Source organism: Trichomycterus rosablanca, chromosome 4, assembly GCF_030014385.1.
Source record: "Trichomycterus rosablanca isolate fTriRos1 chromosome 4, fTriRos1.hap1, whole genome shotgun sequence".
Taxonomy (NCBI): Eukaryota; Metazoa; Chordata; class Actinopteri; order Siluriformes; family Trichomycteridae; genus Trichomycterus; species Trichomycterus rosablanca.
Window position 1 is genome coordinate 35,803,531 of NC_085991.1, and position 139,366 is coordinate 35,942,896.

Below are 139,366 nucleotides of genomic sequence, written 5' to 3' on the forward strand. Positions count from 1 at the left end.
TGTGCATGTGCATGTAAATATTTCCCAGGTGATTGAAGTGAAGTTTGAAAAGCTGGACCTGGAAGCTGACAAATATTGTCGTTTCGATTACGTGGCTTTGTTTAACGGTGGGGAAACAGAAAGTTCACGACGTATAGGCAAATTCTGCAGTGACACTGTACCAAAGTGAGTAACATTACACATCACATTAATGCCACACTACACTTCATAAAATGTGTATTATTATTATTATTATTGGCATGTTTAACTGTGTACATTTAATAACAAAGATCTCACTCACTCACTTTCTTAACCGCCTATCTAATTAGGGTTGTGGTGGGGTGCTGGAGCCTATCCCAGCTTTTCAATGGGTGCAAGTCACACAGTAACACCCTGGACGGGGCGCCAGTCCATCGCAGGGCAGACACACATACACACACACACACATACACATACACACACCCATTCACCTATAGGGCAATTCAGGGTTTCCAATTAACCTGACTGCATGTTTTTGGACTGGGGGAGGAAACCCGGAGGAAACCCATGCAGACACGGGGAGAACATGCAAACTCCGCACAGAAAGGACCCGGACCGCCCCGCCTGGAGATCGAACCCAGGACCTTCTTGCTGTGAGGCAACAGTGCTACCCACCAAGCCACCGTTCTGCCCATAACAAGGAGGATAGAATAGGGATAGCAGAGAAATGAAAACTGGTTGTCACAATATGGCAATCTGCTTGGATTGCCTGCAGCAACCAAATTCTCGGACAAGTAATGACACCCAGAACAAGCCGAGGATAGCAGTGCAGGGGCCACACCCCACCAACTGGTGCAGTCCACACATGGGTCCAAAAATTAGGCCTACTCTGTAAAAGAACTGTCATACCACTTCTGGAGCAGCTTGCTCATCCAAGGTGGTATCTCATGATGCCCAACAAGTGTTGCAACACCCACCAAGTGTGCTGGACTAACGTACAAGCAGAAAACCAGACTGGACCAAGATTAGCATCATGGTTTCATTAGAAAAGCAGGTTTCCAAAAGAGGGGGCGGCAAATCTAAGAGAAAGAAAGCATGATAAATAAAACACTTCCACATGGAGCAAATTAACAATCAACAGCAGGTGCAGGTGACTGTCAGTTAAAAGAAACTGTCACCTAAATTATCTGCATCTCCATGCCCTCTCTACCAGCCGCATTTGGCAAGGCAGAAGGACATGATTCCTTAGCCAAGATCCCCTGACAATCTCCATGGTAGGTAGGCCAGATATACCATGTGTACAAAATCAAAGTTTGGTCCCCAATGGGACACCTTTGGTATCATTGAGAATGTTGATTGCAAGTCAGGCTTACACGTCCAACACAGTGCCAGATTTCACAATTGTTATTTGACTCATTTTACTAAATCAGCCCAATTTAACCCAGATTCACAAAAGAGTAGAGGCTGTTGTAGATACAAAGAGGGGAGTTCTATTTCAATGTCAATGTTTTTGCCACTATATGAATGCCCATGTTTTTAAATCTACAGCATATTTTCTCTCTGTCACAGGACTGTCGTCACCAATGGGAATGAACTGTTGGTGCAGTTTGTTTCTGACTTGAGTGTGACAGGAGCAGGATTCATGGCTCATTATAACAGCATCCCACGTGGCTCACAAAGCCCAACACCAACCCTGGACACTGTTTCTGGACCTAGAGTGGACACGGATGCCGTTGCTAGAAAAGCTGTGCCCAAACCTAAACCCACAAATAAACCTAAGCTTATTCCTAAACCCAAGCTTATTCCTAAACCCAATACTACAAGTAAACCCAAACTTACACCTACACCAATTACTACAAGTAAACCCAAACCTACACCTACACCCTTTACTACAAGTAAACCCAAAACTACACTTACACCCTTTACTACAAGTAAACCCAAAACTACACCTAAACCTAGACCTCCATCTAAATCTAAATTTGTTATTAAAACTAAAGCAACACCAAAACCCCCATCTAGGCCACCAAAGCTTAAGCCTGCCAGACCATCTCCCAAGCCAGCCAGGGCTGTAAATAAGCCTAAACTACCAAGACCCACATATAGGCCTAAACCCAGGCCTACACAAAAACCTGTTGCAAGGGTTACACCAAAACCTGCAGTAAAACCAACTCTGAAGCCTAGGGCTAAACCGACTCCAAAACCTAAGCCAACATTAAAGCCTGTGTTGAAAGCTACCCCCAAACCAGGAACCAAGCCAGTGAAATCAACTGTGGCACCTAAAATCAAGCCTAAACTTGTTGTCAAAGCTACCATGAAGCCAAGGCCTAAACCTGGAACCAGAACTAGCATTAAGACTACAACAGCTGGAACAAAGATATGTAAGTAAATTTGAAATAACCAAGTCTACTGTGTGTTTAGGTATAGACGTCATTATTTTGTACCATATCTATTTGGACATATCTAAATCATGACATGTTTTATTAAAAAAATCTAAATTATAATGATGCTGGACTAACACTAATAAAAAAATGACTTTGTTGCCACTTCAGAGACTCATCTTGCATGAATGTGTCCTCAGCCAAGCCTAGAATAATGTGTCAGCCGGCCAATAGCACCTCAGAAATTTGAATTAGAATCAGATGTTTTTCCCCTTTATCTTGTGATCTATTTATTTCCAACTCCTAACTCCACTGCCACTTGCACAACCCACAATCTGACCAAGTAATGCTGAATTATCACACGCCCCCCAGGTGTCTAGTCTGCGACCGTTTCTTTTCACATGCCAGTGTTGGGTTCCAACACAGAACCAGAGGTGGAAAGAGTACTGAAATATTGTACTCAAGTAAAAGTACTATTACTTTAATGAATTTTTACTTAAGTACGAGTAAAGTTACTAGTCTGAAAATCTACTCAAGTAAAAAGTAACTCTGTTAAGGTTGGCACTAGGCCAATAAGGTTTGTTAGGAACCACAACGCGAACACCAACCACAGACACAGAGATTAAGTCAATGAGTTTATTTATTAAACACCAAAAGTACCAAAAAACCAGTGGCACTAGGGAGCGGCAGCAGGGGTGATAAAACCGCTGAGCAGGGAAGAGGGAGGAGATGAGCAGGAACCAAGGAGAAGGCAGGGAGAACCGGCAGGAGTGCTGGAGGCAGGAGGGACTGGGAGGATGGTCGGAGAAGGCAGCAGTAGAGCAGGAGGCAGATGGAACCAGACAGCCGGCAGGAGGATCAGTGGCAGAGCTGGAGCCAGGTGAATCCAGGTAGAAGGCAGGAGAAACCGGCGGAAGCACTGGAGCCAGGAACAAGGAACACCAGAAATCCAGGGGACGCAAAGAGCTGTAGAAAAGTTCACAAAACCAAGAGATCTGAGCAGTCTTTCAAACTGGTATCATCAGACAATCTGGTGAAGAGTGGTGGAAAGTCAGAGCCTTATGAAGGCTGGGGAATGAGGAGTTAATTGGGAACAGGTGAGCTCAATCAGCACTGGGAGAGATCTATTGGCTGGGGAATTGGGCTGATGATCCCTTTGGCTCCACCAGGTGTCGCCAGAATGTTCCAATGCAAGGTATAATGATAAAACCAGCCTGGTGGAACTCCTAACAAACTCGTTTAAAATGTACTCAGAGTAAATGTTACTTAGTTACTTTTTTAGCAGGAGGGCATGGCTCTTTTTGTTTTTTTTTGTTAATTTTGCCTTAAATGTCGGTGTGTGTGTGTTTAACACTTTTATCCTTCTGTGCTCTTTACACAGCACAAGCAGATCCACAGTGTGCACAACCATGTACCAGGACAGGAACACTTCTGACTAGCTTCTGTCCCAGTGACTTTGGTAAACTTCTGTCTGCCATTTAACTCCTTATTTTTACTCAATTGTACTAATTTAGCTATGTTAGTAATTTAGTTATTATAGAAAAAGATTATTCTGCCTGTGTGGTGCAGCATCATGTGCTTTAGTGACAAAATATATTTTCCAAAAATACTCATTATACAAGAGTTTATGCTATTTAAAATAACCCAATACTGTATAAGTTCTTCTTCACGCATTGCTTGAGTGTGACTTATAACTTGTGGTGTCCTAATATAATAACAATTAAATTGCCAAATCACCTACTTAATGCAGAGACTGGGTGTAAATTAAAGCCTCCATATGGCTCACTAGGACTTGGATGAGACATTATGTCTGGATGGATGTAGAACAGTTGTAGCCTAGCGGTTAAGATACCGGACTAGTAAACAAAAGGTTGCTGGTTCAAGCCTCACCACTGCCAGGTTGCCACTGTTGGGCCCTTGAGCAGGGCCTTAACCCTCAATTGCTTAGACAATATACTGTCACAGTACTGTATGTCGCTTTGAATAAAAGCGTCTGCTAAATGCCAAAAATGTAAAACATTAATTGCAGTTTCATGTTGAAAAAGACGTAATATCTGTTCCACGGGTATTTATCTGCAGTAAATAGGGACATGCTTTTTAAAAAATTTCCGCTATGTGCTTCTGCACTTTATCTTTAGTAAGGATGTTACTTGTTGCTGCTTTTAAAAAATGACAGTTTTGTAGACTAATGACCCAACACGGCTTTAATTATTATCATTTTACAGTTATTGGAAAAATAACTAATGGATCTGTTCGAAAACCTAGTTAGTGGCCTTGCTGTCTACTGCCTATACCTAAGTAGAGAGGATTTTAATAAGTCATCGACTTATAAGACAGGTTATTCAGACAAGCTACTTAGACTCATTAGCTCATTAGATTGAATAAATTGGAAAAGCCCTCTTCAAAGTGCGCTGTCCAGCCCAATGACATCACAAGAACCAAAGCTCATAAAGATTTGGGTGGATGATTTACATGTCTCCGAGAAAGCCCACAGGACTGGTTGCAGTCATGTAATAGGAGTGATGTAAGGAAGTCCCATTCCTAGGCGTTGCAATCACAAGGCATTACAGTTTTATAGAGTGAACAAAATTGTGTCTTGGGCCATGACTAATGATACAGTAATAAGATTACCTAGCCTGTTAATAACCAAACTATACAAGCTCTATAACTGAATGCCCAGTAACATGCTTTCCTGTAACGGTGCCCTCATTTTCAAAGAATAAACTTGCTAACCAGGCATGTGGCCAAAAGCATCATCGACTTATAAGACAGCGATTAACGCGATTACGTCACTGTAGTTTTCACTTACTAAATTAACACAGTTAAGTCAAAGAGTATAAAATTCATTTAATGACTATTGTACAGGCTATGACTATTTTATGAGGTCGCCACTGGGCTACAGCACATAATTCCACCCATAAATTATAAGAATTATTTTTAGATTTTGCTGATACAAAGTAATATTTTTTTTTACTTAGGTCTCTGACTGCCCCTTTACTTATTTTCTCTCTCAGTGATGACAGGGAAGGTGACATCAGTGACTCCAGGGCCCCGTGGCAGCGCTGAGGTGGATGTGTACATTATGAAGGCATATAAGAAAGATCGACTTAACATCATCAAGAGAGGCCCTCTAATGACTGTGACTCTCACTGTCCCCTGTATGAAGTGCCCTGCCCTGCGTAAAGGTACACAGTGTTCATACTCCGCAGCTGCACAGATATTGCAATATTTCTTCAACTATTTCAGTGCAATTTTTTGATGTGTCTGATTCTGTACTTTTTTGTCTTCTTAGGAAGTAACTATGTGATGATGGGGAAGGTGAATGAAGAGGGACGTGCCATTTTGAATCCTTCCAGCTTTGTGCTTCTTCATAAGGCTGTACATGATAAAGCACTAACCATTCTTGCAAAGAAAGCATGCTGACCTCATCTGCATCTACCAATCACAGTACTGCAAAATAACATCATACACTGTATGATATGACATACAGTATAATTTCAAGTTCTTATATGTTAATAACAACATATACTTCAGATTTTACCATTTTATCAGCTGTTTATATATCCTGGTGCTATAAATGAAGAGCATATTGACTTAAGTTGAAATACTAACCACTTCAACATGAAACTAAATGTGGAAACACAAAATACAAAAAAAGACTTTTTCTACATTACATTACACCATTTCTACATATTCTAATTAATAATAAAGACACCATTCAACTACCCCCACCTTTTAGAAGGATGGAGGTTAGTGAGGAATGGTCAAACAATCTAGGGCTCATTTGCCAATTCTGCAAACAAGTATTCAGAAATGAACACAACATTGTGCAGTGGTTTCAGAGCTAATGGACTGTTATCTTTTGGCCACTACATTTTACAGCTTATTTGTAAAACTGCCTGTGCAATCTCATGCCATGCATGGTGCTGTGTAAATGACAGTCATTTTCAGTGGTCCAGATTTCTTTTCTGATAAAGATACTGTCATTATAGTTTTAAGGGTAAATAAATGAATTCTTGCTCTTGGACTTTTAACTGAAAATAACTATATGTGACTGATTTGATTCAAATTTAAGTCACATAAACATTAGAATGTGACACATTTATTTGCTATGTGTTTGTGCTATTTGTAACATTTCAACAACAGTGATTAAAGGACTTAACTACATTTCAGAGTTTTTTTTTTATTTATCTTTATTAGTTTAACATTTACAGCATGTGGGCTCTATTGCAAAAGGAGCTTTGACCACTATGTTTGATAGTTTTTCTTTATTTACAACCCCAAATCAAAAAAGTTGGGACAGTATGGAAAATGCAAATAAAATAAAAGTGCAGTGTTCCTTACAGTTTGAACCCAAGATATTTCATGTTTTGTCTGCTCAACTTAATTTCATTTGTTAATATACCTCCATTCCTGCATTTCAGGCCTGCAACACTTACCAAAAAAAGTTGTGATGGAGGCAATTTAGGACTAGTAATGAGGTGAAAAAACTAAATAATGATGTGATTCCAAACAGGTGATTGTAGTCATGGTTTGGTTCAAAAGCAGCATCCAGGAAAGGCTGAGTCTTTGATGACCAAAGATGATCAGAGGATCTCCAGTTTGTCAACAAATGCATAAGAAAATGATTGAAATCTTTAAAAACAATGTACCACAAAGAAAGATTGGAAGGGATTTGCATACTTCTCCCTCTACAGTGCATAATATCACTAAATGATTCAAGGAATTGGGAGGAATTTAAAGGCCAAGGGCGAAGCTTAATCTGAACGCCCATGAACATCGATCCCTCAGACGGCACTGCATCAAGAACCGCCACTCAACAATAGCTGATATAACCACATAGGCAAGAGATTACTTTTGCAAACCTACTACAATACAGAGTTACATGCACAAATGCCACTTAAAACTTTACTGTGCAAAAAAAGAAGCCTTATGTTAACCGTTATCCAGAAGCAGCGCCGACTTCTCTGTGCTCGGAGGCATCTAGGATGGACCATCACACAGTGGAAATGTGTATTGTGTTCAGATAAATCAGCATTCCAGGTCTTTTTGTAAAAAAAAAAATAATAATAATAAAAAAAAAAAAATTGGAATGTGTTGCAGGCCTGAAATGCAGGGTTGGATGTTTAATATGACTTTTGTCGCTGTACCATTGAGAGCATTCTTACAAACTGCATTTCTGTGTGGTACGGCAATTGCTCCGCAGCTGACCGGAAAGATCTCCAGCGGGTGGTTACAACCACCCAATGCATCACCGCCACCCAGTTACCCACCATACAGGACATTTACAATAAAAGGTGCGTGGGCAGAGCGAAGAACATTATCAAGGACGTTTCTCATACTAACTATGGACTTTTCACCCTACTTCCGTCTGGCAGGCATTACAGGATCCTCCGCTCTCGTACCAGCAGGCTCAGGAGGAGCTTTTTTCCTGAGGCTGTAACCCCGCTAAACTCTAGCACACCATTGTAAAAATATCACTGCACTTTGTACCACATTTAACTCTGTACTTTTTACAAATGTTTCATCTTGACTGTATATACAATCAGTATTTTGCAAATTTGCACATGGCACTATTGCACTGTTTACACCAGCACGATAATAATGTATATACTGTATATACTTGCTATACTTATATACTTCACTTTATTTATTCTCATTCATTACCCATTCATGTAGCCACTTTAGTCACCTTCATTACTCTGTAAATACATATTAGTCTATTCACTGTACAATCATCATTATCTGTTTAATAGTCTTAATATTCTGTTTAATAGTCTTAATATTCTTATATGTCTCCTCATTTCACCTATCTGGTCACTTCTGCACTTTAACTGTGTATTATATGTATATAATCTCTATCTTGCACTTCTGGTTAGATGCTACTGCATTTCGTTGGCTCTGTATTTGTTTACTCTGCACAATGACAATAAAGTTGAATCTAATCTAATCTAATCTAATCTAATCTAATCTAATCTAATCTAATCTAATCTACTGTAATCTAATCTAATCTAATCTAATCTAATAATAAATTAAATAAAGTTGACCAGACAAAACAATGAAATATATCAGGTTCATTCTGTCTGCAATGAAATAAAAGTCAAAGTAAATGTAAGAAACTGTTTTTTTTTTTGGTTTTTTTTGCATTTTCCATGCTGTCCCAACTTTTTCTGATTTGGGGTTGTATAATGTCCTTTTTCAGTTATCATTTGTTCATTAATCTACCTAGTCTACACATTTCGACGGTGCAGTCAAGTTGCTAGTCTAGCCTAATCCTAGCCTAAGGTTGGAGGAATCCAAGAACGTGCTAAACCTTTAAAGATAGTGACTAGAGCTGGGTGGTTCCTGAATCATCCGGGTTAATGATTCGAATCTTTGTACTGAATCAGGAATCACAAGTCCGAGATCTCAATCAACCCGGTTCCTATGAGTCCCCTGACTGGCTGCTGTTAAGTTCTCAAGGCGAGTGAGCAGGCTCACTGGAAACACCGCGGACTCAGATGATTTGGCTGAACCGGCTTTACTCCAGTCCATGAATCTAAGTAATACGTTAAATATTCCAATAAACAAGCGGTTAAACACACTGGTGTTTGTTATGTGGCTGATTTTATGCACATGCTATTATTATTATTATCATCAGTAGTAGTGGTACAGATTAGTAATGCAGCATAATTTCTTGTAAGCAAAACAACAAAATATAATTATATTATTATTAAAATGCACATGCTTACAGGCTACTTTAGTACTGTACCACTTAAGGAGTATCATAGCCCTTCCCCATTGTAATTTATTGACTGTTTGTTTTGGTGCCACTGTGGCTGCCTGACTGGGTAAAGTTACCATGGCAATTTGTTGTTGACCATCCCCCTTGAACCCTTGACCCATTAATATACCCATGTGATTGGTAGGTGAGTCCACCCCGCTCTCCCCCATGATCAAGATTCCACTTAGAAAAAAGTGTCAACTTGTCACTGACAAGAGAATTAAGAGAGAAGGATTTATTTACAGAAGATGAGTGCACGGAAGACAAGTGATATTTGGATGCATTTTCATGCAGTAAATCAATCGCAATCAAGATGTCAGTACAAGCGACTCAAGTGAACCGGATCACATTACTGAGTGACTCAGATTAACCCGAGTCTATAAAATGAACCGAATTTACCACCACTAATAGTGACTGGAGGCATAGTTATTATCATGCTAGGTGACTGCAAAGGAATTCCTAAACGTTGCTATTGTATGTGTTGCTAAGTAGTTGCTATGATATATTATGTAGTTGGTACAAATAAATGAACACAGACACAGGTGGCGTCACATCAATGTCAAAACTATCGCGCGCAACTTTTAACATTTCGCGTGTGTAAATATCCCTCTCGCGAGCACAAAAAGAGGAATTGCGTGCACACTGATCATAAAATCGCTCTCAAACTGTCTTTTTCACTCTCGAATGTTGTTTTTCTGCTCGATTTCATTGTTGTGCGCGCGCGCGAAAGCAAATTGCGCTCGGCTGCTCTTTCTGCGCGAGAGAAGATTTTGCGCTCGCGTTTTCAAAGGGGCGGTTTTGACAGTTTGGGGGCGGAGTCAGGGCCGGCTCTATGCACGCCTTACTTCCGGGTTCTCGTGTACGGGACAGATCAACTTCCGGTATTCAGACGCCGGTTGTCAACAAGCAGATATCGTGGCTCTCTCTTTTACACTTGTTCTCTTCAAGATTAACCTCGTCTGACGGTGAACGATTTTAAATGTACAACACCAGCTACATTGACAAATATGAAGGTAAGTACGTTTGCAAGCATTTCCTTATAACCATGCAGGTAGGCTAGTTGTAAACTGGTTAGTGGTTGTTTTGCTAGACTAGACAAACACTACATCTAGCTTGACAGACCAGTATTGAGATTTATGTTTTAGTTAGCTTTGAAGCATACATTACAATTTAATTTTGATGCATCTTCTCCTTGCACAGTGTCAGGTATATATATATATATATATATAATGTATGTGTGTGTGTTTAATTCCCAGGTGGAGTGGTCTGGGTTCTTTCTGTGTGGAGTTTGCATGTTCTCCCTGTATCCATGTGGGTTTCCTCCGGGTGCTCCTCCGTGTTTCCTCCCACAGTCCAGAAGTGTGTAAGTGAGGTGAATTGGAGACACTAAATTGTCCATGACTGTTTGATATTAATTATTTATTATATTAATATAATTTATATTAATTAATTGATATTGATGAATTGAACTGATGAATCTTGTGTAATGAGTAACTACCGTTTCTGTCATGAATGTAACCAAAGTGTAAAACATGACTTTAAATTCCTAATAAAACAAACTTAACATATCTGACTGAATATATTACCAATTTACCCTCAATCTTTTCATTAAGTGTAAAAAGTTTTGTTTGCCAATATATTAATGAGTTATCTTTTATTTATTATCAAATGTTATGTCAGACCTTTAAATTTTCATGTCATTTAATTAATTTGATGTTACAGTATTAACATGTCTTTCTCCAAAAAAAACATTTTTGTAGTAAATGTGAGGATAAACTTGATTTTTTTTTTATTTTTTTTTTTATGTTTCTTACGGCAGGTTATCAAGACATAATCATTACAGAATTTATCAGTGTCAAGCTGGCAGCAATATGCTGTTCAATTCAAAACCTTGTATCATGTTACAAAAGAGAAAAAACTGACTTTCATTTAAAGTTAAATGTAAAAAGATTTTATTTCAAGTCTTTAACACCATTCAAGTGGTCTATTCATCATGAAATGAATGCTAAACAACTGCCAGATTCACAAAACGTGAGAAACGGCAAAGGTGGAGATAAACTGTTTTACACACTCAATATGGACAAGTATTGAAACACCAGCTCATTTATTGTTTCTTCTGATATCGATCCATCCATCCATCTATCACTGATCAGCCATAACATTAAAACCACCTCCTTGTTTCTACACTCACTGTCCATTTTATCAGCTCCACTTACCATATAGAAGCACTTTGTAGTTCTACAATTACTGACTGTAATCTGTTTCTTTGCATGCATTGTTAGCCCCCCTTTCACCCTGTTCTTAATAATCAGGACCCCCACAGAGCAGGTATTATTTAGGTGGTGGATCATTCTCAGCACTGCAGTGACACTGACATGGTGGTGGTGTGTTAGTGTGTGTTGTGCTGGTATGAGTAAATAAGACGATAAATACAGCGCCCGGTGGGCAGCGTCCTGTGACCACTGATGAAGGTCTAGAAGATGACCAACTCAAACAGCAGCAATAGATGAGCGAAGGTGGACCAACTAGGTAGAAGTGTCTAATAAAGTGGACAGTAAGTGGACATGATATTAAAAAACTCCAGCAGCGCTGCTGTATCTGATCCACTCATACCAGCACAACACACACTAACACACCACCACCATGGCAGTGTCACGGCAGTGCTGAGAATCATCCACCACCTAAATAATACCTGCTCTGTGGGGGTCCTGATTATTAAGAACAGAAAGGAGGCTAACACAGTATAGAGAGAAACAGATGAACTACAGTCTGTAATTGTAGAACTGATAAAATAATCAAAGAGTGTAGATATAAAAGATGTTTACATAATAAAGAGGCTTTTGTTGGTTTTTATGCTTTTGTTTAACACAGAAATAGAGTATAAACTATAATATATATTTACAATATTTAAATGTACACGTTATTAAAAAAAGAAAATTGCAGATAAAGGCGAGTGTTTAGCTTCATGCCTTGTCAAGTGGTCCAATCCGATAGTTCACATGCAGGTAAAACACAGTAAACAGAAATGGACATAGCGATCACCATGTCGAACAACTTATGCTCTTTTACCCGTCGAATGCAGCGTTCAACATGAACCCTGAGAATGTTCCGATCCACCTCGATCTTGTGTTTGAAAACGCAAACTCTACATATTCACCGCTATACGACATGTTGTGTTTAGAACTTTGCTGGGGGTTCTCACAAAACAGAAGCTAGACTGTCCGACTAAGGCTAAACGGAAACACGTCACAGAGCTTGCATGCATAGAGCCAATAGCATTCGCTGATAGAGCCGGCCCTGACTCCGCCCCCAAACTGTCAAAACCGCCCCTTTGAAAACGCGAGCGCAAAATCTTCTCTCGCGCAGAAAGAGCAGCCGAGCGCAATTTGCTTTCGCGCGCGCGCACAACAATGAAATCGAGCAGAAAAACAACATTCGAGAGTGAAAAAGACAGTTTGAGAGCGATTTTATGATCAGTGTGCACGCAATTCCTCTTTTTGCGCTCGCGAGAGGGATATTTACACACGCGAAATGTTAAAAGTTGCGCGCGATAGTTTTGACATTGATGTGACGCCATACAGGTGCACCTTATGAAACTCGAACAAAACCTCGAACCGTGTTGTTTTGTGAGACCTTTTACCGTTTAACAGTACCAACCTGGGTGTATCTAAATGTCTCCATCTGGTGGACTAACTGAAGTGGGTTCATCATGCACTTCACGGCTGTGTTGTTTTTTGGAACTACAGTTAAGGCGAAATGTTATGAAAATAAAGGTGTCGGTTCTTCGTGTACCCTTATTCATTTAGGATCTCTCATCTTTCCCATAGCACTGTCTATTTTTGTTATTCCAATGTATTCTAGTCTACCGTGATGTATTAGTGTCATGTTACTGTGTGTGTGTGTGTGTGAGAGAGAGAGAGAGAGAGAGAGAGAGAGGTGAAGTGTCGTAGGTTACTCTGTTCTCCAGCTGCTACTGTAACTCACTACAACTGACCTACCAACATACATATAAGTCAATGACATTACGACTCTTTTCCTGTTCATGTGCATGTAAGTATTGTAATAAATACGTGACATGTATCACATTATTTAAAAATATATATTTTTTAAAATATTATTGATTTTAGACATCTCAATGTCCAATTTTATGAAGAGTTGGCATGCTATTGCTCCATAAAAATATGCAGTGTAATAAAAATTAATTTAGCCCCTGAATTAATTAATGTCAAATTTAAAACGCCAGTAAAAAGCCATTTAACAACATAATAAAATTAAATAATAAAAAAAAGAAATTATCCAGATTGAACTGCCTATATCAGGCATCTTCAATATACTTCTGTGACACAATGAGTCAGTTACATTGACTGAGTTTCTAAAGTCACCAGATGCAGCTGAATAAATTATTAATGGATCAATTAAATTAAATTAATGAATCAATAAAATTGATTCAGAATTTTTTCTGAAACTGTCAATCTGGTTAATTTGATTGGATAATTACATGAATAAAAGGGTATATGTGTTCCTATTAAAGTGACCAGTAAGAGTAAATATAAAGTATATTTGTAATATTTGTTGTCATGAGGGGCGCTCAGATGGCGCAGCGTTTAAAAAAAACTAAACACGCTAGCACACCATAGCTGACATCTCAGACTCACGAGTTTGAATCTCAGCTTTGTTACCAGCAGGCCAGGCACCTATACAGACATTGACTGACTCAACCAAAGGATAGGATTGCCAGATCGGGATTCCTCACAATTGCTGCAATTACGACCTCTGGGATTATGGAGATCGGTGCATGAATCTCAGTGCGCAATACGGATCTCCATATAAACTTACCTGCACCTGCGTCAGAGGAGGCTTAGTGTTAGTCAGCAGTAGAGGTAGCAAAATGCACTTGGGAGGTAATTTAGGAAAAATACACACACACACACACTCACACTCATGTATATAACCAGACAAACCACACTGAGGTTAATGGGATCCTATCTTTCCTTGAAACACATTTGTAAACATTTGAATTATTCAAAGCAGTCCTGCAGCTTTCTTCCTGAATGTCCATTCTAATAACACTTGCACAACAGAATACACAAACTCATAGACTAAACAGCAAATACTTTATTACTCCATCATATTCCAACTTTATTAATTCTTCTCCTGATGGTGGAAAGGCATAATAATCTAATCTAATAAATACAATTATATAAATTTTCTATCTAAAGGTAATTATATCTCATTAAGATAGAACTAGATTGATCTACAAATGTAAATCACAAATAAGATCGAACTAGAATAAATCATAGATCATAGCATGTCCAGTGAATTCAGGATTAACAATCCTGCCTATTTGTTTAACCCTGAGAACTAGACCTCTGCACCATAGACCTTGATAAATGTCCATTATGCATCTAAAAGTGTACACATCAGGTTACCTCAACAGACAGACAGGTAGCACTCTTTCATTGTGCCCACTTTTTATGTACTGATATACAGTTGTGCGACAGTTTGGACACGCCTGGTCAAATAAATGTTTTGTTGATTTTTTTAAGTAAAAATAAGTGAACATGCCGCGCAGGTGGCGCAGCGGTAAAAACACACACTAGAACCAGAGCTGGGATCTCGAATACATCGTATCGAATCTCAGCTCTGCCTTGCCGGCTGAGTGGCCACATGAACAACAATTGGTCTGTTGTTCATATGGGCGGGACTAAGCCGGATGGGGTCACTCTCTCTCATGACTGGTGCAATTACTGCCTCTGCTGGCTGACTGATGTTGCCTGCACAGAGATGAGAAAAAGAGTGCTCTTAGGGTGTGTCCCTCCGTACACGCAGCTAAGCTGCACTGCACTCGTCAAAAGTGTAGGTGATAAGATGCATACGGCATGCTGCCCACGTGTCGGAAGGGGGCATGGGTTAGCTTCGTTCTACTCAATGAGAGCAGGGATCGGCATTGGTGGAGAGGAAGCATGACGCAGTGAGGCAATTGGACGCGCTAAAAAGGGAGAAAAAGGGGAGAAAATGCAAAAAAGAAAAATATTTAAAAAAAATAAGTGAACACATTTTCTACATGGAACAGCGAATGCATTTTTTACATAATGGAAAAAATAAAACAATTCTTTCTGAAATGTTAAAACACAAAAACAAACAAACAAACAAACACATTTGACATTCCTATATAGAATGTTTTAACTTATTTGCTTAATTGTTACAAAATCAATAAAACATAAAAGTTGACTAGGGGTCTCCAGACTTGCAAAAGACTATACTGTACATATGAATGTATATACAAGTGTAACTACATAAGCATAAACTCAATACAGATATACAGTGGGGGAAATAAGTATTTGATCCCCTGCTGATTTTGTAAGTTTACCCCCTTACAAAGACTTGAACAGTCTATAATTTTTATGGAAGGTTTATTTTAACAGAGAGAGACAGAATATCAACAAAAAATCCAGAAAAAAAACATTAAATAAAAGTTATAAATTAATTTGTATTTAATTAAGGGAAATAAGTATTTGATCCCCTACCAACCAGCAAGAATTCTGACCCCCACAGACCGGTTATGTGCCCATGAGGCACACAAATTAGTCCTGTCCCTGTATAAAAGACTCCTGTCACAGAATCAGTTTCTTCCATTTCAGTCCAGAATTACACGGGAGGAGCTTGTCAATGATCTCAAGGGAGCTGGGAGCAGAGAAATGCTGGATATGACCCCAAGAACACCATCCCCACCGGGCATTTCTCTGCCTCCAAACACGGCGAGTGGAGTTGATGCCAAATAGCTCAATTTTGGTCTCATCTGACCATATCACATTCTCCCAAGCTTTCTCTGAATCATTCAGGTGTTCATTGGCAAACTTCAGACAGGCCTGTACATGAGCCTTCTTGAGCAGAGGGACTTTGCGGGCACTGCAGGATCTCAATCCATTACGGCGAAGTGTGTTACTAATGGTTTTCTTGGTGACTGTGCTCCCAGCTCCCTTGAGATCATTGACAAGCTCCTCCTGTGTAATTCTGGACTGACCTCACCTTTCTCAGAATCATTCTTACCCCACGAGGTGAGATCTTGCATGGAGCTCCAGAGTGAGGGTGATTGACTGTGATCTTGTATTTCCTCCATTTTCGAATTATCGCACCAACAGTGGTCTCTTTCTCACCAAGCTTCTTGCTGATGGTCTTGTAGCCCATTCCAGCCTTGTGCAGGTCTACAATCTTGTCCCTGACGTCCTTTGATAGCTCTTTGGTCTTGCCCATGGTGGTCGAGAGATTTGAACGGAAGAAACTGATTCTGTGACAGGAGTCTTTTATACAGGGACAGGACTAATTTGTGTGCCTCATGGGCACATAACCGGTCTGTGGGGGTCAGAATTCTTGCTGGTTGGTAGGGGATCAAATACTTATTTCCCTTAATTAAATACAAATTAATTTATAACTTTTATTTAATGTTTAATGTTTTTTTCTGGATTTTTTGTTGATATTCTGTCTCTCTCTGTTAAAATAAACCTTCCATAAAAATTATAGACTGTTCCAAGTCTTTGTAAGGGGATCAGCAGGGGATCAAATACTTATTTCCCCCACTGTAATATCAAACTGTATCAGTTATGTTCGCATTATTTTAATGTATTAATGAGTGAGGTGCCTGTAGTATGACAAACATAATGTGATGAATGTGGGCAAAGACATTTCTGTAACATTGATCTACAGTATGTACAAGTGCTCACACAGGAGGTCAGTAAAGCTAATTCACAATCAATAATGCTTGATACATTTATGTTCAGCTTGACGCGACATTTCTCCATAATACAGGCATACTCCACTGTAGTACATATTTAATGACTAAAAAAGATCAACTATGAGTGCAAATTTTATTTTCTGAATCACCTTTCTATAATATGATACCCTGAAACGCAATAAATCATTGCGGCATCGACAAGTAGGCCATTCTTCGAAACATGCTTTAAAGCATGTCTAAGCGCTTTCACATTTCATGATCATTTGATTATGGTTATAATGCTTCGGAATATCAAATATCAAAGAATAAGACATTTAAAATGATACAAATAAATAGATCTAAAATTAATAATAACAAATGTATCATTTATAAGATTAATCAATGTGTGGATATGAATTGACAGCTGAAACAGAGCTTGTTGTTGTCATGTAAATAAATAGAAAATTCTAAAATTTGTTTGTCAGCATTCAGTCCTCCAGCACTGACTGTACACCACCTATTTTACAGCTGTTTCATATTAAAATAAATAAACAGTACAGACAAATAAACCAGTACAAGTAATGAAACAAATATCAATTAGAAAATTAATATTTACAGACATTACAAATGTGTAGTCTGTTTTTAAAACATCTAATATGTGCAAATGTACTCATACAGTGTCAAAAATGTACTTCCCAAAATGTAATTCCCAAGTTACAACCAAAGCAAAATATTCTTTAAGGTACAAAAGTGATTCCTCAAGTCCAATTAAGTACAATAAAGGTACATTAGGTTTAGTTTTACAAATTATATAGGATACAAAAAGGACCACGATGACAAATGATTGTACCCCATAATGTACAGTTCAGTGCTTTTCTGAATGTGTAGTACCAGTTACTGGGTAAGATGTATTACCACACACTCTGTTATACAGCTGCTATAGTTGTTATTATTAACAATGGGAACTTATTGGGTTTAATTGTATAACTCAGTATTAAATCTGACAATAGATTGTGGTTATTCTGCAACAGCAAAATCAGACTTTATCTGTTGATAGGTTTTCTATGGATCTAGCATATAGCAGAGTATTGCTGTCTTACTCATCAATCATGTAATGCCAGCCAGCTGTGTGTAACTGTAAGCTCATTAGATTGGACGAATTGGAAACGCCCTCTTCAAAGTGCGCTGTCCAGCCCAATGACATCACATGAACCAAAGCTCATAAAGATTTGGGTGGATGATTTACATGTCTCCGAGAAAGCCCACAGGACTGGTTGCAGTCATGTAATTGGAGTGATGCAAGGAAGTCCCATTCCTAGGCGTTGCAATCACAAGGCATTACAGTTTTATAGAGTGGACAAAATTGTGTCCTGGCTCATGACTAATGATACAGTAATAAGATTACCTAGCCTGTTAATAACCAAACTATACAAGCTCTATAACTGAATGTCCAGTAACATGCTTTCCTGTAACAGTGCCCTCATTTTCAAAGAATTAACTGGCTATCCAGGCATGTGGCCAAAAGTATTTCAGTTTAAGAGGCTTTTTCCCTACACATTTACTGATCAAGAGAAATATGTGCCAGAGAATCCAATCCTAGATCTGTACCCGTTACCTGAAATTCAACTTGCCTAAACAAGCCTAGTAGTGAGAACCCAAAACATAAATGTCATCACAGTGGTAGTTTTTGTACAGCAGTTCAAGTACATTTGAAGAACATAGGATGGATTGGTGATGGGTATAATGGATTAGTAAGTAAGAAACTAACAGGTAAAACACTTAATTACTTAAATGCCTTTGAATGCACCAGTTTTTGAAAGCTTCCGATGGGTCGTGTGCAAATTCAGCAAACTGTTTTAACCCTGCTGAAATTATATTGATTTGTCTAATAAAAATGTTATGGCTTCTTCTAGATCTAACCCTGAAAATATAATTCTCCACGGTCAGCATGTCCCTTCTGCGCCTATTATAAGCAAAACAGTTAAATACAGTACAATCAAGAGCCATGCATAGGTTCAGTACTAAATACAGATGGGTGACAAATTCATTTTAAATCAGCATGGTGTTGGGTCAGCAGCCTTGGCATAGATTGTACAAGTATCTAAACACTGCTGGAAGGACGGAACACGATTCTGTCAACAGACATTCACTTTAGTTGTGGCTATCTAGCCATAGCATTTCCAAAACTGTTCACCTACCCCTTGTGGATTGGGAGAAATACAATCCTATTGATCAGATGATCAGTCAGTATTGATTTGCACTGAATCTTCCCTCAGGACAAGTAGACCCCAACCATGTAGTACATAGAAGCATCTGCACTTTTACAATGTAATTTGTCACCCATCTTTATGCCAAAATAATTAATTTTGATAGTACATTAAATCTAGAATTTATAATAATTCACAAAAAAGTGAAGTTTTATAACAATATATCAGCTTTCACTGTTACAAAAAGGATGTAGGCAATAGCAGAGCCACCCCCTATCATTTCCTCTGAAGCTATTTGAGCCTTTACTTCCTATTTAAAGAGGGCAAAGTGGTTATGTGTGCGCGTATGTGTGTGTGTGTTAGAGAGAGAAAGATGCCTGTAAAATACCAGCAAGAAATCAGTAGCATGTCCCCCAAAAGATTGCATGCTTGTCTCTACTAGTATAGAATTGTAATTAATAATTCCTGTTGACTCTTATGATGCCTCTTACTGCACCTTTAGGCATTTCTGTTCAGGAGCATAAATCTTGTAAGCACACCTGCCGAACCAGAAAATAATAGAGGCAATACAGCCCTGTAACAACATCATCACGCCAAATGTGGTGTAGATATTTGGGCCAGGAAGCTGGAGAGACGCAGAGGGCGCTATGACCAAAGAAGGGTGAAGCAGCAGAGCTCGGATCTCCACTTTGATCATGTGCAGCTCATCAAGTATAGACAGGAAAGTGCAACAGTGGAACCACTGGTGACTGTGCCCCCAGATATCAAATTTTCCAGGAGATAAACGCTCTGGAATCTTGCTGATATTAATAACTGCGGACAACACCAACCAGAAGCAGTGCCTATAGAAAAAGATTGCCATTGTTGATGTTGAGTAAGGGGAGGCCACTGTTGAGGAAGGATACGGAGATGGGCTGAGAAGGCGATAGAAAATCGGTGTTGAGGAAATAAAAAAAGGTAGGAGGAAAACTAAAGTGCGGACAGCATAGCGGTATCTTCTCCAGCGCTGCCTGGTGTTGCAACAGGTGATTACACAAATTATGGCTACCAGGCAGGAGCATGGGATGTACAAGTTCTCAAAAAATACATTAAAATTCAGGAAGTAAAATATTGAGGAAAAAGATCCGGAGGTATCCTCTCCTACCTCTGACTGCATTGTAGAAGCATTCTGCATCTCATCCCCATTCTTTGGTATTCCGGCCTGTGGATGAATATAGTAATAGTACGCCAATGAAGACCCAACTGTGTATGCACTGATGGTTCCATAATCCACAAAGAAACAGATCTCTCGCATGATCAGTGACATGGAGTTAAGAAGATGAGCCATGCTGCTGGCCAGCAACAAGTAGAAAACCCCAAAGAAATAGTTCCAAGCCGGGTAGAAGAAGGGATCCCCGGGGGTGGGTGCACCTTCCCATTCGAACATCTCTACGAAGTGAAAACCAAAGATGAAAATTGGGAGAAAGTGCGTCCAGAAGTTTCCCGTCTCATTTGTGGGCCGGAAGGCAGACACCAGGCACTGTAGGAGGCTGTAGTCGGGAAAGCGGTATCCTGACAGTATGAAGTTTTCTGTCACTTTCGGAGGAACGTCGGTGTGACGAAGGAGAGGTAGTGACCACATGATTGAATGGTACTTTACACTAGCTCGAGGACTGGCTTAATACAGCAATGTACATCAGGTCGATGAGTTGTCAACAAGCTCCGTCAAAAAATTATGCAACAATGTTTTTCAAAATCTGCTAAAAAGCAATCAGATTAAATATGAATTGTTTATAAAAAAGAGTCCTCAAAAAAGTTCAGCAATCTACATTAATGACACACAGTGTCATTCATGCCAAGTAGCAGTCTGACTAAACCTGACACACTGCCAGTAGCTCCCCCTTATGGAGAAACTTCCACCTGCTAAACTTGAGTGCAAATTTAAGTGAAAAAGCAATTTACAAACCATGTGCTCTGGATCAAAAAAGTGCACGATTCCAGATACGTCCTTAAATTGCAGTATATCAGATGTACAGATGTAGCTGGACAAAATCCTGAGGTGCAAACAAGCCACAGCATGCGATAAAACTGGGTGAAAGGAGTCCGCCTTGCCTTTGACCCTTTTTTGACAAATTCAAGCAGCAAATATGAGGTTAATGTTTCATCTGTTCAGAGCAGATGAGTCCTTATCAGTGGTGAGCTGACTTTGCACTGACATGAGGGGTTTCAGAGTCACATGAGCACCGTAGAGATCCGCTAGAATGAGCAGTAGTAAGCCGGGTGGACCGACTAGATCCTATTTTATATACGACATGTCCTCATGGCTTCATTATGAACCGTCTCTGCTGTTGATGCTCATTTTTAAATCCAGGTCATGCTGGATGCGCGCACACGGAGAGTTCTTTATTCACGATCCGGGCATTATTCATGATCCGAAATGGTCAAGCTGCCGGCAGCTGTAAAAGGGGGTCAGGGGGTTCGAACGGATCCGACTCTTTAAAGCTTGTTTGATTACAAAAGCGGAAGATAATTCAGCATACATTCAGTCCTGCGATCGCTCAGTGATCTCTTAATCTCCATGCAGCATCCGTTCTGTATACACCGTGTTCTTGTAACGTGATCCCGGCGTGATCCGTTTCCACGAAAGCGATCGGTCATTCCCAGTAACCGAGCGCGTCTGGTGTATCTCTGTGTGTGTATATCCACATTGTCCTTGAGTGTGATAGCACAGATAGAAGAGAGGGCGGAATAAAGCCGGTTGGCACTGAGTGTGAGCAGAGTGCCGGGTGTCTGGTTGGCTGGTTGGTGTACTGATAGCCCATGCGCAGTGAGGCTCCGATCTGCTCTCCTGCCCCCAACTGTTACCCTCCTTAATACAGTCAGTCCTTTTCATCAGCACAAATACATAAATACACATAATACAGTGGTGCTTGAAAGTTTGTGAACCCTTTAGAATTTTCTATATTTCTGCATAAATATGACCTGAAACATCATCAGATTTTCACACAAGTCCTAAAAGTAGATAAAGAGAACCCAGTTAAACAAATGAGACAACAATATTGTACTTGGTCATTTATTTATTGAGGAAAATGATCCAATATTACATATTTGTGAGTGGCAAAAGTATGTGAACCTTTGCTTTCAGTATCTGGTGTGACCCCCCCTTTGCAGCAATAACTGCAACTAAACGTTTCCGGTAACTGTTGATCAGTCCTGCACACCGGCTTGGAGGAATTTTAGCCCATTCCTCCGTACAGAACAGCTTCAACTCTGGGATGTTGGTGGGTTTCCTCACATGAACTGCTCGCTTCAGGTCCTTCCACAACATTTTGATTGGATTAAGGTCAGGACTTTGACTTGGCCATTCCAAAACATTAACTTTATTCTTCTTTAACCATTCTTTGTAGAACGACTTGTGTGCTTAGGGTCGTTGTCTTGCTGCATGACCCACCTTCTCTTGAGATTCAGTTCATGGACAGATGTCCTGATATTTTCCTTAAGAATTCTCTGATATAATTCAGAATTCATTGTTCCATCAATGATGGCAAGCCGTCCTGGCCCAGATGCAGCAAAACAGGCCCAAACCATGATACTACCACCACCATGTTTCACAGATTTCTTATGCTGGAATGCAGTGTTTTCCTTTCTCCAAACAACGCTTTTCATTTAAACCAAAAAGTTCTATTTTGGTCTCATCCGTCCACAAAACATTCTTCCAATAGCCTTCTGGCTTGTCCACGTGATCTGTAGCAAACTGCAGACGAGCAGCAATGTTCTTTTTGGAGAGCAGTGACTTTCTCCTTGCAACCCTGCCATGCACACCATTGTTGTTCAGTGTTCTCCTGATGGTGGACTCATGAACATTAACATTAGCCAATGTGAGAGAGGCCTTCAGTTGCTTAGAAGTTAGCCTGGGGTCCTTTGTGACCTCGCCGACTATTACACGCCTTGCTCTTGGAGTGATCTTTGTTGGTCGACCTGGGGAGGGTAACAATGGTCTTGAATTTCCTCCATTTGTACACAATCTGTCTGACTGTGGATTGGTGGAGTCCAAACTCTTTAGAGATGGTTTTGTAACCTTTTCCAGCCTGATGAGCATCAACAACTCTTCTTCTGACGTCCTCAGAAATCTCCTTTGTTCGTGCCATGAAACACTACCACAAACATGTGTTGTGAAGAGCAGACTTTGATAGATCCCTGTTCTTTAAATAAAACAGGGTGCCCACTCACACCTGATTGTCATCCCATTGATTCAAAACACCTGACTCTAATTTCACCTTCAAATTAACTGCTAATCCTAGAGGTTCACATACTTTTGCCACTCACAAATATGTAATATTGGATCATTTTCCTCAATAAATAAATGACCAAGTATAATATTTTTGTCTCATTTGTTTAACTGGGTTCTCTTTATCTACTTTTAGGACTTGCGTGAAAATCTGATGATGTTTTAGGTCATATTTATGCAGAAATATAGAAAATTCTAAAGGGTTCACAAACTTTCAAGCACCACTGTAGGTGCCCTACAACTAAAGTGTCCCGGAAACCTGGTAATAATTGCCTGTCACTGTCTATGATGAGTTCAGCATGTAGCCTGTTTGCCTCCTACCCCCCACGGCAGAGGTGGGCAATTAAATTTTCCAAGGGTCCACATAAGAAACTGGGACTGTTGTGGAGGGCTGGACCAATAGGGTGAACTTAATTCTGCTCAATATTCATTGTATCTCTTTATAAAAAACAGTACATTTTAGTTTTGATCATGGGCGGCTCGTTCCTTAGGGCGATCGGGCGACGCACCACCAAAGGGCAAAAGGGAAGAAATTTTTCTATCATAGCTGTGACTGGACAGTCTGTCTTGTCTCTGAATATCATAGTCCAATCAGCATCGAGTTGTGTTCCGTAGAGTACCGCCCCTTTTGGGCGATTTCAGTCTGATTGAAAATCGCCCCGGATTGCTCTCATAGACTCTCATGTTAAGGCACCTTTTTTCGAACTGTAGGCACTGCAATACAATCTGTATGGGTTCCAGGAGGGCTCGCACTTACGTGCTTGCGTCACACGTAACCTGGTGTAGTGATAATTGGAGCAGCTAGCGATCTCGTCAACATGACAACCATTTCCTCAGTTCGGAGCAACTCCATCGTGTCATTAAGGGAAATGCCATTTAGTCGTCGTAGTAATCAGGATAAATTAGCAACTAAAGAATTAGGGCCACCCAGACCAAATTTAAACATCAAGCAAGTATCTACAAAGGGGGAAAATCATATGTTATAAGTAAATTACAAGTAAGTAATGTAATTTTTTAATTGTGAATTGTGATTGCACTTATTGTATCTCCCCAATTGTTTAATTGTACTTCTTTAGTCATTGCACATCAGCCCCAATGCCAATCTTTATTCTGGATCTGCTGCACCTAAAATAAAATGCTATCTGATGAAAACTGAATTAAATTGTTAGTGTGAAGGCTTTACTTAATTTTATGATTAATGGTAAAGCTGGTCTCTCTCCATGTTTAAAGTTATTTGTGAGGGCAAACTGACAGATGACTTAGGATGTTAATTATTTAAGCTTTAACTTACCCATTGAACGGGTCACCTTTGCCATCATCGCAACAATTGCCCCCCCTGAGAGATTTGGCAGGAGCCGCAACTGGTTTTGATAAGCTGTTGCTATTACGAGTAGATGTTACAACCAGGCAATGAAAATAAGACGCATAGCAAAACATCATAATTTCACTATTTAATCAACAAATAGATGTGAACAAAATTAACTTTAAAATTAAATTAACTTTACACAAAGTGTTATTGCTATTTTGTTTGGAATCTAATTACCTAAAAAAAAAGCACCTTGTTGCTTTTGCAGTTCAGCTAGCAAAGTTTCAGATTTGACCGCTCTGCATCATTCAGTTTTTTGTACTTCTCTGTGTTTAGTATCGTAATGGTGATTTCAATTGTGATCCTTAAACGGTTTTACATCTGACTTCAGTAAATAAATACGTAAACTTCCATGTCTTGTTAAAACTCTACCGTCTCTATCAGTTGCACTCAGTTCTGTTCGCCAACACATTAGTTTAACAAAGCTGTGTGATGTACATAAGTTACGTCTGATTTTTAATTGCCACTGACCTCATGCGGGCTGGTTGTGGCCCGCAGGCCATACAATGCCAAGCTGTGCCCTAAGGTCAGAGTAAGTAAAGTGGTAGTGTGGGGTGCCTTGACATTGTTCAGCAACCTGCCCAGTGGGTATTTTTTACATTTAGCAAGTGATACTACCAGAAGTACGCACTCTGAACAGGGTGCCAAACGGATTGTCACACACTCACACATTCTTTTACTTACCTTGGGGTACATTTACTTACTCACACCATTTAAATTTAAAGGCATTAAATTTGAGTGTTTGTCGAGTGGTGAAAGAAAGCCAAAGCATCTAGAGAAAACTGTGTGTAAACAAATCTCCACACAGACTTTAAGATCAGTGACAAACTGGATAATTGGATTCCCAGGGCACTGAGTTCTGTGTGGTACCAATACTACATGCTACATGACCTGTTAATTATGTAATATTAATGTGTAATGTGCATTCATGTGAAAATAATGTTGACCTATACAATAATAAATGAATCAATTAAAAAAACAAATAAATATCTTGTTTAATATCGAATATTACCTAAAAATATTGATGTAATCGTTTTGAAGAAAATATTAAACATTAGCTACTGAATAAAAGTGTAACATCAGTGACATCAGGTTCACTCACTCACTCTCTTAACTGCTGCTTGTCCAATCAGGGTCGCCTGGTAGGGGGCAGTGCTGGAGCCTATCCCAGCTTTATAATGGGCGCAAGTCACACAGTAATGCCCTAAACGGGGCACCAGTCCATCGCAGGGCACACACACACACACACACACATATCAATTTGTAGGGCAATTCAGTGTCTCCAATTAGCCTGACTGCATGTTTTTGGACTGTGGGGGGAAAACGGAGCTCCACGTGACCAAAATATCTGAGACAAAATTCTTACGCATTATACAAAATGTTTTAAAAACTATACGTGTATATATCCAGGCTGCATTTGTTGATGCAGCAGTGGTCAGTATTAAGTGACAATCATTTTCTGAAGTACTTCTAAGCTCATTTATTACAGTGGCATGAAGGTTTCGCATGCAATACTAATGCAATACTAAACATTTTAAGGCTAACATGTCATGCACATTCAACAGTGGTTTCCAGCCTACATAAACTGAGACTTCTTTGGAGTTTATAAACGTTTTTACAATATTTTTAACAGATTCACCTGTAGATCAGCAGGGGATGTGTGTTGCAGTATATTACAGTACAGATTTAATAATGGCATGATAGCATGGAGGCGCAGATGACTGAAAGCGCCTCTTCCTTTGGTCTCTATGCAGTCGGGGAGAACCTTTATTAACTGGCTTTGTTGGCCAGTTCACCTCTGGCCCATTGCATCAATTCCTGCCAAGTTCTTTTTGTCCGCTGGCATTCTTTTCATCTTTTTCATAACGACGTAGCCAGTGGCCTTTCTTTCATTCGGCCACCACAAGCAAACAGACCTGGATGACAGCTGTTGGTAATTCAGTTCTCATTCTTTATCTTTCATCTTTTTCTTCCTGCTTTTGTGAGTGTTTTTGTGTTTCAGTGGGAATACTATTGACTATGCCCCCTGTTGAGTAAGCACATGGTCACTTTTTGCTGCTAGGTGTATTCCTGTGTATTTGTCATGTGACTCTAATCAAGATAAAGCAATTAGTGAACCTAAATAAGTAAATAATGAGTATTTTGGAGGATGGAGACGATGATTGAACCTGTTTTGCAGGAGCTGTGCAGCACCAATGCAACCGTCTTTACCACCAACAGCTGTGTTTGAAAAACCAAAATGTATTACCATTGACACCATTGAATTCACACTGACCAAAATCCTTTTTATTGTGAGCCAATCTTTCACAGCTTTCACAACCTTTCACCAGTAACAAACACTGATTTACATGAAGCACTGAATGGTAAAGTTATGCAAAATGTCCTGACTTTTGAATACATTTGAATAAACTCTGGACTATATTTGTAAATCAAAAACATTGTTCTTGTTTTTACTGGTAATATTTAATATTATATGTAAATAATAAATACTCAAAAATTACAAAAGTAATGTTTGGTGTTCCACAGGGGTCAGTGCTGGGACCTCTACTATTTACACTCCACTTGCAACTTAAAAAAAAAATTAATAAACATGGCATTAATTATTACTGCTATGCAGACGACACACAAATGTATATATCAGCCAAACCCAATGACATTAACACAATCAGTAAGATTGAGGATTGAGTAAACAAAATAAAAGCATGTATGACATGTAACTTTCTACTAAATTGAGATAAAACAGTGCTATTACTTATCAGACACAAGGCCATGAGGGAAAAGTTGTATAATCTGGTGTTAAATCTGAACACTTTTTCTGTGACATCCAGCTCAGTTGTGAAAAACTTTGGTGTCTCAATAGATTCAGACCTCTTCTCTGATGCACAGATTAGTAATATAACTAGAATTGTTTTCTTTCATCTGTGTAATATCTCTAAAATAAAAAATAAATTTTTGTCAATGACACTAAAAAACTAAACCACATGTTTATAACTTCACTTCTCACTGGATGCTTTGGTAGATCCATGAATAAACTCCAATTGGTTCAAAATGCAGCAGATTTGATAATATTAGTTTTGCTTTATCATCTCTGCACTGGCTGCCTGTTAAATTCCACATTAATTACAAAAATACTTTCACTAAACTATAAAGCTTTACATGCGCTTGCTTTACAGTATTTGACTAAGCTTATTGAGCTCTACAACCCAGCATGCTTACTTCATTCACAAGGTGAAAAGCTACTTAGAGTTCATAGAATTAAAAAGTCACAATAGGGGGAAGACTGTTCTCATATACAGCCCCACAACTTCAGAATAATCTCCACACGTCTGTTCATGATTAAAACTCGGGCTTAAACTTCAAAACCAGATTAAAAACATTCTTCTTTCCTCAGGCTTTTAATTAGTCTTTACAAACCAGGGAAGTTCTCTCCTTCAGTTAAACTGCAATAATACAGGGTGCCAGAGTTTTATGCTATAGTCTGCAATGTTTATTTTTCATGATTTTGTTTGCAACTTTAACCACTTCCTCTGTGTTCTTTACTCAGAGATGACTCTGATGTGAAAGCATTTACCAACCAAAAGCTAAAGGCTGTAGGTTCAGGGCTGCAGTGTGTTGGGAATTTGCCATTACTGCACCCATGATGTCCAGAACTTACAAACAGACTTTATTCTACCACAGACTAAACTGAAAGATGGTAAGATTACAGTCTTTATGCTTTTATCTTAATTTAACTTTTGCTAGAAATAAAGCACGGCGGCTAGGTGGCTCTAGGTTTGATCCCCAGGCAAGGCGGTTTGGGTCCTTCTGTGCGGAGTTTGCATGTTCTACCCGTGTCTGCATGGGTTTCCTCCAGGAGCTCCGGTTTCCTCCCACAGTCCAAAAACATGCAGTCAGGTTAATTGGAGATACTGAATTGCCCTATAGGTGAATGGGTGTGTGTGTGTCTGTGTATGTGTGTCTGCCCTGCGATGGACTGGCGCCCCCCTGTCCAGCGTGTTACTGTGTGCCTTGTGCCCATTGAAAAGCTGGGATAGGCTCCAGCAAACACCCCCCCTTCCCACGACCCTAATTGGATAAGCGGTTAAGACAGTGAGTGAGTGAGTAGAAATAAAGCACATTCACATGTAATGTAAAGCTCATTTAAGTTATTTGGCCTTCACAACATTAATATGTATAGTTTTTAAAACATATAAAACAAGTATTAATACATTGAGAAGATTACTGTAATTACAAAATGTATTTCAAATATTTATTTTCTTAAAAAGAAGTGTTCATTTCATGTTTAGTCTAAATTGCCATTAGTATAGTTGTTGTGAGTGTCACTACATAGAGTATGAGTGTTTATATGCATTTTGTGGCACTTTCGTGCTGCCCACTTCCTCTTCTTTCTACTCATTTTGAACATTTAGAACATTCTGTCCTTCGATGGGGTTTGTTCATTTTTGACACACCAGATATTGTAAAAACAATTTAAAAAAACCCAACATACTGTGTTAAACTTATGTTAGAAATCCTTTTATAAAATAAAGTTCTTTCTTTTACAATTATTTGTGTATATACACAGATCAGGCATAACATTATGACCAACTCCTTGTTTCTACACTCACTGTCCATTTTATCAGCTCCACTTACCATATAGAAGCACTTTGTAGTTCTACAATTACTGACTGTAGTCCATCTGTTTCTCTACATACTTTTTTAGCCTGCTTTCACTGTTCTTCAATGGTCAGGACCCCCACAGGACCACCACAGAGCAGGTATTATTTAGGTGGTGGATCATTCTCAGAATTGCAGTGACACTGACATGGTGGTGGTGTGTTAGTGTGTGTTGTGTTGGTATGAGTGGATCAGACACAGCAGTGCTGCTGGAGTTTTTAAATACCGTGTCCAATCACTGTCCACTCTATTAGACATTTCTACCTAGTTGGTCCACCTTGTAGATGTAAAGTTGGTTGCTGGTTGAATTGGTCATCTTCTAGACCTTCATCAATGGTCACAGGACACTGCCCATGGAGCGCTGTTGGCTGGATATTTTTGGTTGGTGGACTATTCTCAGTCCAGCAGTGACAGTAAGGTGTTTAAAAACTCCATCAGCGCTGCTGTGTCTTATCCACTCATACAAGCACAACACACACTAACACACCACCACCATGCCAGTGTCACTGCAGTGCTGAGAATGATCCACCACCCAAATAATACCTGCTCTGTAGTGGTAAGAACAGCATGAAATGGGGCTAACAAAGCATGCAGAGACACAGATGGACTACAGTCAGTAATTGTAGAACTACAAAGTGCTCCTATATGGTAAGTGGAGCTGATAAAATGGACAGTGAGTGTAGAAACAAGGAGGTGGTTTTAATGTTATGGCTGATCGGTGTATTTTGTAACAGAAAGAACAGATGTACATTAAAATCCCAAGGTTGCCATGACATACATGTTCCTTACAACTTTATGTAAACATCTGATCTTAGCATGATAGCATGGCAATTTAATCATATTTTGCAGCTTGTATATTTCAGATTAGCCTTCTTCTGGTGTATTGTTGCTACACCATATTTAACAGTTCAGTTTTACAGCTCAACTGAGGAAGCAGAACATTTAAGAGGAACTAAAAAACTGAATGTCATGTTCTTCTCACCGAGGTAGCAGGTTGTGTTCCCCACAGATCTTCTGAGGACAACGGAAACGATTATTAATAGGGGGTGAGACAGTGCCCCCAGTGGCAGAGCTTATCACCTGTTGACTGGATTCACAGCTAAACTTGCTGAGCTCACAAAATAAACTGGTACTCTAGGCCACTAAGGATTAGGGCACAGTGAAGAACACTTTTAGACCAGATCAGACAATCAATACATTACTTAATACTCAGCAAATGCTTGGGATAAAGTGTGCTACCTAAAGCCGGGGGTGAGTGCTGAGCCATGAGTCACGAAGAGCGCTTGCCGGTCTGAAACTTGGTACACAATGTGAATGGCTTCTCTAGTGAACGCTTTGATGTATTGTGTTGTTAATGCTGTACTGGGAATTTAATGAATGAGATCATAATGTACCCATTCACAAATAATGCAGATTGTATGAGGGACCCCACCGCTTCCTTCCAGCTATTGAAAACACAACATGCTAGGTCAAGCCCTGTCTCTCTACACAAACACAGCACTTAGGATTTTAGGATGCTTTTCTCTGAGTACTCTATTTGTCAATTTCCTCTGTAGAGTATAAAATATGATTCATTAAACCAACACTACCATTCTGGAGGAAAACACAGAAAAAATATTACTTGTAATTCAACAGAGAGACGCTGTAACAATAACAGCCGCTTTTCATATAAAACCAGAGGTACTCAGGCCCTGACTTTGGAGCAACATCTGGCTCTTTAATTCTGAAATATGGCTATTCGATTTGCTGAATCAGTTGTTTATTTAATAGCACTAACTGTCCAAATAGCAAATAAAAGAGGTATAACTTTAGGTCTTCAGGACCCTGGTACTCAGCCTGTTATGCCAACTAACCACCCACAATCACAAAACCGTATATATTTTTTCTGGTTTGGGATGGTTTTGGGGGGTTCTCATTTTTAATTGTGAAGCACCTATAAAACTGGCTTGTAATTCACTTACACTGCCAAAAATGATTTTTTGACTTAGTAAATAGAGTGAAGATCTTTAAAGTACTTTCTACAGGAATATACTAATACAGCCTTGCTACTTAAGAAATTCAAACATGATTTAGTGTGTTACTTGGTGTTTCTTTGTAAAATACATTCGTAAATTTTATTCTAACAAAAGTTCGAAAGATTGATATTTATTTTGGCCTTACACTGTGACTGTATAGTTTGTTTTCCATTTACCGTTTTTACTTTTGTGTAGCAAGTGAGACTTTACAAACACAACGGTTTGAAAGACATTTTGTCCACTGAACTGTTTAAGTGAAAATGCATTTCCATTAATTGAGCAAAACAATTAAAAAAGTTCGGCAAAAAATGTTGTCTGTCAATGTTATAGTGGCTTTTGTATATGGTAATCATCGATGTTAACACTTCATAAAATTAATTCTATAAACTAAAAATATTTAGTATTTTATAATATGGCATTTTAAAAGCCATGTTTTAATATAGTGCTGCACTGAGTAAAATCTACTAAGATACAGCTATTAAAATATACTTGAAGCAGGGTGTTGCAAAGTAAGATTTACTGAAGAATTTCTAGTAAAATCCAAATAGAAATGTGAGTAATCTAATCTAATTCCTAAGTTTTTTAAAGTAAATCATACTCCACATTTTTTGCAGTGCAGGGAAAGTATAATATATGTACAGACGTGGACAACAATACTGGTACCCTTGCATTTTATTAACATAAACCACTATTTGCTCCCAAATGTGATCAAGTTAACATCTTTTATTATCTATACATATTATTGCCAAAGCAAAATAAGACAAATGGGAAATTTTCAAAGTTTGAATAAATAACCAGAATAATTTTTTAAACAGGCATAAATTACTTTGTATTTATTTTTTCATTTTCTTATACACTGGATTTATAAGTTGACTTTTTGGATACTTTATTGTCTTGTGGATTTGATGTGATGAAGTGCTGCAGAGATGGTTGGCCGTCCAGCAGGTTATTTTCCCTCTCTCTCTCTCTCTCTCTCTCTCTCTCTCTCTCTCTCTGTACAGGCCTCCCTGACCAAAACCTTTCCTACCTGGATGCCCAATTAGCTCAGACAGTCAGTTTTTTTATTATTATTTTCTTTATGCATTTTCTCCCCTTTTTCTTCCTTTTTAGCGCGTCCAATTGCCCGATTGCGTCATGCTTCCTCTCCACCAATGCCGATCCCTTCTCTGATTGAGAAGAATGAAGCTAACCCACGCCCCCTCCGACATGTGGGCAGCATGCCGTATGCTTCTTATCACCTACACTTTGACGAGTGCAGTGCAGCTCAGCGTTGTGTATGATGTGGCCGCTCAGCCTTAGCCGGCAGGCAGAGCTGACATTCGATACGATGTATTCGAGATCCCAGCTCTGGTTACAGCGTGTGTTTTTACCGCTGCGCCACCTGATCGGCCATACACTGGATTTATAAGTTGACTTTTTGGATACTTTATTGTCTTGTGGATTTGATGTGATGAAGTGCTGCAGAGATGGTTGGCCATCCAGCAGGTTCTTCTCCCTCTTTCTCTGCACAGCACTTGGGTTCCTTCTTACCTCCCTGACCAAAGCCCGTCTTACCTGGATGCCCAATTAGCTCAGACAGTCAGTTTTAGGAAGGTTTGAGGTTGTGCCAAGCTTCTTCTTTTTTTAAATTATTGATACAAATGTTCTCCTGAAACCACTTATAGCCTTAGCTATGCCTTGCCAAAATTTACAGTACCTTGGGCATTGTGACTTAGTTTTTGTCCTGACATGTCGTGTAAATTCTGGATCTTTGGGGTGCTCGGGTGGTGCAGCAGTACAATGCGCTTACACATCATTGCTGAGATGTGAGTTTGAAGATCTGCTGTGGCATCACTCTGGCTGGGTGTCCAACAGACACAATTAGCTCAGACCCGTGTTTCTGCTGTCAGTAATGCATACTGCCATCTCCATTACTGTCTGAGGCGCCGGCTAAGTAGTGGCGAGATTAGCATGGAGATTAGCTTGACTCTTCTTTCAAAAATTGTGAGCCAGGTGTATGCCTTTCCATATTATGTTCAGTAAATTGTTAACCAGCTGCACCCCCCCCCCCCCCTTTTCCTTTTTTTATAGGTATGGCACCATGCTTGGCGTTTGAGCTTGTGCTCCTACCGTTATGGGGCTTATCCTCTAGGGCTTTGCTGCTGGGGGACGTGGTGCCGTGTCGCATCCTCCCTTCTCCGGTTCGACACACCGTTAGTTATTAGTGCCAGCATATTCTTAGTATGCTGTGTTTGGAGCTGCTATTGGGTGTCTTTGTGAACAGGACTGGTCTTAAGGTGTATGTTGGCTTGCCGGATAACAGGTGGGTTTAGGAATCTGCATTGGTTTTGGTGTGGAGCATGGTCACCGATTACCTTGGACAGTGATGGTGATGTGATTATAGTGTATGGTCATTCTTGCTGTTACTGGTAACTGCAGTTCAAAGGTTCTGCTTTGGAGCATCATCTGGCTGGCCTAGGTGGCGTTCCAGGTGCTAAGGACAGAGACTTCTATTGAAGCCACTACTGTTTTGTCTGTATTTCGGTTGGGTCTATTTGCTGCTTATTGTAAGTACAAAGTCAATCTATATTTACATTTACATTTTCTGCATTTAGCAGACGCTCTTATCCATAGCGACTTACAGAAGTGCTTCCATAGTGAACATTACCTTACTCTAGTAAACAACAGTCCAAGAACACAAATCTGCTAAAACCTGTTAGAACTAAAGTAAGAAAGAAAAAAAAAGAAAAGAAAGAGTGTTAGTAAGTAAGTACAAGTCAACTCGCTTAGTAAAAAGGTGGGTTTTTAATCGTTTTTTAAAGAAAGCAAGAGACTCAAATGTTCGGACAGACAGAGGAAGTTCGTTCCACCACTTGGGTGCCAGTACAGAGAAGAGCCTTGATGCGTGTCTTCCTCTAGTCCTGGGTGGAGGATCAAGTCGAGTGAGACTAGTGGCTCGGAGGTTGTGTGGTACAGAGCGGGGTTTGATTAGACCATGAAGGTAGCTTGGGGCTGGTCCATTTTTGGCTTTGTAGGCGAGCATCAGTGTTTTAAACTGAATGTGTGCAGCTACAGGAAGTCAGTGGAGGGAACACAGCAGTGGGGTGATGTGACAGTGTTTAGGTTGGTAAAAACCAGGCGAGCAGCTGCATTTTGAATGAGCTGCAAGGGTTTAGTAGTAGACATGGGAGCTCCTGCCAGGAGGGAGTTGCAGTAGTCCAACCGTGAGAAACAGACAGGTATACTGGCTGTTTCTTTATGTGGTTCTATGTGGTTTATTGGTTCATACCTCTTTATGTGGTTTATTGGTTCATACCTGATTTGTTATTTACTTGCTGTGTTTGAGTTCAAAGGTTTTGTAACTGGTGTGTTTTTTTTTGTGCACTGTTTCAGATACGTAGAACTTGTGCTGGAGAGTTTGGAGCTGGTTTCCTTCCAGTTAAGAGTAGAGTGTTTGTCCAGTGCGGCACAGCCAGTATACCTGTCCATTTCACATTTAAATCCACAACACTATAAAGTGCAAAAGGTCAAGGGAACTGTATGCTATCTGAATTCACTGTATGTCTGACCACTGATATTAACTCATACAGAAGTCTATATTTCAATGTTTACCCAAGTATAAGTAAATAAAAATATCAGACTACCCAAATTCAAAACTGCTTTCATGCTCTACTAAAATCATGTAATTAAAGACGGGCAAGCTGAGAAATCAAACAAAGCCTTTTAGATTCCCTCTCTTACAGACAGACTAAGGTTTCAGTATCTGATACTCAATCGGCATCACCATTGTATGTGGACACTTTAACTTGTGGACATCCTACTTCATCATGTAAATAATGGAGCTGTGATCCAGCTCCTCCCTTGCAGCTGTAACTTCTCAAGGAAGACTTTCCACACAATTTTCCAGTTCAGTCAAAAGAGCATTTGTGAGGTCAGACACTATTGTTGGGCAGAAATGGCCTGACTCACAGTCAACATTCCTATTTGTTTTAAAGGTTTTTATGGGATTGAGATTTGTGCTGATCACTGTGGGGTCTCCACACCAAAATCATTATGGTCTTTATGGACCTTGCTTTGTTTAATTTATGTAATTGATTCAATATATCTCTTAACAATAAGCAAGCAATGAGTATGGCTGAAACTTCTAAACTCAGTAACTAAGCGGTGTCCATATACTTCTGGCCATCTGGTATATGTGTAGTGTTTATGTGTGGAGGTGTATGTAAGTGTGTGTGTGTATTTGCTAACCTTTCGCTGTAAAAAAAACTGCTGTTCATCACACTCTTATGGAATCTCTTCTCCAATAAACTAAAGTTCAAAAGTCATGTGAGGAAGGAGCACAGCTCCTATCAAAGAAGATAAAAAGAAGTCAGATCAGCCAAAACAGTCCCTTACTTTGACCTTGTTCATTCTCACTTCTCTGAAAATCTGATAGCTGACTATGACCAAAGTACGTACATATACAGATTTGATTGACTGTACAGAAAAAAGGGAAGATATCTGTCTCACCGCAAGGGTCATTAGAGTTTGACATTCTCTGTAAGACTTGATGGTGTGGATCTTTAAGGACTGCTTCCTTAGCATGTTTAGCTCTGGTACTGAAGACAGATACACAATTGTGCAAATGCTGACGTTTTATTTTTCAGTGTTACCTAGAATTCACAAGCTACATGTGCATATCAGAAGTGACCTTTAGTCCAATGTAGCCTGGTTGTGTAAGCACTACTCAACTAAGACTTTAATCCTAATGTCAGTTGAATACTGGAGGTTTCAGTAGTGCAGGACGGGAGGTGATCAAAGCTGGTGGTCAAAGTTGAGCCAGTTTTAATTACAGTACATTACATATGTGTAGGCAGGAGGAGGGACGAACCAGCCAATCATGTGTCTGTGCTTTTTCATTTTAATTTTAATTTTAATTCTATTAAATGCTAAATGCTGACCATTTAATTTGCATGTTTTACCACTGCTTTATTCAGGTCAGGTTTTCCCCAGAGTCACACAGCACAATGCAGCAACACACCCTGGACCAGACACCAATCCTTATTAACTTATCACTGTACCATGCTTAATGGTAAAACACTGGAAAACACTTGGTACAAGGTGTAGATACACCCCAGACAGGTTGTAGTTTTAATGTTTAATGTTTTTAGCATCTACCAATTTTTCTGTTCACACCTAGGAGCGATGTAGAGTGGACAATCCATCTACTGTAAGGGTACTCAGAGAACACCCATGTGGAGTACACATCAAACAAACAGTGACTGAAGGCAAGGTTTAGCTGCAGGTCTTCAGGACCCTGGTACTGTGAACCACCCACACAACCTGTTATGCCAACATACCACCCACAATCACAACAAAATATCTTTTAGTTGGAAAGCACCTATAACTCTGGCTTGTAATTCACTTAGGGAAAGTATAATATATGTGCAGATGTGGCCAATAATATTGGTACACTTGCATTTTATTAAAATAAACCACCATCCGCTCCCAAATGTGATCAAGTTAATATCTTTTATTATCTATACATTTGTGTTTTTGCAAAAACAGCTATAATAGTAGTTTATTCTTGCCCACTTTACAAAGATATAACAAGAACATCAGTGGCTAAGTGGACCGCCCCACCTGGGGATAGAACCCATGACCTTCTGGCTGTGAGGCGACAGTGCTACCCACTTAGCCACCGTGCTGCCCGGGGTCTTCTAATGCTGTGCAAGGACCCTGATTGGCAGATAGAGGCGCCTGTGCTGAGTGCATGGGTGAAAACAAAGGGTCGGCTAAGGACTGTGAACGGGTCGGAGGGGGCGTGAGCAGGAAATACACCTTCCTCGATTGCAATCAGTGATCCCCAGCAGCGGAAGATAAACTGACTAAGCTAAATCAGGAGAACAATGGGAGAAAATGCATAAATAAATAGAAAGAAAAAATAATAAAATAATTAATGCACATTTGCTTGGCTGCCACATAATTTTGGAAAAGCCAGGATTTGTCAGACCTGTCATCCTTATTCCATTGCTTTGATGTCTGTGTGTCCAGTGTGGGTGTTTTTAACACTGTACAGGAATTAGCACGTTTATTTGTTTGCATTTTCCTTTTTTCTACAAACACTGTCATGGACAATTTAGTATCTCCAATTCACCTCACTTGCATGTCTTTGGACTGTATGAGGAAACCGGAGCACCTGGAGTAAACCCACACAGACACGGGGAGAACATGCAAACTCCACACAGAAAGGACCCGGTACCCCCTGGGGATCAAACCCAGGACCTTCTTGCTGTGAGGCGACAGTGCTACCCACTTAGCCACCGTGCTGCCCGTCTATTTAATATATGAGCTTTATAGCACATCAGTAGTAATGATTTATTTATATGGCTGTACAAATTGTATCGTCAGTTCTCTACTAGCAGATACATTCCCATCCCTGGTGCTGCTAAAGGACATTATAACAAACATATGACTAATCAGAATTTATTTTTGTCATTGTATAAATGGGGCACAGAGGTCTCGACCTCTTACATATTTACACAACAGAGAAAGGAGGAGGAAAATGTATTTTGTATCTTGTTGGTTTACAAAACCTGGCTTATTGTGAAGTTCTGCTAGGGCCATTACTCTCAGCCTGTCGATGGAACCCTGTCTGTGCTTGTAAATATGTTTTAATGATGCATTCCACACTTTCTCACAACTACACATCTTTATAATGTTTGGAATGTTGCCCCTGCGGCTCAAGACTTATGGCACATTATGTTCTTTTCTAAACATAGAAAAGAATTCTCTAGTACTTTACATCCATTGTTTCTCCTATTCTCTGTCTGCCTTACTAGTTGATTTCAGAAAGAGTGTTTCTTCAACAAGTATTACAATAATATGTGGGGGGTCAGCGCATGCTAAACGCTTTTGGCTAGCGTGTTCCTGTCTCCTGGTCGACATCGACTGGCACCCGGCCACCCACTGCATCTGACCCCAGTGCCATCTTTAAAAGAGAAAAAGTCTCCTTACTAGAACTCAGTAACCTGAGGGAAAATAGAAAGAGAGATGTGTGTAGGAGTTAAAAGAAGAGACATAGGCAGTACTGTATCACAGCTGCTTGTGTTTTTCAAGGAAGATTGTAGCAAGCTAACCTATGCAATTTCTTTCCATTAACTTGTAGAATCTGTGGTCGTTGTGGTGTGCTTTTACTCGGTGGAGCCTCCACTAAGTAGCAGAGCAATCCCAGAATCCTATGCATAGTGGCCACAACACCCACCCTATCAACCCCCAGCTGCGTCTTCATCATTACAGGAATTGACCCAAACCAGAGGCAACAAATCAAAGCTCAGTAGGAAATCAGAGGAGTCTCTCAGTATCAACAACCTTTTTCCATCAGCATGCACTGCAAATATCTCTGTCTGAATTGAAACGTAATTATCCCTGAGCCTGTGATAGATAAGGTTGTATACAATGTTTTAATTATTAGTCTCAAATAAACCCAATATGATATTTTATTTCCAATGCCAGAATGTAAAGTGGTTTTTTCTATGCCAAATTCTGGCATAATTTCAATGAGATTTGTGGAAAATCAGAAACTTCTGCTATGAATAATTTTGTGGTGATCAGCATTTTCACTTTTGATGCATTTAAAATTTGTAATAATTAGTGGTCTTATATCACAAACTTTTGGTGGGACTAAAATGTGCTGTGATTTGTGGTTTTCTGTTACAAAGTTTGGTGAGTTAAGTGCAATGCAGTAGATTTCTGTGTTTAAGTTTATTTCTTAAGCAGAACGACTTACAGAATGTAGAATGTGAAATCTCTTTATCTCATGAAAAAATGTCTCTAAAAGCCTTTCTTCTCTTTCTTTTTTAAACAGAAGTTATGGTATAATATATAGTATTTTATGATGTTCATTAAATTGTCATTATCAAGAGGCTGCTCTGAATTTTTAATAGTATGCACCAAAGCCTAAGGGAAGGTTTGTGTCAAAGCTAATGTCTTTAAATACCTCTTCAAACTTATTTGCTGATTATTGTACAGTTAACACATAAGCTTTATATAAGCAAGAACTAATCCTGACTAAATGTTGTGCATGAGAATAAGGTTAAGTACCATTATTCCATTTTCTGGCTGTTCAAAACCTTTCAGTATCACTTTCAGTATCACAGATTTTACTGATTGGCCACTAAGGCTAGCCAGTTAAACCTGGGCTGTGTCAGGTACACAAGAACTAGGTGTACAAGTGCAGATGTCTAATGATGTAGTAACTTGTGGCAGTTTCTTTATTTTAACCACAGCTAATTATTTCTATAGTGCCCAAACCTAGGTCTCAGCAGGGGCTGGGCTGAGCTGCACCACCTGAGCTCCGGCTAGTGGCCTTTTCTGATGGAGCTGTCAAACAAGTCCCAAGTATTTTAAGGTCAATATAGTGTAGTTTCTATTTTTTCTTTCTTTTTTTTCCATACTTTTATTTTTCTGTTATCAAAGATAGGAGGTTTATTTTGTATACTGCAAAAATAAGTGTTGTTAGCGTTCGTTTCAGATACACATTTTTGTATATATACCTTAAATATATTTTTAGTGTGAAAACAGACAATGAATGAATGAATTAATGAATAAGTGAATGAATGAATGAATGAATGAATGAATGAATAAATGAATGAATGAATGAATGAAATGTGCTTTTTTCAGAATAGCAAACATTTTTACCTAACTGTGCATGTCCCCATCTAGCGGTGACACTAAATTCTTACATATTCATTCTTAAATATAAATTTACACTGTGAACACATTATAACACATTATAACACATATAACCGACCACTACTAATCCTTAACATTATTAAGGACACTAACACACTATAAATGCTTAATAACATAAACAACTACATGACCCTCTAGGATTATTACATCTCCGAAATAATACATAAAAGTGTACCGTAATGAGTCAAAACTTATACTTCTAAATATTCCAGTCCTAATGTTGTTTATTCATTTTTGTCAGCATTTGTGTGTAAATAAACACAGTGCTGAACCCTACTGAGTGAATGTTAGTTTTTTTATTTTACAATATAATTAGTTGTTGTTGGTATATAGTTTTAGCAACACTGGTAAAGTCATTTTATGTTCTTCTCATATATCAATATATATATATCATATTATCTAATATATACCAATATCGTAAGCCACTCAGGGCATGTGCAGTACCCCACTACTACCTCACTGCTGTTTATAAACAATCCACTGTACATATTGCAGCCAAGAGAGTTGTACCAAGAGACTGTAAGAAAAGTGCTCTTCCCAAGGGAAAGATTTCATCTGACCAGTCAAACCAGCTGCTGACTCACAATCAGAGCCATAACAGGTAAGTTTATAGTGCCTCACATTAGAATGTTTAAGCAATATGGCACAAGTGAGAGTGGTGATGCATTCTTAATAATATGGGTGAGCAAGAACAACATCTGGTTATATGGACTGTACTCTGCTAGATGTGAACATTTAAATGGAACAGTACTTCGGCTGCGAATGATGACGTTTCTCAAGTCCACAAGAATTCAAGTACAGAGAAGAGATTGAGGAAGCAACCAATAGCTGATCTGTTGCTGCACAGTTTATGTTAGTCATCACAAGTTGTATTTTATTAAGTGTAACCCACCTTACATAATACAACTCTTATACTGACACTTTTACCCTTTATTACATAATAAAAAACAGATTTTTATTCATAACTTCAATAGCATTCAAAGTATTCAGCATATTAATAACTTCAATAGCTTTCAAAATATTTATCAAATTTCTCCAAAACAAGTTGTATTTTATCAAGTGTAACCCACATTACATACTACAACTCTTATACTGACACTTTTACCTTTAATTGCACCCTTTATTTTATTGATAACTTCAATAGCATTGAAAGTATTCAGCATATTAATAACTTCAATAGCTTTTACGATATTCATCAAATTGCTCCAATACAAAATGTATTTTATCAAGAGAAACCCACCTTACCTAATAATGACCCTTTATTACATAATAAAAAACAGATTTTTATTCATAACTTCAATAACATTTAAAGTATTCAGCATATTAATAACTTCAATAGCTTTTACAATATTCATCAAATTGCTCCAATACAAGTTGTATTTTATCAAGAGTAACCCACCTTACATAATACAACTCTTATACTGACACTTTTACCCTTTATTACATAATAAAAAACAGATTTTTATTCATAACTTCAATAACATTTAAAGTATTCAGCATATTAATAACTTCAACAGCTTTGAAAATATTCATCAAATTGCTCCAAAACAAGTTGTATTTTATCAAGTGTAACCCACATTACATACTACAACTCTTATACTTACACTTTTACTTTTTTTTACATAATAAAAAACAGATTTTTATTCATAACTTCAATAGCTTTTAAAATATTTATCAAATTGCTCCAAAACAAGTTGTATTTTATCAAGTGTAACCCACATTACATACTACAACTCTTATACTGACACTTTTACCCTTTATTACATAATAAAAAACAGAATTTTATTCATAACTTCAATAGCATTTAAAGTATTCAGCATATTAATAACTTCAACAGCTTTGAAAATATTCATCAAATATTTTGCTAAATAAATTGCTCCAAAACAAGTTGTATTTTATTAAGTCTAACCCACATTACATACTACAACTCTTATACTTATACTTACACTTTACCCTTTATTACATAGTAAAAAAGATTTTTATTCATAACTTCAATAGCATTTAAAGTATTCAGCATATTAATAACTTCAATAGCTTTTACAATATGCATCAATTTTCTCCAAAACAAGTTGTATTTTATCAAGTGTAACCCACATTACATACTACAACTCTTATACTGAAACTTTTACCCTTTTTTACATAATAAAACAGGTTTTTTTTCATAATTTTAATAGCATTTAAAATATTCAGCATATCAATAAACTTCAACAGCTTTGAAAATATGCATTAAATTGCTCCGAAACAAGTTGTATTTTATCAAGTTACATAATTACATAATAAAAAACAGATTTTTATTCATAACTCCAATAGCGTTTAAAGTTTTCAGCATATTAATAACTTCAATAGCTTTTAAAATATTCATCAAATTGCTCAAGTGTAACCCACATTACACACTACAACTCTTATATTGACACTTACCATTAATTACACACACAAAAAAAAGTTCATTCATAACTTCAATAGCATTTAAAGTAGGGCTGTCACGCGATAAAATTTTTTAATCGAAATTAATCGCGATTAAAGAACAAAATTAATCGCGATTAATCTCAATTAATCGCAAACTAATAATTAAGCAAAATTTGAACAGTTATGCACATTTTTATTGCAAGAACATGTTTACCAATAAAAACATTCATAAAATATGATAAAATTATTCAGTCTAAATTCATTTTAGAAAGCACATTATCTGACAAAAGTGAGGATCTTTTCCTGTTCATAACCCTGACACTGAAAACAGGTGCACCAACCATAACCCCCCCTTCCAGGTACGCCTCTGTACATCTCGTATACCGTCATGTAGACCCACATCATTAACTGTGTTAAAGCGTTTATACCAGTGGTGTCCAAACTTTTTTCGAGGAGGGCCAGATTTGATAATGTGAAAGTGCCTGAGGGCCAGCAGTCCCTGATGACATTATGTTAAACAATAAAATATGCATGGCTACTTTGGAGTATTTTCTGGCATACAGAACCATAAGACAAAAGAGAAAAAATTAATTCATATTGAACAATCCTTGACTCTGTGCTTAAGTTTTCTGGCTAACTCAGAAATCATGCTTTTCAAAATATTTTGATCTAATATAAGGCATCAATAAAGCATCACAACACACGATTATTTCATAGATCTATTAAGAAAACCTTTTAATACTGTGTTTGTGCAGAAATAAGACGGGGAAATACTGTTCTACATTACCATTTAAACATCTATAAATACCTGAAACAGTCAAGTTAGCAAACATAATCTATAAAAAGTGTTAATTAATACAGTCCATGTAAACGCCATATAATAGTCCATATAAATAGTCCATATAAATATCAGATACAAATGTGTTTTTAAAAAACTACAAACATCACAAATATTAATAATTTTTATAACCATATGATAGAATAACCTGAATAAACTGTAGAGATGAAACATCACGCAGAGTTTCACTTTTTACCGGAGGGGGAGGAGGCGGAGCTACACGGTTTTGATGGAGAGCTCCAGCAGCCAATGGAAATACTCGTTAAAAAGCTTGATTTCATTCATCTTTTCATAAACACACGTAAAAATAGTGAAAACCGCTACAAGTAGTTTTTCATCGGACAGCGACTATAATTGATTACTTTTTCTGTTTGAACAATTTAGGACAGAAGATGTGGGCCGTATAAAACCCGATCGCGGACCTGCCTGCTTTATCCAGTATATTGTGATTCATGTTTGAGCAAGTCAGCAAACGAGTGTGTATTTAGATTAGTATTTGCATACAAAATTAAATAATAAATAATTACATACAAAAGGAAAACAAATCTGGCTTTTATTTTGAAAATTTTTATTTTTATACTGGTACGGACTCGATTTCCATTGGCTGTGTTACAAATAATATCCTGAACACTACAAAGTGGGTCTAAAGTGTGTCGTTAACTACTGTACTGGCATAGTATTTACTACAGCATTGTGCTGTTTGGGATGTGACCATTGATTTATGTATTGTGATGCAGTGGAGGTACACGAGCAGCAGTGTGCTGATTAATGAAGCAGTATAATATTAACGTTGTTAATAGTTGTTTTTGAGTGAAAAATGACATCTTGTGCTGCTTATAACTGCACTAGTCGCGGATCTAAAGAGATTGGTATCAAACTGTATCGGTAAATCCTTGTTTCTGCTTATACTTGTACTGTCACGAGTAGTTCTACAGTTCAGTGACTGTTTAGTAGGCCTCAGGCTGATATTATATTATTATATATAATAATATAAAATGTAATATTAAACACATTATATAATTATGTCCCTGTCTAAATTACTAAGTTTTAGCTATTGAAAGTTTAAACTGAGTCACACTGTAGTAACACTGGTGCTTTGCATCAACGATTGTCTTTGTTTTTTTCTGAAAATTAAATTAATATTATACATTACACACCTGGCTGTTTTTTCCAGAAATGTTTTTTAAGGTAAAATACACTGCCTGGCCAAAAAAAAGGTCACCACCTGGATTTAACTAAGCAAATAGGTAAGAGCCTCCCATTGGATAATCACTGCATGGGTGATTATGTTTCAGCTGGCAACAAGTTATTTAACCCTAACTGATGCAGTGAGTAGCTTCTCATTTGTTAAACAACCATGTCGAAAGACACATCCTGTGGTCGTGGAAAAGATGTTAATCTGTTTCAGAAGGGTCAAATTATTGGTGTGCATCAAGCAGAGAAAACATCTAAGGAGATTGCTGAAACTACTAAAATCGGGTTAAGAACTGTCCAACGCATTATTAAAAAGTGGAAGGACAGTGGGGAAACATCATCATCGAGGAAGGAATGTGGTCGGAAAAGAATCTTGAATGATCGTGATCGGCGATCACTTAAACGTTTGGTGAAATCAAATCATAGAAAAACTACAGTAGAACTCAGGGATATGTTTAATAGTGAAAGTAAGAGCATTTCCACACGCACAATGCGAAGGGAACTCAAGAGATTGGGACTAAACAGCTGTGTAGCCTTAAGAAAACCACTTGTCAGTGAGGCTAACCGGCAAAAACGGCTTCAATTTGCTATGGAGCATAAAGATTGGACTCTGGAGCAATGGAAGAAGGTCATGTGGTCTAATGAGTCCAGATTTACCCTGTTCCAGAGTGATGGGTGTAATCAAAGCTAAAGGCGGTCCAACGAAATATTAAAGTGTGTGACCTTTTTTTTGGCTAGGCAGTGTACATTAGCATATTCTGCACAGGTTGCAATCTTCGTCACCAACACACCCACTGCACATCTGTGAAGGGACTGTTAATGCTGAGGGGTGCATACACATTTTCGAGCAACATATGCCGTCATTTAGACAACAGGTTTTGTTTGTTTGTTTTGTTTGTTTATTTGTTTTGTTTGGGTTTTTGGGGGGTGGTCTCTGTTTGTTTCAGCGATACAGTGCACATCCACATGTTGTATGTGTTACAATACATTTACAGCATTTAGCAGACTATCTTTATCCAAAGTAACTTACAAAGTGACTAAGCAATTGCGGGTTAAGGGCCTTGCTCAAGGGCCCAACAGTGACGACCTGGCAGTAGCAGGGCTTAAACCAGAGACCTTTTGGTTACTAGTCCATTACCTTAAACACTAGGCTACAACTAGAGGGGCTAGACTTTACAACTACATTTATTAGTTTATTTATTTTGTACCTTTAACATGAAATTTTGATTTCATTTTATGCAATCTTTATATAAAATATAAACATTTAATCACAGTGGCTGAATAATGTGTCCTATTAATGTGTTATTAAAATGTCCATCTCTTTCAGTTTCCCATATGCAAATAAAAGCAGACTGGATGGTGAATATTAGACGGGACAATCGGAGGCCAACTCCATCTTCTCGGTTATGCTCTCTGCACTTTGAAAAGGACTGCTTCTACCGAAACGACAAGTGACAAGTGCACCTTACAAAAACTGCTGTGCCCACCATTTTTTCCTTTAGCGAAGACCTACAAAAACCAAGGACCAAAAGACCAATATTGCAAAATGTCTTCATTAAACTATGTAATGTGGTAAATGACACTGTTGTAATTGCAAATGATTACAACCCTTGAACTAATAATGCAGGTATTGCTCTCAGATCATGCTTATTGTGCCTGTAAGGATGTTGCATCGAGTAACATCATCCGCAGTAACATAACTCATGTTGTGGAGTCAGATGTGGTGGATGAAGAGGTTAACAGTCAGGAAGATATTGTAATTTCATCAAGTCGGGATCATTGTTATGCAAACTCGGCAGAAGCAGATAGTCAGTGTGTTGATCCTGTCAACACCACGTCCGAATCTGAAGCGCTGAAGCACGACGTTAATTTGTTGCAGGATAAACTGAAGTTGTGTAGAAAGCGTTTGAAATCCCAGAGCAGAATGATTTATAGATTAAGGAAGAAGGTGTCTTCATTGTCGACTGTGATTGTGAAGTTGAAAAAGAAAGATCCAATCATGACTGATTGTCCCAAACATCTAAAAGATTCTACTCCTGTTAATATTCTGTTAAAGAAAGTTGTTAATCAGAGAATATCTGAATGATCTGAGGTGTTTTCAGTGACAATGAAAATACCATTTTTGTGAGGCAGAGATGTAATCTTTTTATTCCCAGATCTTGCTGGTGTAGTATGACAACTCTGATGCAAATCTAAGATGGTAAGGCATTGTTTACTGCTTAATGGGGTAATGGTGAAAAAGGAGGAACCTTTAGCAATACCAGCAATGTGCTGTTCTCATCAGCTTGAGAAAAAAAGTGTGAAAAGTCACACTGAAACTCTGAGATCAGGCAGCTATAGTACATAATTGTGGTACAGTAATCAAGTTGGCCATAATTTATGGCTTTTGCTAGACACATTTATTAAGACCTGGTAATAATTATGGTTTTGTTGGCTTGAATAGTGAGATTTAACTTGCATCAATGTTCATCTTCGGGATCAAGTTTAGTTTTGTGCAATGGCAAATTCTGCCATGCTTGACAACTTAAGTCAGTTCTGAGCAAGACAAACAAATTCAGCAGGGGTGTAACAGTACACATATTTCATGATGTGATTCATGCTGTCAATTTACACCATGATACATATACATGATATAAGTTCAGAAAACATTGCTGGATTGCACACAAGGTTTTTTGTGTGTTATCGGACAAACCATAGATCGTAAAACAAATGGTTTATGATTACTTATTACTTTCACTGGAAACTTTATTGGTTCCTGGAGAGGGTTGGCAGGTAAGAAAAGCCAAAGTAGACAATCTTTTTTCTCCCTTGTAAACAGCAAAACACATCTCAAAACATCTGGTATTTCTTTCTGAAATCTGATACAGTTGTAATTCAAGTGTTATGTGGCCATACACCCTCTGATAAAGTAAGTTTGAATTTGTGTAACTTCTATTTTTATCCAACTCTTTGTTTAATATAATTTTGTGTTGATGTAAATTCATTTCACAGAATAGTAAGGTGGTAATCAGGGACACAACAGAACTCTACAACAACATATTGAACTACAAACCTCCAGGAAAGGATGAGTATTGATTTGAACAGTCTGGAATCTAATGATTAAGAATGTGCACCAATAGGCATTGTAACTGTTACTTTAGTATTTGTTGTGTTTTTAACCTACATTGCACTATTTTAGACATTTAGTTATCTATTTTAACACTAAATATTATTTATTTTCTAAGAGGGATGGGCACATTTAGTTTTTTTCAGTAACGTTTGCTCTGACATTACACACTTTACCTGTTTGACCCGGCACGGTGGCTAAGTGGGGAGCACTGTTGCCTCACAGCAAGAAGGTCCTGGGTTCGATCCCCAGGTGGGACCGGGTCCTTTCTGTGTGGAGTTTGCATGTTCTCCCCATGTCTGCGTGGGTTTACTCCGGGTGCTTTGGTTTCCTTCCACAGTCCAAAGACGTGCAAGTGAGATAAATCGGAGATACTAAATTGTCCATGACTGTGTTGGATATAACTTTGTGAACTGATGAATCTTGTGTAATGAGTAACTACCGTTCCTGTCATGAATGTAACCAAAGAAAACATGTAAAACCTGACTTTAAAATCATAATAAACAAACAAACAAACCTGTTTGACCAAGCTGTTATAGACATGATCTGTTTTGGGTTTTGTTTGTATTTTTTTTAGCACCAATGGAGACTACAGCACTTTTTGTAGCTTATATTCCTTATTGTATATGTGCACTGTATTTATTGTCAATTATCTTTTCTTATTAGTGCCTAAAATTGCCTTGTGTATTAATGCCTTATAACTATAAGTTAACGTCTTGCTTTATGTTTTTATTTTGCATAATAAAATATATGACTAAATATCTATAGTTACTGTAAAAAAAAATTTAGGCGTTGTCTTGTAGTTGAAATGAAACATTACGTACAGCAGGTGGTGCTGTTGTTCTCTCCGAATAAAGGGGCTAAACTAACTTTATTTACAGTAGTCACTGAATGTTCTCTTTTGTGTGTGTGTGAGATAGAGTTTAAGAGTTCATTTTCAGCATTTAGCAGATTTATCCAAAGCCACTTACAGTCCTGTGACAGTATATTGTCTAAGCAATTGAGGGTTAAGGGCCTTGCTCAGGGGCCCAACAGTGGCAACCTGGCAGTGGTGGGGCTTGAACCAGCAACCTTTGGATTACTAGTCCAGTACCTTAACCGCTAGACCACAACTGTCCTTAATGGATCATTAGTTTAATGTTATTTATCTTTCTGCTAGCAGTCGTATGCTATTCACCTATTGAATGTGCAGGTTATTACTGTACAGTATTTATTAGCTGTGTTATGTTGCATTTTGTGTGTTTATATGAAACATATGTATTATCTGCTATTAACATTTCCTTTAACTAGACTGTAATCACCTTATGATCATGCACTTTGATTTTGATAGATTATGATTGTTACTTCAGTATAACTTCTAGCTCTTATGTATTTTACTTGGTTGTTGCCAGATGCTGTCTGTGTCTCATCTATTCATCACACATCTCTCCAGCTTAATAAAGAAAGTTAATATATGGGTTAAATTTTTAGTTGGGACAAATATTTATTGGTGAGCGACATAACATACTGCTAATTTAACACTGCATTAGCTTACTTTTAGTTAATTAAAGACTAAATTAAATTAAAGATTTGATTGACTGAGTGTTAACAACATAATTTTGCATTCCTGATCTCTTTCCTGTCTCTTTATATTGCTATACTACTGAACTGAACAGAGGCTAAAATGACATCACAGTTTCTCACGCTCTTTTCTGACTCCTCTTCCTCTGTGCTCTCTCGAACACTCTCTTCCTTTTTTTCTTTTTCTTTTTGTTTTAGTCTCGGAGGAGTAAACTTTCTGCTGATTATAAAAAAAACAGCACAGATATTTTTAGTGTTGAGAAGAGTTTTTTAATAGAATATTACTATTAAATTAAGTACTGAACATGAGATGGTGGACATCCCCTTTCCAAAAAAAATAAAAAAAATGATGATAGAGTGACCTCTAGATCCTTTTATTCAGCTACAGGGCAGCATGGTGGCTCAGTGGGTAGCACTATCACCTCACAGAAAGAAGGTCCTGGGTTCAATCTCCAGGTGGGCCGGTCTGGGTCCATTCTGTGTGGAGTTTGCATGTTCTCCATGTTCTCTCTGCGTGGGTTTCCTCCAGGGGCTCTGGTTTACTCCCACAGTCTAAAGACATGCATGCACAGACATGTGAATTGGAGATACAAAATTGTCTGTGACTGTGTTTGACATTAAACTTGGGATCGAATGAATCTTGTGTAATGAGTAACTACCTGTCTTGTCATGAATGTAACCAAAGCGTTTAAAACATGACATTAAAATGACTGGGCACTAATGATAGTCCTGAAAGACAGAATTAACGTCCCAGATTCATTCCAAAGTTGTTTAATGGGACTGAGATCAGGACTATGTAGAGTTTCATTAAACCAAGCTTTTTTCATGTCTCAAGATACTTTGAAGTATGTCTGTGGGAATTTGTGTCCTTTCATTCAAAAGAGCGGTTGTATGGCTGGGCACTAATGTTAGTCATGAAAGTCTCAGTTGACGTCCCAGATTAATTCCTAAGCTGTTTAATAGGACTGCGATCAGGGCTATGTGGAGTTTCCTTAAACCAAGCTGTTTTCATGTCTTTATAGACTTTGCTTTGTGCACATGGACACAGTCATGCTGGAACAGAAAGGGCCCTTCCCTAAACTGCTGCTGCAAAGTTGGAAGCATATACTTTTGTATGAAATTTTTAGTTGGCACATATTTACAGGTGAAATATATAACTAAGTGCTAATTTAACATGGCATTAACTCACTTTTACTAAAAGTCTGGATTAACTGTTTACCACATAAACTGCTGCTGCAAAGTTGGAAGCATATCATTTCCTTTATTTAATTGGTTTATTTTAATAGGGGTGTCCCAATACTTTTGTCTACTATGGTAACACGTAACGTTAGCAGCATCCTTTCCTGGGGCAGACCACGCCGTACATGCACGATTTCCTCAACGAGACTCAATTGCGGTGAGTTCCAAATACTTTATATTTCGTATTCAAGTGCACTATGTCTGCTTTTAAATAGCGTCCTGTTGCTCCATGTGTAGTGCACTGCAATATGACATTTGGCATGATTTGAGATTGAACCCTGAAAAGCTATTTTCCTCTTTGTGAGGCCACACCCCTTTTCTGCTCGCTCCTCTCCCTCACTGTTCACGCTTCAGATTGACAGTTGAGTCGCCGTGGTGGTGCTGTTCGGCTCGGTGAACTTTCTTAAACCTTTTATTCATCTTTAATTTCTGGATTTTAACACTGCAACCGGATAACACTGGTCTTTTGTGGTCGCTGAAAGCAAGGACGGTGGAAATGCGAATTTAGGAGGGCACTTTTTGAAGAAAAACGCCAGAGGGAAGGAGTTTAGTGGTGTGTTCATGGCTGCTGGAGATGGGGCGCAGCTGCCGGCGACACTGGCGGCCAGCAGGAGCGTGGAAAAAGCGCTGGAGGAGGCAGCAGCCAGCGGAGCGCTCGTCCTGTCCAACCGTAAACTAAAAGAGTTCCCACGGACCGCCAGGAACCATGACCTGTCCGACATTACACATGCTGGTGAGTGAATTCTTCATTATCAGGATATGATAAAGATAACTACGGTCATCAGCGCTTGCTTAACAGTTACCCAACTTCCTTTGTTTCACCTGCTCTCTCTCTCTCTCTCTCTCTCTCTCTCTCTCTCTCTCTTTTGTGCATCGTAGTGATGTGTCGTTCATGAACGAGTCGGCTCCTTGAGTCGACTCGTTTAGATGAACGCTGGAAACAGACTGTTTTTAAGACGTCGAGTAGTTGTTTGTCGAGGCTTTTGTACTGATTTTGTGTATGAATTAAAATATGCAAATAAACAGCATGGAGATGTTAATTGTGAACATATTTTTATAGAACGAATAGGTAAATAAACGAATGAATTAATCATTTAGATCAGTGCAATCTTTTTAAATAGTTAAATCTATAAAGTAATAAAAAAAGTAAAAAAAAACATTATTACATAACCCTTGTGTATTGTTATATTTTACTTAAGTTACCTGCTTTAATAATAATAATAACGTTATATTGTGTAAGTTAATGTATGTGAAATGTGCAATATGTACAAAAGCGTCTTGTTTTTTGTCATTTATTAAAATTCATAGTCATTTTACTTATAATCAAGATAAACTAATAATGAGATCATAATAATAACTGGCTGAGTTAAAAGGGACAGTACTGTATCATAACGTGAGAATGGAAAGAGTCGGCTCTTGGTCAGCTGACTCAATTGAAATGATTTGTTGTACCCATGACTGGTGCATCGTGCGTACTGAGTTGTTTCTGTTTTACTGGCATGGTATCATAGACAAACTATTTCTTTACTAAACACTTTACAAACATGTTGGGCTGTGTTGGTGTATAAATGCCTCCCGTATGTATGATCATTAGAAATCTCCTGGATTTCGACATGAATTATTCAAAAAAAAAAAGTGTTCTAATGTAAATCAATCCACAACAGGACCCATGGCCTACTAATGAGGGAAATTCATGGGTGTTGGCTACTCTTCCATCTTGCAAAGACCACACCACAAGCACAACTTGCCATAAAGATGCAAGACTTGAATAAATCCTGATCTGACTCATCCACTATAAGAAAACACAGTTTGATTCAAGTAAATATACTTAAGGTACAGTTATTTCTGTGTGATTAGGGTGTTTGTTTATTAATTTCACTTGGTTGATGATCAGACATAACCAGTTCTTAGTTTTGAGTTCGAGAAGGTGGGATAAACTGGAATATCTGTGTAGGATGACCACACCATATCTTGACTTTGTTCTGATTGTCAATACTGTCAATATTGTGACAGCAAAGTAATTTCATAGGTAATGACAGTGATTATAAAAGCTTAATGTAAATTAAAACTAAAACATTGACTAAACGAAACATGTTTCGACTAAAACTTTCAGATCTCGTAGGGTTTGAGTTTCGTTTTATACAGAATGTCCTTAAAAATTAGGGTGGCATGGTGGCTCAGTGGGTAGCTCTGTCACCTCACAACTAGAAGGGGTTCGATCCCCAGGTGGGGCGGTCCGGGTCCTTTCTGTGTGGAGTTTGCATGTTCTCTCCGTGTCTGCGTGGGTTTCCTCCGGGAGCTCTGGTTTCCTCCCACAGTCCAAAGACATGCAAGTGAGGTGAATTGAAGATACAAAATTGTCCAGGACTGTGTTTGACATTTAACTTGTGAACTGATGAATCTTGTGTAACGAGTAACTACCGTTTCTGTCATGAATTTAACCAGTGTGTAAAACATGATGTTAAAATCTTAATAAATCAATAAATCCTTATAAAAGTATCAACTTCAGTATCCCCCTCCTTGCATCTGTCTTGCATCTGGGTTTGCTTAATACCTTTGTACTGTGTTCACTTCCCTTTGTGTTGTGGTGTTGAAACCCAAGACTTTTATGTTAATACACAGCCAGCTTCTTGCTACACAGCAAAAGAATGTAACACCTACAGCGCTCAACATGATTTTAACTGTTGATTTAACCTGTCCAATTGAACTTTGGCCAATGCATGTTTTTTCTCATGAAACGTTGTTTTCTGTGCACACTTGCCTTGCATTTTGTGAAGCAGATATCACTAATAAACTTATAGTTCTAATGTAAAAAGACCTAGACACAGGCGCGAGTCTTGTCAACACTCGGAAAGAAAAGGGCCTGCTTTGTAATACAGTAGATTAATGAAAAGGAGCTTTGGTGACTTTTAACCGACACACAGCATGATGCTCAGCACACGCAGCCATCTGCTCCTCGTGCGTAGGCCTGCACTGAGAAAGAGGAAGTGCTCACACTGCTCAATGTACAAACAAGTTTCTATTAGTTCGTAACATTCATGTGTAGTCAGAGTATGAAAGCATTAACCGTACATGTTCTTAAGTGCGTCTCTTCGATTCCAGTAATCATGTATCGGATTTGTTCCTGTGGTCGATCATGCATCTCATCCCACCTAATGGAAAGGCAAACAGTCGCTCTAAATAATGTAGATGATCTAGAAGCCTAACACACTCTCACACACACGCACACACACTCACACTTACCATTTCAGGACAGAGTATTATTGAGCAGTCTTTCTGAACGTGCAACTTCCTGTCTACAGATGATGGGTCAGTGGAGCGTTGGCATGGGTTAACTTGTTGGGAGTTGTTAGTTTCACCTCCATCTTCGGTAAATGTTCAACTCGGTGATTATTGACAAGCGCCCGAACATTGTTGCTGAGATCGCCATGTTGCTGTGGCAACACCGCCCAGTCAGGATCAGAAACCCACTATTTGGACATGTTTAATCATATCTGCAGCAGTGCAACACTGACATTTCAAACTAGTTCGATTTTCCAGGATTGCTTAAAAGTTAGATCTCACATTACACTCACATTGATTAAGGTACTTTTGTCTTTCAGGTTTATTTACATTGTTTACATGGCTTCCACCTCTGTGAGATTATAATTAGTATAATCTCCTGATGTAAACTTATGTCACTCCTCTATTTGGATCTAATGACTGGGTTCCTGCTTAGCTATATGAAGGTGATAATTTGGTGTCCTGTGTTGAGTAAACATACCTTGAAGGGTATTTTTAGTTCTCCGAAGGTTTCTGTCCTTTCTAAGCCTAGCTTTGTCCATTTAACCGTTCTAAGACACATGCAGACAGATCAGAAATAGGCTAGCTAGCTCACAAAACAATACGTTCTTGTTTATATTGCTTGGAAACAAATAACTAAATAGCTGAAACAAGTTGGGGAAAGGGTTATTTTAAGTTGAATGAGTTATACAGACTTGCTTTAACATTATCAATGAAAGGGTGCTGAGGCGGCACAGTATTTTAATATCTCAAGGTCTCCAGGTTAAATCTCAGCAGGATTTCTCTACTAGAGACTTCAGGCAGTTAAGGGTCTCTTCATGCAGACACTGCGATATGCAATCTCCGGGACTGGTCTGGGCATCTGCGCAAGTTTGGTCACATGGAGCATAGTCTGGCTTTCCTCTTTGTGGGATCCCAACACTAGCAGGTGATAAGAAGTGGATTGGGCCGCTCAGGTGGCACAGCGGTAAAAACACACGCTGGAACCAGAGCTGGGATCTCGAATACATCGTATCGAGTCTCAGCTCTGCCTGCTGGCTGGGCTGAGCAGCCACATGAACAACGATTGGCCTGTTGTTCAGATAGGGGTGGGATATTAAAGCCGGATAGGGACTCTCTCTCATAACTAATGCAATCACGACCTCTGCTGGCTGATTGATGGCGCCTGCACAGAGACTGGAAAAGAGTGCTGTCAGGGTGTGTCTCTCCGTACACAGTGCTGATCCGCATTGCACTCGTCAAAGTGCATACGGCTGCTGCCCACGTGTCGGAGGGGGCGTGGGTTAGCTTTGTTCTACTCAATCAGAGCGGGGTTCGGCATTGGTGGAGAGGAAGCATGACGCAATCAGGCAAATGGACACGCTAAAAAAGGGAGAAAAAGGGGTGAAAATGCATAAATAAAATATTTTTAAAAAAAGAAGTGGATTGGACAATTGGTCGAAGGGGGTGTGTGGTGATCCGGCTCTTTTTGGTTGGATTGAGGGGTTGTGCAAGTGGCATATTTCTCTAGCGGTGGCACTGTTTCTCTAGATGTGGAACAAAAACAAGCTTGATAGCCAGGGCTTTTAATTTATCTACTCTGTGGTTGTGAGTGATAGAGTAAATATCAATAAGGGAAGAACAACACCTTCACTAACTTCTTCATCCTTATCAGGGTGGGTCCAGAGCTTGGCTTAGGATGGGACTACAGGGTGTCAGTCCACTGTAGAGACTAACACCTTACTCATTCACACACACACTCCAAAATTAGGGTAGCCACTGGCTTACTTCAGTAAGGTGGGAAGAATCTGCAGTATGGAAAGAAAACTGGACAAACTGGACATGTCAAACTCCACACAGACTGTAACACTACATGCAGAGATATACTCTTATGACTTACTGTTCATCCTAATTAAACAAACGTCCAGAATATAAGACATGGCTTGTTATTACACATACTACAATGTGTTACTGCTACATTTCCCAGACTGCCTTGCATTCATTTGTCCACACTTCATATAATGGTGTGGTATATTAGCAGTTTAAGTCACTAATGCTAACTGATATGGTACAGTGTCCTTTCTTTAATGTGGACATGGGAAGATCATACAAACTGCATCTCTGTTTATTATTATCAGCATGTGATTAGCATGTGTAGCTATCTGTATATCCATGTATCTGTGTTCGGAATGCTGAACTGGTTCAGGCGTATACAAATTTCTCACTAAATGCTTACAAAATTCTTTAGAACAGTTGCATGTAGAAAAGCAGCTTCCTGTAAGATTATCCATACTAGATACTATCAGTACTTTAGCTAGTTATAATGGAGAACAAAACAGGCTTGCAAATGATGTCTCTGAGTGATTATGATTAATAGTTGGGCTTGTCAAACCGTTAGATTGCTTATGATTACATTCTGCCAATGCACAGAACAGAAATATCTCTGCAAAGCTTGCTGTTATACAGCATTTTTCCGTTTATAATGTATTGCCAAATGTAACTGTTCCTCTTTAGTGTGATGTATAAAGAAATTTATGTTTCATAAATATGATATGGCTTGAACCTGAACCAAAATTTTATGTACAATTAATTTTCAAATACACAACTGGTTTGCATTTACTTGTCTTACGCATGTGTGGAAAAGAAAAAACATACATATACCATTCAGGGTTGTGGTGGGTTTCCTCAGAATCACTATCTATCTATCTATCTATCTATCTATCTATCTATCTATCTATCTATCTATCTATCTATCTATCTATCTATCTATCTATCTAATCTAGGAGCAATTTGTAGTTCTACAATTACTGACTGTAGTCCATCTGTTTCTCTACATACCTTTTTAGCCTGCTTTCACCCTGTTCTTCAATGGTCAGGACCCCCACAGGACAACTACAGAGCAGGTATTATTTAGGTGGTGGATCATTCTCAGCACTGCAGTGACACTGACATGGTGGTGGTGTGTTAGTGTGTGTTGTGCTGGTATGAGTGGATCAGACACAGCAGCGCTGCTGGAGTTTTTAAATACCGTGTTCATTCACTGTCCACTCTATTAGACACTCCTACCTAGTTGGTCCACCTTGTAGATGTAAAGTCAGAGACGATCGCTCATCTGTTGCTGCTGTTTGAGTTGGTCATCTTCTAGACCTTCATCAGTGGTCACAGGGCGCTACCCATGGGGAGCTGTTGGCTGAATATTTTTGGTTGGTGGACTATTCTCAGTCTAGCAGTGACGGAGAGGTGTTTAAAAACTTCATCAGCATTGCTGTGTCTTATCCACTCATACCAGCACAACACACACTAACACACCACCACCATGTCAGTGTCACTGCAGTGCTGAGAATGATCCACCACCCAAATAATACGTACTCTGTGGTGGTCCTGACCATTGAAGAACAGGGTTAAAGTAGGCTAAAAAAAGTGTGTAGAGAAACAGATGGACTACAAAGTGCTTCTATATGATAAGTGGAGCTCATAAAATAGACAGTGAGTGTAGAAACAAGGAGGTGGTCATAATGTTATATATAAAAACTTCAGCAGATATATATATATATATATATGTGTGTGTGTGTATATACTGTATATATATATATATACAGTGTATCACAAAAGTGAGTACACCCCTCACATTTCTGCAAATATTTTATTATATCTTTTCATGGGACAACACTATAGACATGAAACTTGGATATAACTTAGAGTAGTCAGTGTACAACTTGTATAGCAGTGTAGATTTACTGTCTTCTGAAAATTACTCAACACACAGCCATTAATGTCTAAATGGCTGGCAACATAAGTGAGTACACCCCACAGTGAACATGTCCAAATTGTGCCCAAAGTGTCAATATTTTGTGTGACCACCATTATTATCCAGCACTGCCTTAACCCTCCTGGGCATGGAATTCACCAGAGCTGCACAGGTTGCTACTGGAATCCTCTTCCACTCCTCCATGATGACATCACGGAGCTGGTGGATGTTAGACACCTTGAACTCCTCCACCTTCCACTTGAGGATGCGCCACAGGTGCTCAATTGGGTTTAGTCCATCACCTTTACCTTCAGCTTCCTCAGCAAGGCAGTTGTCATCTTGGAGGTTGTGTTTGGGGTCGTTATCGTGTTGGAAAACTGCCATGAGGCCCAGTTTTCGAAGGGAGGGGATCATGCTCTGTTTCAGAATGTCACAGTACATGTTGAAATTCATGTTTCCCTCAATGAACTGCAGCTCCCCAGTGCCAGCAACACTCATGCAGCCCAAGACCATGATGCTACCACCACCATACTTGACTGTAGGCAAGATACAGTTGTCTTGGTACTTCTCACCAGGGCGCCGCCACACATGCTGGACACCATCTGAGCCAAACAAGTTTATCTTGGTCTCGTCAGACCACAGGGCATTCCAGTAATCCATGTTCTTGGACTGCTTGTCTTCAGCAAACTGTTTGCTGGCTTTCTTGTGCGTCAGCTTCCTTCTGGGATGACGACCATGCAGACCGAGTTGATGCAGTGTGCGGCGTATGGTCTGAGCACTGACAGGCTGACCTCCCACGTCTTCAACCTCTGCAGCAATGCTGGCAGCACTCATGTGTCTATTTTTTAAAGCCAACCTCTGGATATGACGCCGAACACGTGGACTCAACTTCTTTGGTCGACCCTGGCGAAGCCTGTTCCGAGTGGAACCTGTCCTGGAAAACCGCTGTATGACCTTGGCCACCATGCTGTAGCTCAGTTTCAGGGTGTTAGCAATCTTCTTATAGCCCAGGCCATCTTTGTGGAGAGCAACAATTCTATTTCTCACATCCTCAGAGAGTTCTTTGCCATGAGGTGCCATGTTGAATATCCAGTGGCCAGTATGAGAGAATTGTACCCAAAACACCAAATTTAACAGCCCTGCTCCCCATTTACACCTGGGACCTTGACACATGACACCAGGGAGGGACAACGACACATTTGGGCACAATTTGGACATGTTCACTGTGGGGTGTACTCACTTATGTTGCCAGCTATTTAGACATTAATGGCTGTGTGTTGAGTTATTTTCAGAAGACAGTAAATCTACACTGCTATACAAGCTGTACACTGACTACTCTAAGTTATATCCAAGTTTCATGTCTATAGTGTTGTCCCATGAAAAGATATAATGAAATATTTGCAGAAATGTGAGGGGTGTACTCACTTTTGTGATACACTGTATATATGTATATATATATACACGTATATACATATATACATATATACACATACTGACATCAGGGGTAAGCATATGTTGAAGTACATGGGTCAGTTTAAAGGCTAGGAAATTAGGTTATATTAATTGACCCATTGACAATTGCGCCTTGTGCAGACCAGCTAAATCCTGGAGACCCACGTGTCTCATGACATATGGGTGCAAGAACATTGGGGCCCAGTTTTTGTTTTAAACATACACACACACACACACACACACACACACACACACACACACTCCTCTTCTCTTCTCTTGCTCTCAGGCTTAAAGATATGGACTAACTTCCCCCAGGAAGGTTGCAGGTTCAGCAGTACATGTATGTGTGTGCTTTGCTTGAGAACAAAGCCTGGTTTCATAAGATTAAATCCCTTAACAGACTCCCCTGTCTGAGCTCAAAACCTGGCTGCTACTGGACATCAATAATACAGTTACTGTTGGGTTGTGCTTACAGCAGCAATAACTGAAACAGTAGCAGCTTCTAACCAGATGAGAGACAGGACAGCTCCCTAGACTGGATAAAAAAAGGAAAAATTCGGGGGAAGACTGAGAGAGAACTACAATAAATGATTGATTCTATGTATAGGACAGCGAAGGCCTGTCACCATTATGGAATTTTGGCTGACCGTCACACAATTTTGATTAACGATTAAACGATCTCGTTTAGCTTACAGCTAGCTTTATCTCTTTATTCTAATATAAGCCTGAGTGTAGTGTAGTTATGCAGAGACACTCGACTCGACTTGATAATGATCTCTGTGAAGAAACTGAGATTGATTGCCAACTCTCGAAGAGAGGATGGGTTGAGTGGTGCTCCGGTGGCAAATTTGGTTAATGCCCATAAACACATAGACCTAGATTTGAGTTTTGGCAGTGCAACTGGCCTGGTCGGGCACTTTACAGATACATTTGGCTGTGTCTCAAGACAACAACGCTGGATGAGGAGTTGCCTACATCACTTTTATGCCAACGTCCCCTTGTGGAGGCTTTATGTTACATCTTGTAAGTCACAGTGGGACCAGATTGTACAGAGAGATCAAGGTGCACTGTTTATGTTGTCTGGGTCGTGTAAAAATCATAGACAAAAGTTGGCCTACATGATACTGCAACAGCTACAACTACTGTCTGGTCTAGGTGGTCTGGAATGAGCAGCGAAGATATACAGGGAGCCTGCCATGATCCTGTGCTTGTGTAGGCCTTTCTGTACTAATCAGCCATTAGTGCAATATTAAATTAGACCTTAAGCAAAATGTGAAAATGGTGGGCAATAAAGAAGACATATAATAGAATACTGATAAAAACTAAAATACTAAGTATAGGAATGGGTGATTAACGTTTGCACTAATACGCTTGACTGGTGTGTGAGTCTTCAATCCACAATTCAGATAAAGCATTTAATAATGAGAGAGAGAGTGAGAGAAAGTATGGCACAAAAAATCTACTCTCCAAACCACAGCTAAGCTCACAAGCAGCTGACGGGATCAGGTGGGATGGAGGGGGGTGGGGATGGGCACATGGTGGAAGATAACTATAATGAATTGGACTCATGGGCTGCTAGCATTGTTTTGTTCTCTTTACCTCCTCCTTGACTAGAGCTGACTGCATTGTCTGGTTCCTGCTTCTTTACATTGTAGCCCATTGTTATTTCCTGACCATCTACTCATGGAAATTGTTCTTTGTTTAGTCTGTAAAGGTGAATACCTTTAATTTCTCTTCAATGGCTATGTTTAAATGCAAATATTTTCTCCAATACGATTGAATACATATTTATTATAGATTACCACTGAGGTGTTAATATGTACACTCTACTCAACAATCTGATGACATTCTCTGTTTACATGCACACCAGTGTTAATTTTGACAGCAAATTTTGATTTAGTTTTAGTCATAGTCTTTTGACTAAAATGTAATTTAGTTTTAGTCATAATTTAGTCATCTGAATTGTTTTAGTTTTAGTCTAGTTTTAGTCGACTAATTATCATAAGAATATAGTCGACTAAATCTACAGTCGATTCAGTCGACTAAAATACATATTTGTTTGTTTATTAGGATTTTAACGTCATGTTTTTACACATTGGTTACATTCATGACAGGAACTGTAGTTATTCATTACACAAGATTATATCGAACACAGTCATGGACAAATTTAGTATCTTCAATTCACCTCACTTGCACGTCTTTGGACTGTGGGAGGAAACTCACGCAGACACGGGGAGAACATGCAAACTCCACACAGAAAGGACCCGGACCGCCCCACCTGGGGTTCGAACCCAGGACCTTCTTGCTGTGAGGCGACAGTGCTATCCACTTAGCCACCGTGCCGCCCTAAAATAAATATAAAGGGTGTCAAATGTAAATGCTTTTTTATCACTTCCCTTAAATTATTTAAGTCACTTACACAAAATGAAACGTTTTTAACCAGTTATGGAATAATATTAATGTTTGAATGTGCAATACACACAAAAACAGATTTAACTTATTTCAAACATCTTTATTTAACTGACCTTGCTTATTGAGCATAACAATAACAAAATATTAATGACCAGTAGGCCTACTCTGCCTGAAAAATATATGCATTGTTCATAACAAATTGCATATTACATTCTTTATAAAACTGGGTACCGTTAAAGCAGCAGTGACATTATGTTGCCATTATACTGCCAGAGGTGCCAGATGTTCCAGATTTGTTGTGTTTTTACCCTAGATCGCCCCACATGGTTTACACATCATCTTGTTTTTCACGACGTCAAATGAGAAATGTGTCCAGATATCAGCTCTCATCTTTCTCCCTGTTGACATTGTGGAGTTAACCTAGTTCCATGAGTAAAGAAAGTTCACAGGCTAGTCTGGTCTTCCCGGGTTTAGATCAAACTTGTGCGAGTGTGGTCTTATCGCGGTACAGAGCTATCTCTATCTACGGCTCTGCCGCGGTACTGCAAAAGATTAGTACTGATTGGATGGCTACCCGGCTTGTCCCGCCTCTCCACATACGCTAAAGTAGTTATGATTGGATCTCTTTCTAACTTGTCCCTACCTTCCACAAAACTAAATCAGTTCTGATTGGATGTCGTCCCTGCCAAACATTTTCGTCTCGTTTTTATTCGTTGACGAAAGTGTCGATTCATTTCGTCATAGTTTTTATCTTTTTTGTAGTTTTTATTTAGTCATCGTCTCGTTTTCGTCATGAAAAAAAGGTTCGTTGACGAAAACTATGACGAAAATCATTCGTCAACGAAATTAACACTGATGCTCACTACATTTAATCAGATCCAAAAGACACGCATGTGTAGAGAATCACTCACTTAGTGTACACGTTACCATGTTAAGGAGCATTACGTGAGTCCAGTCAGCATAAGAGGAGCAGCGGTATGTTACCTGAGTCTTTAGTTGGTGTGTTTGTTTTTTAAATTGATTTAAAATGATGGTGGACTTAAATTAACTTATTAATGAAAGGGTGAGAGAAAGATGCCATGTCCTGCAACATTTCAAGGCACAAGAGCTGGATGCCAGTCCCACCGCCCATGACACGAAACCTCTGGATGAAAGCGTGAACTTTCGCTATGATGCAAATGCACATGTGCAGAACGTACTTAAAGTTTTCATTTGAGAAAGTAATAGGGTACAGGTGTTTACATGACTATTAAGGGTTCATCAAAAAGTTTCAGCACTTTTTAAACTCTATTTATTAAGAATTTCAAAAACAAATGACATCATTTTTCTACATAGTCACCTTCTGATGCATTTTTTCCAGTGTTGTACCAACTTTTTAATGCCATCAGCAAAAAATGTTTTTAGTTGATCACATATCCACTGATGCACCGCTGCTTTCACATCATCATCACATGAAAATCTTCTTCCCCTTAAAGCTTCTTTGAGTGGTCCAAAAAGGTGGAAATCAGATAGGACTAAATCCGAACTATAAGCTCTCTCTCAGTCTCTCAGACAATTACTACTCCTCCCACTCTCACTGTTTCCAACTAAAATATAGTACAGAATCTTTTTGAAGATCCCTTGTATTTTTCTATTCAACAGATTATTTAAAGGATTACCAACTTTGTTTAATTGGATAGATATTGTATTCGGAATGGTCTCAATCGTACTATTAGTCTCTATTAGACTATTACTCGAGCAATTAGTCTGATTGTTAACGCATCACCAGACTGCATGTAAAAGTGGCTATTTCTTGCTGTTTTTATGCATTTGCGCTTATATTTCATTTTAATTAAAGGTGCTCAATCTTTACCAACCTTTACCAATAAGAATTTTAGCAAAGAAGGCAGGATTTGGTAAAATGCAAATGGTAAAAAATGAAAGACTGTAATGTTTTACCTCCACAATCTAGTCATTTTTAATTCCAGGACACTTAAATACTTGAAAACAATTCCCTGAAGCTTAAATACACTTTCCTGTAGCGTGGTGGTAGCCGTAGTGTTATTATTATTTTTTTTATTAGTTTGCTTGTAAAGTTTAACATAATTATTGTTGACCTAGCAATAAACTCTACATGGTAAAACCTGTCATTATTTTTGTAATGCTTATAATGTTGCCAGAATATTACCATGTTAAACATTGGTTGAAAAGTAATCTTGGTACTTAATTAGCTTAATCTGTAATTAAAATAGGACATTTTATCTTTAATTACATAATTAATTACATAAAAAGTGTTATGTTCAGGGTTGCTGGGAGTTTTAGGCCTACCAGGAAACGTTCAGTGCAATGCAGGATCAAAGCGCCAATCCAATGCATCACCCAGTCACACCTTACATCAACTTACTGTCAGGTTTTTGTGAGGTGAAAGAAAATCAGAATCTCTAAAGCAAATATAAATATGAGACCATGGAGTGTACAGGATTGTCTGTACAAACAGTGACCAAAGGTTAGGTCCACCCCCATAGATACCATATAGTAAATATGATGAATCTATAGTGTTTGGTTGGCACAGCAGTAAAATACGCTTGACCAACCGGTTGGGTGTATATACCTAAACAGACTAGTCATTGGGCGGTGCAGTTGTAAAAATTAGCAGGGTTGCACCAGGAAAGGCATCCAATGTAACAATGTGTACAAATCAGGTATGTGGACCAGAAGTTCTGCTGTGGCGACCATTAATTATACGGGAGGAGCCAAAAGAAAACAAATGTACCTTAATTAAATAGCTGTATTGCGCTAACTGAAATGTTAATCTAAACATTTTACATGTATTGTAATAAGAATACTCTGAGCCTAGTTGCAGTTGCAGTCTAGTGGTTAAGGTTCTGGACTAGTAATCAGAAGGTTGCCAGTTCAAGCCCCATCATACCAGGTGGCCACTGTTGGGCCCTTGAGCAAGGCCCTTAACCCTCAATTGCTTAGACTGTATACTGTCACAAAGTCGCTTTGGACAAAGGCGTCTGATAAATGCCGTAAATGTAAATGAGAAGCACTTCTGATCAAGCATAACCTCTGCTTTAGTTTAAACCTCAGTGTAGAGAAGAGCCAATTGTCCCCAACGTACCATATCTTTATTTTTATTAGATTGAAACCCACTGCTTTCTGATTTCCTCTTTAATCTGGCCTGGTTAATCTCAAAGTTCTTATTGACATGCAGATCTATAGCCAAAGAGCTGTTTCTAGTGGTATTGCTTCAGCTTGCTCTGTTTGGGTCTAAAGCTGCAGGTTGGGGCGTCGAGGGAATCTTTTTTCAGCGTATATGAAACCCTGCGTTCATTGAACATACATGTAACCCTACAGTACACATGTGTGCACACTGTCAGCTGTCTGTGGCTACACCAACTGCGGCGGAGTGCATGTTGTCTGTGCGTGTTCGAGGCACGCAGGGTCGTGCAGTTCTGCTGCTTCCCGTTGCAGTTGCATTTCCTTTACGCTGTTAGCGGATGTGGGCTCTCCCTTTTCAGCTTCTGCTTTTTTTTCTAGCTGTGTAGTCTCAGCTTTTCTATTGCATTCTCTTTTTTCTCCTGTCTCACTGCTAGTCCACATGATCAGTGTCTGATAAATGGTATAAATGGAATTCCAGTGTAAAGAAATAGGACGAATATTCCAGCCATTAGTGCAAGTCCAACACACTGACATTTTCTATTTCCTGTTGAGTTGTAGGTCAGCGTATTAAAATCACACATTAAACTGATCATTTATTTAACTAGGGAGAGATAAACCTGGGACCCTTGGCTGGCACACCACCGTTGAGACCTGGGTTTGACTCTTAGCTGTTTTGTCGGCTGGCCGGGCATCTACACAGATTGGCTATGTCTGAGGTAAGGTAATGGCCGAAGCCCTGCAAAGGATTGGCGCCCCTCTCAGGGTGTGTTCATACCTAATGCCTAATGATTCTGGAACCGTATTCAACATGACCCTAACATGGATAAAGTGGTTAAAAAAATGAAATAAAAAATGATTAACATTTACATTTACAGCATTTAGCGGATGCTTTTCATCCAAAGCGACATACAGTACTGTGACAGTATGCAGTCTAAGCAATTGAGGGTTAAGGGCCTTGCTCAAGGGCCCAACAGTGGCAACCTGGCATAGGTGAGACTTGAACCAGCGACCTTTCAATTACTAGTCCAGTGCCTTAACCGCAAGGCTACAACTGCCATAATTCTAAAGGATTAAAATGTACATTTCTTCTAACTATCATTTCAGACACACCCAAGTTTGTGTTAACAGTTTGGGTACAGCTTGTTCCTTTTGCAACAGTACTGTGCCCACTGTCCCCTACGCCCAAAGCAAGGTCCATGAAGACAAGATTTGGCAAGTTGGGAACTCCATTAGCCCAGTTGTAGGCCTTTGCGAAGAGTTGATCTTGTTGAACGTATTTCCAGAGTGAAATAATGTCCATAGTTTTGGAATGGGTTGTTCAACAGTTTGAAACCCATATTGCTTAGTGGTTTTAAACTCTGGTTCATTATACTAATAAGCCCAGTTGCTTTGGTGCTCTATTTTTCTATGTTAATAGTATGAGTACCGATACTGGTATCAGGTATTTGCCCGATACCGCGCTCATTAACTTGTACTCGTACTCGCAAACGAGGCTCCGATACTAAACATCCGATACCGTGTAACTAGTGTACGTTGCTGCGTTATGCCTAGTTCACACTACATGATTTTTGCCCTGATTTTCGCTCGGCGACTGGTCGGCGCTAGATTTGCCGGCTCGGGAGCAACTCGGCGTTCGCCGACCGGATCGAGTTTTCTAGCAATCAGATATCTGATCTGAGATGTGCGACTGGGAATGAGTGACATGTCGAACAGCCAATGAGAACGCAGGATACGGTGTGAGGGGATACGCAGGAGAGGAGTGTAAACAGGTGGGAGAGGGGGATAATATAGTTTATATCAGAATACACCGGCACACACACACGTTTTACAGTATTTCTGACCTGATCGTTCTCTACAAAACATAACAACAAAACACCAACATTGCAAAAATATTTATTAACCTCCAACTCACTACAGAACAATCCATGCTATTCGTGTTGCCAAATCCACTCAGATTCATTTATTTTTCCTCCTTGATTTCATCACGTCAGCGCACAAACACTTTGATCACTCGCTACTTGTTGACGTGCATTTTTGGACGTTGTATCATGAAACTTCTCGTCACTTCTCACGTGTTTTTGTTTTAAAAAAACGGTATTCTAAATAGGTATTGGTATCGATATCGGTATCGGCAAGTACAAAAATACATGTACTTGTATTTGTACTCGGTTGGGAAAAAATGGTATTAATGCATCCCTAGTTAATAGTATTTGCATGGACGAGACAATTACAACTTCCTTTTTTTGCCGTTTACTTCCTCACGGAACAATTTTTCTACAGCAGTTGGCCAGTCACAGTGGTTTTGTTTTGTTGATTGAGGACTATGCGGGCTGTATGTTGAGTCATGTATTATGGAATTCAGAAAATGCCCGTGCAGGGTCATATCCTCGATAAGATTAGTTGACAGAAACATTGACACAATGCATTTTTGCAGTATATGTATACAGAGAGCTTGGCTGATCAACCATACTAAAATTGAAATCAAAAGAATGTAGCTTCTATATTTGTGTCTGCTTTGTTACTAAATCAAACAGTCTAAATCAGATACACTGGGTAAAACATCAGCGTGAGCATCAAGGTTGCTGTGAGAACCAAGATAATATATCGATTAGGTTTTAATTACCACCACATTTTTTTCAGTTGGTAACTTGCAGCTAGTGAGCCAAGAAATCTTCACTGGTCACGCCATTGTGTTCCAGAATTTGCACTTTGGTTACATGTGGCACTGTTGGGCCCTTGAGCAAGGCCCTTAACCTTAACCCTCAAACCCTCAATTGCTTTGACTGTATACTTTCACAGATTTGTAAGTCGCTTTGGATAAAAGCAGAAAATGTCAATGTCAATGGCGCCCTGTCCAGGGTATTCCTACCTTGCACCCAGTGTTTCCCAGGTGAACCAGACCTGCCATGGCAAGTGCATCAGGAACTGCTGAAAACCTCATGATGGAAGATGATGACCACTGAGCATGTTTACCAGATAGCCAGAACAGAAAAGGAGCTACTGAACCACATTAAGTCCCACAAGTGACGTTACTTGGGCCGGTGGTGATTCACCCACATGACCACATTTACGACAGCGTTATGACAGGATGTGTGAAAAGACTAAGCTTGATTGACAACATCATGACAAAAAATGCATTATCAGGGGCTAGTTTGCTACAATCCACAGGATAGAGGGCACTGGATAAAGATGACCCATCTGTGCAGCCAACCATTGCAAAGGGATGATGGTGTTGTGACGTGATGTGGAGTGCATGCAGCGATTTGGATGCCATTTGGTGTTTATTGTAGCTTTGCAGTCAAAAACATACTTCATTGTAGTGATAAGGTAGTAACTACGTACTTGTAATTGAAATTGCTCCTAGTGGCTGTAGAAAGTAGTGTGTGCATGCATAGCTGTATTTACTGAAGTCATTACAAGCCGTTAGCAGTCCCAGAGATCTCAGCGACAGCTGGGCGAGACCCTGTCCAACCTTCCCTCCCTCAAACACCCATCCAGGTTTGTTGCTGTGCTGAGGTTCGAACTCAGCGCCACCCAGGCACCACAGGAGCAGTTGTAGCTCAGCGGTTAAGGTACTGGACTAGTAATCATAAGGTTGCCTGTTCAAGCCTCACCATTGCCAAGTTGCCACTGTTGGGCCTTGGATAAAAGCATCTGCTAAATGCCGCAAATGTAAATGTAAATTTTGAAGTGCAATTTATGGTCACTACAAATAACCAGTACAAACGCTGCATTTCTTTGTAAACATTTACATTTGTATCAAGTTCTTTCAAGCTAGCAAACAAAGTAACTCTAGCTTTTTCAAAATAACTGGAGCTTTAGCACCATGTGGGTGTGAATAATCCTGTACCCTGATGGCTGGGAATACTAAAAGCTGGCCTGTTCTCTTACGTAACAAAGCTGTTTCTTCCTCTGCTGGCCCAGATGGTGTACTCTGCACCTCCCATTAGCATTAGAGAAGCTATAGAGCGTGCTGGATTGGGGGTGATGTGTGTGTGTGTGTGGGGGTGGGTGGTTGTGTGTGTGCGCGTGGACACGAGGGTGATGGGCGTGTGGATGTCTAGAGGCCAGACCTTTGCTATAGGTTATCTGAAGGTGGTACTAGAAGACTACAGCAGTGAAAGTTACGGCGCTTTTCATGGACTAGCTTTCAGCAGTGCAGTGCGTTGTTTTGATGGACATTACTCAGTACTAGAATCCATGTTTCATATCATCGTTTAATGAAAACCCGACAAGCTGGAATTCTGAGCTGTGATGTGGTTTTCACGCTCAAGCCACATACTTTTGAAGCTCATGTGTTTTTATTTATAGCACCGCATGTTTTTTCTGCCCAGTAGTGTAACTTTACACCATTATCACATTAGCCTAAGTCACTGTTCATTTCAAATACACCATGAGCAAGCGTACGTTAAGGTAGAACAGATTTGAGCTGCTTCACAGCTTTACTCTTGTTTTGTGATTATGATTTGGTTACTATGGTTATATGATGCTTCCTCCAACCACTTATTTGCTTGTGTGAGCTTGTTCCACTGAAATGTTCTAGAAATGACTTTGTAGTGAACGATCGCGATATACCAGGAACTGTTTTTTTTACACAGTTAGGGTTGTCACTAGACCACATGTTTAACTGATACTAATATTAAGGTCAAAGTACCAAATTTATATTAAATTATGTCCAACAAAAAAAACATAATCTGACACATACTGGGTCTCATCCACATATTGTTAATAATTACAGTTTTACACAGTATTAAAATAACTACAAACCCTTATCTCACCAAAACTGTCATTATTATAGCTGCTCAGGTGGCGCAGCGGTAAAACACACTAGCACACCAGAGCTGACATGTCAAACTCGTCGGTGTGAAACTCGGCTCTGCCATCCGGCTGGGCTGGGCGCCTACATGAACAAAGATTGGCTTGTTGTTCATACAGGGTGGGAAGCCGGATAGGGACCTCATAACTGATGCAGTTACGATCGACTGGCTGGTTGATGGCGCCTGCACAGAGTCGAGGAATAATGTGGACAGGGTGTGGCTCTCCGTACACGAAGCTGATCCGCATATGAACTCACCTAGTGCAGGTGAAAAGATGCAGTCGGCTACTGCACACGTGTCGGAGGGGGCGTGTGACAGTCGCTCACCTCAATCAGAAGTGGGGATCAGCATCAGTAGAGAGGAAGCGTAATGCAGTCGGGTAATTGGATACGACTAGATTGGGAGGAATTTTTTGGGGAAAAAACTGTCATTATTATGTACTCTGGAGTTAAAGAAGTTAAACTCCTTCACATTTAGTATATAATAAAAAAATATCCATACAGTTACATTTAATCACGCATAATGATAAAATACGAACATAATTTTAGAGTTTCTTGAAAGGTCTTTAAAAATCTAAAACAATAGAAATATCATGTTTACAAAAGTATTCAGACCCCTTATTTAATATTTTGGTAGCAATTACAGCTGTAAGTCTTCAGTGATTTGTCTCTACAAACTTTGCACTCCTGGATTTGGGCTGTTTATCCCATTCTTCATAGCAGATCCTCTCAAGATCAATCAGATTTGACGGAAGCATTTGTTCACTGCCATCTTCAAGTCTCTCCACAATTCTCCACACAAGTCTCTCAATGGGCAAGCCGTAGCCTAGAGGTTAAGGTACTAATAGACTAGTAATCAAAAGGTCGCTGGTTCAATCCCCACCACTGCCAGATTACTGCTGTTGGGCCCTTGAGCAAGGCCCTTAACCCTCAATTGTTTAGATTGTATAACTGTAATGTAAGTCGCTTTGGATAAAGGCGTCTGCTAAATGCCGAAAATGTAAATGTAATGTAAAACTCCACAGAGGTTTGAAGGAGTTTAAGGCTGGACTGTGGCTGAGCTAGTTGAGGACAGTCAGAGTCATGCCACAAAGATATTCCAGTGTGGTTTTGTCTTGTTTTGGGTCAATGTCACATCATCTCAATCTGAATTTGCATGTGGTTTGAAAAAGGTCTCCCTAAAGGATGGTCCTATATTAGGCTGCATTCATCAGTACCTTAGTTCTTACCAGTCTCCTTGCCCCTTTTATTGAGACGTACCCCATAGCATAACGCTGCCACACCTGCAAATCACCTTTGAGATGGTATTGGTCAGGTGGTTATGCAGTAACAGTTTTTCACCAAACATACTATATGTTTTGTGCTTTGTAACTGTAGGTTGTTAAGTGTTGACTAGTGAGTAAAAATGGCAGTTATTTTAATAAAAAAAAAATTACATTTTCGGCATTTAGCAGACGCCTTTATCCAAAGCAACTTGAATTTATATTACAGTTACAGTATACAGTCTAAGCAATTGAGGGTTAAGGGCAAACAGCAGCAACCTGGCAGTGGTGGGGTTTGAACCATAGACCTTCAGATTACTAGTCCAGTACCTAAACCACTAGCCTACGGCTTGCAAACAAGGGGGCTACTCTAGCACACCACCCCTGAAATCCGGGTTCGAATTTTAGCTACATTTACATTTTCTGCATTTAGCAGACGCTCTTATCCGGAGCGACTTACAGAAGTGCTTCCATAGTGAACATTTCATTACTCTAGTCTAGGTAAACAACAGTCCAAGTGTTTTTTTGTTTTGTTTTTTTTCTAAATGAAAAAGAAATGAATAACAGTGTTAGTAAGAGTGTTAGTTAGCTGTGCTGTTGGCCAGCCGAGTGTCTGTCTGTGTGCTAAAAATAATATTGTAGACATATCCCTATATACAGAGTTTAATATAATTACTATCACAGCTGACGCACCCATGAGAAGATGCTCTTAACAGCAGGTGTGCACATCTGGCATGACAACACTTTTAGGTAACATGATCTGCACACACATGCTGAGAGTGTCGGATTTCTACTGTCAGATTATGGCACAGAAACGGATTTCTCTTGTAGGGGCGCTGAGGTGGGAAAGGTCTGCAGCTCCTTTCAAAACCGTTTCTTATAAACAAGAGATATTGTCACCATGCTGTAGCATTCTGCATCCCAAACTGCTTTAGTGCACAAAGGGAACGATTTACACACCAGAGATTAAACTTGATCCCTTAGTTCCGTAAGTACAAATATTATAATATAGAACTTCCCTCGTCTAAAATATAAAGAAAAAACTGATAAAATAATAAAGCCATGGATTAGCATCACTATTTATGGATAATGACTTCTAAGGTAAGTTTGTAAAGACAAAATGTTGTTGCTGTTAATCTTAGTTGTTGTTCTACTTGGTATGTATATTGTTCTACATCAGCTGTGTACATTACTTTACCATAGTGTACCGTGTTAAATACATACAGTTTGTCTGAGGCTCCTCAAATGACCTGAGAAGAGGATTTGTTGACAGTGTTTTAACAGGCTTTTGCCCTTTTTCTCCCAACCTAGTCATATGCAAATACCCAGACATGTCACTCCTCACTGCTATAGACTGCTAACCTGATGGAGAAGGACGGTACCTAACACACACACCCCCTTCAACATGTGTATAATAGCCAAACTCTGCCTTTCATCTGCCTGTGGCGGGTTTACATTGAGAGCAGTATGGTGTACAGGGAGTCACACTGATCTCCATTATTCCCTGTCTGTTTTACCCCAGAAAGTCCATGACTATTTCAGTAAGACAATGCCAGGCCTCATTCTACACGCACTACAGTTACTGCATGGCTTTGTAGACACAGAGTGCTTGTGCTTGACTGCCCCGCCTGCAGTCTAGAATACAGTACGTCTGAGGCTATTATTTTGTTTACACTTCAGATCTGAATCTGATCTGACCTGAATTTGTTGGCAGTGATTTGAGGAATCATGCTTTTTCCGCTTTTTCTCCCGATCCACCGCTACTGTGACCGAGGTGCACCATGCCTAAAAACACCCCCTTCAACACGTGTAGTAGCCAAACACTTTACATCTGTAGTAGCCAAACAGGTTTACACGGACAGCAGTATCGTGTACAAAGAGTCATACACTGATCTCCATTATTCCCCGTCTCTGTCTTTTCCCAGAAAGTCCATGCCTCAATCTACACGCATGGTTTTGTAGACACAGAGTGCTTGTGCTAGACTGGCCTGCCTGCAGTCTAGATCTGTCTCTGATTGAAAATGTATAATGCGTCATGAAGAGAAGAAAACAGTGACCACAGACTGTTGAGCAGCTCAAGTCTTATGTTAAGCAAGAATGGAGAAAAAATCCACCTCCAAAACTGCAACATTTAATATAATCAGTTCCCAAACAATTAAAAAATCTTAGTGGGCGCCCAGGTGGCGCAGCAGATAATTCCGTTAGCACTTGGTTCGGATATTTAGCTAGGTGGCCACTAGCGGGCACAATTGGCAGTGTCTGCAGCAGACAATATTGACCACTAAAGACCCGACTGAAAAAGGGGCAGGGTCTTCGATGCTGTATAAGGACCCTGGTTACTAGCCCAAGGCACCTGTACAGAGGTGGAGGAAGGCAGAGGTGTGTGACGTGACTCTGAATCCCCTGAAGTATGGGCGAATAAGAAGGGGTTGGTGGACTGCGCATGCACACATGCATTAATAAAATAGCAAAAAAAGAAGTCTAAATAATAGGGAAGTTTATGGAATATAGTGGTTAGCATGCCTTTGTCCCAAAAGGGTTTTTTTAGTGTGTTGCTGGCATCAAATTCAAAATTTTTGTTTACAAAATACAATTACATTGGTCAGTGTAAACATTGGAAATAGTTTCCAATAAGCCTTGTGTCAATTGAATGCTTCCTGCATTACGGACACTATTACATCAGACCAGAGTCTTGTGATGGTCAGACCTTCTGTTCTGGATGAACCTGTTTGAGATGTATTAATGTTTGCTCTGATCACTAAGCCTGACCTGCTTTATGCTAGAGTTGAATTAAGTGCTGTTTTATGTGAAACAGATTTAAGTAATGCTGAGCAGCTGTGCTATTTTCTGTGATGTAATGGATTAAAGATAATGCTGATGTAGCATTTATGGAAATGCTGAGGTTCCTTGTACATGCTGGTCAGAGTTGCTTCATTATTTGCTCTCTGGCACTCATTTTGCATGTCGCCCTAAAAACTTTGCATATGTGATGACAGGAGTGCAAGTTCTGGTCTGGTTTGTACAGAGCTATAAGCCAACAATGAACGCTGTTTACTTTTGTTAAAGGATGCGTGTAATGTCATTATTCTGGTGAGCGCACGTGTTATGTTGCACAGACCCAATACAGCTAAATAAACATGCTAACTTGAATCACAAGAATAACTTGGCATTGTTTTGAGGTTGCCAATCTAATCAAACAAGATAGGTGTATGACCGTGAGTCGGGATTTTATTTTACCAAGCAGTAATGGGCTGCAAGGTGCCTCGATTTCCAAGTGAAGCGGTCCGGGTTCTTTCTGTATGAAGTTAGATTTAAATGGATATAATAGCCATTTTATCCATAATTACATTTAATAACCCATAATGACAAAGAAAAAACATGATTTTTTGAATTTTTTAAAAATTTCCTACTCCCAAAAGTATTCAGACCCTTCAATATTTCATAGCCGCTTTGGTAGTAATTAGAGCTGTAAGTCTTTATGCTACAAGCTTTACACTCCTGGATTGGGCAGTTTATCCCATTCTTTATAGCAGTTCCTCTCAAGCTCAGTCAGATTTGATCGAAAGCATTTGTGCTTTGCCATCTTCAAGTCTCTCCACAGATGTTTGAAGGGGTTTAGGTCTGGGCTGTGGCTGGGCCACTTGAGGACAGTCACGCCACAAAGCAATTCCAGTGTTGTTTCGTCTTGTTTTGGGTCATTGTCACATTATTCAGCCTGTTCTGAACAGGACCCCTACAGGACCACCACAGAGTAGTTGCAGTGGCTGCCGTGACAATGACATGGTGGTGGTGTGTTAGTGTGTGTTGTGCTAGTATGAGTGGATAAGACACAGCAGCGCTGCTGGAGTTTTTAAACACCTCACTGTCACTGCTGGACTGAGAATAGTCCACCAACCAAAAATATCCAGCCAACAGCACCCAGTGGGCAGCGTCCTGTGACCACTGATGAAGGTCTAGAAGATGACCAACTCAAACAGCAGCAATAGATGAGCGATCGTCTCTGACTTTACATCTACAGGGTGGACCAACTAGGTAGGAGTGTCTAATAGAGTGGACAGTGAGTGGACACGGTATTTAAAAACTCCAGCAGCGCTGCTGTGTCTGATCCACTCATACCAGCACAACACACACAAACACACCACCACCATGTCATTGTCACTGCAGTGCTGAGAATGATCCAACACCCAAATAATACCTGCTCTGTAGTGGTTCTGTGGTGGTCCTGACCATTGAGGAACAGCATGAAAGGGGGCTAACAAAGCATGTAGAGAAACAGATGGACTACAGTCAGTAATTGTAGAACTACAAAGTGCTTCTATATGGTAATTGGAGCTGATAAAATGGACAGTGAGTGTAGAAACAAGGAGGTGGTTTTAATGTTATGGCTGATCGGTGTATAATAATCCAGGGGTTTGCTCTCAACACAAATTAACTAGTGGCATGAATTTCACAAGATTGTGAAAAGATTTCTTTCAAATTGGCTTCATGTTGACATGGTTCCATCATGTAATTGCTACAGATTTGTTGGTTGTTTGTTTAGAATGTAAATCTTTCATTTTACCACTTTACAAAAAACGTGCTCTATTTTACTATCAGAGCGTTTTATGGATAATGGACAGGTCTGTTGATACAAGCTTTATTTTCTATGGCCTTAATAGTACAAAACTGAAAGTAGGAAACGTTGTAACCTAGAACAGGATGACGGATTTCACACACACACACACACACACACTATATATAAACAATAAAGTGCTGGCTCTAAAACATTTAGATGCCCTCATTGACGGTAAAGACAATGGAGAGCTTGTAGTCTCAGTGCTGCTAGATTGTACACACATTGACACACTTCTAGACCCTCTGTTCATTGAGGATGTAAAGGCCAGGCTGAACGCTGCCTTATGGTGCCTGCAGCAGGAAGTCCCAGCTGGCAGGCAATGGCATGAAGTACAGACAGATCAGGGGGCAGCCTGGTCCTGTCAACAGCACTGCTTCACGCCCACAGCATGAACCACTTTCAAACATCTAGACCGCTCTGGGGAAATGTATTTTTGTGTTCTAGAGATGGACACAAACACACAGGTGTTAGTAGACTCATTTCAGGCGGATAGTCTGCAGTTAGGCCTGCTGTGAAGTTGTTCATAGATGTTCTTCAACAGCCAGTCTGGGACAGTGGTAGCCTAGTGGGTAGAGCGCTGGGCTGTCAGCTGAAAGGTTGAGAGCTAGAATGTGCTCCATGTGAATTCCCTCTTAACCATGTAGGCACCCAGACCAGCCTTAAGGATCGCAAATTGCAGCGGCAGCAATGCAGAAATAACCCATCAGAGCTCCCTTCCGCAAGCACAGCCAGTTGTGGTGGTGGACACAGGTGCCACCACCTGTGCTGAGGTTTTTAATCATCACAACCTATTAAATAATAAGATCCTTTTTGGGACAGTGGTAGCTCAGTGGTTAAGGTACTGAACTAGTTATCAGAAGGCTGCCGGTTGTCACTGTTGAGCCCCTGAGCAAGGCCCTTAACTCTCAGTTGCTCAAATTGTATTCAGTCAAGTCAAGTTGCTCGGATAAAAGTGTCTAAATGCCACAAATGTAAAATGTTCAGTGAAAACGGGAAAAAAAAATCAAAAGATTCTGTTGTTTTATATTTAAAATATTGTATTATTTCTGAAATCAGTTTCAATACACAAAAGCTACTCAGTGTTTTTCAGCTATTTCAATGTTATCTGATTATATAACGCACAATGGCATTGCTCCCTTAATAATCTAGGAGTAAACACAGTTATCTCACTATTAACACTGAACTAGTGACTCACACAGATTTTTATTTTGTTTACATTTGGTAGTTAGTGACGCTTTTATCCAAAGCGACTTACAACTGTGATGGCAAACAGTCCACATTTAATGGTCTTGCTTAAGGATCCACCTGTGTCAAAAAGTCCAGAACTGTAATCATGGCTATATTATTATGCAAGATACATACCATTTCAGGAAAAAAACAACATCCTCAGACGTCTTAGTAAATTAATAAAGAAAAACTATATTACAAATGTATGAAGGATACTTTAGATTGCCATTGGTAACTCTTCACTTAACATACTGGACTAGTAATTTAAAGCTCACTGGTTCTGCCAAATTGCCACTGTTGGGCCCTTGAGCCAGGCCTTTAACCCTCAGTTGCTTGAACTGTATTCTTCATGTTTTTAAGTCGTCTTGGATAAAAGCATTTGCTAAATAGTGTATTGTAAATGTAGAATAAACACTGCTTTAATGTTTTGTGAATGATAATCCAAACAGCACAAGGGAGTTTTGGAAATTTAGTCACTGCAGAATCTACCCCAAACTGTCATGTGGTTATTTATTTAGTAAGTCAATAGTTAATAACACAAATATTTTTGTGTGTGACCTTACCTCTTTTAGAAGCAAATTAAGTATCAAAGAAATGTACATAGAGTAACAAAAATAGACATTTCCATAATAGTCTATAGTGATAAATTACTTTATATTGATAAAACTGTAATATATACTGTAAACTGTATATATAGCTGTGAAAAACAGCACATATTCTAATTGAAACCAAATTCGAAGCTTGGCCATTAGATACAGTTTCTAAAATAATGTTTCTAATGACAGAAACGTACAAAAGCTTCCATGAACGGAGCTTTTCTAAATGGGTTGGCAGCAAAAATCCAGTATAGCCTCTGGCTGCTGTCTGTGAGCAGAAGAGTTTGACACATTCTGTCCTCCACCTCCCTCCAAAAACTGTCGGGGTGGTGGTTTTTCTACTAAATATTGCCTCTAGGTGTGAGTAAGTGAAAGGGTGTGATGAATGTACTGGCACCATGTTCAGCGTGGATTTCCTTCTTGTGTTCAGTATTTCCAGGTTGGGTTTCAAAACCACCATGACACAGGACACATGTTTAGGCTAGATTGTTATTTATTTGTATTTATACAAGTTTATATAAGTTTTAATGGGTGGAATCTCCCACTATTTTAATATTTAATTGAATGATATTGATAAAGCTTTGACTATTGACTTGTAAAGGTGATTTAAAACATTATATAGTCCAAATAGTCCATTATGATCATTTTTAAACATAAGCTAAGACAAATATCATAATCGGGACATTTACAATGATAACATTGACCATAGGTTGCTGGGAGGGGTTTGGTTCATTCTTCTCAGTTTGTTAGCTTCTTTTCTTACCTCCCAAAAACGTGAGGTTGTGGGGTTGTGTATTCTAAATCACCCTTAGCTAGGGGTAAGTGAGCAAGTGTGGTAAATGGATTGGTGTCATTTCAGATTTAGGTTAGGATAGATTTCGGACCCTAATTCTTACCCTAATTAAAAAAAAAACACTCACTGTTCATCGCAATTATTAATAGAACAATGTGTCAGCTAAATTCTTGTACCTGTGACGGGTCAAATGACCACTAGCCGACTACTATCACACCTATGGATTTTCATTTCATTTCCATGTTTTACTACTGCTTTATCCTGTTCAGGGTCACGATGGATCCTGTTTCCTTGGAATCACAGGGTGCAGTGATGTAACACACCCCGGACAAGACAGTAATCCATCTCGGGGCCTCGATCACATCAGACATAGCCATCAGACATTGAACACTGGATCCCAGAAATAATAAGCTAGCGTAATTTGTGGTTACTGGACTAGTAATCAAAAGGTCACTGGTTTAAGCACCACCACTGCCAGGTTGCCACTCTTGGGCCTTTAGCAAGGCCATTAACCCTCAATTGCTTAAACAGTATACTGTCACAGTACAGTAAGTCACATGAAAATGTAAATGTAACCAGAAACATGGCATGAGGGTTCTGGTACTTTTACTGAACTTCTGGTACTGAACCCTTAATGGCGCTGCATAGAACTTTGTGTGCTAGAAATGTAGACCCAAGTGACAAAACTGTTGCACTGAATAGTTGCAGTTTCACTCCTCTGTGTAATTCACAGCAACACACAGCATTAATAGCAGTTTAGCCAAGTCATGCTGGTCTGTTTTTTTGTTCTCTCACCCCTTTGTCCTCTTCTTTTTCTTTATTGTCTCAGTTCAGAGCCCTGTCCATGAATTCTCTGGCATCGTCATAGTCTGGTTACTGATTCACTCCCACTGTGTCTCTATGATCTGTCTCCAGACCCATGACTCATTTTATGCTGTATCATTTTCGTAAATCTGCCACAGACACAAATTAAGTATCAGTTTTCTGTGTTGTGTTGTGTTCTGGTGAATAATTGTGCCTCTGGCTGCAGGTGGAAAGGAATTCCGTAATCCTATAATTTTGCCTTTTAAGTTCCTTATTATACACAACACACACAGGGACTGGCTGAAGGTTGGTGTGTAATCATCAGGTTAGGTCAGGTCGGATGTGACTGCTATCCTAGCACACGCAGCCCCGGGTGTGCGTCTGGGACTATTTCTGGGTGCAGTCGAGCTTCTAATCAGCTTTAGTTAATCTCGTTGGAAAAAATCAGATGAGCGATGGAGGGACGTGCAGCCCCCTGCTCACTCTCTTTGTACTCTTTCCTTACCTTTCTTATTTTTAAACATCAGCCCTTACAAACTTTCATGCTTTTCGCCATGTCCTCGCCTCTCTATCTCGACCCCCTGGTGCTCTCTCATGTCTACCAGAGTATTTTGTATTGGTTACATCACTCCAGTGTAACATTAGACCGCACTGCATCTGCTGTGTGTCGGTTTCATCTAACGTACACACCCAAATTCACACGCACATAAAGTGAAAGGAATCATGGAGCCTTGAGACAGGGTTTAAATAAAAAGCTGGCAAGTCCCCCGTGCCCAGTTCAATCTTTTCAAATCGAATTCCAGGAGAAGCTTGGCAGTGTCAGAGTTCAGTGTTTAAATGTGAGGGGTTCTCATGGTTCATGTCTACATGGGTTGCAATTTCTTTATTTGCCAATTCAGAACTAAGCCTTTCCTAAGCCTGAATCAGTCCTGTAAGAATTTAACCTTCATTTAATTTTCATGTTCGACACCGCTTATGCCTAGTTTACACGATTTTTGCCCTGATTTTCACTTGCCGACGTGTCGCCGCTAGATGCGCCAGCTCAGAGGCAAATCGTCGGTTGCTTGGTGCCCTTGATCGCTATGTGTGAACTGTTTAACGACTCGATCCGAGCGGCTGGCCGAGCGCTCGCAGACTCAAGAAAACTATCTAGCATGTTAAATATCTGGACCTGTCGTTACCTAAAATCATGTTGTGTGAAAAGTGTTATGATCAGGTTGTGATTGTTGTGAACACAAGATACAAAAGGGATCTATCAGAATACACCGGCATACACAAGCTTTACAGTATTTGTGACTAGGGATGTCCCGATCACATTTTTTTGTTCCCGATCATTAATTTTGATCCCGATCCGATACCGAGTCTCAAACCGATACTTGTATTTTCTAAATATAGTCTAGATAAGAACTAGATAATACTGTTCACACAGTGCACACTTCAAGTACATTACAGTTATTCAAATTAATCCAATGTATAAGTTTAACAACTGAATAGCTCTGCAGTGCTGTAGGAAAAATAATGCCTGCATCCAAGCTATTGCTTAATGTTCTTTTATTTTTACAAAATAAAAGTAAACAAACTTAGTGCAGCATTGTAGTAGTAAAACTAGAACACTCAAAATGAAGTGAAGGTTCTTTTTGAGGAAAATCAGCATCTCTGCCGTGTTAGCGGACAGCCGGTTCCTCTTCTCATCATATAATAATAAACTCGCTGTATTCGGCTGAGTGTTTATTTTTTAGGTGCCGTATCAAATTGGTAGATCGTTTGGTTAAATGATATCTGGTTTGTTTATGAGCCACTGTACTTGTAGGCGTGTTGTAACTAAGCCAATCAGAGTGCTTGATACTGAGATGTCGTTCAGTCTTGTAACTCGTGCTGTATGTTATGTTCCTTTCATACTCGGATTAAAAGTTATTGTTTTGTAAATCGGAGTGATCCTCGACTCACACACCATATAAGTAGTAAAATTCTACAGTAATGAACGCAGCTCTGCTCCTACCGCCTCGTGAAACGCTCGCATTGCAGACATTACACTTCACTGTTGGACTTTCCGTTTACGACACCTGCTTGACCGCTGACGTAAAACAAAAGATCGGGCTTAGGATCGGGCTTAGTAAAGCCGATACCGATCAGTTAAAAAATGCCTTGATCGGGCCATCCCTATTTGTGACTTATCGTCCACGCCAAACCATAATACCAATGTTGCATTGCAAAAAATATGTATTCGATTTCCAACTCCCTCTACAGCCAAATCCACTCCTTCAGTCAGATTATTTTATTTGTCCTCTTTGCTTTTACTCTACATATCAGCGCTCAAACAGCCTTGATTGTTTGCTTTTTGTTGAAGTGCATTTTTAAACCCATTGCCACTTTTCGCGTGTGTTTTTGTGACAAAACGTAGTTTGGGAGACCAGACAGACTCATCTGAGATTCCTCATGGTGATAAATTGTGTAGTGTGTGACCCCTTATCGCCGATCAATCATGTAGTGTAAAAACAACAACGCCTTAAAAGACCCCAGATTACAAGAGATTACAAGAGATCGAGTTGTGTAGTGTGAACTGTACAGCGATCTGAACACTTTGAAAGTAGTGTAGTGTGAACTTTAGTTTTTCATTAGGGCAACACTGCATTAAGGTAAGCCGTCACTGATATTATTTTGGGTTGTTTAGGCTTTTCATCATTTAAACATGCAGCTTTTATACAGCAAACACAATTAATTAACTCGGAATTTAAATAAAACTGATCTCCAGTCTAAAAAGTCCTTCACAAACTGTAGAAAATCACAAGTGTTTGTTGAATTCGTGTGTAAAGCAGGGATGTGCTAAGTGCATTTTCTCTCAGTCAAGTAGTCAGTGTGTTATCAAAGCTCTGCAATGGATCGGCACCATGTTTAGGGTATTTCTGCCTTGCACCCACTGTTTCCTGGTGGAACTGGGCTCACCGTGACCCTAATAAAAACAAAATAAACTGCTTTTAAAAACAATCTAACACACACACAACACACACAGGATGCAATCCCGGTCCTTACTTTAATCGGGGTGACTAGGTGGCTCAGTGGGTAGCACTGTCGCCTCACAGCAAGAAGCTTCTGGGTTCGATTTCCAGGTGGAGCAGTCTGGATCCTTTCTGTGTGGAGTTTGCATGTTCTCCACGGGTCTACGTGGGTTTCCTTCTGGAGTTCCGGTTTCCTCCCACAGTCCAAAGACATGCAAGTGAGGTAAACTGGAGATACAAAATTGTCCATGACTGTGTTTGACATTAAACTTGAGCTGATGAAGCTTGTGTAACCAGTAACTACCTGTTCTGTCAGGATTGTAACCAAAGTGTGGAAAACATGATGTTAAAATCTTAATAAATAAATACATTTTTACTTAGTTACTATTAGAATTAGATGGTTATACAAGATATGTGAGACCCAGTGTATTGTGTGGTTGTTCTGTAGAAGAGAATCTATGGATGTTCTCTTCACACTCCAGTAAGCTTTACACTTTCTGCTCTCCTGGTTGTAATGGTTGCTGCATGGCTCTAATGGCTTCTGCATGAGGCGGGCACTTTTGTAACGAGCCTCATCTCGATACCTTGTTTGGGTGTTGTGGGTACAAAGCACTGCAAAGGCTGATGGAAAACGGGTGCTGCTCTTGAGACCCTGTAATCTCTTGTGGGATGTTTGTGTGTGTGTGTGTGTGTGTGTGTGTGTGTGTGTGTGGTGAGAGGGAAGTGCTTCCTTGCCAAATGAAACAGCTGAACAAAATAAGTGTGAGTGTAGGAAAAATCAAGGACACATGCACGAACACACACACACACACCTATTGTTCACTTTTCAAAGTGTCTGTTTCAAACATTTGCCACATTTTGGAACAGTGTTCATCATGGCTAAATAAAGCCACAGATCATGGAGTGCTAGTCGCCAAGCTGTGTTATTGTTCTGCTATGCTAAACCAGCACTCTCACACACTCACATAACAGCATCATATTCTGGATTTTCTCAGGGCCTGTAATTAACATCCTCTTCTTTCTATAAATATATCATGACTCTTTGACCAGAGCCACAGAGAAAATGTGTGTGTGTGTACATGTGAGAGTAAAGCTGTCAAACAGACACAGCGTCTCAAAGCAAAAGAATTGTAAAGCTAAGTACAGGGTTTTTTATTGATTTATTGCTAATAAGTAAAGCCCTACATAATTCACAGCCATAAAATGAGCTGTTTCCTGTGTAACATGCAATTCGTTGTGAAATTTAAAATGCAAGGTTTGTGTTTCTTCATTTATGTAGCAAATAAAATATGAGCCGCAATATGAGGCGGTCCTAGCAATCATACAGCAATTAAGTTAGTGTAACAGACAAACACTAACTGTTGTGTAGAGTGCTGACAATGTTTGATGTGTGTGTTTACGTACTGAGTGCATTTTGTCTCTTTGGGGATTCCATAATCAATGGAAATGTGTGCTTCTCTACACACATGATCATCTCTCTGTAGTCAAGCCAGTAAAGTGTTATACTCCCGATAGTTTGTCTATGTACCATTTATTTATTTCTTTATAATCTCACCAAATTCGACGCTCGGTTACACTAGCAATCGGTTAGACAAAATGTCCAAGATGTTAAAGTGTAAAGCAGCTAACTCCCAACTGATTATTTGGACGTGGAGGGGGGGTTTGTCAAAACACGGATATCATTCAATTTATGAGTGTTATTTAATGTGAAATGTGGCACTTTTCTTTAAAAATCCGAGAAATCTGTGATTTTTGAAAAGCGAGGTCTGTGAATATATAATGTGATATGGCTTTGTGTGGGAACACAACACTGACAGGTGATAAGAAGTGGCTGGCAAACGGACATGTGTTGGAGGGAGGTCTACAGCACTCTTTACTTACAATACAGTTTCACACTAGGGACAGAACGCCAGTCCATTGCTGGGCCTCGGCCTTCCCCCTTAGCATTGTTACTTCAATAAATGTATTTACATGGATATAAAATGGCTCAAGAATAAAGACAACACATACTAAACAGAATAAAACATTATACCGATCATGCCATAAATGACACGGATATGTGTTAAACAAATAAATAAATAAAGTATTTACTTTCCTTAAAAATAAAATAAAAAAGGTTGAAGTTGAATTAACAGTTTAATAGGTAAGTGTGCAATTGTTCAAAAGCGACACTAGTTACTTTCCGGTTAAGCAACTTATTTCAGTGGCGATTTCTCTAAGACTGCAAGGGAAGCTCAGCTTCCCCTAAAATGTCAAAAATTAAATGGTCAAATATGTACAGTTGTGTTAACATTTCATTGACTACAAATGCATTAGAACTAGGGCTGTCGAAGTTAACGCGATAATAACGCATTAACGCAATCTCAATTTAACGCGATTATAAAAATTAGTGCCGTTAACGCAAATTCTAGTTCATGTTGAGACTTGACTGGTAGAACAAACGTTTTAATGTCGGACTTGCCACCGTTTTTCATTTGCGGTTTGTTAACATAATGTTACCGAGCGTCGTAGTGTCGTAGTAATGCACTTGCATAATAAAGAAGCTGCCAGTCCTCCATTCACGTAACGCTAGGACGGACACTTCAAAATCCTCCTTTTGGAGTGAACTGGTTTCATTTTTGATCAATATTATTTACCATTGGCTCAGGTACATGTCAAAACAAATGCTTTGTATTTCATTGGTTTAACAGCCTCATTTCACTGCTTACAGCGCTACCACTGGCCAATCGGAGAAGGTCCGCCCTCTAAATGCTAGTCTGTGATTGGGTGGTTGAATTTCGCCCGCCCTCTCTGTTTTGTAAACACCGCTGCCTGAGTCAATCACTCAGCTCTCATGATCAGGAACGCGGTGAAAATGCCAAAAAGTAAACTTTTGAGGCAGCGATGAACGGACCTAAATATGAAAAGACACAACATTTAGTGAGTAAAACAGTCATTTGTTATATAATTCTTGCTTAAATTGGTCAAAAACTCTGTTATATGGGTTCTGGATTCATTCTGTGTGTTGCAGTAGCATGTCCCCCTGTTCCTAATATGATGTCCGGCTTTTTGGGGTGTAATGTCCTCCTTTTTGTTACTATGAATCTGGCCACCCTAGTCTAAACACACTCAGTTCGTGAAACGTCCATTAAACCACTGGATAGTATTACTGCCTAGTATGTGAGTGAATAAAACAGTTTTCTCTTGTCCCAGCAGTTTTTAACATCAGTACATTTAGCATAAAATGTGTTCACCATTTTAACTGTAACATTTCACTTAAAAATCCTTGTTTTCTATAACATTTACACAGATTTTTTTTTATGCGATTAATCGCGATTAACTATATGAAATTCTGAGATTAATCGCGATTAAAATTTTTAATCGTTTGACAGCCCTAATTAGAACACGTTCATCTCGAAGACGAGTTCGTTCAGAATCAGCTAATTATCACAAATCGACTGACTCTAACTTCTCATACATTCCCGTAGCGTCAGTGCATTTGCACGTAGAAGCTGAGCGTCAACTCGCCGGTCATTGGATAAATGTCTCGATTTTGTCCCGCCCCCAGACGCTGAGCGTCTCTGGGGGTGAATGGAGCTGTGGGCGGGTGTGGACGCTGAGCTTCTGCAAGATGATTGGAGGATCATTTGAAAGGCTGAATCCCGTTTTGATTGACAGCTATCACTGGGAGCTTCAGTCCCATCGCGGATTTTGCGAGTGAAGTCGAAAGACAAACTGCAACCCATTTCAGGCCATTTTCTTGAAAAGGAACGGAGGGCAGAATTTATATATAAATAAATTGACAAATTTTATGATGTAAGCCGACAGTGAGCTTCCCCTCTTTGAAAGACCAGCAGCCGCCACTGTTCTACATAGAAGTACTTCTTGGTATAAACACCATCACTGACAATTATTATTACAATAGTCGCTTTGATTTGACTATAATAAAAAAAGTCATTGTTTAATGCAGTGTTTTGGAACCTGTACTGTATGATTTCATTTTTGGTGGTTGTTTTTTTTTCTAGACTTGTCAAAGAACCGGCTATGCGAACTTCCAGAGGAACTATGCCAGTTCATCTCTCTGGAGACACTCAGCATCTACCACAACTGTGTGCGCTCCCTACCCCCTGCTCTCTGTCAGCTACAGGCCCTTACCTACCTCAACCTCAGGTATACACAATGCTACACACACACACATACACACAAACAAAGCACTGTGATTCCCAGTTCTAGGGACTTTTATTATTAACAGCTGCTGAGACAGCCTTAGCAGTCCTCACCCAAGGAGGATGGGTCCCTGCTGAGTCTGGTTCCTCTCAAGGTTTCTTCCTGTAATTTTAGGGGAGTTTTTCCTTGCTACTGTCGCCCTTGGCTTGCTCAAAAGGGGTTTTTGGTCTGTTGTCTATTGTAAAGTAATATATATATATATATATATATATATATATACGCACACACACTGATCAGCCATAACTTAAAACCCATCTCCTTGTTTCTACACTTACTGTCCATTTTATCAGCTACACTTACCAATTACTGACTGTAGTCCATCTGTTTCTCTGCATGCTTTGTTAGCTCCCTTTCATGCTGTTCTTCAATGGTCAGGACTCTCCCAGGACCACTACAGAGTAGGTATTATTTGGGTGGTGGATCATTCTCAGCACTGCAGTGACACTGACATGGTGGTGGTGTGTTAGTGTGTGTTGTGCTGGTATGAGTGGATAAGATACAGCAATGCTGATGAAGTTTTTAAACACCTCACTGTCACTGCTGGACCGAGAATAGTCCACCAACCAAAAATATCCAGCCAACAGCGCCCCATGGGCAGCGTCCTGTGACCACTGATTAAGGTCTAGAAGATGACCAACTCAAACAGCAGCAATAGATGAGCGATCGTCTCTGACTTTACATCAGGGGTGTCAAACTCATTTTCACCGAGGGCCACATCAGCATTATGGTGGCCCTCAAAGGGCCGATTGTAACGTATTCTGCTGTCATTGCAGTCTGTTGTTTTTCTTGGAGGCTAAATTCTGCTTTTATATTGTCCTCCTTTACCACAGACACAGCCTCATAACACAAGAGACGCACCGTTTTCTCTTCCTGAAGCACAAACTTGTTTTCATTTTCATTAAATTTCCTCCTTCTGCTTAATTTCCTTACTTATCTTCTTGTACATTTTAGGATTATGTGTAAATATGTGTAACATCATCTACTGGCGGGATGTGTCACTTTGCAGGTCACAAAATCAGCCTGCATTTTGAGAGATGCAGTTAATGTAGGATTTTACAGTGTATTTTAAGACAATTGTTCTGCCCTCACTAATAGTTTATCCCCCTTTCTCAGCTAGACAGACAGACAGACAGCTGTGTGATACACTGTGTGCACCAGAATAAAGTAAAAATACAAACAATAAAAACAATAAAGAACTTAATACAGTACAAGCACACAGCTGTAGTCAAGTGTTACATCTGGTACAATATGAGATTTAACCAAACGTAAAATAGCGCTAATGAGTTAGCATTTTGTGTAAAGATACTAATTGTTATAGTAACGGTAACAATTGTATTTAATTACGGTAAATTTGTAACTAAAACGCTGAGATATACTCACTAAACATTTACAAACAACTGAGAATATAAACGCCACTACTTACAGACGATGCTTCTGTATTATACTGCAAGATAATTATTTATATTTATTATTATTGTTTACATTACTACCTGCGTTCTTTTGCCGTAAAAGTCACATGGCTTCTCAGCGAAGGTCAAAGTTAGTTGCCATGACTACGATGCCACCGGTTGCCGCTTAAAGGCGCAGGTGTCCCATTAAATTATAAGTATGTCTCTGTAACGACTCGAACCATCACAACAATCGTACAGTCGTTTAAGCTCTCGCGGGCCACAGAAAATGACGTGGCGGGCCGGATCTGGCCCGCGGGCCGTGAGTTTGACACCCCTGCTTTACATCTATAAGGTGGATCAACTAGGTAGGAATGTCTAATAGAGTGGACTGTGAGTGGACATGGTATTTAAGCAGCGCTCCAGCAGCGCTGCTGTGTCTGATTCATGCATACCAGCACAACACACACAAACACACCACCACCATGTCAGTGTCACTGCAGTGCGGAGAATGATCCACCACCTAAATAATACCTGCTCTGTAGTGGTTCTGGGAGAGTCCTGACCAATGAAGAACAAGGTGAAAGCAGGCTAACATATGTAGAGAAACAGATGGACTACAGTCAGTAATTGTAGAACTACAAAGTGCTTCTATATGGTAAGTGGAGCCGATAAAATGGACAGTGAGTGTAGAAACAAGGAGGTGGTTTTAATGTTATGGCTGATCGGTATATATATATATATATATGATCACAAATGAGTTCTTTTTATAAGTAGATTTAAAATACCATTAAAAAAGCGAGTAGTAATAATTTAAGGAAAATCTTAACCACATACATGTATTTTAAGGTTCAGTTTGTTTAAACTGACTTTCATATTTTCATTTCATTTGGTTTTTATTCTTTTTACCACCAGCTTTATCCTGGTCAGGGTCACGATGGGTCCGGTTTCACCAGGAAACACTGTGCACCGCATGAATACTGTGGACAGGGAGCCAGTCCATCACAGGGCTTTAGCCTTGGCCCTCAGACATAACCAATCATGTCCATCTAGACACTCAGCCACCTGATAGCACCACTAAGATTCGAACACAGTTTTCAGAGGTAGTAGGCTAGCGTTGTGTCGCCTGAGCATCTCTGTAAATATTGACATTGTCATCAATAATCATTTTAAACAGTTTTCTTGATTCTTTACAAATATTTTAATGTAGGGAGGTGTTCAAGGGTTAAGTGCAACTTTTTTGGTTTGGATTTAATGTGTGTGAGTGTGTGCGTGTTTAAAAAATTAGCACTGTCATGCTTACAGAGTGAGCTCCACCTACACAAGCACTTAGAGCTAATTATTTTATCGTTATCCTAATTGAATCTGTGCTGTTAGCAAATCCCCAGAATCTTACTGATGTCTGCGTGCTCCATGCTGTGATAATTCATCTAAACAATCTATACAGAGCCTAAGTCTTGTATGATGCCATAAGCTCAGCTAAGTTTCCTTCAAATTTACACTCAGCTGGATGCGCTAAGGGCGGCACGGTGGCTCGGTGGGTAGCACCGTCACCTCACAGCAAGAAGGTCATGGGTTGGATCCCCAGGCGGGGCGGTCCGGGTCCTTTCTGTGCGGAGTTTGCATGTTCTCCCCGTGTCTGCGTGGGTTTCCTCCAGGAGCTCAGATTTCCTCCCACAGTCCAAAAACATGCAGTCAGGTTAATTGGAGACACTGAATTGCCTTATAGGAGAATGGGTGTGTGTATGTGTATGTGTGTCTGTCCTGCGATTGACTGGCGCCCCGTCCAGGGTGTTACTGTGTGCCTTGCGCCCATTGAAAAGCTGGGATAGGCTCCAGCACCCCGACTTAACTTACAGTTATCCTATAATACAGCACAGATGGAGTTTGCCTACTTATTAATATGCAAGGGTGCTTGGGGTGGCACAGTGGTAAATTATCTAGCCCACTCTTTAACAGTGCTATTGGCCAGTCGAAAATCTACATCCGAAAATGATTGGCTGTGTCTGAGGGGGGTGGCTGTGGCCCAGCGATAAATTCCTAAAAGTCCTGCCTGGGGTGTGTTTCCGGGGAAACCGGACCAACTGCAACCCAGACCAGGGGTAAACAGTGGTAAAACATTAAAATGAAAAAAGGCATGACAGCTTTTAATGACGTCTTTGAACCTGTTTATGGTAAAAACCGGCGCATACGTGTATACTACTTTAAACTGGCCGCTTGACCGCTGACTAACTTTGTTAACTTTGTTGAACTGTAAACATTAATAATGTGTTTTTATGTGTTACAGTCGTAACCAGCTGTCTAGTTTGCCTCCGTCAGTATGTGAGCTCCCTCTGTTGCGAGTGCTCAACATCAGCAATAACAAGTTGTCAGTCCTTCCCGCTACCATACACACACTTGCACATCTCCGGCAACTGGTACGTACAACTCTCACCTCTGTGTCAGCTTTCTCAAGCTCTCTTACTTTCTCCTGTACTGGGAATGTCTTAAAGCACTCTCTTACAGCACATCTGCACTTTATCTTAATGAATTTTGATTTCACAAGATATTAAATGTATATTACCTGGTCGAAGGCATGTAAACAGTACTTCAAACTTCAAACAGTACTTCAGTTAATACAGGCAAACCTATTGCCAATAGGTGCAAAAAATCAAGCACACAACAAAGCAACATCTCTAGACAAAAACTGGAAGTACATTGGGTTGTTTAGTCACTATGCTTTCATTCCTTATTGTGAATGCGCTGTCACTTGCACAACCCCCGATTTAATTAGGGAGAGTCGGATCACTAGGCTCCATGTGACTCCCCAGAAATCACAGAAATCACATTAGCAGCGGAAAGAGACCCTGTCTGACCTTTCCTCCTTCAAACACAGCCAGTTGTGTCTGTGTAAATGCCTGGCCAGGTCGGTGGCTCCGCTGAGATTGCGAGTTCAAACACTTTGCAACCGCTGTACTCTTGTTTAGTTAGATATTTGGATAAGCTTTTAATTTAAATCTTTTTTGTGCCATTTAAACTCTGTCTACCTTTACAGTTTGCGTATTCAGTGTTTGAATGTCAGATCAAATAAATACAAGAATCTGTTTGGTCACCTTTTTATTTCCTAATACAGTATGTATGTATGTGAGCTTCTCTGCATGATGGTTTATACAGGCTGTATCCCTGGTTTTCTGTGTGCAGGATGTGAGCTGTAATGAGTTGCAGTATTTGCCGGTGGAACTGGGTCAGCTAGAGTGTTTACGGGATTTAAACTTGAGAAGAAACCAGCTTACGACCTTACCAGAGGGTTAGTTTATCATAGTCTCACACACACACACACACACACACACAGACCCAGCTGTCCCATCTCTATTGGGACAGGGAGCTAGCGAACAGTTGGCGAGCTGATTTAGTGAGTATGCTTTTATTACTTATATTTAATTAACTATATATTACAATTATTAAAAAAAACTGGGGCGGCGCAGTGGCTCAGTGGGTAGCAAGAAGGTCCTGGGTTCGATTTCCAGGTGGATCGGTCTGGGCCCTTCCTGTGTGGAGTTTGCATGTTCTCCCCGTGTCTGTGTGGGTTTCCTCCGGGACCTCCGGTTTTCTCCTACAGTCCAAAGACATGCAAGTGAGGTGAATTAGAGATACAAAATTGTCCATTACTGTGTTTGATATTAAAAACTTAACCTGATGAATCTTGTGTAACTAGTAACTACCTGTTATGTCATGAATGTAACCAAAGTGTGTAAACATGATGATAAAATCCTAATAAATAAATAATATATTATAAATAACTACAGTCACTAGTACTCCTATCAGATTTTCTTACTACAAATCAAATCTTGATTCTAACACATAATGCAACACTCTAATTCCTACCTCTTTTACAGAGCTATCCGAGTTGCCTCTTGTTCGGCTGGATGTCTCATGTAACCGCATTTCCCATGTTCCCGTGTGCTACCGGCACCTGCGGCACCTGCAGTTCATCTCCCTGGACAACAATCCTCTGCAGATGCCTCCAGCACAGATTTGCTCTAAAGGGAAGATCCATATCTTCAAGTACCTGAACATGGAAGCATGCAAGAGTAGCCACGACCCACTGGAGAGAGCTCTGAGACCCAGCGGCTTTAACAGCTGGTAAGAGACGACAGAGGTTATTTGAAGTGTTTTTAAGCAGGTGTTCAGTGAAGTCAGAAAGTATTCAGACCCCTTGACTTTTTTTTTTTTATTAATTAACAATCAACCCATAGTTCACTCTATAAGGGCTCCAAAAGACTTGTGTTTGAGATGAAAGAATGTCCATGTTTGGTGGACAACCATCTCAGCATCACTCCATAAACCAGGCCTTTATTAAAGAGTGGCAAGAGGGAAGCCCTGTTGAGTAAAAGACATGTGACAGCCCACCTGGAGTTTGCTAATACACAGGCTGTCCTCACACTGACCAGCAAGAATCCCCCCACCACACCCAATATCTTCAGTTTTTTCCTGCACTTGACTTTACATTATATACTACAAACATACAACATATAAATATATATATAGTTTATATAATGTTTTCCTGTATAGTTTTCTTCCATACTACTGTATGGAAATGGAATGGAAAGAAGTACAGAGACATTGATAAGGCTCTAGGACACTGTGAAACCACAGTAAGTGCTGCTATGTACTTGTCATTTTATATATATATACACTCCACGACTCCATGATCCAGAAGAGACTACGCAAAAATAAATTCATGGGTGGGTATCAAGAAGCAAATCACTGCTCACTTTGAGTAACCTAAGTGCCTATCTGTCACTTGCGAAAAAGCACCTGGATGACACCAGCACATTTTGGGATTACATTCTCTAGACCAGCAAATGAAAATATGTATTTTGTTTACAAAAAAAGGATATGGTAAAAAAACAAGTGGTGGTGTTTATCAGTGGACAAACTGAGACAAAGCAGAACAGGCCTGGAAATATTTAAGTATAAATATGAGCATGGGGATTGAGAAGACAGGAAGCGTAATTATGAGTTAGGGATGAAAAAATTTGTTTTAAGGAGCAGTGAACCTGAATCTGTGTGTGTGTGTGTGTGTGTGTGTGTGTGTGTGTGTGTGTGTGTGTGTGTGTGTGTGTGTGTGTGTGTGTGTGTGTGTGTGCGTGTTTTGTTTATGTGTGTGCACTGTCCTTGCAGTCTTTCAGATCAGGAACTTTTCCCTGAACAGTATGGTGGTCTTGACAGTGGCTTTAACAGTGTGGACAGTGGCAGCAAGAGATGGTCAGGAAATGAGGTGATGTGAGATTGCTCTTTTTTTTTTTCAGTCACTTATCCTGATCAGGGTTACTGTGGGTCTGGTTCCACCATGAAACACTGGGCAGGGCAGAAATACCCTGAAAAGGGTGCCAATTCATTGCAGAGTGTCAACCAATGAATCCCTAATCCCACTCCACCGTGCAATCCATCCTCATTGCTTCAGATTAGCACTGTTGAGTTTAAGAATTGATCAGAAATCATTTAGTATGACAAAGGGATCAATTCCTTTTTACAGCTTTTTTAATAAAGCATATATACACACCGATCAGGCATAACATTATGACCACTTTCCTAATATTGTGTTGGTCACCCCATACGCAACAAACTGTGATGCACTGTGTAATCTGACACCTTTTTATCAGAACCAGCATTAACTTCTTCAGCAATTTGAGCTACAGTAGCTCGTTAGATCGGACCACACGGGCCAGCCTTCGCTCCCCACATGCATCAATGAGCCTTGGCCGCCCATGACCCTGACACCGGTTCACCACTGTTCCTTCCTTGGACCACTTTTGATAGAAACTGACCACTGCAGACCAGGAACACCCTACAAGAGCTGCAGTTTTGGAGATGCTCTGACCCAGTCGTCTAGCCATCACAATTTGGCCCTTGTCAAACTCACTCAAATCCTTACGCTTGCTTCTAACACATCAACTTTGAGGGTAAAATGTTCACTTGCTGCATAATATATCAAAGCTGATAGAGCGACATGCTGTAATATGATTAGCTTTTAAAATTCAAAACAGTTTAGGACAGTCATCTGTCTAATGTGGTAGTTGTAGCATCAGAAGGTTGTTGGTTTAAGCCCCACTAAGGGCTAGGTTGCCACCGTTGGGCCGTCAAGCAAAGCTCTTATCCCTTAATCGCTTGAATTATGTTTGGTCACAATTGTAACTCACTTTGGATAAGAGCATCCACTAAATGGCATAAATGTAAATCGAATATCTGCACATGTCTGCGTCCTGCCATGTCCTGGTATTTGACTGGTAAATATTGTGTTCAGAAAATGAACGCATGTATTTTTTATGCATGCATATGCATTTTTTTAACGCACGTCTCTCTTCAGTCAGCAGATGATTTCTCAGAACGATCTTTGCGATTAGCTGAGATGTCTCGTGATCATCACTCGAATCTTCAGGAAGAAGAAGAGAGAGACTTACTTCTAGACACACCCAAAGGTATTTAAAAAATTAAACAATGTAAAAAGCAGAACTACCTATGATGTGCATTAGCTAACTCACACTCTTTTTTTCACTTCCTGTAGTGAATGGAGATGTGGAGCAAGTGGTTTTTTTCATTGACAACAGTGTAACGGAAGAGAATGAAGAAAGATGCAAGCCAGATCCTCCTAGTCCTTCAAAAACATCACCCCCTAAGGTCAGGAGAATTAATTCCCTCCGTACTGGGGTGGGTGATGTGGCGAAAACTTGACTGATGTAATACAGTGGATATACAGTGGTGTTCAAAAAAATAGCAGTGATTTTAAAAAAGCGAATAAAGCACAAAATCATTATAATAACTTTTATTTCCATAAATGCAAATGCACTGAAAATACTACACTTTCAATTCTAAATCAAAACATTAACAAAATGTAGCCAGTTTGTGTTAATCCTTTACAGAAAGTTAAGAAAAATGAATATTAGGCTGTTCAAAATAATAGCAGTGCAGCATTTTTCTTTAAAAACTCAAAAAAATGATCTATAACATGAACATTTTTTTGAGGTTTCACTTTAGTTTAAATTACTGAACTAATATTTAGTGGCAGAACAATTGTTTCCGAGATCTGTGTTGCATGGAGTCGACCAACTTCTGGCACCTCTGAACAGGTATTCCAGTCCAGGATGATTAGACTACATTCCACAGTTCTTCTGCAATTTTGGGTTTTGCCTCAAAAGAACGCATTTCAGATATCAGAACACAAGTTCTCTATGGGATTGAGGTCAGGGGATTGGGCTGGTCACTCTATTACCTCAATCTTGTTTGTCTGTAACCAAGATGTTTTGGGTCATTGTCATGTTGAAACACCCATTTTAAGGACATTTCTTCTTTAACATAGGGCAACATGATCTCCTGAAGTATTCTGATATATTTAAACTGATCTATGATCGCTCGTATGTGATAAATAGGCGTAACACCATGGTATGAAAAACATCCCCATATCATCATTTTGTACCACCGTGCTTTACTGTCTTCACAGTGTACTTTGGCTTGAATTCAGTGCTTGGGGGTCGTCTGACATACTGTCTACGGCCACTAGACCCAAAAAGAACAATTTTGCTTTCACCAGTCCACAAAATGTTGAGCCATTTCTCTTTGGACCAGTCAATGTGTTCCTTGGCAAATGTTAACCCATTCAGGACACGTCTGTTTCTTAACAACGGGACTTTGCAAGGAGTTCTTGCTGGTAAATTGGCTTCACTTAATCATCTTCTGTACTCACTCACAATTTAGATGTTCCTTGATCTTTCTGGAGGAGAAATACTGAGTATTTGCTATTTTGGCTAATCTTCGATCCAATTGAACAGTAGTTCCACGCTTCCTTCCGTATCTTTCAGGTTTTGGTTGTCACTTCAAGGCATTTGAGATCATTTTAGCTGAGCAGCCTATAATTTGCTGCACTTCTCTGTATGTTTTTTCTCTCTACAATCAACTTTTTAATCAAAGTACGCTGTTCATCAGAACAATGTCTGGAACAACTCATTTTACCCAGTATTTCAAAAGGAAATGTGCTATGACCAACCTGTGCAACATTTGCCACCCTCCTACATTAAATAAGGGCCAAAACTGACACCCGTTCTTCTGCAGAATGAATGACTTCACCAATTAAACTCCTCACTGCTATTATTTTGAACAACCCCCTTTCAATCAATGCTTCGATTACTCAGAATGAGTGGGATGCATGTCCTAATTGTTGGGTTTGTTTTGTTTTCATTACTCTACTACACTTTCAAGTAAATTTTTTGCTATGTAGAAATAGCATTTCTACTAAAAACACTGATTTATCAGGTCAATGGTGTTGGACTGCTATTATTTTGAACACTACTGTATAAAGTCTACACACCCCTGTTAGAAATGCCAGTTTTTTGTGATGAGACCAAGATGTAGCATTACAGAACTTTAAACGCAAGCTGCTGTTTTAACAGTAAAATGAAATTGCATTTAATTTTGTGTTTAAAAAACTGATAAGGTAACCATTACACCATACACTATACAACTAAGGCCCTACCTAATTCACGGCTGTGAAAATTGCACCACAGGCAGTAAAATGAGCCGTTTCCCGTGTAATATGCAATTTGCTTGAATTTGAAATTCAGGATTCAAGGTCTGTGTTTAGCGATTTAACATTTAAGTTTACTGGTTAATTTGCACTCTGAGGTGGTCCTAGTGTAACCGAGTGTCTTTAGAGTTTATAAGGTAAAAAAATTAACTGTACATAGACAAACCATTGGTAGCATAATACTTTGCTGGCTTATTCATTTGAGGTGCAGCACAGACTAGATCAGAGAGATGATCACGTGTGTAGAGAAGCACACTTTTCCATTGATTGTGGAATTCCCAAAGGGACAAAATGCACTTATTACGTAAACACATACATCAAACATTGTCAGCACACTACACCAAAGACAAGTCTGTTACAGTTGCAATCCTACAGCAATTCAGTTAGCAACTGGTTGGTCAAAATGTCCAAGATGTCGAGGTCTAAAGCAGCTAAAAACACTAATTGGGTAACTGAGTTTGGAAAACTCCCAACCAATTCTGTTGATGAGGGGGTGGGGGCAAGTAGTTTTGCATTTGGGACAGAGCCTCGCAATGTCTCTGGATATTTTAGGTTTACATTCAACTATTAAGGTAGGCTGTGCTGTGTAATGTAGCTTCCATTTATTCTATCATACAATTATGAGTGTTTTTTACGAGGTCTGTAAAATTAAGCACATTTCCCCATGAATTTAGTAGGGCCCTAACTCTAACTAATATAATTTCTGTGACCCAGTAACAAGCCTACTCGCACATAGAGCAAAGGGCAAACAGTCTACGCACCCATTTGCCAAATTTCTGTTGACTTTTTGTGAGCCAGTTGCCAGAGATAATTTGCCTCATGTCATTCCTCTGAGAGGAGAAAGTTATAATAGCCTTTATATAATTAGAATGCAACGTGATTTTTTTTCACCCCGGCATCCCCCGTATTTAGGGGTCGCCATAGCAGATCTGGTCCGCATTCCAGATTTGGCACAGTTATTACACCAGATGCCCTTCCTGACACAACCCTCATATTTTTATCCAGGTCTGGGAACTGACAAGTGCACCTTTCAATGGCTTGGTTGTTTCTCCTCGGACATTAGCCAGTCATGTCCATGCAGACGACTGACCGGCAATTAACACCACTAATATTTAAACCCAGGATCCCAGCAGTAGCAGGCTAGCGTAATAATGTAGTGTGATTGATTTTTCATTTTATAGTGGAGCTTTATAAGAGTTGGCATACACACTTAGACAGTATGAATAATACATAAGGATAAATTACAAATTATACATCAGGACTAGGGCTGGTCGCTATGACTAAAACTCATATCTCGATATGCTTTTGAGAAGTGGCGATATACGATACGATATAATGTAAACTTAAAGTACAATGGCATGGCACTGCCCATATTTTTTATCTTATAAAGAAAATACTGTAGTTCTGATACATTCTGACATTTATGCTGTCCGTTTTACTTCGAATAAATGAGCATCAAAAAAATCCCTAAAACGTTCAATATTTGATAATCCTTTCTATCATTGCAAAATGAAAGCGCACGGTAAACAGCAGAACCGTGACCCAGATCAACCACACAGCAGCATTAAATCGTAACCGCTGCTTACCTGAGCTTCTCTTTTTCAAATTGAGACCAAATCTTTATCTGTGTCTTGTTTCATTAGGGATATAATCCATCCAGAATATTTAAATCCATTTCCAACTGTGTTTGTTCACATAACTAATGAAAACCATTGTAGATAATTTATAGTCTGTTTTCACTGTAAAATATAAAAAAATTAAAAAATAGATAAAAAAAATATAAAAAAGTATCTAATCTAAAAAAAAAAAAAAATTTCCTTTGGGATAAATAAAGTATCTATCTATCTAAAAAGCTTTTTGGTTTGGGTGTCAAAACACGGACGAGAATTTTTGTATTTGAGAAATATTAAACATGAAGCCTTGCACCATCACTGAATGTTCTAGGTTTACGTTTAACTGTTAAGGTAGACTGTGCTGTGTATTGTAGCTTCCATTTATTCTATCATTCAATTTATAAGTGTTATTTAATGACTGCCGTGAAATGTGGTACATTAAGAACATGTCCTAGTCAGAAATAAATGGGTGTCCATTGCAGTCTCTCACACCACTGAATTCATTTAATTTCATGTAATTTCATAACAGTACATATGAGAACTCTCTTACTCACGGGTCATTCTGATTTTTGTGTTTCAGGAGAAGACTGAAATCAGCAGGTCCACACCCTCACAGAGCCCTGAATCTGTGGGCAGCAGGTAAAACCCTGTGTACACAAAGCAACACAAGTATGAGCTCATCATTAGACATTTACAATGAGCCTGTAATACCAGTTGTATGTGAAATTCAATCCTTATTTTGGTCTCTGAGAAGTTTTGATTTCTAGCTATACTACAGAAGTGAATCTTCTACTAAATCTTCTACTGAATCTACCCTACTAAAATGTAGATTTTAGAGCAAAACTGATTTAGCTATTTTTCTTGTTTTTTAGTCTGCTCTCTTTTTCTCTGTGTGCCCCCCTCCTACTCTTTTTATCGTAGTCTCCCTCACAGACATATCAAGGTCATTCTCAGTGTGTGTTTGAGGAGCTGGGAAAGTCAACAAGGATTTTTATTAGTTTCCTCCCAGAGCTCAAGGCTGCATGAGTACAAACACCAGTCAAGTTATTTACTAAAGACCAATATTGTCAGGCCGTCAACTGTATCAGGAACTGTATTTTAGGCTGGTAAACTCACGGCCAGAAAAGCAAACACTCACAGGCTGTGTTTGTGTGCCAAGATCTTTCATTCATTCCAACTGCAGATGTAGAATGAGCTCTGTTTAATGTGTAGGTGTATAATAAACCTGCACATGCAGGGAGAAGCTGGGTTTAATGTTGTTGTTACTATAGCAACTAGAGACTTGTGAGGCTGATCTGAGTGAAACCAGTTGATAGTTTTCAGTCACCTTGTTTTTTTTAGAAGTCATAAATGTCAGTTTTGGTGCAGATGTTCCTGCACCAGCCACGCAGGTAGCCCTCAAAATTGTGATCAGGTGCACCTTGTTTGCTTGAATTATTATTGAGGTGTGTCTAGAACTTAACTGGAGTCCACCTTTTGCAATTTGAACTGACATTGGAAAGGCCCACACCTGAGTCTCTTATAGCCCACAATTTACACTGCATTGTCAGGACAAAAACTAAGCCATGAAGTCCAAGGAACTGTCTGTGGCTCTCCGTCATCTCATTGTGGCAAGGCATACATCAGCATAAGGAAATAAAACAATATTTAAGGCTTTGAGTGTTCCCAGGACCACACTGGCCTTAATAATTTTGAAATGGTGCAAGCTTTGCACAACCTTAAACCTTCCTAAAGTTGGCTATCTGGTCCAAATTGGGCATCGAGACAAGAAGGGCTTTGGTCAGGGAGGTAAGAAAGATTTAAAAGGTCACTCTGAAAAGGCTCTACAAGACCTGTGCAGAAATAGGGGAACGTTTTGGAAGGACAACCAACAACCCTCCATAAATCGAGCTTTTGTTGCAAGTGCCAAGAGAGAAACCACTATTAACTAAAAGAAGTTTGTTTGTTTATTAGGATTTTAACGTCATGTTTTACACTTTGGTTACATTCATGACAGAAACTGTAGTCACTCGTTACACAGGATTCATCAGTTCACAAGTTAATGTCAAACACAGTCACGAACAATTTTGTACCTCCAGTTCACCTCACTTGCATGTTTTTGGACTGTGGGAGGAAACCGGAGCTCCCGGAGGAAACCCACACAGACAACTCCACACAGAACTCCACACAGAAAGGACCCGACCGCCCCATACCCAGGACCTTCTTGCTGTGAGGCAACAGTGCTACCCACTGAGCCACTGTGCCTCCCACTAAAAGAAGTAATAATAATGCTCTGTGATAACTGCCCTATGTTTATATAATGATAAAAGCATCAGATCATCAGTGGATCAGATTGGAACATATCCTAAACTGGACTCATTTTAGGCTGTATCTTCTCCTAACCTTTAGTCACTGGATTGAGACATTCCTTTCACTACTGATACTACCAAACTAATTAAAATGGCAGTAAACAATGGAAAAACCAAAATACCCCCACTATCTATAAAACCAGCCCCTGACATGCACCTTTGGCTGAGATTCAGATAGTTTAAAATAGTTTGACAACTTTAAAATCCCCAAAAGCTGCTGTTAACAGTAGTTTTAACTTTTCTCTGCAGAAGAAGTGTCGGCAGTGAGTCAGTAGATGTTTGGTCTCCATCTAGTCCCACACTGGAGGAGAAGAGGAGGCCTGGCACGCTGCAGCTCTGGCAGGAGAGAGAGCGGGCGCAGCAGCAACAGCGAGAGCGGTGAGTGTGGGCGTGATAAAACGCACTCAGATTTTGCATACATTTTGAGCTACCTTTTTTATATCACTGAGAAGTAGTAGTTTCAGAGAGAATTCTAGAACTTGGAAGTGTTGAGACTGGTCATACAGAAATACAAAAATATTTTCATCGATAGCACCGTGTAACAGTATAGAGGACACTGGTGATAGCTGATGGCTCTGATATTTCTCCATTAGTCGACTGCATTACCAAAGAAATATAACAAAGACATGTTGATAGTACTGTTTGTACAGTTAATGCAGCCTCCTATCACACTTCTCTGTACTGTTTTCATTTAGTGGTACTAATATGTACATACTATTTTCTTTCAGTTTGCAGAAGATAGCACTGAAAACAGGAAGTCAGTCAGCAGTGACAGCCAAACAGGCGGGAACAGGAAGTGTGTCGTGGTAAGAAAGTCGAGGCCTGTTTCATGTTCGCTGAGTTTGTTAGTTAATGTGTATTGTAGGGTGTGTGTGATCAGTTATACCCCTGGCATTGACCTTTTGGACAGTTTTAAAGAATAAAGAACTAACGTGTGCAGATGCTAAAAAATACATCAAATACATACATTTAGACTGCATGTAGCTTTCATATGTACCTTTTTTGTACAGATTTGTTTTGTGACAGCAAAAAAAACTCGACATCTAATCTGACAATTTCTGGCAACATAAACGTGATACTAATATACAGTGAGCATTCGCATATACACTTAAACACTGAACATAAACACTGTAAACACGAACAGTTCAGCATTTAGAGTACAGATTTAAAACAGTCGGTAGCAAACTAGACATGCTAATTATAATGAATCGAGATGCAGCCTGTATAATAAAGCTCTTCCTGGAAACATTAGTGTAGTTATTACTGGATGATAAGTTTGACCTTTACACTGGAGCATGATGCAGAATATCCACATCATGTTTGTTTAAAAAAACACACACAGGTTCATATGTGCAGAGTTTAGTATAGTGTTTAGACTCTATACTAATGAAAACTGTGTTTACTGTTTGTGATTTTAATGCATAATAGTTCTGCCATTCATTACTTTATTACTTAAATAATGTAAGTGCTTAAAAAGTTTTCCTGCTCAGATTAGAAATCGGTGAATGCAGTGTGTAAGCAGAGCTGGCGACTGGGCACTGATGGTGGCAGAGAGTGTGTTTTAAATCAGCACGCTTACAGACTGTAGCTGCACTCTCAACTGGAGTCAAAATGAATAAAAATGGTGCTCAGGTGGTGCAGCGGTAAAACACTAAAAAACTCAGCTCTGCCTGGGCACCTACACGAACAACAACTGGCTGTTGTTCAAGGGGGGGAGGGGTGCCGGAGGAGATTAATCATGACTGGTGCAATTACGACCTCTGCTGGCTGGTTGATGGCGCCTGCACAGAGATGAGGGATAATGCGTGATCAGGGTGTGTCTCTCCGTACATAAAGCTGATCCATATATTAACTCGCCTAGTGCTACTGCATGCATGTCGGAGGGGGCGCGGGTTAGTCACAGCTCTCCTTAGTCAAGAGTAGAGGTCAACATCAGTAGAGAAGAAGAGTAATGCAGTCAGGTAATTGGATGCGACTAGATTGGGAGGAAAATTGGGGGAAAATGCAAAAAATTAAAATAACATTTTAAACTGACAGCATTAATTATAAAACGACTTTTTTATCGGTTATTGCTTAACCAGTTAATCACTGACATCTATATTAGGAATCAGCTTTCATTGTCATTAATGTATATTTTAATAAATAATTATTGTATGAAAATGCCGGAACAAAAATGTGGTCAGTTAAAAAGTAAAATTGGAAAAAAAAGAAAAAATTGGAACCTTGCAGCAGCTCCTGGCATCATAGCTGTGTCTGATATATACCTGGTTTAGGGGGGAGAAGAAACAAAACCATAGAAATGCGCAAAACCAAAGACTTAGTGACCAAACTTAAGTAATTTAAATGGAATATGAAAAATGAGGGAGAGAAGTACGTTTCATGTTATAATGTACACTGCTTATAAACTGTGTGTATACAATTTAAAATACAAAATCTCTTCTACACACTGTGACCTTTCTATGACCAAAAATTCCAAAAGAAAATAAATGCTGTCAACAGAATTACAGCAAAATGACAGGCCTTTTTTACGGTGCATTACTCATCAGCTGAGAATGCATTAAATCACATGACAGTCAGAGGCCTGGAACAGCACGGCTGATGTCAGCATGTTGAAAAATCACTGGTTTCCACTATTCAACACGACAAAGGCAAAAAGATCCTGAGGTGTCAATGTGGACGAGCCTGAAACTGAGTCGATCTGGTGATGTACAGTGTTTGGAAGCAGAGCGATTGTTATTGATGTAAAGTGGACGGAGTCAGCAGTGCATAAGTAGTAGAGATCAAGTTTGGTGCAAATAAGGGACTCGCTCCCATTCTTTCTGCTGGTGTAAAACAATCATAATATCCTGGCAGATGTTTACTCCCATGGAGAAGAATTTGATTTGATTTACTGCTCTTAAACTGGGCACTCGGATGATACAGGGGTCTATTATGCCAGGGGTTTTCAAACCCTGGGTCGAGACCTTTAGATGGGTCGCGAGTCTAAAATAAATGGGTCACAGAGAAAAATAATAATAATTAAATAAACACATTTTAACAGGCACATAATCACCAAATTAACTTGTACATGATCGCCCCCTTGTGTTACATCTTGTAAACCACAGTGGGACCAGATTGTACAGAGCAAAACAGGGAAAGTAAGATGCATTGTCTGTGTTACCTGGGTCGCGTAAAAAAAATCATGGACAAAATGTGTGTAGCTTGAAAAAAAGTTTAAAAAACCCTGTATTACGCTAGCTCACTGCCTCTGAGATCTGTGATCGAATCCCAGCCGTGCTATCTACACAGACATGATTGGCTATGTCTAAGGGGGTGAATGGTACTGTCCGGGGTATTCCTGCCTTCCTAATGTGTAGGTGCAGTGTCTTTAAAACTTTTAAGGGACGTCATGTCATAGTGAAAAAAGGAAAGCAAAACAGAAAAGACACCCAATTACTGCAATATGGCAACCACAGAGAGAATAAGATGCATTGTTTGTTACCTGGGTTGCATAAAAAATCATGGACAGAATGTGGGTCACTTGAAATAAAGTTAAAAAATCCCTGTATTATGCTAGCCTGTTACCTCTGAGATCTGTGATCAAATCCCAGCGGTGCTATCTACACATACATGACTGGCTATGTCTGTGGGGGTGAATGGGACTGTCCGGGGTATGCCTTCCTAATGTGTAGGTGCAGTGTCTTCAAAACTTTTAAGGGAAGTCATGTCATAGTGTCAAAAGGAGAATAAGAAAGAAAAGACACCCAATTACTGCAATCTAAGATGCATTGATTCTATTACCTGGGTCGCATAAAAATTCATGGACAAAATGTGTCACTTGAAAAAAAGTTTGAAAAAGCCTGTATTATGCTTGACTACTGCCTCTGAGATCTGGGTTTGAATCCCATCTGTGCTGTTGGTGGGCCGGGCATCTACACAGACACGATTGGCTATGTCTGAGTGGGTGGATGGGGCTGTCCGGGGTATTCCTGCCTTCGTAATGTGTAGGTGCAGTGTCTTCAAAACTTTTAAGGGAAGTTACGTCATAGTGTCTAAAGGGAAGTAAAACAGAAAAAGACACCCAATTACTGCAATCTGGCAACCACAGAGAGAATAAGATGCATTGTTTCTATTACCTGGGTCACATACAAATTCATGGACAAAATGTGTCGCTTGAAAAAGTTTGAAAAACCTGTATTATGCTAGCCTACTGCCTCTGTGATCTGGGTTTGAATCCCAGCAGTGCTATCAGCCAGCAGAAGACATGAATTGGCTGTGTCTGAGGGGTGGATGGGGCTGTCCGGGGTATTCCTCCCCTTCTAATGTGTAGGTGCAGTGTCTTCAAAACTTTTAAGGGAAGTTACGTCATAGTGTCTAAAGCGAAGTAAAACAGAAAAAAGACACCCAATTACTGCAATCTGGCAACCACAGAGAGAATAAGATGCATTGTTTCTATTACCTGGGTTGCATACAAATTCATGAACAAAATGTGTCGCTTGAAAAAGTTTGAAGAACCTGTATTATGCTAGCCTACTGCCTCTGAGATCTGGGTTTGAATCCCAGCAGTGCTATCAGCCAGCAGAAGACCTAATGTGCACCTTCCTAATGTGTAGGTGCAGTGTCTTCAAAACTTTTAAGGGAAGTTACGTCATAGTGTCAAAAGCGAAGTAAAACAGAAAAAGACACCCAATTACTGCAATCTGGCAACCACAGTCATAAAACCAAAGACCACCACCGCCATTCTTAAGGTCAGAAACCCCCTCTAGTGTTAAATTAATGAATTTGGGTGGAATTAGTGACATTATAACTAATGCCATATAGCAACAGAAATGGCAAACACACAGCTGAAATTTACTGCATTTACTGCAGATCAACATCCAAAATCAGAGTAAATTAGAAACTGGTGCAGTCTGGAAGCTCAAACTATTAAGGCCTGGGTCAGATTGAGTCTGTGTTGAAAGAAATATAAAATACTCAGATAATTAAATATGACCAGAAAATCAGAACTAGTAAGGTTATAAAATGTCTTGTAAATGATACACAGATGAGCTAAAACTTTAGGACCACCCACCTAATATGTTGTCAGAACAGCTCTGAGCTGCCAATACATGGATTCCACTAGACATCTAAAGGAGCTCTATGGTATCTGGTAACAGGTCCTGTTATAAAACAGGCATAGCCGTGCACATTTTTGGGGTGGTCCTAATATTTAAGCTTATCAGTACAAGTCAACACAGTGGTGCTTTCTGGTTTATTAACCACTCATTGTCTTTGTCTCCCTCTAGTGTTGAATCTACAGACAGCAGCATTTCTGTTAACGGTTTGCGTCAGAGATCTGCGGTCAGTTTCTCTCAGTCTTCTCTAAATAATTTGGTTATTTGTCTCCATTAAATCTCATGGGTGTATGTCTGCTCTTTCCTCTCTTTTAGACTGTGGATCAGATTTATACAAGCGTTCAACCAGGATCTTTGCAGCGCTCAACAAGCCGTGCAGGTCTGGCGTCGTCTCCGCACAATTTTACACAGAACTCATACTGTTACAACTCATACGCAGCCCATTTTCCCCTCTATATTATTACTCATGTCTAAGATAATTGTTTTCAATAAAATGTTCTTAAGTTGTTTTCAATAAATGTAAGTTGTATTATTGCTGGTTTATTTCCAGATGCATCCTCTGCTAAATCCTGCTCTCCTACTGGCTCTGCTCCCAAACCAAACAGCTTCCTCTTCCGCGCCTCTTCACGCTGCAATGTTAAAACAGGTACACACAGCACAGACATGATGTTTTTTACCACAAACAAGCTCCCCAAAAATGCTCACAAAAAATAAGTATGCTTAATGCTGCACTCAGTATTTTTTCCCTGAGAACTTTTTAGAGCGGGGCCCCATGTTTGGACCCAGCGTGGGCTGTGTCAGTTGGAGTGGTGGGATGTCGCTTGTTTATTATCATCCCCAATTTGTTCTGCGTTTCCTTTCTTTATTTTTTCCCCCAAGAACTTGTTTGTCACAGGTGCATATTGTGACAGCAGGTTTTCATTTCTGCGCTATCCCTTTTCTATCCACTTTCTCTGCTGCAGGCTGTGGATATTTTTGTTATCCTTATGAAAATTAATGTATTATTTTTACTAATAAGACAATGACCAGCAGTTATTTATATCCACACGCTGGTAGACCGATTAGCAGAAAGCACAGCAGGAGAACACACAACAGACTGTATACTTCCAAATAGTATGGAACACACAAAGTGAAAATTAGAAATAAGTCCTGACATTTAGAAACTATTTTTTAAAAGTATATTCTATGCATTTTCCCCCTTGTTCTACCAATTTAGCATAGCCAATCCGCTGCTGGGGACCCTGGCGGCGTCCTGGAAGGGTCTATATTCGCTTGACACACTCCTTCTGACGTTTATGCAGTCCAGCAATCCCTTCTTATTCAGCCATACTTTGTTGGATATGCGTGTGAGTTTGGCTTCATGTACAGAGAGCCATGCCCAGATCTCTGCTCTCCTCCACTTTCTGTACAGGAACCCTGTGCAACCAAGGTCCTTACACAGCGTTGATAACCCCACCCCTTAGTCCGGTCTTTCCCACCCAGCAGACTGGAAGACGATTCTGTCTGCTGCAGGCATCAGTCAATTATGCCTGCTAGAGGGCGCCCAGCCGATGGGTAGCAGAGCCGAGGTTCAAACCCAAGAGCTCAGAAACTCAGCGCTGGTGTGATAGTGGATGACGCTGTGGATTATTATCCTGTGGATGTTTATGTGGATGTTTTAAATATATAGTATTTATACTGAAAAGCTAATGACATCAGCAGTTATTTATATTCTCAAGCTGTCTCCCAAATCACATACCACAGCACTACGAGTATGCCTAATTAATACTTGTGAGTGGCATGTGGATTAGGACTGGATTAATTAGTATTAAGTATAATTTCTGCCAGATTCTCATAATAAGGATGACCAACCTTAAATCCTCTATACAGGGATAGTTTTTTGTGTGTCAGTACAGAACCATTTAAAGAGAGAATTGATTTTCTTACACCTTATATATGTGTCAGGTTCAACGCAGTCTCTGGCTGAGTCAGGTCGCAGTGAGTCTCGTTCCACACTCAAATCCCCACGAGAGGAGAGAGCAGAAATCTCCCAGTTACGAAAGGTATGCAGCACTTTTACTCCTGTCATTTCTCTTAGCAGTCGTTACCTTTTTACTGCATGTGTCTTCATCCATAGCTGCCTACAGTTTGAATTTGCTTGACTGATTAGTGTTTTTACAGTTGAGAATCCAAATTATAGAATACTAGAATACTAGAACACACTCTAGTCCATCTTTAGTTATGAAAATCCTTCTATCCTTTTACCCCATCTATCAGTGAGGTGTCAACTACTGATAGACATTATTCAAGTTTTGGGCCATTCTTAGCACAGTGGTGATGCTGAGTGTATTTACATGCACAGAATAACAAGTGATCTTATTTAATCTAGTTGAGGTTAGACATGTATTGAATGTTTATTGATTATGCTAAATTTCTGAGTCAGTCAGATTTCTCAGGCAGGTAGTGTGACAGCCTGTGAAGACGGTAGCATATAAAAATGTTTTACTTATGCAGATTATAATAAAACTGCATTGTTGTTTGCATGAGTAATCACCCCCCTTTAACCTTTTCACATTTTGTAGTGTTACAACCAGGAACTTAAGATGAAAATTGGAATTATAGGTCATAATACCACACAACCTATAGTATTAACGTGGAGTAAAAAATCACAAGGGGAGTTTACAAAGTGTATTAACTATTACTAAATAAACATAAACGTTATATTGGTAGTAGGCAGTTGTAGGTCAGTGGTTAAGGCAATGGACTAGTGATCCAAAGGTTGCTGGTTCATAACCACCACCACTGCTTCCCCACCACCACTACTCGACTTGATAGTATGTCAAATTAATGCACTACTACAAGTGGTTTTAGTATGTGGTTTTGGATGCGAAACCCCACCACTGTGGAATTGCCTTGTTTAGGCCCCTGAGCAAGGCCTTTAACTCTCAGTTGCTGGGAAGGTGGCCAAAGCTCCAAGATAACTCTTGCCCTGTCCAGGTTATTCCTGCTTTATGTCCAGTGTTTTCAGTCAGAACAGGACCTGCTGCAACCATAACCAGGGTAAAGCGGTTATGATAATGAAGTGAAAAGGAATGTGTATGTGCAGTACTATCTTGAAACGTTCATGTAACCCAGTCAGTGTTTCGTATAACACCTCTATAGACTTCCAAGGCCGTTTAATTCCTCACTGTGCTGTTTGACACTCTCTTGATCACTCTTTATCTCTCAGTCTCTGGAGTCTCGTCTGAAGATCACTCTTCCAGAGGACCTAGGAGAAGCGTTGTCTAATGGCACTATCCTTTGCCAACTTGCCAATCAACTCCGCCCTCGATCTGTGGCAATCATCCACGTTCCCTCCCCCGCAGTGGTGAGTTCTCATAGAGATTAAACTCATATTTTTGAACTAATGAAAAGCATGTATTTTAAATTATATTTTACACTCTATAGGAACATTTCTGCATATTTAACCTTAATTAAATACCTGAAAATGGTTATTTATAAAAGAATTACTCAAACTGGCAAACTGGCTTGTTAGGTTCTAATAGATATGTTAGTCTTCCTTTATCACAAATAAGCATCATGTATATCATATTCTTACCAAGACAGATTATGGAATTAAGCAATAGACAATAAACCTGTAAAAAGATATTTATGTCTCTTGTCTTAATTAAAGCAGTTTAAAAAAGGGATACAATTTTAGTTTTATCCTCTCGCTTCCAACTAATACACTAAATACTATGTCAAATTGGTGCACTACCACTAATGGTATTAGAATTCTTACACTATATGATATACAGTATGTGATTTTGGATGCTGTTACAAACCACAGTCATGTTAGAAGTCCTGCAAGCTAGCTATGTTTATCTGAAATCAAATTAGTCATGAGGTAGTCACTATCTGTCTCATCCTACATTATGCTGTATTTAGTTTAATTATTAGCAGTCAAACATGGCAAAATATACCATAGTAACCAGTCATATGCAATCGGTTAGGCATTTGGATGGCGCAGCAGTCTAATATGCCAACCCACCAACCCATCACTGAGGAAACCTAGGTTTAAATGTACAGTGGGGCCAAAAAGTATTTAGTCAGCCACTGATTGTGCAGGTTCTCCTACTTAGAAAGATGAGAGAGGTCTGTAATTGTCATCATAGGTACACTTCAACTATGAGAGACAAAATGAGAAAAAAAAATCCAGGAAATCACATTGTAGGATTTTTAAAGAATTTATTTGTAAATTATGGTGGAAAATAAGTATTTGGTCAATAACAAAAGTTCAACTCAATACTTTGTAACATGACCTTTGTTGGCAATGACAGAGGTGAAACGTTTCCTGTAAGTCTTCACCAGGTTTGCACACACTGTAGCTGGTATTTTGGCCCATTCCTCCATGCAGATCTCCTCTAGAGCAGTGATGTTTTGGGGCTGTTGCTGGGCAACACAGACTCCACAAATTTTCTATGGGGTTAAGGTCTGGAGACTGGCTAGGCCACTCCAGGACCTTGAAATGCTTTTTACGGAGCCACTCCTTCGTTGCCCGAGCGGTGTGTTTGGGATCATTGTCATGCTGGAAGACCCAGCCACGTTCCATCTTCAATGCTTTCACTGATGGAAGGAGGTTTTGGCTTAAAATCTCACGATACATGGCCCCGTTCATTCTTCCCTTAACACGGATCAGTCGCCCTGTCCCCTTTGCAGAAAAACAGCCCCAAAGCATGATGTTTCCACCCCCATGCTTCACAGTAGGTATGGTGTGCAACTCAGCATTCTTCTTCCTCCAAACACGACGAGTTGAGTTTTTACCAAAAAGTTCCATTTTGGTTTCATCTGACCACATGATATTCTCCCAATCCTCTTCTGGATCATCCATATGCTCTCTGGCAAACTTCAGATGGGCCTGGACATGTACTGGCTTAAGCAGGGGGGCACTCCTGGCACTGCAGGATTTGAGTCCCTCTCGGCGTAGTGTATTACTGATGGTAGCCTTGTTACTTTGGTCCCAGCTCTCTGCAGGTCATCCATCAGGTCCCTTTGTGTAGTTCTGGGATTTTTGCTCACCGTTCTCATGATCATTTTGACCCCACGGGATGAGATCTTGACCCCAAGGGAGATTATCAATGGTCTTGTATGTCTTCCATTTTCTTACAATTGCTCCCACAGTTGATTTATTCACACCAACCTGCTTGCCTATTGTAGATTCACTCTTCCCAGCCTGGTGCAGGTCTACAATTTTCTTCCTGGTGTCCTTCAACAGCTCCTTGGTCTTGTCCATGGTTGAGTTTGGAGTCTGACTGTTTGAGGCTGTGGACAGGTGTCTTTAATACAGATAACGAGGTCAAACAGGTGCCATTAATACAGGTAACGAGTGGAGGACAGAAGAGCTTCTTAAAGAAGAAGTTACAGGTCTGTGAGAGCCAGAAATCTTGCTTGTTTGTTATTGACCAAATACGTATTTTCCACCATAATTTACAAATAAATTCTTTAAAAATCCTACAATGTGATTTCCTGGATTTTTTTTTCTCATTTTGTCTCTCGTAGTTGAAGTGTACCTATGATGAAAATTACAGACCTCTCTCATCTTTCTAAGTAGGAGAACCTGCACAATCAGTGGCTGACTAAATACTTTTTGACCCCACTGTATATAAGAAACCTACAGCTTTCAGGGAATGTGCAGCCTTCATATGAATAAATATTCAGCTTCCTTCTGAATTCTTTTTGTAGGCAGTATTATTCTGTCCCTTTAATGAACGGTTAAAAAAGTGTAAAAGTTTGAATCCCAGGCTGGGTTCACAAATACAGAAGGCTCATGGTGCTATATGAATATATTTACCATTGGGAGACATATATCAGTGCACACTTAGTGCTGGTCACAAGCCTGGATAAATAGGAGGGTTGTGTCCCTTTAATTAACTTGAAAATGGGTATTTATGGGTAGTGATTTGCACCTAGATAGAAAAGTGTTATTTAGTATATTTCATTTAGATTGTTCCCAGTCTTGAGCATTAAACAGCCCAAATAACACCAGAATCAGCTGCTTGTATAATATATAACATTACATTCTAATAGATAAACATCAGTGTTTGCTACAAATGATACGGTTAATGATTCTTTTTGGCTGTTTGGCTGTGTCACCAAAGTGGATAATTCATCTGCATGTTTTATTTGGCACTGTTTTTACGTTGGATGCCCCTCCTGACACAACCCTCCTATTTATCCAGGCTTGTGACCAGCACTAAGTGTGCACTGATATATGTCTCCCAATGGTATATACTGTATATTCATATAGCACCATGAGCCTTCTGTATTTGTGAACCCAGCCTGGGATTCAAACTTTTACACTTTTTTAACCGTATTGCACACCCCTAGTCTAAACGACTCTCTGTTTTAGATGGATAAATGTCATTTCTGTGCTGTAAGGACTAATTTCACCTGAAAACCATTCTCAGTAATTGCAAGCAGTCATCCAAGAGTGGTACTTTTGACTTTATGGGTTTTGTAAGTGCCCATGAGGCTGTAACACTTCTGACTTTTACTTCTTACTTGCTTCTTTTTAATCTGTTCAGCCAAAACTGAGTGCTGCCAAGTGTCGCCTCAATGTTGAAAACTTCATCAGTGCCTGCCGCAAGCTGGGGGTTCCTGAAGTAAGTCTTTATTTCTCTTTTATGATAAATCATGTATATTTTTTCACTTTGCTGTGTCGTCTTGTATCTGCATTTCTGAATGCTTAGCTTTGTTTGTCGTTACCTACTATATAACACATTTCTGTTTAGTTTGTTATACACTAAGTGCTTATTCTATACCTATTTCTTTTTTTCGGCTTTCAATTCATTATTTTTCTTTTCCTACTTTCTTCTGCCCTTATTTGTAACTTCCCAATGATGCCTTCTTTTTTCTCCTCGGCTACCTCTTCCTGTGTCTGTCTCTCTCAGACGGAGCTGTGTTTAGCGACTGATATCCTGTGCAGTAAGCTGCGAGCAGTGCAACACTGCGTGGACGCTCTGTTGACTATAGGAGGAGAAGAGGAGGTGAAGGAGGAGATTAAAGAACTCCCTCCACCTTTCTCTCCCTTCTCCATCGTTCCCACCGGCTTCATGCTCTTCTACTGCTTAGCCATGGGCCTGCTCTACTTGCTCTACCAATACCTAACCACATAAATGGCACGTGTGTGTGTTTACATGATCTTATCGATGTATGTCATGCTTACACATATTAACAATGGCTTCCTGCCAGCGAATATCCACAGTGCTGGCACAAACTGTGGTGTTTGGCGTGTAGACAACAGAACAGTCTTGAAATGGCCCACACGCTCACTTATATCCTTGTACTGCTCACACGGCAGTGGGATCAACGCAGTGAGTGTTTGTGTTTGTAAATATTGTCACAGAGAGATTTTCTGCTATTTTTAAACTCAAAAACACTAAAAGCTTGTTATAAATTAGGAAGTAGGAAACTATGCAGTCGATTAGGGCTGAATAATCTTAATTTAAACTGAATGGTCCATTTACAAATGGAATTTATTTCTTCTTAATGTCCATTTTCCAAAGGGCTTCAATACCACGTTGCCTTAGCGCACTTACAGGCTTGATATTGTTGGATAGTGTAGTATTTATTAGGGATGGGCATTTTCAGTTTTTATTTAACGTCATCTTTTAATGATGAAAATTAGCTCTAATTATTATCAAATTATTGGTTTAGAGCATCCAATAAAACCAGTAATGCCACACAAATATTTATAAAACAATAAACAGTTTTGTTTGAAAACTGATTTATTTTAATATTGAATAATTGTACCACACCTGTATTTCAATTCTCATTCTCACAACTGCTAGTGTCGATGCCATTTAGATCCAGCTTCCTTGATTTGATCACAGGTGCCCATCGCTGTCTCTGAAGTAAAGCATGTTTCCCCTCTATAACCACAGGGGTAAAACATGTCAGTGGATGGATAGGCTGCTCTATATCGAAACGTGTAATTGAGTAAGTGTAATGCCTTGTAATGGACTAGCACCCTATCCGGGGAGTATTTCCACATCGGATCAGGATAGGCTTTCAACCTACTCGACTTTAATCAGGATAAAGCGGTTACTTAAGATAAATGAATAAATGATGAATGAATTTCAGATGCAGACATGATAGAAATGTTTTCCAAGACATACATGCCATTACATACACGTTCCGTACAAGTGTGTGTCATTTCTCTTTATTTTGACCACCTTAGTGTAAACAAATGAGTCAAGTTCAATCAGCTGAATTGATCATTTTTCATGCCTATCCCTAATATTCTCTACATGTCCTTAATGAAGAATGTCTTATATGGGTCAATATAGCCATTTTACTTCCTGTTATGATGGCACAAATACTTTTATATCCTCACATCTTGTTCCAAAAGCTTTTAACAACTTTGTCCCAGTGCTTGCAAATGTAAAGTGCCTCCAATGTTTGACTAAAGCTACTGTTACAAACTGAACTGTCCATGTCTATTCCAGTCCCTCCGAGCCCCATTCTGCCTCCTGGAACAGTGTGTAAATAGTTTTTGATCAACGTGACAATAAGTATTAACGATCCTGTTCTCTTTTTTGATCTGAATTCTGATCTGTTATTACTGAAGTGAAATAATGAGGTTCAGGGACTGGAATTAAACGTTCTGCTGTTTTTCGCTCGTTTTATGTGGTTGACTGTGACCACCAGGGGGCAGTGGTGTTGCACAACTGCACTCAGCTAGTTCTATGTCTTACTACGGTACAGAAGTTTGGTTTAAGACTGTTTAAAGTTGCAATGTTGTATGTGTGTTTATTGTTTTTGACAGCTTTCTATGTTACATGATTAAGTTATTGTTTATTTATTCATGCATTCCTGTGCTGCAGCAGTATTGGGTGAAACAAAGTCTCATATAGCCACACACCACGTGTTACGGCACTTAGCATGTAGTTCAAAACACATATCTTAAAAATTGCTTCATGTGCTCATATAAAAATGTAATCTTATCTAGTTAACATATAGGGATGTACCAATCCTTTTTATTTAATACCAACATAAAAACTATTTATTAACTGATATTAGCTCATATAGTTAAATGCTAACTGCCATTTCTGCCAAAACAATGTTAACTTTTGGCACTTCTCTGTTGACAAGTTGTTCAAAATGTCACAAGTTTATTTAGCTTTTGTTTGAATACATTGTAAATTTATTATTACATATAATATATTGTCAGTGTATCGGGTTATTATCAGTGTTTTGGGGGTTTTAAACCTCTCTGTGTCAAGACTGGGATGAGACTAGCTTTACAACCCAACGTAATAAACTAGAATTCTCTAAAAAGTGTCAACTGGTTAAAAAGCTAGCGAAGAATTAACACACATTGTACATGAAAAAAAAATAGCTGTAGAACTGTACACCCACAATGTGTAAAATAAACTATAAGCGTCATTATATATCAAACTTAGTTAACAATGAGAAAGTAGTGCCGCTCAGGTGGTGCTGCGGTAAAAAAGTACGCTAGCACACCAGAGTTGGGGTTTTGAATACTTTGTATCGAATCTTAGCTCTGCCTTCTGAATGGGCTGGGCGGCATGAACAACGACTGGCTGTTGTTCATAGGGGTAAAAAGTCGGATCATAGGTCCTCATAACTGGTGCAACTGCGGCCCCTGCTGGCTGACTAATGGCGCCTGCACAGGAGTGAGGAATAATGCTGATGAGGGTGTGGCCCTCCGTACACAGTGCCCGTCAGTGTATGAACTCGACTCGTGCAGGTGAAAAATGCAGTCTGTACTGACTGTATGTGCCGGAGGGGGCGTATGTCAGTTGAGAGGCATCCTCAGTCAGCGGTGAAGGGGTCGAATCAGTATAGAGGACGCATTCAGGGTAATTGGACACGACTAGATTGGGGGGGGGGGGATGAGAAATCAGCAGTGCTGCTAAATACCCTGGATTCATGAAAATCTTCAGGCTTGGAATGATAACTGTACTTGTTTTGACACGTCAGTACACTAGGGATGTTCCGATCCCGTGTTTTCCTGTTCTGATCTGATTGTTATACCTCACACTAATTCCATACTACTGACACTGACAGTGAATCAGTACTCGAATTAGTATGTCACAACACTGATACTCAATATACAGTTCATATAACACAAAATCACAATAAAATATAGCAGGAGATCCGGTCATAACAGGTTTGTCAGTGGACAGAGAGACTCTTGTCAATATTTATTGGTGTTATACTGTATATTAAATCTATATATTTACAATATGCAGTCTATCAGGATTGTGTCATCTTAATCAGCAAGCAAAAGCAGTATGCTTTCAATTGGTATTCATCTGTATACAGCATAAATTATGTTAGTGGGTCCATTTAGAAAAGATGTCACATCTGATATAATAAATATTCATGGCCTCAGTCCAGTAATTGACTGCAACAACAATAAAGGATTGGTACACCCCTAATTTAAGGTACTGATTAATAATGTAACAGGAAGACGTTCGGGCTAGAACAGTTATAATCACATTTTGTTCTTATTTGTATGCACATATAAACAAACAAACAGCAAGCACAAATAAAAAAAGCAAATGCATTTTTAAATTCCTCAGTGGAATCCACTCTACTTAAAGCTTGCTAAGCCTCTTTGCTGGTTTCTAAATGTGCCAGTAATGGAGGTTTTAGGCCCACAAGTTTCCATGTTTCCCCAGTACTGCTTGTCACTGTTGCTTTTGTGTTTTCTGCATACTTAATGTGATTTAGCAGCTTTGCAGACAGTTGACTAACGAGCAGACGCTCATCTGGAGAGAGTGATAAGGGCACAAGGGAGAGGACAGAGAAAAAGAGAGGGAGAAACAGAAGGGCGGCGCTGATAGAATAGACATGTGAGGGGAGAAAAAGAAAGGTGTAGAAGAATGGCTTCATTTTCACTTATCCCATTTGCTAAATTCCTCTCACTAAGATGTTTAATGTCTTAAAAACCTTTTAAAGGAGCTTGCTTGAATTTGTCTAAAGGGCTTATTTTACCATTAAGCCACACTTTGTATTTAGAAAAGGAAAGGGTTTTTTTTCTTCTGAAAATTGTGTTAAAAAGCTGCACATGCTGCTGTTTGTTAACCCCCCACCCCCTGAGTTCCCTAGCTGCACAAATCCAATTTTTGTCAGAGCGAGATTTGCAATAATGTTTCAACCAAAATGTTTCTTAGTCTGAAGCAAGTGGTGAACGCACCAAACTCACTGGGTTAAAGTTAAATATTGATTTAGAAGAAATTGTTTAAAAGCAAAATGTTGTATTTTGTAATATTTATATTCCTCACGTATTTAAGGAGGTTAATTCTAAGTTTATACATTTTCTTGATGTAATGAAATTAATAAAAAAGCAAAAGTGATCTTTTTTGTGATGCTTTTGTATGTCTGCTGATTTCCATCATGTCGTGCCTGCAATGTTGTTCTCTATGCTCTCAATGTTGGTCCATGTCTGCACAAACACGAACACATATTCGTTTACTAGCCCCTGGCCACCACTGGCGTGAATTTAACAAGCTGTTAGATATTTTGTGCATATTACCATGACTGCCTAATCTAGTTGCTGAAGATTTGTCAGCGGCACATAAATGCTGGGCGGCATGATGGCTTGGTGGGTAGCACTGTCGCCTCACAGCAAGAAGGTCCTGGGTTCGATCCCCAGGTGAAGCGGTCCGGATCCTTTCTGTGTGGAGTTTGCATGTTCCCCCCGTGTCTGTGTGGGTTTCCTCCGGGTGCTCCGGTTTCCTCCCACAGTCCAAAGACATGAAAGACATGCGAGGTGAATTGGAGATACAAAATTGTCCAGGACTGTATTCGATGTAACCTTGTGAACTGATGAATCTTGTGTAATGAGTAACTACCGTTCCTGTCATGAATGTAACCAAAGTGTAAAACATGACGTTAAAATCCTAATAAACAATAAACCAAACACGTAAATGCTACAAACCTTCTGATGCACATCATCTCAAAGGTGCTCTACTGGATTCAATTCTGGTACCAGTTTGAGATGATGTGTGCTTTGAAAAATGGTTCATTATCATGTATTACATGAACCAATGTGTGTGAAAAGAAAAAATAATCACACACAATTTCATAACCACATCTAGCCTAAACTATTGACACAATACAGGTTGGGTCCATGGAATCCTCCCATATGCATGTTGTAGCAGACTATGTTAAAAAAATAATCTTTTTGTGCTGCTTGTTGTCTGTCTTTGCTGATTTCTGTTATGTCGTGCATGCAATGTTGTTCTGTAGCAGTCTTCATTTCAAGCCAGGAATCTTCCCTCAGGTGTTTTTTGATAGATTCTCAGTGTCTAGCAGTTGTGTTTGCTTATTGCACAGGTAAGTGTTTAATCCATCCTTACTGTTGGAGTGAATGAAATAAGGAGGGTGCATGATTAAGTTTTGATCTTGTTGAGACATGTTATAACATCTTCAGCTTCTTAGGGGTTCTTCGGTGTAAAGGGTGGAAGAGCATCTTTTTATTTCTTGCCTTAGGAATGCATGGCTATTAAAGATTGTGGGTTTAGTAACAAAAAACAGCAGTAGTGGAATTATCTTCATGTAGACTTCACATGTAATATGTGCCTGATGTTGCCGCTTTGCTTGTCCTGCCTGCACTAATTTACTGACTCACTGAAACTGACTGTGTACTCATACACACTAATAATGGGTATTATTATCAGATTTCAAACACTTATTAAGACCACCTGGATGGATTTACAGCTACATGTGTAGAAAGCCAGCAGAAAGAGAAGAACATGTATTATGCTGCATCCCATACCAAATAATACTGTACCATGGAATCATGCTGTTTATGACACATTCAGGTCCTCCCATCTGCATGTTGTAGCAGACCGTGTTCAACTGTCCAGTCTCTGTGAGCCTGTGTCCACTATAGCCTCAGATTCCTGTTCTTTTTTTGAATTCAGGCACACTAATAATGAGTATTATTATCAGATATCAAATACTCATTCAGACCTCCTGCTGAAACTCGGCAAAAAGTTAACAACTTGTATTATGCTGCATCCCAAACCAAATACTACTGTACCAAATGGTATATTAAATAAGTATACACATTGACATACTGCTTGTATGTAATGTGAGAAACCGCTTCCGAGTAAAATAAATGCCACTGAGCATCATGTCTGCTATCTGAGCATTATGTTTGGCTATAAGTCAGCTTGGTGTCCATGAAGGCACTGTTTTCTAATTGGAAAGTTTTCATGTCTTGCCTGTCACAGCATACTGGCTTTATTTATTTTATGACCCACTCGCAGAATAAGGTCCATGTCTGCACAGACGTGACATATTTGTTCACTAGCCCCTTTATCAGGAACACAGTAATAATAGTGGATGTGGCCACCACTGGCTTGAATTTAACAAGATGTTAGATATTTTGTGCATATTACCATGACTGCCTAATCTAGTTGCTGAAGATAAACGCTACAAACCTTCTGATGCACATCATCTCAGAGGTGCTCTACTGGATTCAAATCTGGTACCAGTTTGAGATGATGTGTGCTTTGTAAAATGGTACAGGATCATGTATTGTTTTACATGAACCAATGTGTGTGGAAAGAAAAAAGAATCACACAATTTCATAACCACATCTAGCCTAAACTATTGACAATACAGGTTGGGTCCACGGAATTATGCTGTTGGCAATTATGGTAAATTCTGATCCTCCCATCTGCATGTTGTATCAGACTATGTTCGACTGTCCAGTCTCTTTGAGCCTGTGCCCACTATAGCCTCAGATGCCTGTTCTATTTTCAATTCAGGCGGCACAGTGGCTCGATGGGTAGCACTGTCGCCTCACATCAAGAAGGTCCTGGGTTCGATTCCCAGGTAGAGCAGTCTGGGTCCTTTTTGTGTGGAGTTTGCATGTTCTCTCCATTTCTGTGTGGGTTTCCTCCGGGTGCTTCAGATTTCCCCCACAGTCCAAAGACATGCAAGTGAGATGAATTGAAGATACAAAATTGTCCATGACTGTGTTTGACATTAAACTTGTGAACTGATGATTCTACTGAATAACCAGTAATTACCTGTCCTGTCATGAATGGAACCAGTGTGTAAAACATGACGTCGAACTCCTAATAAAATAAATAAAAGGTTTTAATTTTGATGTTGACCTGCGTCTCTGTCACATCACTGCCTGACAGGATAATTGTGAGGGGAAAAACAGGTGTTCCTAATAAAGTGGCCAGTGTGTATTACAAATGTCTAATCATCTTTTAGTTACAGTACCAACTTTCCATTTTTACATCAATTTAAGTATATGGTCAAAAGTATGCGGACACCAGACCTTGCTGGACTTCCCACTCCAAAACCATTGGCATTCATATGAAGTTTCAACCCAATAAGTTGTGTTCCACCTATTTAGTGGCTGTGTGCACAGGGCAAGTGCCATGCTGAAACTGAAAAGGACCTGTCCTAAACTACTGCCACAAAACTGGAAGCATAAAATTCATGTTAGCTATAGGTGTGGCAGAAGCACCTGAATTCAAAAGTGTCCACATACTGTGTAATTTTGTTCAAAATAACTAGTAAATATAGTTAATTATAATGACTACAAAAGAATAAGGAGGCCAACCCCCAAAGTTAAATGTTGTCACAGACCATTCAATTAATTATCCAAGAAGCTATATAGATATTTTTGATCCAGAATATTCTTATTGTCTTAAAAAGAAACCTATAATTGTAATTCTATAGACAGTCACAGAAAATTTAATGTAGTTCATTAAAAATTATTGATGCCATCACCTCACAACTGAAGGATGGAATTAAACCAATAGTTTTGCACTTCTGCCTAAAAACAAAAATATTATTGACCGACTACTTTCCTTGATCAGCTTATTTAAATGCATACAAACTTACATTTATAGACACAGAGTTTACATAGACACAGAGTTTCCGATAACATTTTTGGTATCATTTGAGTTTAGGAGAGCACTACTACACCCTTTTACACCTGCTATAAATACAATGCTTGCTGAACTTGAAACTGTTATGCAATGCATCCTTTCTCAGCACTGCAGCTGCAATTCAGGACTACAAAACAAATGTTTGTGCGTGTTTCCTGTCTGCATTTATCTGTATGTGCATGTGGATATGATGTTGCCTTGAAGTTTTATCATGGGACTGTGATATTATATGCATATTTATTTCTTCCCTGGTTGAACTGTGTCCTCCAAACTCCCACCAGGACTTACTGTGTCCAGCTCAGCTGATTCTGGAGGAAGAAGGACTGAGCCGCATCGCTCAAACTGTCCAGGCTCTGCTGGAGCTGCCACCACAAGGACCCCGCTGCTCCTCACTCCAGTCGTCTGCACTGAATGTCACCAGTTCATAACCAGCTATTACTTACAGGAAAAAAAAGTTTAGGTTACCTGGTTTTCTGCATTAATTACTCAGAAAATGTGTTATTAATTTGATTGTTTAATAATACGAGTTAAGATCTGATCTTATTTTTATATCAATAACACAAACAGTTGTTCTTTTCAGTGTCAGTTCTAAACAAATGTATTCATTATTAACAGTCTAAGCTAGAAAAAGTATGTGGACCCTTTTATACAGTAGAATGGTAAAACCTCTTCAGCTGATCAGACTTAGAACAATGAATCAATTCTGTATTTAATTTACTTGTCATATAAACTTTATTGAGGTTGATCAGGGATCTGGTGAGTCCTGTGTTATCTGAAAACACTGAGTGCAAGGCAGGAAAACACCCTAAAGGGTGTCAGTCTATCACAGGTAGGAAATAAGTTAGGAAATAACCCACGCAGGCAAAAAATTACATTTTAAACTTCTCAACGGCTGATTGGAGCTAAGGATCAAATCCAAGTCCCCAGAACCCGTGTCGCTTTGCGGCACCAGCTGAACCACCATCCAAATCTGCCCTGACATTTTCTTGTTCATTTTTAAGGGCAACAAATTTATCTGTTCATTAAACCATAACACTTCTCTCACCATGCTGTACAGTGCAGTGCCTTTTTCCATTTAAAAGTGGTATTTTTACTGCCGTAAAGTTTCCCGTTCCATTAACTAGAAGGTGTGATATCTGGATAAGTTACTAGATTAGAGGTTTTAGGTCTGAACTATAAATGACAACTCATCATGTTCAATAATAACATTTAATTTACAAAGGAAGACTAGAACATTATCATGCTAGCCCACCACTGCTGAGATTCAGCTGTGCTACTGGCCTGCCGGGTGTCTACATAAACCGAAGCCCTGCGATGGATAGGCGACTTGTCCCAGATGTTCCTGCCTTGCGCCCAGTATTTCCCAGTGGAACAGAGCCTACTGCAACCCTGACCAAAATAAAGCGATTGATAAAAAAGAAATAAATAATAAATATTTTGTGAGTAAATAATGCAGATATTCATGTCTCATTTACAAACTTATCATCGAAATTCAGCTAATACACCTGTGATGTTTTGTAGATGTCTAAAAAAAAGGAAACGTTCATGTCTGATCTACTGTGTGATCCTGTAATTGAGCATTTTTTTTATTGCAAATCCATGTACAGCTACTTGGATGTATAGTTAAACTTTTAATTTGTATTCCACTGCCAAAAAGCAGTGGGTGGCTGCAAATGTTAAAGAAGGTTAAAGAAAATTAAACAGAATTATGAAGCAATTTGAGTCTTACCGTCTAAATAATTGCCTCACTTCAAGATGATGTATGGTGTCTAAAACATTTACTTGACAGCAAAATGAACCTCATTTCTGAGGTAATACTGGTCGTAATTATTTTGTTTACGGTGCTTTATATTTGAAAATTAATTACACTTTTAATCTAAGAGCAATTACAATGCAAAGTTAATTGATTTTTGGCAGGTAATTACTCTTGCATAGAAGTGGTTTGTGGCTATCTGGAGATAAGCCCAAAGTCATTAGAGAGCCATGAAAGCCTAATGCAAGTTTGAGAGTTCTAAAATGACATGAGGATTAAACACTAGGTATTTAGGTACAATGAATTGTACTGACTTAAAAACAGTTACATTTGCTTCCACTTCTCGCCCTGCTCTCCAACTCATGACGTTCATTCATTGTTTTATGCAGTAACTATGTAAGATGCTTTGAGTAGTTGGGTTACCAAATAAAATGAAAAGTTACAAATTTACTTGCACACAAACACAGAATGAGGTACTAAAAACTTGGCAATAATGTTACAAAACCAACAAACTCTATCTTAGCTGCTGTTACTGGTGCTGAATAAGTTAACATCACCACATGGCAGCAGTGTAATCGGTAATCTCGTATTTTACCTGCATTTTGACTGCTGTGATAATTCTTCCAAAAAGGCATGGTATAGCCTATTCGTGTGTATTACTTCTGCTGTACTTGTCAACCAAGTGTCGATTGTGGATACAACACAATGTAAAAAATCTGGCAACCTTTGGGTTAATTTAAGCGTGAATATCATAGATTGGCTAATCTACTGTTTAAATGATAGGCATCCCAAACTCATATCTTATTAATACATAATAGAAATACTAGATAAGCCCAAAGTCATTAGAGAGCCATGAAAGCCTAATGCAAGAGTTCTAAAATGACATGAGGATTAAACACTAGGTATTTAGGTACAATCAATTGTACTGACTTATGAACAGTTACATTTGCTTCCACTCTTCGCCCTGCTCTCCAACTCATGATTCATTGTTTTATGCAGTAACTATGTAAGATGTTTTGAGTAGTTGGGTTGCCAGTAATCAGTAATCTCATTCTCTACTTGCATACTGACTGCTGTGATAATGCTTCCAAAAAGGCATGGTGAAGCCTATTTGTGCTGATTACTTTTGCTGCACTTGCATTACAGTTGGTGTGAAAACATCTTTTGGACCATAGTATTAGTGTCGGAAATCTGGCAACCTTTGGGTTCATTTAAGGGTAAATTAAGCCTTGATTGGATAATCTGCAGTTTAAATAATATGCATCCCAAAATATATTTAATCAATACATAATAGAAATACTTGCCAATGATTTTAAAATGCAAAATCTTGCAAAATAAATAAATAAGACATGTTAAAAGATGTGCCGCTCAGGTGAAAAGACATGCTTCAACCAGAGCTGGATCCTGAGTACATCATATCGAATCTAGCTCTGCCTTACCGGTTCGAGGCTTGCTCGGTTGGGGGGTGGGACAAAGAACCGGATGTGGGTCTCTCTTTGTCAGAATGCGATTACGACCTCTGCTGGCTGATTAGAGGCGCCTGCACAGAGATGAGGAAGAGTGCCCTTAGGGTGTGTCTCTCCGCATGCAACACTAGGTGGCACAACACTCATCAATGTGTGGGTGGCAAAAATGCATCTGGCTGCTGCCCATGTTTCGGAGGGGATATGGGTTAGCTTCGATCTCCTCGGTCAGGGCAGGGTTCGGCATAGACAGAGAAAAAGCACGATGCAAATTGTTAAATACTGTGTATGATCAGAGCTGCAGTGTAAAGGTCAGAGTGAGCAAACTTTCTACAAGAAATTTAAATTTAATTTTAAAGAATGAGGATTGTTTTACAAAATGCATACTATTTAAGCAATAGAACACGAGAGGGAGTGTGTTATCGCGAATAACATCACGGCTGTGATTTGGTCGCAGGCACGAACCGAAGGTGAGTGCCGTAGTGCTGTTATCACGAATATCAGCACGTTTAGAATGCTTCTCAACCAATCAGATTGTAAGGTCGGAACCACCTGTTGTATAAAACTTAACATAAAATGTTTTCTTATAATATACAAAACTTGCTGCATTGGGCTTCACAGGGAGCAAGAAAAAAACATTGTTTACCTGGGAGGGCTGAATGGCCGCGTCTCAATCCGCATACAAACTCCTATATGATGTGCTCAAAATAGTAGCCTTGCCTTTGGTCGAAATCAAATTTACTAACACTATTTATTATATCAAATGGTATTTGAAACACAACAGCTCTCATCGGCTCTGTGTGCAGCATGATACAGAGTTTCATGCTCATATATTATGCGAAAGTGAGAATGTGATTCTACATGTCCTTTTTATTCACTTAGTATTTTCACTCTCAGTTTCTTTTCTCCCACTCTCTACTCACCCCTTTTCCACGCCAGTGAAATCCAGCCTGTAAACAGCTTTTAGCTTGTAAAGAGCTACTGTTTGCTAATGATTCTCTGATTAAAGGCTATACAGGGAATACCAACCGTTTCATCCATAAAGCAGGGCTTCTTATGCTTTCTTGGACGAGCAGTCATGAATAGCCATGGCATTATCAAAAATCTGGTTTAAGGGCCAATAACTGAAAAGACACTGAAATCTTTTAATGCATTTTTAATTTTAGAACATAATTAATAACACAAAATTTCTGGAATAAAATGGTCCTCTATAACTTTCCCAATTAAATGTAAATGCATTTAGGAAATTTGCACATTAATTCATTTATTTTCACCAACTGCTCATGGTATTTTCTCATCAGCCAGCCAGTGTTTCACAGTCCTCGATCCCTTACAATTCTTCAACATGTCACACCATTATTTTACACACACCAAAAGCATTTTATATTTTGTAGGACCACGCCCTTAAACATACTGATTGTATATATGATTCACATTATTTAATCTACAATTGTTTTCAGAATATCATAATTAAAAAAAAATATTCAGATAGACAGGTTTATCTGATTATATCAGTTAGGAAAATTAAATATAAAGATAAAAAAATCTCACACATGCAACCTGGAATCACAGAGCTAAAAGTAGAAATACACCCTATTTAGGGCACTAGTCCATTGTACACGCATTGTCCACACGCTCATACCTGCACTTTCTGCTCTCACCTAGAGGCAATTTACAGCACATGGAGAAGAATCGAGACTCCCCATAAACAGTGCCTGGAGACAAGGATCAAACCCAGGTCTTCTGGACCCATGTTGCTGCGCAGCACTTACTCTTCCAGCTGTCAAACAGTCTACACACAAAATCTACAGAAATTGCTTGTTTTAAAATCCTCTGTGATGTATTATAGAGCCTATAGCTACAAAAATATAGCTATAATTATCGTTCATAATTAGTCTTTTTAAATGAACCATTTGTTCTAAGTAACAAACTAATATGAACAGGAGAAGGCACATTAGCGACACGACTTGGTAATTACTACTGCAATGATTTAGTACCTCATTTGTGCTTAAGCATGGATCTCACTTAAATGTATACCACTGAGTGGGGTAAAACCAAAAGAAAAGAACTCCAAAAGAGCAATATGTTGAAAATTGTATTCCACTAACATCTGTACTTTATAGCAAATATACAGACGGCTGACAAACCAATGTAAAATGTTTTATTAAGGTGATGGACTAACACCAGCTGTAAGAACAGCTTTAATGCATCTTGACTAAAATTACAGTCTCTGGAACTGTACTGGAGAGATAAAACATTACATTTTTAAAATATAGTTTATCAATTGGTGTGCTAATGATCTTGGTAAAAAAAAAAAAAAAAAACATAGCAAAAGACAGGTTGGATACATGAATTAATGCTGTTTACACCATCTGTATGTTGTAGCAGAATTTATTAGATTTAAAACAAGGCCAAAATCATTTTTGATATTTAATTTAATATTGTTGAGCCTGCGACCACTGTTGACATGAATCTAACTCAGTATGCTCCATTGCTGCTGTCGTCCATTTGCGTAAGGTTTAATGTGTCGTGCATTTTAAGATGCATTTCTGCTCTAAAAACTGGTTGAAAAAAATTACCCTAACCTTCATGTCAGCCTGAAATAGTTTGGCTATTCTCCTCTGACCTCTCTCACCAACAAAGTATTTGGCATTTAGCTTACAGCACTTGTGTTTGTGTGTGTGTGTGTGTGTGTTGGGGGGGATACATAATATTTTGTAAACTTTCAAGACTTGTGCACGGAAATCCCAATTAGCTGTTGAATTAGACCATTTGGCATAAACAAACGCTTGGCTTGTGCCTCTGACTGTATGATGTCTTCCTTATAAAGCATGTACTGCTGATTTTTACATCAGTAAATATATATATATATATATATATATATATATATATATAGATAGATAGATAGATAGATAGATAGATAGATAGATAGATAGATAGATAGATAGATAGATAGATAGATAGATAGGTGGCACGGGTAGCAGTGTCGTTGCTAGGTCCTGGGTTCGATCCCCAGCCAGGTAGAGCAGTCTGTGTCCTTTCTGTGTGAAGTTTGCATGTTCTTCTTTTGTCTGCATGGGTTTCCTTCAGGGGCTCCGGTTTCCTCCCACAATCCAAACACATGTAAGTAAGGTAAGTTGTGGATACCAAAATTGTCTGTGATGGTGTTTGACATTGAACTTATACTGGTGACTCATGTGTAACCAATAACTACGTGTTCTTTCCAAAGTGTAAAACACTAAAATCCTAATAAATAAATAAATTAATCAGTATTTACAATTGTATTGTGTGTACAGCCTTGGAGTAAAATGAGGACTGTTGTTGTCTTTGATACCCTAGTGAGCGTATTGTAGCCTGTTTTTTGTATTGTATTTTGAGCTTGCATATATTTACATAAGAAAAAATATTATAATATCTTTAAGTCATTTAAGTTACATAAATACATACTGATGAGGATACGATATCAGCGACAAAAAGGTACATTTTAATTCGTCTAAAATGATGTACAGGTGTGCATAGATTTACTATGCTTATTAATCCCGTTTAACATTTGGAACATTTTGTTTGCATTATACCGTTGTGAGATTTAACTGTATTAATCATTATCCAGTGAATGCAAGAGCCTCGGAAAGTTACAAACGGTTCTTCACCGCGAATCGGTTCTAAAAGAGTCGACTCAAAGATCTGATTTGTCCTCCAATCACCAAACGTCTGACTGAATGGTTTATAATTACAAACGGAATTGTGGATGTTTATTTTTATTTGATCAAATTTGAGCCGTTTTTAAGTTCAGGTATGTAAAAAGTACCCTTTGCTTTTTTGTATTGGAACAAGATTTCATGATATCCTCAGAAACAGCTATTTTAACACAACAAAAGAAATTTTCATAATTTTAGTCCATTCTGAATGTCTCTAATAAAAAAAGTGACATTTGTGGTGTTATGGGTCAAATATGACCCGGCATACAATACTGGCTGTTGCGTCTATCACATAAAAGGTGTGGGTTGCTCTGTGGATCAAATATGGCTCAATTTGCCCCACCACACACACACACACACACACACACACACACACACAGAGAGACACACAGACACACAAGCAAGTGGTCCTAGACATGACAAATGGTCTTCAGGGGCACAATATAACATGCAATAATTTCTTCACGTTCTATGACCAAGAACTGCTGAAGAAGAAGCTGACCATGGTGGGAACGGTCAGGAAAAACAAATCTGAGCTTCCTCTTGCACTTCTTGGAACAAAGGACAGGGCACCTCTCTCCTCGAAGTTTGCATTCTTAGAGAGAACCACAATTGTGTCAAACTGTCCAAAAAAAAAACCCAGAAATGTCATTGTGATGTCCACTCTCCACAAGGATGCTGCTGTGAGCAGTAGGGAGGACAAAAAGCCAGATATGATCCTGGATTAGGTCACTGGCACATACACATGCAAGCAAAAGACAAAAAGGTGGCCAATGGCAGTTTTTTATAATATATTGTATGTTTCTGCATACAATGCATTTGTGGTGTGGACGGAAATAAATCCTGGATGGAACATCAGAAAAACCTTCAAAAGGAGGCTCTTTCTGGAGGAGTTGGGGAGGTCTCTGGTATATCCCCACATTGAAAGACGCCAGCGGCTGCCCCGAACCCAAGCCTCTGTCAATTTGGTGAGAGAGCTTCAGGCTACACCCACACCAGCATCCTGCACAAGGAACCAGACAGGCGATGCCAGGGGGAACAAGAGAAAGAGGTGCCAGTCCTGCCCCTTTCAACAAGGACAGAACTAGCACCACTTGCCACACATGTAAGAAACACATCTGCAAGGAGCACACTAAAACAATCACATACTGTGATATATGCATGTAAACAACACACACACGCACATGCACACACACATGCACACACACAAAATATTGTTTTTCAATGTTCAATTTATAGTTTAATTTTCAATTTACACCTGCTATTCTGAGTAAAATAAAGTTGGTTTTATGAAAAAGTGAAAAAATCTATACAGGTCAAAATTGACCCGTAGCAGCACTGATGTCACTATAGATAATAATGTTTAGATAAAAAAAAAAAAAACAAGCAATTTTTGCTCAGTGTGCTCTGATACTAGTCTATTAGACTCATATAATATCCTTACATTGTTTCTTCACTATAGGAAATTCACTATAGTGAATTTAAACAGTTTTTTTTTTTTTAAATGAGTGGTATATTGTGAGATGAAAAGTAAAAAAAATTAAATTGAAAACAGTGTTTACATGGATTTAAATGCATACTAATTTAGCTATGAGGTGAGAAACAAAATTGGATGATAACTATTGTTTTTGAGTATTTTCAGGCTGATTTAAATCGGGTCAAATTTGACCCGCTAACACTAAAGGTGTGGGCAGCTTTCTAACACAATACAAGGGTTAATAGCCCGATTTAGCTGGTCCAAAACCAGTTTTTAAATTTTTGGTCAGTGTCCTATTTAAATGCCCAATTACGTCCTAAACCAGATCAGCAGTTTTAAACACTGATGTACTTTTATGCTTACAGTTGCTCACTGGATTTTTTTTATTTGGTTTTTACATTATTCTTTGTAAACTCTTGAGAATGTTGTGCATATAAATCCCAGATAGCAGTCAACTAGACCAGACAGTTTGGCATCAACAAACTCCTGTGTTTCTGTCTGTATGATGCATGAGTTTCTAATAAAGTATACACTGCACTGCTGTTTATAATAAGGACTGTTGTTACCTTTTATACAATAGGGTGCACTTTTTTAGTACCATGACAAAAAGGTACATTTCAGTACTTGTAAAATGATGTGCACAGATCTACTGACTACTTTATTTATTAATCCCGTTAAACATTTTGTTTGCACTATGCTGTTGTGCATACAACACTTTAATGCAGTTTATTGATGTATATTCTTTTTGTTGCAGTTGTTGCATAAGAACATGATTAAAATGGCTGTGTGTGTTGGGTGTGGTAAAGAAAAAGATACTTAGTTTGCTTAGTTAGCTTTAATTAAGCTAAAACTCAATTGGTGTGTGTGTTTGTTTGTGTGTGTGTGTGTGTGTGTGTGTGTGTGGTTCTAACATGATAAAGAGTAACTTCTTCCTATACTGCACCCCATTCATAATGTACAGACCAACACTCAATTGCAGACCAATTGCAGTTATTTCAACCTTATGACAAACTCATGAATGGAATTTGGTATAAATATGTCCAGAAGGAGTTGTTCCCTTGGGAAGCAGCTTAAAAGCAATTCAGATTAAACATGGCCTGAACACAAATGGTTTTCCCAAAAGTCTTATTCTGGCAGGAATATTTACATTAAGATCATTCAGCTGTTAAAAAAACCCACTACTTACCCTGGGCATGTTGCTTTAACCATGCATGTTTGCATGACCTGGGTCTCAATGATGAAAGTAATTTAATAATGCATGTTTTGCTATGCAGCTTTTATTTGCTACCAGATCTCAACATCTCATGCCAGCTACCATTTTCAAACTGCATTTTAAGCAATGTCATTGGTTGTTTGGGAAAACTGTGCATGTGGACTCAAATGCAAGATATGGTTTTGTGTTCTATTCATAAACAGTAGGCAGAATGCCATCCCTTCAGTCCAGAGATCAGAATAATTATGGCATTTGGGACCCCTGATGTGAAAGGGCAATTGCATTATTGGCTAAAGAGAAGCTACTGGTGGTGTACTTGAAACCAAAATGTGCTGAATTAGATCTTTTCAATTCCAAATCCAGTGTTGGCTTATTCTAATCCTTGTATTATTTTTTTACATTATGCACATTTCTGTTTAGACATACTGGTTTATATTTTGGTTGATTAAACATTTGTTTGCAAGTCATTTACAAGTACACAAGCACATAATCAGTCCTGTGGGGGACGGGGCTTCAGTTTTTTATTTAAGAGTGTAAGATTAAGGAGAAAACACACAGCCATTTTATCCTAAACTACACAATAACGCACTAAATATACTGTCCCCATATAACCCATGGATTGCAGACTTGGGCAAAATGTGGTTAGAGCATCATCTTGCTTAAAGAGAAGCAGTAACTGCACACTTAACCCAGAGGTTCTTGATTGCCTAAAGTTGATATGACTGATGGTTGTGTTATGATGATCAGCGGGAAAGAGAATCACATCCTTCGTACTTGTTCCTATTTATTTTGGCTATTTTGTGTTTTCTAGGACTGGTGAAGTATGGCCATAGACATAATAATAGCCATAACATCATAGTGCTGCTCCACTTGCCTGTCTATTTGGTGTTACATCTAAGTATAACCTACCAAACTCACTTACTATATAAAACAAATTGAGTAGTCTGACTTAGGAAGTGTATGAGAAGCCAGACATGATTTAGCCCCGGCCTGCTTCATAGTGGATTTGGTTTTTAATTTGCATTTTCAGCTTCTGTTAAAAATCACTTTTGCTATTCATTTACATGAGAAAGCTTTGTTGTAGAATAACATATGCCTAAAAATTTGTCTTGACTGATGTGATCTGTTGTGATCATGCATCAGCTGATTGAAGAATTGGTTTAAGTCATTCATGCTGGTGAGATGAAGGAAAAAAGAATTGTTACTGTCTGTTCCCATCTAAAGCTGCTGAAACAGCACTAAAATCGATTTCTCTTTCACTCTCTATTAGTTTCATACACTAAACTGGCATCGTCAGCTTAATGCATGTTTTACTGACTTATGCAACAGCATGTTTTGTTTTCACTTCTTATATCAAACATGGGAAAAGTCAATTACTTACAGTCTTGGGTGGTTTTAGTCTTTGAATGCTTGTGGTTTAATATTTGCTTGTTGCTCAATCATTTGAAAACAAATCTCTGCCCACAAACCAACTTCAATCTGGATGGCAAGAATGCTGCAGCCTTAGGATGGTTTTAAATGATAAGCCTTTTGCGTTTTGCTTACTGTGAGGCAGGGTGCATATTGCCTCATTCCTCACTGTGGGCTTCATGCCTGTGCAAAGCAGTAATGCCATGGTCACTCGGTCTGTTTTCTTATGCGAACATTGTGGAGCTTGTGATGATTCTGAGGCTTTTTGATTTGAAGCATGACTGTGGATTAATCAATTGCAGTTAAATTGTAAATAAATTTTGAATAAGTAAACTGAAACTTTTAAGTATTAAAGACACAATAGAAATAGTCTTCATTCTGTGTATATCATACAAATTAATTAAATCAAATAATATTAAGTAATCTTTAGTTTTTGTATATTGTTATGATTGTAAGTTAAGCCCTACCTTATTCACGACCATGAAAATCGCGTCACGGACCGTAAAATGAGCATCTTCCTGTGTAATATGCAATATGCTGCGAAATTTAAAATGTAAGGTTTGTGTTTAGTGATTTAACATTTTTCATTTGCAAAGCGTATGAATTATATGGCGCAATATGAGGTGGTCCTAGCAATCATACAGCAATTAAGTTAGTGTAACAGACTTTTCTGTTGTGTAGTGTGCTGACAATGTCTGATGTATGTGTTTCTGTATTGAGTGCATTTTGCCCTTTGGGGCTTCCATAGTAAATGGAAAAGTGTGCTTCTCTACACACGTGATCATCTCTCTGTCGTAGTCTGTGCTGTGCCTTAAAAGAACAAGCCAGTAAAGTATTATGCTCTAGGTAGTTTATTGTCTATGTAGAGTTTATTTCTTTCTTTATAAACTCAGCAGACTTTTAAAACTTGGGACCCAAAATGTCCAAGATGGCAAAGTCTAAAGCAGCTTAAAACAATATTTGGGTTACTGAGTTTGAAAAACTCCCCTTCAATTATGTGGACTTAGAGGGTCGTTGTGAAAACACAGACATCATTCAAGTTATGAGTGTTATTTAATGACTGCTGTGAAATGTGGCACTCCGTGCAATTAAGCACATTTTCCTGTGAATTTAGTAGGACCCCACTTACTAGTACTATGGACTATTGCTATTGTTTGTGTAGGAATTGTGTAGTACAACTGCTGTGATATATATAGATAGTTAGATGACATTACAATGATTAAGCTGATCATACTGCTTTTATACTATGGTACGTTTTAAAATAAGTTCCATGGCTGTGAGTTTAGTGTCTAATAGTCTAGTCATTCTTTATTTAAATGATACTTTTTAAAAGTACACGTAAACTTAACTGACGCATGTGCACTACGTGGGTGAAGGTGTGACACATTTAAACTCCACTCACTCGAGGTTAATCGATTAATCATTTTCATCCCTACTCCCTAAATACAAACCATGAAATATATAAGCGACTTGTTTATATTGTGTGTGGGTGCGTGTCTGGAAAACTGTAGCTTAGGCTTTTAAATTGCAGCTTTGTATGTGAATGGGAGCTAACAGTAGTGTACCTACATGTTACTGTGGTAGGCCCTTGGAGATGCCATCTTAGGGCCCTGTGGTTTTTATCCAGATCTGTGGTTTAGAAAAGTATATGCTTAGTGGTGTAAAAAAAAGAATCCGCCCCCTCCAGCTGACCACTGCCAGAACCTTAGTCTCGAATTTGTGCCTAAACATATTTCTAATATCTGTACTTTTAAAAAGGTCTCTGTACAGAGGTCACCAGAGTGCATTAATGAGTATATCCAAATTGGGACTAATTGGCCCAAAATTGTATAAAATGATAATTTTATGGTGGCTCGGTGGGTTGCTGTACAATTTAATTCCCAGGTGGAGCAGTCTGGGTCCTTTTTGTGTGGAGTTCCTGCACATTCTCCCAGTGTCTCTGTGGGTTTTCTCCGGGTGTATCGGTTTCCTCTCACAGTTCAAGGACATGCAGTCAGTTTAATTGGAGATACTAGTCCCCCTAAGTATGTGTGTGTGTGTTTGCCCTGATCGCTGTTTTCTGCCTATCATCCAGTGACTCAGACCCACCTCAACCTTTAATAAGATAAAGCTGTGGTAAAACAGACAATTAATAATTGGATGAATAAAAGATTTCATTTACTGAAGCTAAAGGGTCATGTATTACCCATGTAAAAACTTATTGGCTCTCTGCAATTAATAACTGCTACCAAATGTTTTTAATTAGTGGAGCTCACTGTGGAGGAATATTGGTTCACTCTTATTCAGAAGAGGCTTTTAACATGAACTGTATATTTTAGGTCTTTTCACTGCATCTCAACAGGATTTAATTCAGAACTTTTTCTAGGTGACTCTAAAACCTTTATTTTATTTATTCTGAGCTGTTCACTACCCTTAGGGTTTTCTGGCAGAGAGTAGGATTTTTTGGTTTTGTCAATTATGGCAGGATGCACAGGCCCTGAAGCAGCATCATACTACCATAAGGTTTAACTGCTGGCATGAGATGTTATTATAGTGGAATGCTCTGTTACCTTTGCGCCAGACGTAACTGTGTATGCCAAAAAGTATTACGTTCAGTCCACAAAACGTTATCCCTGAAGTAACCATGAGTCGAAGTAATTTTTCACACAGGCTAGTTGGTGTTGATCAAAGTCTAAAATGTATTTTGTGTGTATCTTTGATATTTAATTGTGATTAAATATCAAAAACAATCATGTTTGGCAAATATCCAAAGATGATAAACCATCAGGAAGGGGGCATAGACTTTTTTTTACAAAAACAATAAACAGCCTCTCTGGAAAAATAGTATAAGGGTTTCTAAATGAAATCCTCTGGTTATACAGACACGTTAAATGTTCTTGAAATTGCCTTGTTTATTTGAAGAGTCTCTTCTGTGATTACTGGCTTTTTTTTTAAGGTCCTCACTAAAAAAGTCGAGAGGATCCGAGTGCCATCTGCTTTCCCCAATTCAGCCTCAAGTGGCAATCTAAAGAAGCAAGGTGGATCTGATTTACAAAATCCTAGCACAATCCTAGCAATGGGGCAAAGCTGACAGCATACATCAATTATTTATAACTACATTCTCTTCACCGTGAGTAAAATGTTAAACGCTGTGCAGCACATAACTGCCACTTTAATGTTTTTGCAACAGATGCTCTAGGGTGGCGCATCTCCACTTCTCAAGCCTTAAACAGATCAGTTGTTGTAATTAGATGCCCTGTCATTATGCAGTGCATGTTCAAGTAAAAGTTCTGTTCTGGGTGGTGATATCTGTGACGGACTGGAATAAGCAGTGCATTACAACCAATTCTACACTACATTAAGTACATTTAATCCACCATGTGTTAAGTATCTAATTATAATGTCACCATCTGTAGTTTGTTTTTTGAAAGAATAGTGATGCTGCACCACTATGTTTTACCATAAGGGTGGTCTTAGTCAGGTGATTGTTTTTACCAGACATAGTGCTTGCTTATCTGTGGAAAGAATTTAATTATTGTCTCATCAGATGATAATCTTTTTCCTCTTGTTGCCTTTACATGTTTAGAAACTCCAAGCAAGCCGTCATACAACTTTTATGTCTTCCCACTCTGCCATAAAGTTCTGGTTTATGGAGTGCTGCAAAGATGGTTGTCTGTCCAACAGTTTCTCCTGTCTCCTCATAGGACTTCTAAAGCTCTTTTAGAGTGACGAGTTGTGACCAGTGCCCTTTTTGCTCAACTTGCCCAAACATTAAGGAGGTTTGAGTTTCTGTTAAGTTCCTCTATTTCAAAATTATTGAGGCTACTGTGGCTCTGGCAATACTCCTGGTAATACTCAAAGCTTTAGATATTGTTGTTATCCCTTTTCTGATTTATTCTTTGCTACAGTTTGATTGCAGAGATCCACAGACAGTTCTTTGGACTTGGTAGTTTTTGGTTTGGTTTTTGTCCTGACAAAGGGTCTTCATACTTTCTGAATCTACTGTATATTTACTGGTTTATTCTGTAGTAGTAGTAATTGGCTTAAACAGTTGCCTTTTACTTAAATGGTTTGTTTTTTGGCAAACGCAAAAATACTTCAATTAATGAATCTAGTTCTCTACAAAAATTAATTATTTCATAACAACCCTGGCTAAGTAATAATTAAACAATGCTGCCAATCATTTTTAGAAATTAAATAGATGTAGCCTATTTGAGTTAGACTCACTTTGATAATAATGATAATAATAATATTAATAATATTACATTTACATTTTCGGCATTTAGCAGACGCCTTTATCCAAGGCGACTTACATTACAGATACAGTATACAGTCTGAGCAATTGAGGGTTAAGGGCCTTGCTCAGGGGCCCAACAGCAGCAACCTGACAGTGGTGGGGCTTGAACCAGCAACCTTCTGATTACTAGTCCATTACCCTAACCACTAGGCAACGGCTAATTTCATAATGACAGTCAGATGGAGTCCTTGACAATATTAAATATGTATAATTTTTTTGGCACCACTGTAGACCAGTGGCAATTTCTCTACGACTGCAAGGGAAGCTCAGCTTCCCCTAAAATGTCAAAAATTAAATGGTAAAATATGTACAGTTTTGTTAACATTTCATTGACTACAAATGCGTTAGAACACGTTCATCTCGAAGACGAGTTCATTCAGAATCAGCTACTTATCACAAATCGACTGACTCGAACTTCTCATACATTCCCGTAGCGTCAATGCCCGCAGAAGCTGAGCGTCTATTCACTTCAACTGGACTGCATGGAACGGTTTTTTTCATTGCTTCGAAACTCACCGGTCATTGGATAAATGCCACGATTTTGTCCCGCCCCCGGACGCTGAGCGTCTCTGGGGGTGAATGGAGCTGTGGGCGGGTCTGGACGCGGAGCTTCTGCAAGATGATTGGAGGATCAGTCGAAAGGCTGAATCCCGTTTTGATTGACAGATATTTGCTGGCCATTGAGAGGACACTGGTCATGTCCCCGGAAAAGACGCGGAGCAGAAACGGAGGGCAGAATTTATGTATAAATAAATTGACAAATTTTATGATGTAAGCCGACAATGAGCTTCCCCTCTTTGAAAGACCAGCAGCCACCACTGCTGTAGAGTCATATTTAAGAGATGAGCCTACACAGTGGTTGGCAAGCATTTTAGCCATGACACCTCAGTGCAAGACCGGTAAAATTTTAATTATGCAACATATTACCATACTAATTTAATTTATTGTGGACCAGCTTTTCTATGGTTTGAAAGGTAGAGACTGTTCACAAAACAAAATGTAAAAAAATATATTAAACACTATCATTTAGTTGGGGGGGAGAAAAAGAAAATCAAATACTTGAAGCGCACTTTACTTCATCTTTGAGTACCAACACCACCACACCATTTGCATCAGCATACCTGGCCTCTGGCTTTACACACAATCTGTTACCAGCACCGATATTTTAATGACTTAAGAAAAATATCTCCAAGGATCAAAACAAAACATCCATCTGTCTTTGCCAAATGTCAAGGGTATTTTGGAGGTTTGTGTTGGTTGTTACAGGTTGTGTGCAGAGAAATACTTCATCTTGTTAAAAGTCAAGCTCTAGAGAACCATTGAATGTCAGAGTGTAGAAGTTTAGAATAATGGTTTAGGACCGTTTTAATAGTGTATGTGCGCGGCACAGTGACTCAGCGGGTAGCACAGCAAGAAGGTTTGATGAAAGTTTGATTCCCAGGTGGAGCAGTCAGGGTCCTTTCTGTGTTTAGTTTGTATGTTTGTATGAATCCTCAGCGGATTGTGGTTTGTTGGTGTACACTTTATCCTTAAGATAACCCCAAAGAAAGAAGTCTAACGGCGTCAAGTCACATGATCTTGGCGGCCAATTCACATCACCATTTTTAAAGTGAATTTTTACAATTTCTACGCGTTGTTCGATTGTGTACCCTTTCATGATTTAACCTCAATGTTTACTAATGACAGCCATTTAAAAATCTCTAACTCTGGTTTTGCTGTAAAAAAATGGAGGCAAATTTAAAATGTCAGTTCATTTTGGGACACCCTGTAGTAATTTCAGTAATCAGTAAATACCCTTATTGAGTATTTAATATGTATGATTTAATTAATTTTATTTTAGGTCTCTTAACAGCTCATATATTCTGGTTGTTACCAATGCAAAATTGTTTGGGGTACAGACAGTCCATCTCTATTTGAGTAAGAAAAAAGATTTAACATGTATAGAGGAAAACACCAGACTCTTTGCTGTTTGTTATGGCGCCTTACTTAGATAGTAAACGTTGCTGTTGCAGCATCATTGGGACAGTGGTTGCCTAGTGGGTAAAGCTTTGGGCTATCAATCAGAAGATTGTAGGTTTGAATTCCAGCTCTGCCATGCAGCCACTGTTGGTCCCTTAGACAAGGCCCTTAACTCTGTCTGCTCCAGAGGCGATGTACAATGGCTGACCCTGTGCTCTGACCCAAGCTTATAAACAAGCTGGGATGTGGAAAAGATATGTGGAATAATTTAATTGTACATTCTATACAGGTAATAAAGGCGTTCTATAAAAGTGACTCCCTATTTGGCACTACTCCTTTGGACACTTCTTTTTTGACCTTGAGGAGGGCCATCGCATTAGAATACTGCACAAACATTTTTGCAGTTTAAAAAGAGATTTTAAGATCATCATATATACATTAATTTAATCTATTTATTCAATTTAATTACAGCTATAAAAAGCCCACTGGCTAACTAAAGATGCCCAGTTGCATTTGTTCTAGCCGCATGGTACAGCACTGCCTTTTTGCTTAGTGCTGTTGGGTGTTTTATGGGTTTTATGATGAATTTTAAATTCTATTTTATAAAGCCTGGCTAAATGCAACAGAGTGGCCACTTACATTCAAATGAGCACATTTAATGTGTAAAAAATGAAATAACTTCAGGTCCTTATCTAATGGCGTGCATGCAAGCTTCACTAAGTGGTGTGTGGATGTTGCCATAGCTTACATGTTCTCTACTGCAGATGCCAACACTGCTTAAGTGCCAATATTGGACTGATGCCAATACACAAATTGCTATGGCAGCAAAGGAAAGCCAGCCTCTTGTTAAAACACCTGGAAGTAAAGAAGCTTGAAATTTTCTTTATGCAAGAGTGGGTAAAAATGTACCTCTAGGTGTTTTCCAACTTTGTTAAACACTACAGGAAGGGGCTTAGTGCTTCTGTTCACGGCAGTGGGGGGTGTGATCCAGTATTGATTATGGACTTGTTGGTAATTTTGAAGTCGGTGATTTGCGGAAAATACAGCAGATCTGGGCACATAAATCTGTCATGTATGCACAAAATCAGCAATATTATATACACTGATCAGCCATAACATTATGACCACCTCCTTGTTTCTACACTCACTGTACATTTTATCAGCTACACTTACCATATAGAAGCACTTTGTAGTTCTACAATTACTGACTGTAGTCCATCTGTTACTCTGCATGCTTTTTTTTTTTACCTGTTTTTACCCTGTTCTTCAATGTTCAGGACCGCCACAGGACCACTACAGAACAGGTGTTATTTAGGTGGTGGACGATTCTCAGCACTGCAGTGACAATGACATGGTGGTGGTGTGTTAGTGTGTGTTGTGCTGGTATGAGTGGATTAGACACAGCAGCCCTGCTGGAGTTTTTAATTACCGTGTACACTCACTGTCCACTCTATTAGACACCCCTACCTAGTTGGTCCACCCTGTAGATGTAAAGTCAGAGACGCTCATCTATTGCTGCTGTTTGAGTTGGTCATCTTCTAGACCATCAGTGGTCACAGGCTTGGCTGGATATTTTTGGTTGGTGGACTATTCTCAGTCCAGCAGTGACAGTGAGGTGTTTAAAAACTCTATCAACGCTGCTGTGTCTGATCCACTCATACCAACACAACACACACTAACACACACCACCATGTCAGTCTCACTTCAGTGCTGAGAATGATCAAACACCCAAATAATACCTGCTCTGTGGTGGTCCTGTGGGGGTCCTGACCATTGAAGAACAGCATGAAATGGGGCTAACAAAGCATGCAGAGAAACAGATGGACTACAGTCAGTAATTGTAGAACTACAAAGTGCTTCTATATGGTAAGTGGAGCTGATAAAATGGACAGTGAGTGTAGAAACAAGGGTGGTTTTAATGTTATGGCTGATCGGTGTATTTCCTTTAAAATAAGCTCTGTTATATTCCAAGCTTCCTGTCATAGCTTAAATCAGTTTAGACAGAACCCAACTTAGATTAAAACGACTGACATGGGTGAACTGGAGATCTTTTTTTGTTTTAATTACATTTTTTTTAACTTTACCGATTGCTGACTGTGCCTTCCTAAACCTCTGTGGCACCTGGCTTAACAACTTCCCATTTTCTCTCTTTTTGTAATTAATCACAGAACATCTCCCACAGACTTTAGATCGACTTGGGGCAGTCAGAGAGGATGAAGAACTGAATTTAATTATAATCACTACACGCAATGTGCCAAACTGGGTTAGATCTGCCATGTCAGCAAAGAGTGGCTGAAATAGCTCCACAGCTTTGCGGTATTGCTAAGACAAAAATACAAATGTAAGTCAGTATTTCTTTTTTTGCATGCAGAAGATGTACCCTGAGTTCCAGTGTTCATCACTGAGGTCTGTCAGTGAAATTTGACTGTGCTTTATGTTGAAGCATGGTTCAGACATGTCAAAGGCATGTGTGGCAGTTACAGTCAGATGCTGTT

General features: G+C 39.3%; 4 protein-coding genes across 6 annotated transcripts in view; 2 read left to right on the forward strand and 2 right to left on the reverse strand.

Annotated features, from left to right (window-relative positions):
* Window positions 1-6,503, forward strand: part of pcolceb (procollagen C-endopeptidase enhancer b) — a 14,852-nt gene extending 8,349 nt beyond the window's left edge. For both annotated transcript variants that reach the window (XM_062993270.1, XM_062993271.1), the window contains 5 exons: window positions 29-165; window positions 1,528-2,336; window positions 3,718-3,795; window positions 5,351-5,521; window positions 5,629-6,503. In XM_062993270.1, the coding sequence (XP_062849340.1) occupies window positions 29-165; window positions 1,528-2,336; window positions 3,718-3,795; window positions 5,351-5,521; window positions 5,629-5,759 (1,326 nt within the window). In that variant the 3' untranslated portion in view covers window positions 5,760-6,503. The remainder of the gene's footprint in view (window positions 1-28; window positions 166-1,527; window positions 2,337-3,717; window positions 3,796-5,350; window positions 5,522-5,628) is intronic.
* Window positions 6,504-19,296: 12,793 nt separating this feature from the next.
* Window positions 19,297-20,689, reverse strand: paqr9 (progestin and adipoQ receptor family member 9). The gene has a single exon (XM_062993269.1). The coding sequence runs from the start codon at window positions 20,636-20,638 to the stop codon at window positions 19,505-19,507; it is 1,134 nt and encodes a 377-aa protein (XP_062849339.1). The 5' UTR covers window positions 20,639-20,689; the 3' UTR covers window positions 19,297-19,504.
* A 9,595-nt stretch (window positions 20,690-30,284) lies between these two features.
* Window positions 30,285-38,570, reverse strand: LOC134311929 (uncharacterized). The gene is given in 6 exon segments (XM_062993579.1): window positions 30,285-30,440; window positions 35,549-35,646; window positions 35,717-35,720; window positions 35,810-35,898; window positions 38,159-38,310; window positions 38,419-38,570. Coding segments are annotated over 6 exon segments (651 nt in total).
* Window positions 38,571-50,780: 12,210 nt separating this feature from the next.
* On the forward strand, window positions 50,781-121,332 carry lrch4 (leucine-rich repeats and calponin homology (CH) domain containing 4). 2 transcript variants are annotated; one of them, XM_062994230.1, is made up of 18 exons: window positions 50,781-51,109; window positions 85,507-85,651; window positions 89,384-89,513; window positions 90,277-90,382; window positions 90,972-91,218; window positions 92,260-92,356; window positions 93,446-93,557; window positions 93,644-93,756; window positions 97,850-97,908; window positions 99,867-99,995; window positions 100,346-100,423; window positions 104,882-104,936; window positions 105,026-105,089; window positions 105,261-105,356; window positions 106,655-106,752; window positions 107,919-108,056; window positions 111,253-111,330; window positions 119,904-121,332. In XM_062994230.1, exons 1-18 carry the CDS (start codon window positions 50,938-50,940, stop codon window positions 120,048-120,050), a joined length of 2,064 nt encoding a protein of 687 aa, XP_062850300.1. In that variant the 5' UTR covers window positions 50,781-50,937; the 3' UTR covers window positions 120,051-121,332. The 2 variants fall into 2 exon arrangements, with proteins under 2 accessions (XP_062850300.1, XP_062850298.1); XM_062994228.1 differs by lacking the exon at window positions 119,904-121,332 and adding an exon at window positions 111,619-111,868.
* The last annotated feature ends 18,034 nt before the right edge of the window (window positions 121,333-139,366 follow it).

Excerpts from the sequence above, each read along its gene's own strand:
- paqr9 (XM_062993269.1), bottom strand. The coding sequence starts at position 20,638 with ATGTGGTCACTACCTCTCCTTCGTCACACCGACGTTCCTCCGAAAGTG.
- lrch4 (XM_062994228.1), top strand. The coding sequence starts at position 50,938 with ATGGCTGCTGGAGATGGGGCGCAGCTGCCGGCGACACTGGCGGCCAGC. Across the intron at positions 89,514-90,276 it reads TTGCACATCTCCGGCAACTG|GATGTGAGCTGTAATGAGTT; the intron begins GTACGTACAACT and ends TTCTGTGTGCAG. Across the intron at positions 105,357-106,654 it reads ACGCTGCAATGTTAAAACAG|GTTCAACGCAGTCTCTGGCT; the intron begins GTACACACAGCA and ends TATATGTGTCAG.